Genomic DNA, 105,606 nt, shown 5'->3' on the forward strand with positions numbered 1-105,606 from the left:
TGAGTGATCTCTTTCACACGTATTCCTGCATCTGCCTTCCCATATCTCTGCTCACCTACCTTCTTTCTCTTCTGGAACCGTTTCTTTGCAGCCCTCTCTGTGATTTTGTATGGACATATATTTCTGTGTTTCCCAGACTTCCTCGTGCTTCCTTGGTTCTTTTCTGTTTTAGTTGACTGTATCTGTTGAAAGAGAAAATTGAAGACATTTGTTACACAGGACGGACTGCTATCATTCCTATAATTACATTGTATTTGTGGTAGCATTTTGTGATCTTTTGAACATGCCTTGAGATTGATTGTTTTTGGCCACTGCCAAACCAAACAATGTTGATTTCTTTCCTGGATTACTCACAAGTGATTTAATTTTGTTTTTAAATTGCCACTCGAGACATCTTGCCTAGCCACCCATTGCACAGCTCTCTCTTCAGCTGACATCCTCTGAGACTCTTACTGGGGGCTTGTCTGGGTACTGAGTAAATTACACCAACTCTAGTTTACGTGTTTCCATGCTGAAAATGACTGCTTTTTCGAGATGCCCAGATGCCGCCTTCTTGCTGAAATGGGTATTTTGAATGTATCTGGATTTGTATTCCCATCCCAATATTCACCTAATTATGGGGAAACTGAAAAAAATTATCATCATCAATTTACATATCTCTGGGAACCACAGCAGCAGCAGCAACTCAACATTCCTGCTCTCTAGTAGGACTATGGTGACAGTGATGTTTTAGTTTCATTAAAAAAATATATATAAATAAAATAGAGCTGTAACTGTCTGAAAGAATACAACACATTGTCTCGAAGTCCATGAAAGCACTGTTATCTTAGGACAGCTGTGAAGTGAAACCAGATTCTTCTTCTTCTGGCATCTCTTTGACTGTTGCTTGAGGTGATGGCAATCATGTTATCTGCTGATACTTTTGAGTGTCAGATGTTCCACCCAAAACCACAAGCTACTGTCTCTTGACCACATCAGAATGAAAAGTGAGGTTTGAAAGAGAGATGCAACCAATTCCCTTTGATCTGTAGATGAGCAGCTCTATCGTTTTCCACTTGCTTTAAGCATGCTGGTTTAAAAAAGATCATTTTATTCTTAAAATAAATCCAATAGCTCTGAGTTTTTTCCCAGTAGTCCTGTCTTAGGTTTCTTCTGCAGTGCTGCGTGAGATGCAAAATGACTCTTATTCAGTGTGGTTAGTTATAGACAGGATCTGTGAATCCAGAATCAGCCAATGTTGGGGGAAAGACCAGGTAGACACGGCCATGCAGAAACAAAGGGAATTTCTACAAATGGAAGATTTCTCATTAAAAGTAACACAACACTGTTACCTATTCATCCTCGATGGTCTTCCTGGCAAGTATGAGATTGTGCAGGAACACAGAGCTTCTTCACATTCTTGTCTGTGTATCATTTTCTCTTTTTCCCACTCTAGTATTTATGTTTGAGTTGAAGCTGGACACAGCAGAAGAAAGATTTGGGTTCCCCATTCCTTCTCCCTTCTGATCTCTCATCTTTTATTTATGTCTGTAAACATTTTGTTTTATTTGATGTACATTTGCCAGAGAAATGTTGGGCTCAGCTCCAGACAGGCTTATTTCCCTCTTCCATCTTGAGACGTTCCGGAGCTGAACAGCATGAGCTTGCACAGCTAAATATTTAGGAGAAAGCGATGAAGCTGCATCACCAAAAAGCTCAGAGCATCCCTCAGAATGAGATGAACTTAGTTTATGCAGTTTTGGAGCAGGCTAAGAAAGGCCTATACTTAAACCATGTACTTTTGTGATCAACATATCGTCTCAGTTATGCTCATTCCAGGCAAGGTGCCACCATCCTATTCAACTCATTTCTAACCCCAGACAACTCTGAAAAATTTCCCAGAGGTTTGGGTTAGCCTCTGAAGCCTGTTGATGCACAAACATATATTCCCAATGGATGAGAGAGAGGGAAAGAACAAGACTGAAGCCAACAGCCTGACTGAACACAAGCAGGAAATTAAGCAGGCCTGTTCTGGGTTGCCAAAGTCTGGATTTTTCCATCAACCTTGTGATTGTTGCCACTTTTCTTAAGGCCCCCATTCCATAGACGTATCAGTGTGTATTAATTTACATTTATGATAATGTCTTCCTAATTCTGGTCTTTGCAACGTGAAGGTAGAAGTAGAGTGAGCCTAAAACCACTAACGTTCTGAGTTAAAAACCCAGCTTTATTATTGTTTACCCCCCAAAAAATCAAAATTTAAAGCAAGTCTTCTGGAAAAGGGTAGGTCTGTTTCTAAACATCTGCTAACTTGATAATACTGATAATAAAATCTTCGGTGGAAAACAGGCTGGTTTTAATTTCTGGTCTTATGAATCAGACTGGATGATACCCAGACCTCAGGGAATGACATATTTTTATGTGTGTTAATATCTACAGTTTTCATTTTAATATTGGAGGTGATAAAATTCTACAAAAAGCTATAAGTAAAACTTGGTTCTCTCCTCCCTTCTTGCAAATTGTTCTGTAAATAACTACGATTGGTTTTGGATCAGAGGCTAGACCTTGACTGTGTACTCAGCGGATCACCTGTGCTTTTTCCCCAGCATCACTTGGGGAGCATCTGGTGTGTTCTCCACATGGGACAGCCACGTGGCTTGGAACCTGACTTCGGGAGGAGACTGCGAGGATCTCTCACTCTTCCCCAGTGGCTTGGAGCAAAAGCCAACATGGCTAGGAGGCGACTCCAGCGTGACGGGAGGTTTGCCACCCCAGTGCCCTCTGAAGACCTGTAAGCAAGGGACAACACTGCCTCCTGAGCACCAAGCAACTGCTGACGTTCCTTCAGCAAAGACGCCTGCCTCAAAGGTTGGTGATGCAAATGGGGTTTGGAGTAGTGTATAACTGGCTACTGCTAATCAAAGCAGATTGCTGTTAGCTTAAACAGACTCTGACGCTTCCTGAAAAATGTGTCCATCTGTCTGCAAAGAGGTTCAAAGTACGCTAGCGAGGAGAGCTGGCTTGAAAAACACTGTTGTCTCTCCGAACATAATTATACTCTGATTTCTCTGTTTTCACATTGCAATACAGTGAACTTTAAGGAATTTCATGGGGACTGAGTTAGTAAAATCCCATCCATCAGACTGAAGGAGTGTGGGCACAGGCAGGACACCCTTCCATGTATGATGCCTCTGCTTGCCAAAATAGTTTTTGCTTCCAGTGGGAAAAAGCCAGGTTTCCTTGTGGGACAAATAGCCTGTTTCAGTCACGACCTCTGGCCCAGAAACAGTCTTAATGGTTCTTCTGTGTGGTATTCATCATTTCTAAATAGCTGGCTTGAAATGTGACTAATTTCTTTCATAAAAGTTGCTGTAATCTTGGTCCCTTCTGAACTAAAGCAGTTCCAGCCAAACTGAAACATGGGAAAACAGAGGAAAGCAAGATGGCGATAATGCACACATTCCAAAGGGAAGGTCTGCAGGTAATTACACTATTGATAACTATACTTCTCAGCCTGTTGCAATGCACTCAAAACCACGGATGACAGGGTGAAGGGAAGTGAACTAAGTCTAGCCAGCAAGGGATCTTTTAAGGGCAAGTCAACTGTGAGTTACATTAAAGCAAGGTCTCTTAAAGGTGGGGAATATACTCCTGATGGGGACAGGACTGACCAAAGGATTTGAAGGTGGGAATGTGATGTAAGGCTTTCGTTTGCAAGACTTTGATAGGGTTTTCTCTCCCCACCTGTCCCTAATTTAGGAAGGATGGAGGCCTTTGAGGACAGGCTTATCTATAGACACCTGCCCCATGCTGAGGCCACTCAGCTCACCTCTGAACACTGGTGTTCTCTTTTCCCTCTTCTGGGCCAGTGAAGTTGGTGGTGATCTTGGCCACATCCCGGTGGCCCAGACAGGGGATTTGAGTGGAGCTGACCTCTGCTCCATGCCCACTGTGCAACTCCTGCGGCACAAAAGCCTCTCAGAAGCATTGCCAGATGCACTGAGGACTGAAATAGAGACTGAAAATGTTCTTTCATCTCTTGCAGTCACCCACCCATACCAAGCTGAGCAGCAATGATGGGAAAATTTCCATTTGCTTCTGAGCATTGCACACCTCCTCTGGGTGTATTTGGGGCATGACGACCCTGACTCACTAACAGAAAAACTATTTTTAAAAATCACTTACAAAAACAGCAGATTCTTTTGCCACCATGTACTGCACTGGAAAAACAGTGTCAGCATGTCAGCAGTGAGGACTGGTTTTCAGTAGGCTTGAGAGTCCCTGCAAAGAGGCCTCAACTTGCAGTGAAAAGCAGGGTCTCAAGCATTGCTTCAACCTCTGGAACAGTAACCTGCTTGGGGTAGTCTCAGGCTAGGAAGAGATCTCTACAGAAGCCCTCAAATCTCTGCAAATCTGAATGTTGGGGTGGCAAAGCAGAGTGTGCTGGAGTTCCTTGGGACACTGATGTCTGATTGCTGTTGATGTCTGGACCAGAGAGCAGCTCAACTGCCTTTCACTTAAAAATCTAGAAATGTTTTCTTCAATGTTTTTAGAACTTTTCTGAAGTTCTTCAGAATGAATCACTGCTTGAGAACAGCTCAGTAAACATCATCCAGTTAAAATGTCTGAACACAGTACAGCTTGAACTGAAACAGAGTTCTTAAAGGGAAGGTTTGCCAAAAGCAGCAACACAAACTCTGTCCTCTTACTTAATGCAATAAAATCCCCTGTCAGCCTGAGAGGAATCATTTTCAGAAATTTCTAGCAATAGCTGTAATTTCCAAGTGTTCCCTTCACCCCAGGAAGCCTGTGCCCATTGATTGATAACTAATGCACATACTGCTCTTTAATAGGGCAAGGCACATGACTCTAGCTGAGGGCACAAGGACATGCCCTCTGGTTGGGAAAAGCCTGCGAGGGGGGTGTGATTCTCCCACATGCTTTTCTGGGAGCTCCTTGATGCAATCCAGGTCTAATGAGCACACCTGACAAAGTAAACAGCTACGAAAAAGAGCATTTCCTCAGCTTTTTGCCAGAAGTACAACAGGAGCTGTGCCTAGGATCCTGGAGGAACATCTGGCTGATTGACATACTGACAGCCTATTTTTGCTGGCTAAGTCCACAGGTAAGAGCAAAATGTTACTCTAGCTGTGTTTTGCTTCAGCTATAAGGTTTGGGAAATATTTTGGTTTGCTTTAGACAACAAATTAGCTAAATGTTTACAAACATTCATCCTGACATCCCTTTTTCTAGGAGACTTGCTTTAGAGCTCCAATTGTAGAAATATTAATAAACTTAGATTCAGACAACAGGTCTGGCTCATTTCTGGGGTAGCCCAGATCTTCATCACTGATGCTGCTGTAGTTGAGGCAGTGAGCTTGGCCAAAACAACCAGCATCTTTTATCAGTATTTCTTTGTACATGTCCTTTTTGATTGCTGGAAAGTGACTGAATTGCTCCATGCCTCTCTTTCTTATAATTGGGAGCCAGCTGCACAACCGTGTTGTTGGGTTATGGTCATAAGTACTCATGAGATATTTCCAAGTAGAAGTCAATACAGGGATGACTAGCAGCTAGATTTTTGAGTCACTTTTTCCTTCTTTTTGGAACTGTACCAGTGCAGTCAGATGACTGTTAGTCAGCTCACCATAATCTGGCTGGTGGGGGAGAACATACTGGGTATTGGGGTGCAGGAGCTGCCTATTGGATCAAACCAGCTCTGGACTAGCAGAACTTTGTGAGAACCTCCTGTGTGGGTTTGCACCACTGTAATGCAAAGTCTTTGCTTGCTAATCAGTGTGTGCTGCTTCTGCAGTGGGAGTGTGAAGGAACAGTGGTGTCTGGAAAAGGTAATGAGGTCAGGCCCAGCATGTGTGGTGTTCTGCTTTGAAGAATGGGTTGGCTCAGAAGCAGCAGGGGAGAACAATCTCTGATGGATTGGAGCTTGCTGAGATACTCCCTGAACCTGATGAAGTCCAGTGTTCAGGGAACTAACTGGCTGAGACATCAGCATAAGTGTTAGGAATTATTGCTGAGATATAATAGGAAATGAATGAGATTCCAAGATGTAGGAAAAGGATACACGTAATAACTGTCTTTGAAGAAAAGAGAGAGAAAGAGGTAAAAGGAACCTAACAGAAGTCATCCCAGTTCCTGGAAAAAGTGGAACAAACGATCTGTGCGTAAGAGTCTTGAAGATAACAAGGTGATAAGTTGCAGGCATACAGGACTGTCAAGAAGAAATTCTACCAGAACAGACTGCCCTTTTCCTTTTTTCTTTCTTTTCTTTTTTTTTTTTTTTCCTCCCTCCTGACAGAATAAGCAACCAGGGAAGAAAAAGGAGATGTCCTTTATTCCCACTACAGTAAGGCTATTCACACTCATTTCCATGATATTCACAAACCAACTATATATATATACACTCTGGGTAAAATTGGTGGAATATGGATGTGCAGCCTCAAAGAGAAGCCTATTTAGAAGAAAGTCCTTAGGGTTTTGCATCAGATGGGAAGGGGGTTGCAGGGGACCCTCCCAGGTTGGTCAGTCTTGTTGTTAGTGGCTTTGTAAGTGCAACAGAAACGATGTTCATTGAGCCTGATGACAGTGTCATGCCAGGAGGCATGGGGAACATGTAGGGAACAGGATCAGAAGTCAAAGTGGTCTTCAGAAGCTGGGGGACCAAACAGAAAAGGAATTGATACAGACAGGCACAGCACAGAAATACATAATCCACTGAAGAAATACGAGTCAGAGAACAGCTTGTAGGAAAGCAGGTAGGAAGGTTTTAGGTTTTAATGGTCTTAACGAGTCACAATATGAAGGTACTTCTCTGTTCAGAGATCAGTGTTATCATTGGACAGATGGACATGAGTGCAGTCTCTGAAAAAGCCTCTTCTCTCTGTTTAGTACTGATGCAGCTCTGTCAGTAGTATAATGCTTGACTGTAGCAACCACATTTCCCTAAAGCTGTAGATTGGTTTATGAGAGAGCTTAGAGAAGAAAAACAAAAATAATCAGAAGTCTAGAGAGGATTATCTCCGCATTTTTTTAAGTTTGCTGAGAAAACTGCATGCTAACCTCTTCACTTGCTGCAAAAGAATGAAGACTTTTTTTCAGTTGGTGATAGATAGGACAAGAAACCTCCCTTACACCTTGTGCAGTGGTGGAGGACATACAGGCTGGACATTAGAAAACCTTTCTCATAGTGAGTATACTGAGCAGGCTGCTTAGGGAGACTGGGGAGTTTTTAACTGGAGATAAAAAATGCTTGTGTCTTCCAGGAACTGTGTCACAGTAATGCTGCTATAGGTAGGGAAGTAAATAACAAGAGAGCACATCAGAGAATGTAGACAGCATAGCTGCAAAAACCAGACGGTCCTTTGGGCCAAAAGGCTCCTCTTGCAGTCTCAAGCTGCTGATAATCTGGCTTTGCAGTGGTCTGGGCTGCACCACTGCAGGTCTGTGCCAGGCAAAGAGAACAGGCAGGAGATTATGTTCTATGATGAGAGAAGCTTTGCAGCTCTTTTGGAAACAAAGATAGCAGAGGTACCTGCACGCTTTTATTGATGACTTCAGCCTTATTTTACTTTCCAAATAGTAACGACAGGTTGCATGTCTATCAGGGCAAGAGGTCGTGTCTACTTTCCCGAAAGCAATCAATTCAGTGTAGTTAATTGAACTGAAATGATAAGCTGGCAAAAACTTTATGCTTGCCTAGAAATTGACTTCAGGCAGTTCAGAAGCTTCCCTGTCACTCAGTCCTTTGCACAGCCACTCAGATTTCTCCAAACCATCCTTGAAAGTTTGCCTTATAAAGATTGGAATTTCCACACCAAGTTTGGAAAAACATGATTTACTTGGATGAGGCACCAACACATCGTACAGCTGGTGTAATGGAGGTCAGCAGGACCATGTTGTCTCACTGTAATTTAGGCTGCTTTCTGAATGCCCTGATAATTACAGGAGGACAGATCATGTTCCTAGAATCCAAAGAGCAATTGCAGGGTTCTTAAGGGCAACATCACTGAAGCTGTTGCACAAGATGTGGAGAATGAGGGAGGGAGAACAGAAAGATCTGCAGCTCTCACTGTCTGGCCACAAAGAAAAGGAAAAAGTCAGAAAGGTAGCCAGAACTGACAACATGTGAGGGGAATATTACCTTTTGAGAACTGCACCTGGATCAAGAAGAAGCCGAGTGCAGCTGAGCTCGCTGGGTACGTGCATGTTACACCCACAGCTCTCTGTTCAGTGAGCAAACAGATATGAGTTTTGTGGCCTCAGCCTCTGGCACAAAGCTACCCATAAATATGAGTAGTGTGTTCTTCTCAGGCCCGGCAGAGCAGAAAAGAATGTCAGGATGAGGACAAGGATCCACCATCAGTGCAGCGAGGCTGCAGCAGAATGGGGCTGAGCTGCACTGAGCCATGAGCAAAGCAAGGACACCCGTGGCAGCGTTACAGCTGTGTGGGAAAGGCTTTGTTATGAACTTGGTTTCCCACCGTACATAAACACTTAATTTCCCCTGCAAAAATCTTTGCTGCTGGCATTTCTGACCCCCTGGTTAGGAAAGACTATGGATGAATAGGTCCTGCTCAGGTCGTGCTACAGGAAACATAATCCCAGTTTTAGCTTCTGCCTGAAATAACTACATGAGCTATGTAAACTGCTTGTTGTTATAAATGAAAATATAGGAGGATTCTCACCCGTGGTTATATCTAACTGCTTCCCCTACCAGACCAAGAAGGAAGATCACTGTGTCTATATTTAACAGTAGATAAGGGCCAGTTAGTTGGCTCCTTTCCTCGCCTTTTGTTTTTCTCTTTTAAGGCAAATGGTGACAGATCTTTAATATGCATTACTTACAAGTTGGAGGGGCAAAATCTTGCAGCAAGTGGAGTGACAGTGCAGCCAGGGAGAGGGAGAAAGGCTGAGACCTGGGTTTGTTGCGTGGTTGCCTATGAAATTTTATCACTTGAGTTTACCTCAGTGGTGCAGTTCTAGTGCGAGCATGTCGTGACTTTGCAGGCAAAGAAACACACATCCCTGCAGGCTATCACTGTGTTCCCAAAGAAATTTGCTAGTGTGTTAGTATCTCTTTATGCATAAAGCATAACCATGTCAGAAAAAAAACTTTCTGTGATTAGAGCAATCAAATTATCGTATCAAGCTGGGATTTCTGAGATCCGCAACTATTGGCTTCAAGGCCTGCACACAGCTGAGGGGCTTCTGGCTGTGTCTGTGGGCCCTGATCGCATCATTCTCCCACAGTGGACAGGGAGAAAACATTTGCATGTCTCCTTGCAAAGAACTCGCAGTACTGACCGGATCCAGCCTGAGAAGAAGCAATGGCCAAAAAGCAAAGAAACCAAACAAATAAAAATGCACGATGGGCTAATATAAACAGCATGTCAAGAGGGAAGTAGCTTAGAGTGCTCATGCACCAGTAAGAGCCATTAACTTTTTCCACTCTCTTCGTCATGGCTTTCCCCCATAGTCAGCCACAACCCACAGAAATGTTGCTATGACAGCTGGACCTACAAGAATGCAGGTAGCTTTGAGAGAGATACCTACATGTCTTTGAAGACGGGAAGAGCCACTGATGTCTCTTATCTGGACTCCAATAAGGCCTTTGACACAGTTCCCCACAGCACCTGCTTCCTGCTCCAGGTAACCCCATTAGTGGGATGCACTAACGGGATTGTGTGAATGCGCAGGCCTGCCTCTTACCACAGCCATTCCCACGGGAAATGGGAAAAACACTGTTCCCCTGTTCTTTGTGTGGACAGGCACTGAGTGTGAGGGTGGGAAACGCCCAGCACTTGGGCACGTCCAGTGCTCCTGCCCAGAACTTACAGAAAACCCAACATGCTGTTCAATTGGTTACAGAATTAACTCCTCCTCAGCCCCCCAAAGTCTGTCTCGGGATAACAAGGTGCTTAATAACCACGATTCTCTTTCCCTTCCCCTCCTTGCCCAGCTCTGCTTTACAAAGGTTTCTGGAGGCACTCCTACTGCCCTCTGCGGGCAGCCTCGAGGCGTATGTCGGGAACAGAATCTTACAAACCTCGGCTTCTCTCACGGCCGTATGCTGAGTCTGCTTATTAAAATAGGCACCTGGTAGCACCAGGCAAACGGTACACCTGCTTTGCACGGCAGAGATGGAAGAATTAGTGAAAAAATAGGGTTGCCTTGGGGGACGCAGGTCCAGCATTCATTTTGGTCGATGTGCTTTATTTCAGGGATTCTCTGTGATTTCAGGGTTTCGGTCAGAAGCTCTTCCCACTAACACTAACAGCGGCAGCACGCAGTGCGCGGAGCCCCGGACAGCCCCGCTTTGACGGCGGCCGCGGGCACCGCCGGGGCGCCGCGATCCCGCCGGGCCGGGTGGGGCTTCGCGGGGCTGCAGCACCCCCTGCAGGGCCCGGCCGCAGCACTCTGTGCCCCAGGAGCACGGCCAGGTGCCGTGAGGGTTCTCTGTGCCGTTCTATGCTCCGTGCTCTAAGGTGCCCCAACGCGGACGGCCCGGCTCGTTCCGGAGCCGAGGCACAGGCACGGCTCCTCCTGGGAGCTCCCCGCGATGTCCGCCGGGTTTCTTTTTGAAGCAAAACAGACCGCTCCGCACAATCCCGGAGGGGCCGACGAGCCGAGCCGAGCCGTGCCTGGCACGGCCGGGCGGGGCACAGGGGCGGGGCGGCGGGCGGGACTGGGGGAGCGGGCACCTCCCCGGGGCGGGGCGGCTCTGGCACGGCACGGCTCGGCACGGCCCTGACCCCGCACAGCCCTACCGGCCGGGTAGGGCCGGGCAGGGCCGAGGGAGGAGGGCGGGGGTCGGGGAGAGGTTCCGTGCCGCTGCGCTCGGCCCGGCGCGGCTCGGGAACGCGGCGAGAGACTGGCACGGACTAAAGTTATCCCGGAATAAGGCTGCACGCATGTGCTGTCACCCCGGATGTGAACATGCCGGCCCGGCTCCCCACTAGCTCGCTCCGCCCGGCTGTAGCGGATGGGCCGTGCCGAGCCGTGCCGAGCCGTGCCGAGCCGTGCCAAGCGCGGCGGCGTCGGCCGTACGAGGCCACCGAGGGGCCGAGACGGGCAGGAGCCGTGAGGGACCGGGTGCGAGAGGCTCCTCCGGCCAAAGGGCAGCCCCGAGGGGTAGGGCAGCGACCCCCGGCACGGCCCGGCACGGCCCCGCTCGACCCGGGGCGCCGGGAGCCGGGGGGAGGGGCGAGCCCGCGGCCCCGGGAGGGATGGATTTTCGGGGGAAGAAGTACGAGCGCGGCAGCAACTGGTCGGACCCCGAGGTGGTGGAGCTGCTCCAGCTGTGGGCGGACGAGTCGGTGCAGCTGGAGCTGGAGAGCTGCCTGCGCAACCAGCACGTCTTCAACCGCATCGCCGAGGTGCTCGCGAGAAGGGCATCCACCGCACCGGGGACCAGTGCCGCGAGAAGATCAAGAAGATGAAGCTGGAGTACCGGCGCATCAAGGACAACAGCAAGGCCCCGCGGGGCGGCCGCACCTGGAAGTTCTACGATGTGATGGACCGAGTGCTCAACAGCCGGCCAGCGCTGGCCTACGGGCCCATGGGCGGCGGTGTGATGGCCAGCCAGGTGCTGCCGGGCGGCATGATGGATGGCTACCACCACCAGTTCGCTGCCTCTGCCCTGCACTTTGGGCACTCCCAGCACGCCGAATTGATGGAGATCAAATGCGAGGAGGTGAATTCTGACGAGCACTGCCTGAGCCCAGAGCCCCCGGCAGCTGTGTCTTACCAGCAGGGCTGCCCCGAAGAGCATGAGATGGAGAGAGCCTTCCTGGAAAGGGCCCAGAATGACTCTCCCATCTCCAGGGTGGAAATTCCCATTGAAACCAGTGTTTCACCTTCAGGTAGGGATAGACTTCTGCATTCCAGCATAGGGTTGCTGCCTTGTTTCCTGGAAAGAGAAGGTTTTGTACTGGTGCACAGAGAGACACCTGATTTTTTTTGCACTGATTCTTGTTTTTCATGTCCCAAAAACCTTTAAAGTAGAAGGCTGGTAACAGCATTAGTTGTCTTCTGGCAGTTCCTGACACGTGTCTTGGCGCAGGTAAATAAAATCTAAAATTACTGCTCTAGGCTAAATGCTGCATATGAACTCCAAAGGACTGGAGCATCTACTCTAAGCTGGGATAGACATTTGTGCTAGATTTCTCTGTGTAATGCAGACAGTACATGCATTATTCCCAAAAAGAAAAAGAAAAATTGCATGCTTTTTGGTATTGACTGAATGTGACCAGGGCTGTCTGCAGTCCTCATGCTGAATTGTATCAGGAGACGCTCTTCTTCCATTGCAACCTGTAAACATGCAGGTGAAACTTCTCTCATATTCTATTTGAATGTTTTCCGCATCTCATCTTTTAGGATACTCAGCAACAGAGAATACTTGGGGATAATCGTTGCCTGGCTTCCTAATCTGCTAACTAGAACTTGGAAAGAAGACATTTTTTGAAATCACTGGTAGAAACAGCTGATCTGTTTACAGGAGATAAGAGATCTGTGCTGGGAGTGCAATTGGCCATTGTTTGGGTGCACAGAAAGATAGGCTCTACAGATCGTGGTGATTTCCAACCAGTCTAGGATAGGCTGATGGAAGAGTACAGCCTTCTTGGGAAGCAAAGAGGTGATGGTCAGTATATGAGATTCATTTTTGAGATCAGGAAGAACGGCTATGGTGATCTTAACCAAACTATGTTTAAGGTCCCTTCCAACCCAAATCATTCTGAGCTATGTCCTTCTTACCATGGTGAGTGCGTGGGTAGCCGAGGGCAGGATCCTTGAATTAACCCCAGTAGTGATCACTGGGGTTAATTCAGAAACCAAGTGAGAGCCAGATCAGTGGCTTGCAGCACAGTGGTGAACCCGGCGTGTGAAGTCAAAGACTGCAAACAAAGTTGCAAACTCCAAGATGTACTTGACTGATTTTGCTTTGTTTTCCCTAAAAATCCTGCTGTAGTGTATTTGAGGTCAGGTAGTGGGAAGCAGCAAAGCACGTCCGCACCATTTAACTTGCCTCGTGTTTCATTTTTTCCCACTTTCACACAACCACAGGTTTCAGTGAGCCCAGCATGGCCAACTCATCCCGGATGCAGAACGTAGTTCCTCGGCCCGGCTTCTCCGCCTTGCACCGCCTGCGGAAGAAGCGGAAAGGCCAGCGCGTGAAGGACCCGCTCGACGACCTCCTGCTGAAGACCCTGACGTCACAGCGGGCCATGGAGGAGCGTTTCCTGCAGATGGAGGAGCGGCGGTTCCAGCGGGACCTGGACGTGGAGGAGCGGCGGATGCAGCTGGAGCAGCGGCGCTTCGAGCTGGAGCGGGAGCACGAGTTCCGCATGTTCGACGTTTTCGCCCAGATGCTCAGCATCCTGAAGCGGAGCCACGGCGGCGCATCCCCTTCCCTGGCCATGCCTCGAGGCCTGGACTTCAGCCAAACGCTGTCGGAACTGACGGGCCGGGTGGGAGGAGGCGACCAGCGGGGGCCGAGGGCCGGAGGGCTGGCCGTGAGCCGGGGTGACACGTGTGGTTTTTGCCCCCCGGAGGGGTTCCGGCGCAGCCCGTACCTCTCCGCTCGCGGTAACGTCGCCAACATCTTCCGGGGCTCTGACGAGGAGGGGTACAAAGCGTACCACGCTGACAAGTACGATGAAGACACGAACCCCAACGTGAGTGAGTCTCTTAACTAACGCTCGGCACTTTTTCTGCCCGTTACAGCTCCGCTGCTCGGTGCGCAGCTCCTCACGCACCCCCTGGCGGCACAGAGGCTGAATGTTAGTGTTCGGTACTGAATGAGTAACAAACACAGCGAACGGAAATCGTGATTTAGCTGGGGATTACTTTTAAATAGATCCAGCATTCCATCCCGAACAACTTGAAAATGTCAGAATGTTTTATTCTGACCTCTAACTGCAGTCATGGTGTAGGGGGGGGCGCAAACTAGATTAAGATCCAAAAGCACAGTAATTATTTGATAAGAGATGTGTTATGAGGCACAAACTGCTAGCTCTTCTACTAACTTCTACTAACAATGTGAAAAGTAGATAAACACCTAAATTTGGACTTGACCTTTAGTAGCACCATTCACGTCCAATTGCTTAGACTCCATTTTATGTATGTTTTTAATTTGTTTATCCAGCTTCTTCCGGTGTTGAATATGTGTTGATGGACTGGAGTTCTTCAGCACCCAATGCCATGTTAGATAAGCAGGGCCAGACCCTGCAGAATTGCCTCTCCAGAGGGAAAACTTAATGTTTTAACCACTCTGCATGACTGTGTGCTATTTGACATTTGAAAGAGTGAGTGGAGTGGAACAGACGGACTGATAAACAACTAAATTTAGGTGAAGAAATGTTTCAAAAACATTTCTTTAAACCGCTGCAGAAGTGTAAACCTCAGTTTTCTCAGAACTATTTCACGTGTATTTGTAGTTAGATGCACACTGATGAGTGAATTCAAGAATAAGTTAAACGTTCTGTAAAGAAGAATAAGCTGTTAGTACTTATCCATTTGCAGAAAGCTTATTGCCTAAGAGCTGGAGTGTCTGAGATATGTCTGTGAGCACACACCTGCATATATAACTCTCTAATTATATACTATTTCGTGAACTGTGCTGTGACTTTTCTTGGTAAGCTTTTTGGGGGCAGTTCAGTGGAATGATAGCTAAGATGATGTACATACGCATTGATTTTGTGTGTGTAGTGTGTGTCCACAAATTATATGCTATTTCTTTTTCTAGGGTATAATTAATTTTGGCACCAGTGAGAATAAGCTCTGCTTTGACCTGATGTCCAAACGGGTAAGTCCTGCTCCTAAGAGAAATACCAAATATAATATGTGGTTTCTCCTCAGTGTCTTTCCTTGAGTTATTGCCACTGTTGAGGTTTCTCTGGAAAAATTTTTCCTCATGAATTTCTTACTATTGAAAGCCACTTCTGAATTCAGCTATTTGTACACTTACTGATGTTGTTTTCCCGAGAGACAGAAACAGAGAGTTTTCTGTTCTCTTTCATTGTGTTTCCCTGGAGGGGTGTACTTGGCTCATTGAGATATTTACGACTCTGTACTTAAATGAAGATAAGATGCATTTCATTTTCTCCTACTGACCGCATTTTATTTAATACGGAGGTTTCAGAACTACTTAAGACTCTTCTTAATTTCAAGAATCTTCACAGCTAGGGACAGAGGACGTTGACTCTGTCCATTGTGAAGCTACACAGTTTGAGCACCCAGTTCTGAACTCATCTAAAGTTTGAGAGGATGGCAGCAGCAAATGTGACATCTCATGAAATCTCTTAAAATCGTACTGGGGCAGCTACTAGTTGGACGCTTTGTTCAGTTCCATGAAACAAATGGCATAACTCATTAAAAAAAAAAAAGGCAAAAGAGAACAACAAAGCTGTGCCTTCGCAGGGTGTTTCTTGATTTTTCATTAAAATTATTTCTCAGATTCAGCCCCCTGGGTGGGAAGGCTGCCCTTTTCCTAGCTGCAGCTGCCTGGGGGGGTAAGGTAGCCGAGTGTCTGACAGTTGGTCTCTGCAGTTTGAAACTCACTTTTACTCCCATTCCACCAATTACCACCCTCAAAATGTTCCTTTTATTCCTTCCCCCCACACCACTGACTCGGGGATGCTACCCCATCGCTTGGCCTTCCAGCTAAAGGAACAGGTAAGGCAGAGCTGCTGCCTGGTGGCTGTGCTCTCAGAAGGTGCCCTATGGGCTGTGTAGGTTATGCCTTCCTTCCTTCACCATCCTTTCCCTAAACTAATACAGTGTCTGCAGCAAGTAGTGCAGAGGGAGACAGTAGCAAGTCACATCTTCATTAGCCTTGTTGTGGAAATGAGCTGTAGCGTGATGAGCTGTCACACACGTGGCAAGAAGTTACTGCTTCCAGCTTCCTCATCACAGCCCAGAGTTACAGAAAGGGTTCACTGGGTGCAGCATCAGCTGAGATTGTAGGAAAAAGTAATTTGTTGCTGTTGGGGACGGTAAGTACTCAGTTTCCACAGATTAAAGTAATGTACTGTATTTCTGCCTTCAATTTTTGGCCCTTAAATTGGCTTACATTATGTGGTATGAGATCTCAGATAATCTTCATTTTGGTTGGCCCATCTGGTTTCTTAGTCCTTAGACAATTATCCTTAAGGGTTCTCCTCTTCATTACTGCACGGCCATTTTTAGCTGAGTCTGCTGATAGTTTTGTGTTGCATTATCTAGATAAGTTTAGGAGGGAGGTCTAAGGAGAATGTAGTTCTGTGCTACACAGGCGTCAAGAACATCTAGAGGTGAATGAAGGAACTTGAATCTCATATGTCAGGTTGCAATTCTGCATGGGATGGGATGAGGACAGTGTCTTTGAACACTAGAGCTTGGCACAAGTTATTAAGCACTGATACAGAATGCTGTGGACATGTTATTATGTGGTAGACTTTTGCACTGCATGTTAAATATCCCTTCCCCTTTGCACCGTCACTTACTTGTCGTGTCCTTTTAGTATTAACTCACAGACTTGGTGGTTATCAAATATTTGCAAGGTATATTGTACATAACATTTGTTTGTTCTCTTTTTGTTCACGTAAAATGTCCTCTTCTCTATTCCCCAGTCATGACTGCACTTTCCCTTGCAACTTCATAGAACTGGATTATGTGAAACCCTGAAAATTGCAATCCTGAAAATGTTTAGATAAAAGCAACGTAAAGCATACTTTATCTAAACATAAACATAAAAAGGGCCTGTGAAGCTTTCACACAGTTCAGGTGATTCTGACTTTAAGAACAAAATGAACTATTTGGCATCCTTTTTGTAGATTTCTGCGCAGTGAAGTTCTGGCTACAGTAATTTGGCAGAAGCCCCCACTTCCTATAAGCTGAAGTTATCACTGATCAGCTTGCTGTTCTTTGCCCCTCCGAGCTGCCTTAATTCTGATGGTCAGTGGCTTTCTCAGTCCAGTTTTAAGGCTGTTGAAGTGCTGTGTGTGCATGTCTATGCAGAAGCGTGCCTGCCCTTTGGTTCTGTCTCTCTCTGTTTCCGAAATTGGTGACTGTGCTTTTAATGTGTTTTCCTGTTGCTCACAGCTGACACAGACCGATATGAACCTCATGGAGCCACTGCTGCTTCAGTATCCCGACTGGAAGGGACACATGTTGTAAGTCCTCTCATTTCTGTAATGCTTCTCTGTTTGAGTACCTGTCTGAAAACAGAACGGATGAGTACAAACTGCTTCTCTTATACAGTAGTTAAAACTTCTTCCAGGTCGTAGAATCATATTTTTATTTTCAAAACAGTAATTGGTCATCCAACTTAAAATCCTTTGAAAATCCAGTTTAAAATCATTTTATGTAAGAGAAGATGCTAATTTTCTATACATTAACAAATGAGCTAACTCAAGAAAATTCCTTGAAGCTCTGTTAACATCGAGGACTTTAATCCTTCAGTTCTCTTTAATGCTCTTCAGAAATATCTGTGCAGCCATAGCCATTGTCTGTGACGCCTTTGCCATGTGTAGCAGTCCCATCTGTGGCATGGGCTGTCTGCATCAAACTTTACAGTGCCCTGGCTTTATTTTCCTGAGATGTGGACCTGGGGAAGCCCAGTCTCTTGGAGAATAAGCTGAATCAATATTTGCTTTTGTGTCTTTCTCAGTTTACGGGAGGAAGTGGCTCGATTTTTGACCTATTACTGCAAGGCCCCTGCACCTCTTAAGGCAGAAAATGTGGGTAACCCACTTTCCATTGGTGTCTATTCTAATGTATTGCCATTTGTTATCAAACAATTTCATTTTATATTTTTAAACAAATGATTTTGTAGAATGACAGTCTTTTATCATGTAAATGAAATTGGATCGTAGCCATTTTAGTTGCTTTTGATGCACACATCAGCCAAAACATTTCAGTTCTACTGCGTGTTTGCCTTATTCTTTACTTCTATGTGCCAGCTCCTCATCCCATTGCTCCCAGTGAGGCTTTGTGTTTCTATCTCCCCGTTCAGCTCTGGGACCTTCTGGGCTCATGTCCCTCAGCCTTGACAAAGAGTGCCCGTTGTTTCTGATGAGTTTAATTTCATAGTATTCTGCTATTGCACCTCAGGACAAAATCTGTCATTGAGCCAATGGTAGTTTCACCTAGCAAGAACAGATATTTTCAGACCTTGTGATGGTGTTATAAGGAAGGTGTCAACACCTGAGTCTTTGCAGGACTTTCTGATTTGGGAAGGGTGCAGGCTGGGCTTGGTGCATGCATGAGTCCTGCTTTTGCTGAGTGCTGGATCCAGTACTATTGCTGCTCTTCTGGCTGCAGTAACTCAGCAGAAACTGTTGCTTCACATAAACTGAAGTCATCACTGATCAGTTTGCTAATCATTGCCTCTCCAAGGCAGCAGATTCTACCTGACGCTTGGATTGAAACTCCCGGGGCCTCTGTGCATCAGTCTTCTAGAAACAGGAGACAAACTTGCTTCTCTATGCTTCTGTTTATGCTATTGTACTAATTTGGTGGGAGGTAGGAGCTGCTGTTATCACAAAGAGAAGATAACACATAATAAAGAGGCAACTGGACAAAGTATCATGAAACGGAGTCCAGGATTAATGTTGTTTCTGGTAGAAGTGAGATGTCAGCAGGAAATTCTGGGAACATCCATGCTAGAGGATTAGGGAGAAAATGTATTTTGTTGGTTTTGTCAGAAATTTTGTGGTGGTGTTTCTATGGACATATTTATCACTAGCCTCTCTCTTTCTTCTCTAGGTGATTGTTCTGAATGGTTGTGGCTCTTTGTTTTCTGCATTAGCTACAGTCCTGTGTGATCCAGGGGGTAAGTGGATTGCTGGAAAATAATGGTTTTTTTTGTTATTGTTGCTAGGAAATAATGTGTTACTTAGTTTAAATACTGTTTTGTGGAGGTGAAATAATGTGGAATTAGCACTGATCTACTGAAATGTAGGCTATGCTTATGCTTACTTGGAATACTGAGGGTGGGTGTACAGTGTCCCAGTTTTTGCAGAAGATTGCAGAATTGATATAGAAAGAAAGTGGAGAAAAGAGTTGTAACATTAAAATATTTCCAAAGTGCATAACTGTAAATAGGCTTTCATGCTCAACTGAAGTCCGTTAGAGGAGAAGGAAGGACAGCAATCTGTTGCTAACAAGTTTTGTTGTCTTGGTTCCAGAGGCTGTTTTGATTGCTACTCCTTTTTATGGTGGTATCACCCAGAGCGTCTTCCTGTATGGCAACGTCAAGCTGGTGTATGCCTATTTAGACAGCAAGGTAAGAGTTGAGGAAAGGGAATACCAACCTCCACAATTAAAAAACAATTGGCACAGGAAAGTGCCAAGCTTTGGGGACTCCAAACAAGGCTAGGCAGCAGCCTGTGGTTTCATTTATGGTTGGGAAATTGGACACATCGTTTTCGAGAAACTTGTTGAAGACCATAAATCTAGTTTCTAGTCTTTTCTTGTGTCTTGCTCCCTAAAAATATGTAATAATGACTCCTGGTGGGGAAAAATGACCATTTTGGAGTCAGACATATGTATTGTCCTATAGGAGGTGGTCTGTCCCAGAGGTGTGAGAGTGCATGGCTATCTGACATTGCTTTAGTCATTAAGGATACCCAGAGAATTCTCTACATGTGGCCAGTCTATGGTGAAAATTTCTTTGATTTTATATATTTATTCTCTCTGCAGTATAAAAGGATAAAGGGATGGATGCTAGTCATTATTGTTGGGTTTTTACTTTGTTTTGTGTGGAATGGCTCAAGACAGATTGTTGAAATAATTTGGCCTTTTCAATTTTATCTTTGTGATGTGTTTCAGATTACTGGAACAAGCACTCGGCCTTTCCAGCTTACTGTGGAAAAACTGGAAAAGGCCTTGCAGGATGCCCAGGCAGAGGTGAGCACAGATGAGCTTCACATTACTGGTCAAAGCTACAGTATGTCTGAGATGGCTGGTCCCAGATGTGACCTGAAGAGCAAAACATTTTCAAAACCTAGCACCTGGCTTTCTCATGGTCCTTATAGACAACCTGAGGTCAGGCTGCTTGCAAATCCTGCCTGCACTTGTGGTAGAATATTCAGCAGCAATTCCTGGAGGAGTCCCACTGTATCATGCATGCCTGGGCATACACTAAAATGTAGGGTCTTTGCAGGGTTTTTCCTTCAGGAGTGCCAGCTGGGTTACCCAAAATGGACTGCTCTACTCAGTAATGCAGATTTATCCACTAATAACAGCATGAATTGCAGGAAGTAGGGAGGGGCAAATCTAGAAGGTAAATACAGATGTGTGCTACCTGTCTGAATATTTAGTCTGTAAGTTTTGAGATTATCCTAAACCCAGTGTATGTTTAGCTTCATCTTTAGATCATTAGCAGCTCTGACTCCAGCCACTTGTGCTCTAAATATGAGCAATTCACATCCATGTACCTCAAATTGCTATTTTTCTTGCCTTATTAGTGGGCAATCTTCAGTAATCTGCTACTTAATAATGCTGATACAGATCAGAGAGAATTTTCTTTTATTCTGAGAATATGAGAAGGCATCTTTCTTATAAATGAGCAGAAATCACTGCAGACTCACCGTTTTCAAACTCATAGATTCATTCTATAATATTTTCCTCAGCTCACTTTGCAAGTGCCATCATTATAAAAAGGTCAGTTGTGGCTACAACTTTTTCATACAAATCTAACTTTTGAGGTGAAATATCACAGTAGAGGCTGAAGGGGAGTCTTGCGTCATGCTCACTGCTCCTTGGGGAGACTGAAAGTTTATCCCACGGTGAATGCTCTCTTACCATCGTGTTGTTTGTGTTCTGCAGGGTGAAACTGTAAGGGCTTTAATTCTTCTGAATCCCCAGAATCCCCTTGGGGACATCTACTCCTTGTCAGAGCTACGGGATTACCTGGAATTTGCTAAAAGGTATGCCAGTTTGGAAGGCTGAGATAACCAGAGGCAGATATGGCTTTCAGAGCCTGGTGGTCTACTTGCTGTACCTTAATTTATCCGTGAATATCTTCTCAGTCAGGCAAAAAAAACAAACCTGTTCTCTTCACATAGAGGTAGTAAAGAGAGGAGAGTGGGCTGGTGGGGGGAAGGGAGTGTGGACCATCCAGTCGGCTGGAGGGACAAGGCAACTTGCATCAAGGAATATTTGCAGTTTTACTTACAGTCCTAGCAAATGCTGTGGTGCTGTCCTCACATTTTCTCTGTATGTGCAGAGAATAAGAGATATTTGAATATGGCTGCCCATCTTCACCACTGGATGCTCTCTGCAATTTGGCCAATTTCAAATGGACAACACCACAATGTAGTTTAGAGGGGTAGTACATATAGGAGTTAATTTTCACAAGTACATTGGAAATGACTGAAATTTTATCCCATTATACAGTTGCAGTGGGTGACAATTATCTGGATATATCTTCAATCAGTTCAGTGTACACAGTTCAATATAATAGAACTGAGTTGCGAAAAAATACTCTGTGTTGCAGAATTTGATGTATAAAGGTAGCCTTTGCAGGGTTCTGAATTTCTCTTTGCTTCTCAGCCAGAAACAGCATTCTTTTCTAATTTCCATTTTGTCCTTTTGCAGACACGAATTGCATGTGATAGTAGATGAGATCTACATGCTGTCAGTTTTTGATGAATCAGCCACGTTTCACAGTGTCCTGGGCATGGACAGGTAAAATCAGCTCCTACTTCCCTGGCCATCTTCCAGTGACAATTCAACATGATGCCTTGCTGAGAACTTGTGACTGGAAGTTAAGTCATGAGCTAGAAAATTCTGAATCTGCCTTATATTGTGGGCTTTTTAAAAATTTTTTATTTTCATAATTTCCGAATGGCAAATGCATTTTTTTCAAGCGCAGGGAAAATACTAGCAAGAAAAATGTGGGTTAATTTTCTGTTGTGGTATGTTTTGGTTTTTTTTTTTTTTTTTTTAGTGTGTGCTTTTGTATTTGCTTGTGACAGTCCCTAAAAAATTGGAAATAGATATTTCATTCCTTGAAAGTGAGGCTTTTTCTTTCCTGCCCCGGTATTGCTACCTCTTTCTCTTATTTCTGTTGATGACTGTAAAGGCTTTCTGTTGCTGTCTACATTCTCTTTTCGTACGGTAGTGACTGATCAGTGTTATTAGAGGTTTGAGAATGGGTTTTATTAGGTATTAGTGATGATTCTCATGGGTCGCTTCCAACTCGGGATATTCTGTGACTATGAATATCCTTCTTCAAGGTATTATTGTTTGAAAGAAGGAAAATTACTTCAAATTCTTAGAAAACGTATCAATTTTTAGTATTACATTTGCAAACTCTGTATGTGCAGGAAATCTGTGCAAAAAATACAGTGCTTAACGTGAGTATTTGAAGTACTTACATCTGAAATACTTAAAAATGGTGTCTAAAATTAGTTCCTGGGAGTTCTTTGCTTCTGAGGGCAGGTTGGATTTGGATTTTCTCTGCTTGACTGATGATCTGTGCTGCACTGCCGCTGTGTAATGCTGCCTCTCTATTTTTGCAATGCTGCACTGGTGATCCAAAACTTCAGCACCTATGACACTAATTGCCCATCTGCATCCTTCTACATACAGATTGCCTGATCCACAGAGGACTCATGTGATGTGGGGAATAAGCAAGGTGAGTGCCAGTTTCTGCCGTGCTTTGGCTTCCTTACTGCTGACTTCAGGCTCCTTGGGTTAGAAAGAACAAAGCAGTGTTAGTAGGAACCCATTCCTACTTGAACTTCCTGTTCGATACAGTAGTCTCTATGTGTCTTCTGCAGGATTTTGCTGTCTCTGGGATTCGTTTTGGTACTTTGTATACAGAGAACCAAGATGTTGCTAATGCAGTGGCTTCTTTGTGTTATTTCCATGGGGTCTGTGGACCAGTCCAGCACAAAGTTGCACAGCTACTTAGGGACAGAGGTGAGTTGGTAGCTAATGTAGGATCCTCATGCCGTCCTGTTATCTCGATACTTCAGGAGATTCAGTCCCTTTACTTTCCCCAGTGGCCTCTTAGTCATGTGGTCAGCAGCTGTCCATTACCCTGAAGCTGCCTCTGTAAGCTGTGGCTGACAGTTCAATAACAGAGGAACTCTCGGCAGAGTTCTTCATCAACAGATACGGAGGAGCAGCTCTGAAGAAGTGTGATAGCTATATGTGTAAAAGCAGCAAATGTTGTACAGAGCAGGGAACGCAACCTTGTATGAAGAGGGAAATGGGAGGGGACTTCCAGCCTTGTCCTGGTCTTGGGGTGCTGGCACTCCAGCCATGAGCATGGCAGAGTGGTAAAGAAGATATGTGCATGCATGAAACTGCTACATAATTCTTGTCTCCAGTTCTACTTTTTGAGGAAACAAAAAAGGAGTTGTAAAAGGTTGAAATGTAAAAAGGCACTGTGACTATTTGAGAAACCTTAGTCAGTTTGTGATTTTTATCCTTAGTCACTTTGTGATTAATTTTTTTTTTTAATCTCCTGGCTAGAATGGATCAACCAGGTGTACCTGAGGGCCAACCGTGCCCGCCTGAAAGCTGCCCATACATATGTGACAGATGAGCTGAAGACACTTGGGGTTCCTTTCCTCAACCGTAATGCAGGCTTCTTTGTCTGGATTGATTTCCGAAAGGTTGGTACTGTTAGAAAAGGAGGCTTCTCCTGGGTTGAGGGCAGCCTCATGGTGCAGCTTTGTCCAGGAGAAAGTTCAATATTGTGATAAGCTTTCTGTTAGAGCCCCATCTGTTGTCTGATGAGCAGAGGGACGGGTGGCCTGCTATTTCTGTGCATGCTTTTCCTTTTTTCTGCCTGTGCATTTACCTCCTTGCAGGAATCTTACTGCTCTCAAGCCTCTTTCCTTTCCATTTCTTCCTTTCTATCACAACTGCTGTATTTCAGAGGTAAAAGGTGTCTCCCTTGGCCTTTGCAGACCTCATGGGAATCCAAATTCATGGGGGTCTCTGTGAGTTAGCCTATAGGTGACTAACCTCTGGCCCTTCTGGTGACTCTCCTAGTACCTTCGGACAGGAACATTTGAGGAGGAGATGTTGCTCTGGAGGCGTTTTCTTGATAACAAGGTTCTCCTGTCGTGTGGCAAAGCTTTTGAGTGCAGTGAACCTGGATGGTTCCGCATCATCTTTGCTGACAAGACCCACCGACTACAGCTGGGTGAGTGATGCTTTCTTCTGTTTTTCCTCCCACTAGAGAATCTGCAGCACCATTTCCTCCTCTCCTTAGTCCTAAACTACCCTATAATTATTATCCTCTTGTTTTTCCATTTTTTCTCCCTTCAATTCTCCAAATTTTTCTGGATCTGAGAGGTTTGGAGACCCTTGTATCTTAGACTCACCCACTAATGTTTCCCTTCCTTTTATCATTGCAGGTATGCAGCGGATCCGCAAGGTTTTGGAAGAACGAGAGCAGGAGATATTGTCTGAAGAAAAGGAGCAGCCTTGTCAGTCAGATCAGGATGGCAAAGCAGATAGCACAGATGAAGTCATTTTCGTATCCCGCCACCAGGAATCTTCCTGTGCTGGTAGTTCCAATCTCAGTGACCTTATTGGCCTCCTGCAGCAGCAGATGCGTTCATCTGATTGGCTACAGAAAAATACAGCAGAACAGCTAGCATAGAAAAAGCCAGAGATCCACAGCGTGTTCAACAAACTCATGGGAAAACAGTAGGGGCCGGTGTACCTTTAGGCATGTTCTTGAGCACTAATGGCCCTGGGCCCCTAACAGCTCAGCATTGACTTCCAGCAAATAATATATTTTCTGTATAGCAAGAAAATCACTTTGTAAAACCCCTCCTCTACCCCATTTGATGTCCCTGATTTGTACTATATAGGTGATTTCCTTGGACTGGGGTGAGGATAGGGAATGGTGGGGGTTTTGTTCACCTGCTGCCCCTCATCCTGCTGCATCATTGTATTTTGTATTTCATTTCTAATGAATATGCTCTTAACTCTCTTATAAGGTCCTGTGGTGCTGTGGTGTCTTTTTTTTTTTACACTTCTCTTTTCACTCTTTCTGGGAAAGTGGAGGTTTGAGATTGTTAAAATGTGTAAGGTTTCCCTTTTCCTTACTGATATTTGGAAGTAATTATTTCAGTGCCAGAATATGATTGCTAGCACAAAGAGATGTTTTTGGGAGATAAAATGTCAGTTCTAAGATAGCTTCAGCTATGGGTAAATAAGCTTGTGTCCCTGGCCGTCTCCGTGGATGAGGCTCTTAGAACACGATCATTTAGTTTGAGTTCTGTAAAGCTTTTTCATTTTGAGTTGGTTTCCATTCTATTCTCAGATCAGACAGTATCTAACCACCTTGGCTGTAAAATGCCTGTTTTTGTTTTTGTCCTTCACTTTGTATAAATAAAAAGAACCCATTGGCTTCTTAGCCCATTATGTCCACAAAAGAACTAAGAGTGGAGAGATGATGGAAGGACAATATCCTCTCTGCAGCCTCTCTACTCCTGAGGTCCATCCCTTCTGGTTACCAGTGGGATTATTCACAGGACACTATTGAGCATGTTCCTTATACCTCTGTGCTAGATGTACCTACTTTATGCCCACAGGCTTTCAAGGTAGCATCTTCTACTGTTACCTGAACTACGGAGTCTATCATTTGGCAAAGTAGCCTTCTTGACTAAACTGTATTCTCTGGTCTCCTGTCCTTCCTCTGTTTTCATTTTGAAAGACAAAGACACTATATAATGATGACAAAGAACTTTTGTTGGAAAGCTTCTTTCTCAGATGCAGAACTGTTTAGTTTCTTGAATGTTACATTTATTGATATCTTAAAGGAAGTTTTTTTCTGCATACTTATTAATCTGGAGTTAAAGGAAATGGTCCATAAAAGATGAATGGAAGCACACCACTCCCCTCCTGTGATTTGGCAGTACCAAGTTATATCTTGGTAGCATTATGGAGTCTGAATATAATGAGTTAGAGAGGTGAAAGACAAAATTCAGACTGAAAATAATTCAAGTTATTCTTTGGTCCAGTCTTCAAGTAAAAGAGCTTTCCTTTTACAATTATTTTGTGAGTTAGGGTGTCAGTGATCAACTATTCTATGGTTTGTTGATTTTGTTCTTGGGCATTGTAGGTTTGGGCAGAAAGACACATAACAAGTGACAAAAGCATGTGCCTGTACCATAATTTGAATTACCACAGCATAGGTAGCAAATGAGTGCTGCAGCTGCACTTTGGTGATGTATCTATGGGGAAAGTGAGGGGCAGGGGCTGAGGAGCAAGCAGTGCTGTGGGTAGAAGAACTGCTCCACCTCCGGCAACAGTGAGGGGAAGCAAAGTTAGTGGATAGATGGAAGCATCGTATTTGCTTAGTTTGTTACATTTCCATGTAAAATAGTTATAAGCACACTCAGGTTATTAGCATTTATTTTGCATTTGCACTTGACTGTCCACAGAGAAAGATACAGCACATGGCAGCTTTCCTTACACGAGTGGGAGGTGAGAGGTGCAGCCAAAATACAAATGGACTTACTGACTTGCCCCCTTGTTTATCCCATGGAGTACCTGAGCAACAAAAACACTCTTTGAAATGACAAAGCCAGGATGAACAGCCATTCACTGAAACTGCATTTTAGAGGACTTTTAGGACAAATTCAAACTATTAATTGCCCCCACCTTTCTTTTCATTAGACTTTCTGCTCATCCCAATGGTTGGAGTATATTGCTATCCAGCATTCACTTAGATGTAGATTTTTAGAAAGTGGATTTTTTGTACTGTCCATGTGGAAAAGACTAGTAAAACACATCTCTCTGCAGTGCAGAGGCTGCAATACAATTTCAAGATTTTCTCAGCTACCATACTGTGGTGCAAAGCCACTTCTATCTCAGCTTATAGCAACTAAAATTAGCAGGGGAGATGAATATTTTGTTACTTGGACTGTTTTTCATGGATTTTTTTTCAGCTTTAACTCCCTGAAGAACTCCCTGCTGGGCAACGTTAACTTGATAATGGAAACTCAGAATATAACTGGAACTGAGGGTAGAGAAATGTGGCATTAGGAGCCTACTGCTGGAATAGGTTTCAGTCATCCTAATGGCTGGCTGCTGCTTGCTACCTGAATGCTCTGCCAGGATGGCTGCTGCTCCAGGGAGCTGCAGCAGGCCTCCTTTGTGCAAGAGCTCCTTGGTCACTGCTTTTTTCCCTCTGCTGCTTCCCTGCCAGATGTGTGCTGTGCACGCTATTGCTCCTTAACATCATTAACAGATTTTTTGTTTTTTTTTCTGCATGGCAGAAGTAAATAAATAAATACATACAGAAATGAATAAGTTCTGAGTGCCCCCTGCGTTTCTTTTTCCAGTTTGGCAAGCAATAGGCAAACAGACCAGTATCTGAAATGATGAAGCTGCTCAGAGCTACATTAAAATAAATAAATAAAGCAACATTTAATATAAAATATGAAAGGCCATCAAGTTGAGTATAACACATTAAGATGAGCCTTCACTGTTTATGTCCACCGTAATTCTAATAAATGATAAAATTGCCTTTGCTTATTTCTGTTTTCCTGTTTCCAATCATTTGAGCAGAAATGAGAAAGGATGCTGGGTGGTTTCTGGTCTTTGCCAGGAGCAGTTCCAGCCTCTCAGCCCCCCTCCCAGCACATTTATCCCATGAGGATGTTTAGAATTTTCCAGCTAGAGGAGGTAATTTCCTGCACGGTACACCTTTCTGCCATTGGCAAGATTATATTTCATCGGAAAGATAGTCTGAAAAACCTTATTTGTGGAGTAAGCTATATGAATCCCTCCCCAGCCATATCTGCATTTGAAGTATTGAGCATGCAAACAAATCCAGCCGCTTTTACACATGCAGCCATTTTAGTGGGAGAGGCTCCCTTAAGAGAGGATTGGTTTGCATTTCTTCCTGAGGCAATTCAGGTCACATTGTGAAGCACAAGGTAGCCTACGAGGACATGTACAAAAACACACGTATCCTGTTGGAGAAGCTCGGAGGAGCAAGGTGCGCTCATTCTTCACTCCAATTAATTCTGTATTTATTACCAGCCTACATAAAACACTAGCAACTGGCCAGTGACAAATGCGCTTCACTCAGAGGTGGTTATAAATACTCTGCCTTTTGTCCTCGCTTTGCCGGGACTGGTTATTTTTAGCAGTGAGCCAGTCGACCTTATCAAAACGGGGAATCAAAAATAGTCTGGAAAAACACCGCGAGGAAATGCTGTTTTTAGCAGCCCCGTCCCCTCGGCGCTGCCGGTCAGTGAGGTGCGAGCAGGCAGGCAGGCAGCGCGGTGCAGGGAGCGCTCGCTCGGTGAAGCATGAATGCCTCCGCACGGCGTGACATCTCAGTGCTCTGGGGACAGGGAAGCACACGGAGAGCATCCCTATCCATGCGCTTCTGTCACAGCAGGGTTTCTTTGCAGGGAACGTTTGCTCGAACGAATCTCCTCACGGCTCGCATCCTGCTGCGGGAGCTGTAGCAGCAGATTGCTGGAGTCTCTTCACATTTCCCTCTCTTTTTGGTTTGGGAAGGCAACGCTGGACCTCTGGTTACAGAGGTTGGCATGTTACGAACTGCTCGGTGCTACCGGGCACAGCGCAGCCCCACCGGAGGTGTGCGATGGCTCAGGAAGCTGCAGCTGCGCGGGGGATGCTGGATGCAGATATTGCTCAGCCCAGGTATCAGCTGAATGCCATCACTGAGTGCATTGTTCAGTTCTGACATAAGCTGAAGGGGAATGCTCTGGCTGGTACAAAATCCTGCTCTCTCTTACGCCGGAGCCAAATTGGTTCATTCATCCCAGTTCCTTGACTCCTGGTTGTAGCCATTAGTGAATGTTTCAGAAGCGAAGTATAAGCTGTGACTTACTTATGCTATGCCATAGGATGAAAGCAAAGATAGAAAAGATGTCCCCAAGCCATTGAGTTTCGTATTTCCCTTTTAGCACAATCATTTACTGCAAAGGATTTTTCAGAATGTGCTGCTTCCAGCACTGGCTGCACTAGGTGCCTCACAGCCTCTCCTGCAGCTGCCTTGAGTGAATGGAAACCCAGCACAAAAGGCTCTGCAGCCGTTTCTTTCCATCCTAGCAGAAAATCTGTGTGGCTGTGTGTGACAGACAGTGAATGTATGCATGATGGCAAAGCACTCAGCAACAAATCCCCACGTGACCTCAGGAGGGTCAGATAAGGTGAGACAGAAGAGGGCAAAGCAAGTGAGGTAAAATATCCCACCTCTCTTCTCATTTATAAAAATTGATAGCCTGATACCCAGATGCTGACGAATATTTTTACCAGTTATAAATGGCAACAGAGTCTAAAAATAGTGCCGCGCTGCAGACTTGTCTGGCTGAGCCGCATCACCAGCATACGAATGGGCTCCCTGAGGCAGACAGACTACGTCCTCCATTTTTTCTTGCTGTTTGGATAGAAAAAAAAGCTGATGCTGCTTGCATTCTGTTCAGTCTAAGCTCTCAGTGAAATGGCACTACCACCCAAATTTTCCTGTAGTGCTGAAGCCTCCTTGCATGTCAGGATGTCCCCTGGCACAGGGAGGAATGGGCTGCAGCACAGGACCCAAGGGGCTGGCAGCATGCAGGCATGTATCTGGGCTGCAGCAGGTGCTTCTGGGCTGCCATTTTGAATGGTGGTCAAAGGGCTGCAGCAGGTGCTTCTGGGCTGCCATTTTGAATGGTGGTCAAAGGGCTCCAGCAGGCTGCGTTAGGGGTGCGGGGAAAGCCTGGATGTGGTTCTGCACCGTGACCTCGCAGCCAGGGGCTGTCCCCAGGGCTCTGGGGTGACAGGGACTCAAAGGGGGCTATGTGAGGGGATATAGCAGCACCAACACGTTTTTGGCAAGGGGGCAGTTCATTGACATCTTTTGTTTTGGCATGCCACCAGTTTGTGTGGTTCTGGCACAGAGTTTTGTGCCATGGATTTATCGTGCCCTGTCAGGAGGGGAGCTGGCTCACGGTTTCCCTTGGGAAAGGGGCTTTTTGTTCCACTCACTTCCTATACAGGCCTTCCTCTGCAAGATCATAGAATCATAGAATCATAGAATCACTCAGGTTGGAAAAGACCTTAAGGATCGGTGAGTCCAACAATGACCTAACCAGTCTACCCTAACTCTAACAGCCCTCTGCTAAATCACGTCCCTGAGCACCACATCCAGACGGTTTTTAAACACAGCCAGGAATGGTGGTTCAATCACCACCCCGGGGTTCCTATTCCAGTGCTTAATAACAATTAATAAACAATTTTAATAACAAGGTGCGAGCAAGAGCTGACAGCTTTAAAAGCAGGCTGGCGGCGGCAGCGCTTCGCTACCAATTTCTCAAGCCTTAACGAGCTCCACGCCAGCCCACCGTGCCGCTGCAGCGGCGCCCTCCCGCCACAGCGGGGCGCTCTCACAGCGGCAGGGCCGGGCGGCGTCTCTCTTGCGCCGAATTGGCGGCGGCCGTGCGCGTGCGCGTGCGCGGCGACGCTGCAGGCCCGGGGAGCGACGGGCGGCGCGCCCGGCGCGGAGGGGCAGCCGGCGGGCTGCCTGCACGCACCCGAGAGACTGCGGGCGGAGGTGAGTCGGAGCCGGAGGCGCGGCCCGCCTCGTCCTGCCTTACTCCGCCCGCGTCCCCGAGCCGCGGATGGGCGAGGAGCAGCGGAGGTACCGCGGCGGTGGGGTCGGGTGACGCAAAGCTTGCTGTGGACGTGTGGCCTTGGAGGTAATGAGAGCGGTGCGGCCAGCGTGGGATAACGGGATGAGCGGTCAGAAGCGTACGGGAAGCTTTTGGTTGTGAAGGTCGTCGCGACGGCGGGTCGCGGGGATGTTACTTTGTACGGTGGGCTTTAACAGCTGCTTCGTGACTCGCTTACTCTGTCCTGACAGCCTTTTGTCAGATCAGTGTGTCAGCCGATTTTATTATGACTATTTGTGCTTTAGTGGTACTTCTTTTATTCATATTTGTTGTCTGCTGTGCAGTTGATCGTGAGACCTTTCTTGCTGTCAAGGCAAGAAAATGTCCCATCTTTGTCAGGAATGTATAATTACATCACCTGCATTCTTCTTCAAGCATGAAAACATACCAGCTGTGCAGCGTGCAGCTTGGAGCCGTGGATTTTTATTTAATATGGAAGCTGGAGCAGATGCCCTGAGCAGCTTTCAGCACGCTCCGAGTAGCCGATCCTTCAGTCATACAGCTGGAACTGTGATTCTGCATGTGAAAGCTTAAAGAACAGTCAGCAGTGGCAGCAGTGATGCGACCGTGTTTGTGACATTTTATATTACGTGGTATTTACTGTAAAAAGTGTTACTAAGACTACAGCCAACTAACCCCCTTGGCTGGTAAAATCCCTCTTTCTGGGAAAGTGGAGATTTGAGATCGTTAAAATGTGTTTCCCTTTTCCTTACTGATATTTGGAAGTAATTATTTCAGTTGCTTGCACAAAGAGATGTTTTTCGGAGATGAGATGTCAATTCTAAGGTAGCCTCAGCTATGGGTAAATAAGCTTGTGTCCCTGGCCGTCTCTGTGGATGAGGCTCTTAGAACACGATCATTTAGTTTGAGTTCTGTAGAGCTTTTTCATTTTGAGTTGGTTTCCATTCTAGATTTTCTTTGGCATTTTTCTGGTCGAAGGTGTGTAATTTGATTTGAAGGTCACTTGGTGTTAGAAACAGTATCCTGATGCCAAGTTCTGCTTGTTACATGCTATCCACATTGTGTCTCTTCACTCACAGCTAAGCTGGGCGTTGTGGTTTTTTTGGCGTTTACTATGTGTATACTCCCGAGTGCCGCCTGTGAAGACTCTCAGCTTCAGGTGGGCTTCTTGTTGTCATTGCCAAGCGGTAGTCACAATGTATAACCAACCATTGGGATCTTATGTTCCAGAGGAACATGAGCATCTGAAGGAGTTTTACTGTAAATCTGCTGAGGCAAATAGCTTGTCTTGAATGGGTTAATGTTTTTCTCTGCACGGTGATAACTTTGTGTCTCCTCCAGAGCTCAGCCTTAAACCTCTCTCTTTCTAATTTGCAGAGACAAGAGATAATTGATTCCATTATGTGTGCGTCAGCCAAATATAACACCCGGGGTCCAGCCCTCATCCCAAGAATGAAAACCAAGCATCGCATTTACTACATCACTCTCTTTTCCATAGTTCTGCTTGGCCTAATTGCCACAGGAGTGTTCCAGTTCTGGCCTCACTCCATCGAGTCGTCCAGTGACTGGACTGTTGAAAAACGCAGTGTCCACGATGTGCCTGTGGTCAAGCTTCCTGCTGACAGCCCCATTCCTGAGAGGGGAGACCTCAGCTGCCGGATGCACACCTGCTTTGATGTCTATCGATGTGGCTTTAATCCCAAAAACAAAATCAAAGTATACATCTACTCACTGAAAAAGTATGTGGATGAGTACGGGACATCAGTGAGCAATACTATTTCCAGGGAATACAATGAGCTGCTGACTGCCATCTCTGACAGTGAATACTACACTGATGATGTCAACCGAGCCTGCCTTTTTGTACCATCCATAGATGTCCTCAATCAGAACACACTACGTATCAAGGAGACAGCTCAGGCTTTGGCACAGCTCTCCAGGTACTTGCTGAAACTTCCACATAGGATGCTGCAGAACTCAAGTGGAATAAAATTATGTTGGAGGGGAGGGAGGATCCAGTTAGTCAGTGCTAGAGCTAGTCTTGGGCTGAATTTATCGTCTGTTTATAGAGAACATCTTTCTAATCGTTGTTGTGTTTTTTTCTTTTGCTTTAGATGGGATCGAGGCACAAATCACTTACTCTTCAATATGCTGCCTGGAGGGCCACCAGATTATAACACTGCACTGGATGTTCCTAGAGATAGGTATGAGTTTTTGAGTGTTTGAATGCATAGATCTCTATTTAAATGCCTTTGGAGAAGCAGCAAGTTCAGAACTGTAGCTGATAGCTCCTTAGCCTTTACAAAGCTGAAATATGGCTTTGTCGAGAGAAGTAGAGAAGTCACTGTCTTGTACAGGTCAAGTGTTTGCTTCAACAGTTTATTCCCATTCTCAGGGGAATGTAATCTGTAGCATTTGTTTGTCTTAGCTCTTTTGCTTGCTGTAAAATGCTGGTGGAGAATTTTCAGTTTAGGCTTGTATACTGTATTACAAAACCTGATGTATTTACAGAATGTCTCATGTGATGCAAAGTAGAAACCCAAAGATTGCTCCTAGCTTCAACTTTCTGATACAAGTCAGAACGTATACATGGAATGTTTTAAAACAGGTGTTCTACTTGGCAAAACTAAAACTATGGTGATTTTCATTAATGTTTGTTATCTCGACAGTTACTCTGTACTAGTAATTGGGCAATTTCTCACAGTTGTTCTGTTTTTTTAAGATATCTGGCAGGAGCTTGAAAGGCTCCTGAGCTTAATTTTCACTTGCAGAACAGTTTACTTTTGAAGGAGAAAAGGAAGTTGTAAGGCAGTGCAAGTTGGAATACGAGAAACTATATTAGTTTAGAAGCTGTTATTGAATAGGTTTCTACTGGATTAGCTTATGCATGTTTAGGTTTGCTGATTTGGATCCCATGTAATCAGTCCTTCCCCCGAAGATCAAGATTAGCTGCCTTCTGCTGAATGTTCTGTCAACAAAATCTTCCCTGAGATATGGAATTGTAACTTTGAATGTTGAGTATAGAGCTTATCTTGATTCTTTTGCACCAAAGATGATTTAAAACATTATCCTTCAATGCCAGAAGACATACATTTGGTTGTTGGCTTTTTTTTTTTTTCTGGACTTGTTTGAAGAGCTTGTTTACTCTTTGTAATTACATCACTGATTGTGAAGTGATTTCTTAGTTTTTGCCAGTGTATGAAATATGTTACATGGATGTGGGTTATCCTGAAGAGGGCAGCCAAACACTGTTCTTCTGCAACCAAACCTGTAAATCCGTTCCTACAAAGCTCTTAAGATTTGTATTTCTTAACAAAGGTTTTCATTGAACAGTGTTTCATCCTGTTTCAGCAGGATGGACTGTTCTTGGACTGCATGCCTGTGTCCATAGAAAAAACAGACTTATTAACTGTATGCAGGAGGTTTACTACACCATGCAATTAAAATAAAATTGTGTCAGACGTCCATTTATGTCTGACCCTAGCTTAGTGTGCAGAAAATACATTGTTTTGGTAGATGTTTTTTTTCTAAGTGCCTCCCATGCTACCACAAGAATTCACGTCATTTGAATTAAAAAAAAAAAATAATAAAAAATCAACCCCTTTTTTTTTTTTTTTTTTCTGAAGCAGCTGTTGCCATAGCTTGCTGAGCTGACGTGCTCTGCAGCTGCATAACCACTAGCTCTAATACGGTGGAGAGGCAACAACGTTTGAGAGGTAGAAAAGGTGGAAATACCTTTTTGTAGGCAGCCAGCTGTCAGACTGTACTAAGTGTAGATCCTGGCCGTAGGTGTGAAAATAAATCATCTGTGACAAAATCACTTGTGAGGACCTAGTCCTGGAAGGGCCTGAGTGCTGTCACACGTAGTTACAGTATGGTTTTGGAGACCTCTGGAGGTCTTACCTCATATCTAACAGAACAGGAGAACCCAGCATGCCTTCTTCATCTGAATGAAGTAGGCACAGAAAGGCACAAAGTACAGAATGGGTAGTTAACAAAGTATGCAGCACTGGTAGTGCCGTGAGGTGTGAGGCTGCAGGTTGAAATAAATGTATTCTGACAGAGTTTGATGGATTTTGAATGGCAGGTCTGAACTTTACAGATAGAGCTCCATAGGGACTAGTGGGTGTGTGGGATTTTGTGGGTGACTGGTGAAATACACAGGTAGTATTTGTGAAGTTTGCTCAGGGAGCATGGCCTGCCTTCTCATACCTAGCTGAGCACTAATGGATCATGGATGTGATAGAATCATGTTCTGCTGATTTGCTGCAGAATATGAATCCTGCTAAAGTAAGACCTTATGCACAAAAGGGAATTAATTTATATATTATTTTTACGTCTGTAAAAGTCTTTAGCTAAGCTAACTCACTGAGAGGTTGATTGCTTATTAAATCTATAAATCTGATTTCTAGGAGACAGATAAAAGCACTTTATTCCATATTTTCAACAATGCAAGTCTGCCTTGAGGGTGTGGAGGCTATGTTGCTGTTATTAGCTGCTGTAACATATGTAATCTCCTGCCATAAAGCTTAAAAGATAAGCTCTTTATTTGTTAATAAATACTATTAAATCTAGTATAGTAGTGTGGATGAAGAGACTTCTTTTTCTGACCCACTCTGTAGCTGTTGAATTGAACGTAGGGATGATGATACCTTTTCTTTCTGCTTCAGCTGATGAATTGGGTTTCAGTGACTTGTGAGATCTGGCAGAAAACTGATGATGTTGGCAGCTGGGCAGAAACACTTAAGAGTGCACACCAGTTGGGGCACTTCCTGGAGAGCAAGCAGGATCAGTATCTGAGAAGTGGTGAAAAGTTGCTCTGAAACAGGCCCATTGGTTAGTGCTATTTAAAGGTTATTCACCATGAGTATATTAGGAGTTAATATCTCTATTGCCTCACTGCACCATAGAATGAAAATCTGAGAGGAGTTATTTAGCTGGTGTTGGTTCCCTGGGGGTTTATTTAAGTAAATGTCTGTATGACACACCTGCTTTCTCAAGGCTGATGAGGTGCTGTCATGTTTTCACCGGATCCAATTAAAACAATCTGGTTGTAGTTTCCCAATTAGGGGGTTATAAAAAGAGGAGGTTGTAAAGTGCAAGAACAGCAATGCCTAAGCCAGTTTTTTCTCCTGGCTGGTAGTTGAGTTGGTGGATAAGCCCTGGAACATGTAGCTTCAAGGGTGAGACCTGCTCATAATATACACGTAACGCGTATATGTCACCAGAAAGGAGGCATTGGAAAGGAATCCCAAATAAGCACTTGGATCGTAAATTCTCACTCGACGCATTCTTGATTTATCGTCCTGTTCTCAAGTTGATTTCTGCTTCTACAAATAGTTTGCGTCTACAAGTGGTTTGTGTTCTGAGTGAACAGTAATGAAAGGCAAGTGTGTTTGAGTTTGTAATTGTCACTGAACTGAAAAATGTCTCTAATCCAGAGCCTATGGTTTTCTAAGAGCTTCTTAAATGACATTTAGTGAAGTCTTATTTGTACCAAAATGGGATATAGGAATGCTAAGTGGCTGCGCTGCAATTTAAAGCAGGAAGTGAAGTATCCTGCAGAACACCATGAAGGGAGTTAGAAGAGGCAGAACATGCTGATGTTTAACCGGGTTGATGAGTTCTGAGGGGAAAAAATAATTAGTCTTGGATGATAACTAAGTAAAATCATAACCTGTTGTATAAGAGCAATAGAAAAACTGCTCTGAACACTATACTAAGCATTTAATTCAGTGATAACTGGAACCTACTTCACCTAGTGTGTCTCATATTGGTGTTCTTCTCATGTTACTGATGAGATGTGCCTGTTCCGGTCTGAACTATGACAGTGGGCAAGGTTGTGGTAAGGCTGCTGGCTATAATTGTAGCTGCTGCAATGGGTACAGTTCCTCAAGCCCCTTTCCGTGTTGCCTAGATTAGTGCTGTATTTGTGTTCTTCTTCTTTGTCTGGAGACAGGTTTCTGCAAATTACTTTAAGTGGTAATTAAGGCAAACACAGTATCTCTAGGGCAACTTTGAGGTTAGCTCACTTTGCTGTTGGTGACGAAGGACTAAAAAGTATGATCAGATGTTTCAGGAGTCACAGAAGAAGCTGAAGAGAGCATCTTTTGGAAACAGATGATATGTTCAGTGTGCCACCTGGGGGCTGGGGATGAAATGTAACTGAAAAGCCGTTGGCCTCTAATTATTTGTTCAAAGAAGCTAGAATTGGGATAAGAGATAATAACACACTAGTTTCTTCTGGCCCTGTGAACGGTGCGTTGCTTTCTTCTGTACACACGGTTCTCTTCTGTTTCTGACAGCTCTTTCTCTCTATGTTATGAAAGGTTGTCCCACTTGGGAAAGGCCGCAGACAGAGTCATCTCACTGAAGAGTTAAAATATATCTTAATTTATCCATCCTTGGTTATCCCCATGCTTTCTAGCAGTGTCCCAAGCTGCCTCTACTCTTGGAGAATGGATTCAGAGCGTACTGAGCTCTCGTTGTAGTGTGTTCTGCTTACAGCATTTTATTTTTTTTGTCATAGGTGAAAAGATACTTAACAGTTTATGCAGTTGCTTTGAAAACAAAATATAAACTAATTTTATTTGACGTAGAAGCCCTGAGTTGTTGCAAGCTGCCAAAATGCTGTATTTTATCTGGACTTGTACCCGAAATACAGCTTGTCTGACACTCTGAGAGCTGGGCTATGCAGTGTTTTAGGGCAGGCATTGAGGAATATGTTAACTGATATAAATAATCAAGAAAGTATTTCTTTAAATTAAAATGGACTTAGCACATGTAAGCTTGCAAAAATGTAGGGTGATCGTAATGACAGCCATAGATTCCATTTCCCTATAAGAACGCAAAAATGGTCCTTTCCTCAGTGATCATATGCCACTGCAAACATTCCATTGATGACTGTATCCAGCCTGGCAGTAAGCCCGGTTCAGGAAGGCTGAAGTGAATCTAAAAACTGCATGAAAAATTCCACTGACAGAAGTTGGAGGAAAAGCTGTTATCTCAGTAACTGTTATTGCTGTTCTGGTAATGATAACCAGTAAATCATGCTCTGAGTCGGAATGATTTACATTCTCTGTTTATAGCCTCTTGTATTTTTCAGAGCTCTGCTAGCTGGTGGAGGCTTTTCCACGTGGACTTACCGGCAAGGCTACGATGTCAGTATTCCTGTGTACAGCCCTCTGTCTGCAGAAGTGGATCTGCCAGAAAGAGGACCAGGGTAAAGTGATTCCAATGAATTGGCAAAGTACATTGAATCTTGCATGTGATATGGATGCAAATAGAATACAAACATATCCGCTAGCTTCTTAGCAGGCTGGGTCAATTTATTTAAGAGTTGTGCTCATGTGTGACTCTTCCTATTAAAATATGGGATGGTTCCAATACTGGTAGCCTTGGCTAATCTGCCGGGTGTGGGTTACCTATGAGCTGGGGATATAGGGGGGATGGTTCTGTCTTCTCTCTTCAGAAACTAAAGTGTGGTAGATGATAGTCTGACAGTGTTCTTGGTGATCCACTCTAGAAACTGAACCGTAAAACAGGACAACAGTGTTTCTAGTAGCATTAGATTCAATATATCTAGAATATATTTTCAACTTACAGAAAATAAATAAAAATAGTTGTTAATGTTTGTTCCTTCTTAAAGTTTAGGGAAAGCAGGGCTGTAATTCCAAGTAGTATTGATTTCCTAGTGAATTGTATCTTCAGATAACTTAAGATACTTAAAAGCAAATTAATGACAATAAATTACTATAGCAAAGATAAAGAAGCATTTCAATAAGCCTTTTAATTACGCAGCTGAAAACTTCCCTGTAGCAGGTTCTTACTTGTGCTGTGGTTTAAAAACTGAGCAGACTGAGGCAGTGGGGTAAATGATATGCTCTTACTGATTATGAATCTCAAGATTGGAAATGCAGAAGCTTTAGGGCATTTCTTCTAACAGCATCCTCTAAAGAATATGGCTTTATCAGAGTTGAAAACTGTTGTTGAAAGGGTGCTGCTGATAACAGACAAAAACTGGAGCTTTGGCTCCAGTTTTCATCTCCTCTGGTAAGGGCAATGTTCTTGCTATTGCTCTGGGCTGCTCCAGACAAGGAATCGTAGTTAGTTGCAGGACAAAGCTGTATAGTAGAAGTTTGTTTTACACACACACGTTATGCTCTTGTTTATAATGCTTCTGGACCTGGCAGGTGTAGGGGCACTGGTTGAATCTTAACTGATTCTTCACATGTCTCAAGTGTTCTTACGGCTCAGCGTAGACTGAGAGCATGCTTTGTATTTCTATCTGGAAGGTATAAACATGATCATAAGTTTCAGCATGTGTAGAATCTGTTGCAGAGAGAGATGCTATCATACTGGTCGTATCCGTATAGTCAACCAAATGCTGTATCAGCCCATTTTTGATGGGAGGTTTGTGTTGTCAAACACAACTTTTTGTGAGGAACAGACTGTAGTCTCCAGAGTACCATCTAGCGGCCAGTTAGCGTTACTAATTGAAACGTTCACAGGTTTCTTTGCTTATGCAGGAGGACAGTGACAAGAGAACAAAGCTCAAGTTCAAACTTGACTGGGATAAGTAATCACATTCCATTACACTGAAGTGTTATTGCCTGGTGGCTGCAATGTACTTTCTTTTGTAAGAAGATTTGATCGCTAGGTTTGGGTGTCCTAGGATGATGATGGTTTAAAGGCAAAATTTGATTTTAAATGCCCAAATCAATCCCACACAATCTTTGACTTGTCGTAAACATCCATTATCACTGGTGTGTGGTGGTATTTCCTTTTTTAAAGGAAATATTCCTCGTACAGAGTTGAACTGAGAGTTTTTCATTTACTGGCCTTTTGAATTGGATAATTTGAGATGTTTTAAATCCAACTCTGCAAGAAATATATGTTCTTTAAAGCTGTTGGTAGCAAGATGGTAGCAGCTGCAGGCTTAGGAACAAGAGTGGCTTTAAAAAAATTCTGTGCAAGTCTTATCCGTTAATTGGATCTGCTGAAGTGACCAGCAGGGAAATAAGTAAAAGAGGTGAGAAGAGCAGCAGGAAAGGTCTGACTTTATAAAGTGTGTGTTTGTGTGTGTTTTCAAAGCTGTAAATTAAAAATAGTCTCATGTGGAGCAGAATTGGAGTCCTAAGTTCAGGCCTCCTATTTCCTGCGTTATTTTGGCTGTGTGAGGGCACGCTCTCACTGCATGTTCCCTTGAATGGGAAGCAGTGGAGTAGTTTGACTTATCCAATCTGCTTAAAAAAAAATCAGACTAAATGAGTATAACATTTGTATTACATGATATATTCCAGCATTAACAAAGCCTGTTTTTTAAAGAGAGAGCTTCTAATCTGTGACTGTTCCTGTGTGTTTTATCTCCAGTTCTAATTAAAGCTGTGAAATAATTCAGTGTCGAAGCACATCTTGAATATTCATGGTTCTGGGATGTGGTAGGACTTAAGAGGGAATAGGATTAGACAGTTCAGCATCTTTTTTTCCAATTAAAATTGATAAAAAAATAATACAGGAGGAGAAAGCAGTAGCAGCATTCAGCGTCCTGTCTGCTGTGTAACAGTGCACAGACATCAAGCCTCAGTAGCAAGCTGTTTTATTATGTAGGTGAATAATGTTAATTCAATTTATAAAAGGTGTTATAATGCAAGTGCCTATTCATACAAGCACTTTTTCTGCATATAATTTTATGTGGTGTTGTAAATAATGCTAAGCCATTTATTATCAAAAATTTAATTATATTCCATCCTTTCCTGCATTGTCTGAAAATCTGATTTTGGCACTGTGTCTACATTTAGCAGAATGAGGTTAACTTTTCTAGAGTGGAAGGAAATATGTTGCCAAGCACCTTGGAAGTAAACTTGCATTGCTGTCAAGTAAACTTGCTGTGTTTTTTCAGTCCCCGCAGGTATTTCATTCTGTCATCTCAAATGTCTCTGCACCCAGAATACCAGTCTGAGTTGGAAGCTCTTCAGGCTGAGAATGGGGAATCAGTGCTGCTCCTTGACAAATGCACAAATCTGTCAGATGGGGTCCCTGCTGTTCGCAAACGCTGTCACAACAATCAAATCTTTGATTATCCTCAAGTGCTTCAGGTAAGACTGTCTCTTCTGCAGATTTCTCTTTCTCTTGGTGACTGTCTTAGCTGTGGAGCTGCTCCTAGTTAGCCCTGATAGGGAACTTGCTTATATTTCATTTGGTGTTCTGCAAATGCACAGTTCGTTAGATCACCTGGGATGTTATATCCCAACTTTATTCTGATTTTTAAGAGAATGAAGAACTGTGTACTCAAACTCATACAGAGGATACACCGCAGTCTGGAATACTGCTTATGTGTAACAACTTAATGGGGTTGGTCATGGTGGTTGTGGTAGTACATGACGACATGGTGTAAATTTAAATAAGGATGTGGAGATACCACAAAATCCAGCTGCAATGAGAGGTGAAAATTTTGAAGGTCAGGCAAGATTGATTGCTTTAAAACTAGGAAAGAACTTTAGAATCTGCACCTCCAGAATGACTGGTAAAGTGACCTTCAGTAGGCATGAGTTTGAAATTGATTTCTAACTTACGATTGTTCAGGCCTTGTTAGATGGAGCTTGGAACAGTGGCCTGCTCTGTTAGTTGCAGGACAGATTAAAATGAACTTTGCAGAGCTTATGTATGTATTTATTTTGGGGGGAAAAAAAGACTGTTACAAATAGAGTTCATCAGGTTGCATTTTTTGTGTGCAACTTAGTAGTTAAACTCTACACTGAGCTAGAAGACTTGTCAGCATGCAACTATGAAAACATCTAGGTGAAATGTGTTTGATGGCCTTGGCCCAACTTCCAGAGGCCTTTTGATGTGTCAGTGAAGATAAAACTCGATAGCGTTCTCAGACCCCTGGGTCTCTTGGCAATTCTCTAACAGAGAGGTGCTTTGGCATGTGGTGTGGTGAAGTGAGTTATGCCATAGGCCACTGTGCTCTGTCTGTGGCCACCAGCACATAATTTGTCTTTGAACTTCAACAAATGATGATAAAATAACAAACCGGCTGAAGAAAGGCAAAGCTTCCACCCCTCCTGTTATGTTTTGAAGGAAATATGTTTAAAATTCCTTGGGGAGGAGGGGGAGAGGGAGAGGGAACAACGGGTCACAATGAGTCCTAAACTTCCAGTCAAAAGGGGAGGAAAAAAATCTCTTTGCTGTATTTCTTTAAATACTGACTGGATAGCTCAAGGATAGCAAGTCAGAGGATCTGTATCTATATCTTGATATGTATTATTTTATATCTCTGAAGAGAGCTGGCACATGCAAAGATTGTTAAAATACTTTCCTTAGCAGAGCCCTGCATCTCCCTTTGGAATGTCTGGCTGATAACAGTGGTGATGTGAGGAGACGTATTTATAGTAACCTTTGTCTAGACAGGAAAAATGGTTATCTGGGCAGATGAGCATGTGTGTCCACATCTGGGCTCTTCTTTTTCTTCCCCACCCCCTTCTCCCAGACCTTACTAGGATTTCTTCCACCTGTTTCTCTGCGATCCAGCAAGTGAATGGTTAAAATGTGTTTGTTCTCTCTGCTCCTTCCATTTCCCCCACCCTTCTTTTCCTTCTGTTCCTTTCTGGGAGTGGGGAAGGAGGAAGCCTGAGGACTGATCCCTGTTCATCCTTTCCAGCCCTGCCTTTACAGATTTTTTTTCTAGCCAGGCTCTTGGACTTGTGGATTGCTAAAGCCTCCTGTTAGCACTCTTCTCTTGGACAGGATTCTCAGACTCTTCAGTGCTTTACAAATATGAGCACAAGTCTCACAACTGCACTAGGAAACGAGTGAAGGTCCAGCAAACCCCGTTGTATTTCCTAGTTTCATTTTCATGTTTTTCTACCCTGCCGTGCCTTTCTGGCTCCTTTTCATCAAGCCACAAAATGCTAGCTGGAAAGATGTTTTCTTATCTGTGCAAGCCCTTGTGTCAACTTTGATTTCTCTTTCTTAGATTTGGGAGTAATACTGACTTAGAGTTTTTCTTTATAGAGCTAAACTCTCCAGTATGGTTTTTTTTTGTCATTTTGAATCTGTAGCAAGTTTCCTCAGTAATGTTGAAGTGAACTAAACACCCTATCTACAGGATGACTGCAGCATAGCCAAGATACCTTCTCTGCTGGAGTTTCAGCTTGTAGCTTTTCATCCTGTGTGCCGTGGGCATGAATAAGCTGTTCATATTCTTTTTTGTGGAATCTTTTTATATCCTTGAAGCTCCCTTTAGCCACCTTCCTCCCATTTGTAGCCCTTTGGAATAAGTAGTCTTGTTGAGTCTTGTTGGTCACGCTCTTGAGATAAGTAATCATACTTCTTTTCCCTGGATGTGCATTGCCTAAAACTAAATCTGCTGCTGTGTTTGGGGTCCTGCAGTACTGAATAGAGTGAGAGATTACTGCCATTCTCTTAGGTTGTGCTTCTTTCTACATTCTTTTACAACCTATGGGTGGAGCAATTTTTTTTATTTTTATTTTTTTTTCCCAGAAGCATAACATTGTTGTTGCACATAAATATCCTTTCTTTTCCTACCTTTTTGTATGAAATACCCTTTTCTGCAAAACGCAAAACATAGCCCATTATTTCATGCTCTACACTTGTGCTGTTGATTTTTATCTAAATGTTGAAGGCTGTATGTGTATTTTTAGTCATTTTGTTCATGTATTGTTAAACTCTAATCTTGTTACCCATTATGCTTCCTAATCCTCCAAAAAATGTCAACCATCATCACACACAATAAGTAGTGTAGTCTTAATTTTGCTCCTCCCTTAACTAAGAGACATTTTGGCTGTTGCAACTAGGAGAAATTGTTTTTGAACTCTTTTGATTCATCACTTCGTTTTTACCTGTGAGACACTGCTAACTGCTTTTTATGAAGAATTCTATATCTATAAAGCCTCTAAGGGTTTTATCAATCTCATGATTTTTTAATTTCCTTATGAGAATATTATCAGATGCCAAGTGCCTTTTAAGATTGGGCCATGAAATCTGTTGTGTCCCTGTTATTCTTTTAGTGGAAAAAAATTGATTTGGCGTCGTACATTTTGTACTTGATAAGTTCACACTGCTTTTTGCTCATCTTGTTATGCCAACTTTCAAACTTATTTTTTCCACCTGAATTTTCTCGACTAGAATTCTGAAATTAGAACACTAAAGTAAAGCTTAGAATAACCTCATTAGCTGATTTCTCTGCTTTCCACTTAATATTTATGAGCCATTAGTAGATAAACGAATTTTTTGGTGGCTCAGAATACACTGGTAGTGCAGTGCAAGTGCAAGCCTGTTTTCCTTTTGCCTTCCCCCCCCGCCAATTTAAAGGGCATGTATGTACATACCTACTTCAACTCTAATACTGCTCTTTTTTCCCTCATCATTGTGTTGGTACCATTTGTTGACAGGAAGCTACATTCTGTGTTGTTCTACGTGGAGCCCGCCTCGGACAGGCTGTGCTAAGTGATGTTCTTCAAGCTGGCTGTGTCCCAGTCATTATTGCCGACTCCTACATTCTACCTTTCTCTGAGGTTCTGGACTGGAAGAGGTCTGTACCACTGCTGTACATCCAATTTACACCTAAGAGGCATCATTCAGTGATTTGAGTGATACCACTGTAGTCAGTCAAATGTACTGCTAGTTACAGTGAAGAGAATACTGAATAAGATAAATGTGATCTTGGCCTTTGATGTATTTATGTATCAGAAAACAAGAGAGGAAAACAAAGGAGGCAGAGTTGATTGAGCTGTTTGTTTATCCTGTAGCTAGTGATGTCTTTTCTAAGCCAGACTTGCTTTGTTTTCTTAAGCTTGTGTTTAATAATGACTGATCTGTGTTTAGGCTCTTAAGAAAAGAATGTGCCAAAAAATGGCATCATCTGGATGCTAAATTTATTATATCATGATTCTTAAGTTCATTTGAGACTGAAAAGCATAATTATTTTCTAGTTGTGTTAAGAGTTTAGATTTTATTTTTCAATATGTGCACAATGTTCAGTTATGTGATCTTAGGATAATACATACAAAATTTCTTGTTAGTATGCATAGCACCGTAGGTGCTATCAGTTGTCACTCTGAAAGATCTAAGGTGTCAGCAAGTCAGTGGCAGTCCAGGGATGGGATTTCAGGAATTCTGTGTCTCCGTCCCTTCCATATTTTCTTGACTGATTTGCAGATCAGTCCATAGACTTCTGTGGTGTCGTCTGTGGGCAGGCTGACTGTGGTCATGAGGGAGTTGCTACAGAATAATAAATTACACTAGGAGAATACTGCTTATTTCTACTGATATCTTCTGAGCACATCATATTAGATGTGGAACAAGCTTCTGTGTTAAAACAGCTGTTGATCTCTCTTAATGTGGAATGTGCTTTTTCTCATCTTGCTGTTTTTCTGGTTGTTTGCTTACAGGGCCTCTGTAGTCATCCCTGAAGAAAAAATGCCTGAAATGTACAGTATTCTGCAGAGTGTTCCCCAACGACAGATTGAAGAGATGCAAAGACAGGTAAAATAATGAACTGTATTTAAATTATCCTTTATTTGCAATTAATGTGGATTTATCTGCCTTACTGTGAAATTTATTGGAATGTTGAGGCATTGATTGTTCTCTCATGTTAATATTTAGATTATTCTACCTTCTTTCTTTATGCTAAGCATATGCATTCACCATTATTTTTCAATATTTTATCTTTACCCTTCACTGATGCAGCTAAATCTGTTAAACAGCAGCTGTTGAGCAGTACTACATTATCCTTCAGGTCAGGAAGTTAAGAATACTGCATGTGATTGCAATTGCAGAAGAACACTTGAGTAGGCAGATTCCAGTTACTCAGATTGGAATTTCTCCAACCTATTTTAATTTACATGCTATTGTGAAATATATTATAGGATTCTCAGTATCCACAGTGATCAAAGCCTCCCCATCCTGGGTTGCAGCACATCTGAAATGTGAAACTGATGTTTTGACAACCTGCTTTTTCATATGAAGATCTTTACAGTGGGTGGAGAATGCATGTTCCTACCAATGCAGTCAAACTAAACTTTCAGAAACTTCTTTCTTGTGTCCTTTCTGCTTTCCTAACACACCCTGGGCTGGAAGCTCTGCCTGAAGGCAGACTTCGTGCCTATTCTAATTTATTAACATGTTTTTGATGAAATTATAGCATATATATTTTTTTCTAGGTAGTAACTAAATTGTCTGAAAGACAGTGTTTGAGTTACCTATGTCCCAGGAGAAGCTTTGTCTTGTCGATAAACTTTTATCCTCCAGAATGTGAGAGATACATCAAGTGAAGAATGTTTTAAATATTTTAACTAAATTGATGATTGCTGTGAGAGGGAGATTTTACTTATTTTGTGATTTGAAGAGCAGAGATCTTAAATTGTCCAAACTTGTGATGGAATTCTGTATGGTTGGAGGGAAAAAAAAACTATTTCACTCCAGCTGATGCTGATTCTCATTTGTTACTGTCAAAACTTTGCTTCTGTGGATACAGCCATCATCAGCTCCTTTAACTCAAGAGCTCATACATATCAGCACTATCTGAACAGAATTGGCGCTGTGAGGGTTTTCCTGGTGTGAAAAGTTTTGTTGTCAAATTACATGGATTCAGCCAAGTTCTTTTGATGGTTGTGCTATATAGATCACATTTTGGGGCCAGAGATGAAAATAGTAAGATGTTGGCATGTATTGTAAACGTATAACTAGAATCTGTAATCCTCGTCACGTCATTGTAATGATAGCTGTTTAGTACATGGTAGGGGGATTCTGGTTTTCTGATGAGGAACTGAAGCAAAGAATAAGTAAGTGCTGGGTATGTGGGGAAAAAAGTAAACCACTTGATTTCAGCTGACTCTTCAAGATGCATGGGATTTCTGTATTCAGATTTCTCAGATTTCTACAGATTTTGGAGATGTTTCTGAAATCCCTTTGCATGTCACTGATGAAGTCATCTTCTGTGTGCTTCTTGTAAAAGGTGGCCCAAGGCATGGTTTCTCAGGCTGTGGCCTGTAATACTAGCGTAATTGCTTCTGCCTAGGCAGTGCTAAAATTTGCATAGTTATATTAATAATGGGTATGGGTGGAGAAACTACTTTGAAATGTAGTGTTATATTTCATGCCTGAGATCTTTTGCCAGCTTGACTTTTCTGTTCAGAGTGTCTGCAAATATCATATCAGCCATCAGGGGTCTCCTTTCTCTTTAGTCCCTACAGACAAATGAACTTTTTTGGTAGGGCCCATTGGCAGCATTAATTTGCTGCAGAGGAATGCAGAAGTAGCTTCATAACTTCAACCCCTAGAAACAATATTTTGCTTGATTTTTCATGTTTTTCTGTGACTTGAACATAAAAATACTAACACAGGTGTGTTTAGCCTGGTAAAACTTTAGAACTGACGTGAATAGTTCATAAAAGCATACATTGATTTTCTTGCCCGTTCTACTAATATCATAAAATAATCAGATCAAGATAATATTCTCCTACAGAGAAGGTGCTTAAACAGTAAGTTTAAAGTATGAAATCAGGAAACTTCACTAGTTTGTGTATTTTCTCTTTCACTTTTCCCTTTACATTCACAATATATATTTCGTAGATACTTTGAAGCACATCAATTAAACAACCTTAATTCAAGTAAATTAAGTATTATTGGTAACTCCTGAATTTAAGCTAAAATAGAAAATATTTAATAAACAGAATATGATATTGGTCTGTGTCTGGAGAGAATTTTGTGAACTGTAGATGGTTTGTGTCGATCACTGTCATTGGATCCAAAACATCACTGAATATAATGGAAACACTGATTCTATTGACTGGAGGTGAGAAGTATCTCTAAAGCTTGCTCTCACATCTTGATGCTTTAGTTGGGAATATGGTTTTATGTTTTGGTATTGAGAATACAGTGATGAAATTATAAGGTCTGTCTTCCTCTTGTCTTCCTCAATTTGTTTCAGACTGTATACTGAGGATACTTGAGCACGTTATCCATATGTTTCATGCGCTGTCAGCAGTATTTACAAGGTGGAATCTCAGTCTAAGTATCTGTGAAATTCCCTTGCTGTACATGGTTCTACGTCCTAGAAATCTCATATGGTGAAAAGCTACTTACTGACTGATATTGTGCTGACTACCAATAACTTGATTGCTTTTCCTCATTGATAAATGTGCAGTAATATTCCACCTGTGCTACAGATTTGTTTCCTTTCTCCTCATCAGCCTCACAATAGGGAGCAGTTGCATGGCTTGCTTACTCTCTTACAATTTGAATGATTCAGGAAAAAAAAAATGTCGTAGGATGTTTTGACTGGCCAAAATACCCAACCAATTTTTTTTCAGTATCTTGACTTTATTTCTGTGACAATGTACAGGGACAAAGCAAAAAAGATTCACAGTCTAAAAATGAAGTGATGCTAGGAGGAGAGAGAATTTAGAATTGGAATGAAACTTCTGAAGAGACGGTGCTAAGGGTAGTTCAAAAGGTTATATGTATATATACAAATGTGTTGGTTTTTTTTTTTTTCAGGTTAAAATAGACTGACTGCTTTTAGGGAGTAAAGTGTTATGTATTTTTGCTTTGTTTTTGGAAGCACTTTAAGCCATGCATCTGCTGAAGTAAAGAGGAAGACACTTTAAGATAAGCCACTGCAGTGTATAAGAACCCGTACTCAAAAAGATTTTCTTGCACTTTGTACACTGATCCATGAGCATCAAACAGTACTGTCATGAAAAGGATTTAATGCAGGTGCTTTAGATTTGGAGCTACCTGCGAGGATGTACTGCTGATGTGACCTGGGCTGTGATTTCCTGTAGAACAACTTTATTTGTCCAGTTGTTTTGTAAGGCAGTGTGTAGTAACAGCTGAGAAAAAGAGTAATTGTCATTTAGTGATTTGAACAAAGCCTACTGTGTGGGAAATCTTGCAATTATACGTGACTGTGTTGAGATCTCTGAAAATTAACCATGTTAACATATGCTTTTATTGTTCGAACTTGCAGAACCTTTTGTTGTCAACAATTCCTGATTTGATTTCCTAGAAACTGGAAGCTAGCATGTTCTCCAATGCATTGAGCATCAGAAAAAAGTCCCCACTGCTTGAGCTGCTGAAGTTAATAGCAGTCTGGATGAAATCTGCCCATCTTTGGGACTGCTGTCTTGTCTCCTTTGTCAGTAATGTTGTCATGCTCGTTTTCTTTGAAGCTTCCTTGAACCATCCCCCTCTGACAAGTAGTTCCATATGGAATCCGAAATGCTGGCAGAAATGCCCAGAGGCAAGTTGATGAGCAACTCAGCTGCACTGCTACTGACCCAGCAGACTTGACGCTACGTCCTTATGCTTTCATTTTGTCTGCACCTCAAAGTGGCACCCACTTAATAGCAAAGTCCTAGAAGTGGAGTGATAAGAAATAGAAGTGAATGTTGTAGACATGTATAACAGAGAGTGAGAACAGAAATTTCTTTGTCCTGAACAGTAGGAGTGACATAGGTGGGAAGAAAAGGCAAAAATAAACTTGGCTGATGTCTGCTTATCCCATGCCTTGTATAGTCTCCCTGTCAGCTAAAGTATTTCATATAACATGTTGCTTTGAAAGTCTGTTAACCTACAGACTTTCAGAATATGAAAACAGTCAAGTGTTGGGAATAGAAGAGTCATTCCTTCATTTATTTAGACATTTCTTTCTTGGACAATGGTTTTCAGGTAAAGAGATTATTTTCCAAAGAAGGCTTAGTGTGTGAGTCTGTTCTTTAGTAACTATGTAGCACTTTTCCACCTTCCAGAACTAAAACTTTTGAATTAATATCCAGTCTGGAAGACAGAATAACTTCACGTATTCTAGCAGTACAAGAATAAAGAGCTAGCTAGAGCTCTTGAAGGAAGGAAGTCTCTTCATCCTGGTTTCCTGAGAGAACAAGGGCATGATCACAGTGACTGAATGCTGTTTCATTCCACTTTGGATTTCTGTTGTTGCCTGATTTCTTCCAATCTTATTGTGTGGTGGAAATCTTGGAGATAAGAAATTCCACAAAATTATATAACTTTATGCAAGGTAAGCACCCGGAATCACATTACTTTTAAGGAAAAACTTGCAGCTCAAACTCATAGCAAAAGCTCTTTGCACATCCTCCTCGTGAATGGCTGTTCTTTGGGAAATGTTCTATTTGGAAATAGCACCTACTTAGGCCAAAGAAGCTGGAGTACAGCGCAACTGAATGATAAGTGACAAATGAAATTTAGTGTAGATTTGAAAAGGAAAAAATGTGCAAGGAAGAATAGCTCTCATATATGCGGTGTTGGCCTCTCAGCTGGGTGCAGTCATTTGAAAGAATTCTTGTAGCTGTGATGAGCAGTTCAATAAAATACAAGTTCTGTGGTCAGCTGTGATTCAAAAAAATTACAAAGAATTTTTAGAAAAGAGGTAGAGAACACCACAGAATAAATCTGTTGAATGTCTGCACCCTTAATAGGCTCCAATAGTTACAGTTCTCCCATCTGGAAGACAGAGCAGGGGCAATGAGAGTTTTTGTGAGAGGAGTAATTAAGTAGTCCAGGCTCTTCATCTTGAACATGAATGATAGGGGATAAGATAGTGAGCTAGAATATAGTGCAAAATAGGGCCATGAATAAAGTGAATGGACAAGACTTTACATTGATACAGTTTCATTTGACATGCCCTAGGATTTTATTATTGGGAATCTGTTCTATTAAAAACATGAGAGAAGATGGCCTTGTCACAGAACTTCAATTTAGTCTGTGGGACTTGTTGCTTCAGTATCTTGTGAGTGAAGGACTTTTATCAGCTTAGAGGGGCTGAATGAAAAAATCCAAAGATGGAAAATCTATCAGAGATGAATGCAAAGACGGGAACTTCCTAAGCCAGAGGACATGAGTTGCAAACTTATGGCAGTTAGAGAGTACTTAGGAAAGTGGTAGCTTGTGCCTGGGATGCCTGTATGTGGGAGCTCCTACGGTACCTGCTGCAGACTGCTGTCAGAATGTGGGAACAGCTGGATGCGTTGCAGCTGATCCAGCTTCAGGACTCAGATTTGCCAGAGACCTTGGTTCTGTGTTGCCTTGCGGAATAACCTCTGCAGATTTTCAGCGTGCTTTTCTTTTGAAAAAATGTATCTCCACTTCAATGAATGTCAGTCACTTCAGTGACAAAAAATCTTGATTGTGATGTCTGTTTTCCTCCTTTGCGTAAATCAATAACTCACTTTCCTGAAGCCCCTCAAGGTATTTTCTCAAATAATGGCAATATGACATTCTTGATTTTTATTAATCAAGTGTTTAGATGATTCCAACCTTTTGTCTTTTCAGCCTAGATAGACAATTAAAAGCTCAAAAAAGGTACAAGTTTAGTTTTTAAATAAAGTGCAATTTAAATAATATAATAACCAAGAGAAAGTTAGGAATTGTATTTTGTAATGTTTGTTCCCACAGTCAGAATATCTGGACAAGCTATTATGTTTTTTCTAGTGCCTGTGCCATGTCCCACAGCCCTGACTTAAAGAAAATTTCAGACTCCAGGTCAAGCAGAGCTGAAGACACATACATAAATCAATGACTTGTTTTAGTGCCACGTTAAGACAACATGAGTGGCTGGCTTTTCTGACCCCTCCTCCCTTTCATTTAATGTACTTCTTTGGCTCTTCTTTAAAGAGGGCTCTGCAGAGTAATTTCAGCTCTTATCAGCTTGCTGACAGCTATATGAGCCTTTCTGCTGGCTCCAGGCAATGAGTGCAGGCGCGTGAAATTTCCCATTCTTCAAGTGAAATGGTCCTGGATAGAGTTAAGGCAAATGGATGGTGGAATTCTCTTGTGGGTGGCACAGCTCACATGAAGGAGGTGGGATTTAATTCTTGTTCATCAATTAATCAGAACCTCATTTCAGTATCTGCACACTGGAAGTTCTTCAAGTATGGTTAGCTTTTACAACTCTTTTTTTTTTTTTTTAGTGAGAATGCTCAACTTCCAGCTGCTGCTCTTTCCCTGAGAGGGGGCAACTTCTGTCTCGGGGTTCTTTAGACTCATCATTATCAAATTTAAATGAACTTTCATCTGTCTGCCATTTGTAGCATTTTAAGGAGTGTGATTGGAGAGGCTAACCCTGCATTAATCCTCCCAGAGTGCTTCAGTGGAGCTCCAGGTCCCTCATAAATGTCAGACCTGGACAATTTGCCATCTTATCAGATGCAGTGAAGTTAGCTGCAGCACTCTCACCCCTCCTCCAGAGGAAAGATTTGTTGCTGCAAACAGCAAAGGAAAGAGAAAACTTTTTCCTGGATTACTGCCAGAGTCACCAGGGGAGTTGTAGAATCCTTGGCATTTGTGTATGAGACTTTCATTGCTCCCCCCCTGCCCTTCACTTGCTGTAGCGAGTATTCTTATCCTAGACTTTTTTCCTATTGTTTCTTTTGCCATTACTTTTTGGAACGAAGAAAACTATTTTTAATCTTGCTTTATTCCAGAGTGGGCTTCATGGCATCGCTGACAAAGAGCTCCAAAAATTGAGAGCCATCCACACCTCATTGAGTAATTTTTCTAGGACGTAGTTGTGGTGCTTTAATATCTAGGTTTGCAGCTTTGAACAAGAAAAGGTTAAACTTGAACTATAGAAGCAAAATAATGCTATTTTAAGACTTAAAAAAAAGATTTGTCTTTATGTTTTTGCAAAGTAGGCCTCCGGTACTTACCCCTTGCAGATCACTATACACAACTTGAATGTACTACAGAAAACCCAGGTGATCCAAAAATTGGAGAAGCATGAACTTCTTTTAAAAGTGTATTAGAGAGTGGTTTGTTTTGTACCAATAAAGCAGCTAGCTACAGATGTTGTTCTCCTGTTGTTCCACTAATTCTCACTAGTTTCTGTTCTCCCTCTGCATAGTCTATATCACATCACACTTCTTTATCAACTTTCCTTACTTCTCTTAAACTTTCCTTCGTTATTCAAACCGTTATGAGGATGCCTTTTATCGTGTAAATGCTCTTTATTACTGTAGTATTTGCACTTGAGTATGTTAAACGCTAATAGTAAATACAACTTTGTCTTGGATCCATTTTCATGATGAGTGGATAGAGATATAAATAACTTTCCCAAGGTCAAACTGCAGTGTTAATAATGGAATTTATAAGTCTTGGATCCTGTTTTAATGACTACATCAAATGTATCTTGCAACACAGTAGAAATGTTTGGCTTTAAGTTACAAAGGCTTTACATGTTCTTTAGAGGCAACCTGCTGCCAGATAATCTTTAAATACCTTTTCCTTTAGTCTTCCTAAGTTGTGCAGATATATCTAAGAGCTTCTTAGATGCCTGTGTGTATATCTTTGTTAGGACTGAAGAAGTGGACTGTGCTAGAAATATACTATAATGCCTTTTAGCTGACAAGCAGTATAACTTGTGTTATACACTTGTGAGGGTTGGTTCCTTCCTCTTGTTAGATTCCTCTTGTTAAGCTTCAAAAATAGTTTCCTGCAACTGGACTCAGCTGGGTAAGGGAGTTCTAGTCCCACAGGATCCATGGAATACATCATCTCTGTTCCCTCACACAGCACAGTCTACCATAAGATGCTTCCCAACACTGTAGCAAACATTAGCAGGAAAATGTCAATGGTTCTGGTTGAGATACTGGTAAAAACTCTTTCCTGATCCTGAATTTGGTGATTAGGTTAAACCTGAGAATGAGTGAAAAACCTATTAACCAACTGTCTGAAATACTTCAGTAAGCTAGCAGCACGAAACCTGGGCTGTGCACTCTTCCTCTCACTACTCATTTGTTTCTGATCTGTTGCTACCTGTGTTTAGTAACCAGTGCTTCATGGAATCCTCTGAGAATTGAGTTCCATCTCTTGCAGATGCCACGTTACATATCTGTCAAGAGGGGAATAATAGCTACTTCCTGACACTTTTACTAATACACAATAAATAGGCAAACACAGATCAGTGGTGTACTTTCCATCTTTATTTTGAGATAGCAGGGACTCTGTGAAGAGACTTCATGCTTATCTTTATGATTACTTTTTTTTCCCCAAACTTGGCTTCATGTAGTAAAAAACATTCCTCTGTAGCACACTATTTCAGATGCTCTCCAAGATGAAATAAAAGACTCTACTTGGTGTCTATCAACTCTTTTGTTTATATAAAATAATTTTCAACCCCTTTTCTTTGCAATGTGACTATCTCACAGTGTTAACACGGCCAGCAATTATGGAGTCATACAGGCATACACAATTTGAGTCACAAAGGATGAAGTGTGTTTACACAGCTTAAGGTTGTGTCACTTAATTTTTAAGATGTGGAGGAAAAAGGCAACACCAAGTTGTAAACTGATTTTTTTCCTATAGATGCAGAGGAGGGAAAAAAAAAAAAGACATGACTACCAGTCCTTAAGGTTTTATCCTCATAGAATTTAGTAAGGCACATTTGTATTGAATCAAAGCAAGCAGTAATGCTCACTTAAAAATGCTCTGTGTTGAGAACTGTTTGAGTGGGGTATGTATATGTTTATGCTTATTTAAAATAGAGCTATATAGCTTACAGGAAACATGGAAACGTGTCTTCATCAAAAGGACATGTTCTTCCTCATATAGGGCTTAAGCTCTGAAGCGAGGTATGCATTGAATTTTGAATGCTATAATGTGGTGGTAACCCTACCTAGATCATTTTTTTTCTTGCTTCAGAAAGCTGTCCTTTCATGTGTGTGATTGGCATTGGGCTTGCTTTATGTTTAAATTCTCTAATCAAGGGAATTTAAGCTTCTATTCTCCCAGCATTAGTACAGCAGTCATGGGAAATCTCAAACAAGACAGATCTTGTTGCAGCAGTTGACACAAATAAAAGCGCTTGTGCTTTTATTTATTTATTTTTGATGCTGGATGCTGATTAAAAGTTTCCAAGCATCCTTTAGCCACGTTACAAAGCCAACCAGCAGAGAACAGGGCAGCTGCTGAGAAGGCGAGATGCTAGTGGACATAGGACAAGATCGCAGTGGGAAGTGTCACTGTGTGTAACTCAGAAAGCTGGGAAAGGTGTAAACAGATCCCCAATTTATCTGTAGAGTGGGCTCTCCAAACACTGTTTTATTGGCCAGTGGCTCCTGCTTTACTAACCTCTAACCTCCACAATACTCAGAGGTGCTGCCCACCGGCCAGCCTTGTCTTTGAACCCCCCTTGGCTCCTGCCACCTCAAAGGCTTGCAGTCAGATTCCTGTGTTTTGGTGGGGACCTCACCTCTCAGCAGGATGCCTGCAGCAGGGAAAACTGATCCACCCTGAGAACATAGACATATTTGAAGGCAATACCACTGGGACTAGAAACCTATTGCTTTCAGTTTCAGGAGCTGTCCATCATTTGTAAAGAAACGCAGCTAAAACATTCCTGCAGCCCCCAAATTTTGGTCATTGTGTAGTTGAACATTCTCTACAATTGCATACGCATATTTGTTCTCTATTCTTTTCTGGACTGCTGTAGAATCAATGGTAGCATAAACCTAAGTTACCATTGTTTGGTTTCATGCAGTTAACAGGGAGTGGGCAAAGGAGCAGCTGTTGTAGAAAGGATGACATACACACCCAAGTCATTTTGTCTGCTCCTCAGGTTAGGTATGCCTGCCCCTTCTCAGTAACAGCCTGTTGAAATTGGAGTCATTAGAGAGCCTTACAAAATCCTGGAAACTGAAGGGAAACTGAACTGATTGTCTTTACATCATTGTCAATGACTATATAGATATCTAGAAACCAATTGAACATCTGTATTATCCCCTCATATCTGTGATGCCAACATGCCTTGACTTGTAAATAGGAGGACAGAGCTGAACACTCTTTGTGACCAAAGGGAATGCAATAAATGGTGGTTATTTTTGCATCATGCTGTTTTAAAGCTCTGAGTGCTTCATTAATCTGAACTTTTTTTTTTTTTTTTTTACCCTGCTCCTTTCTTTACTGATTGTCTCCCTGCTTTGTAACAGTATTCCCAACTACAGTTGAGATTGGATGGGTTCTGTGCTGCTCATAGCGTTGATATCCACTTCTTGATTCCATCATTGAAATTTATTTTGACAATGGCTTTATAGGGTGGTAGGGCAGAAAAATCAGATTTCCTGGCTGGTGCAATGTTGCCTTCTTAACAGATTCATCAGGTTGACATACTCCTTAGTCAAAAAGCAAGTTTGAACTGAAGAAATCTGTGGTAGGAGGGAAAAATATCAGTGTTGAGTGGTATTATTACCTACTTAAGTTTTGCGTTCTTGCTATTTTAGAATGCAGTTACTATTGTTAGGACCAGAAATATTGGAAATCTATTTAGTAATGTAGGATTTCAAAACCATGTAAAATGTTACCATTTCATTCTATTAGAATAACTTATTCTCTGTCTTATATTTGAATGAGATTTTAAGCAGTGCAGGCTGCTATTCATAACAGCAGATGAAAACTTTAAAAAAGTAGAAATCAAGCCATAAATTATCTGCAAGTATGGAAGCAAGACTTAAAATTTTAACTTTAACAAGTGTGCATCAGAGAACCATTTACATATGCATATACTGTTTTCTCTACATATAGATTATAAGTAATAAGCGATTCTTTTCAAAACACTGAAGAAGAAAATTTGAAGAAACTGCAGTACAAGAAGCTTAAGATTAATATCTGTTCTTGCACTAACATTTTCCTTTACCCTTAGCTCCTGTGAGTCAGCATTTGTCAAGTAGTTTAGTAGCAATAAAACTGAGAGTCTGTATAAGTGAGTTACTCCCAAGTGGCTGGTATCCGAAGGGTAAGACTTGCATTTTGAACTCTGTCCTCTGTTTCCCTTATGAATTGGCATCTTCAAAAAAATAAAATAAAATAAAATAAAATCTGGATAGTGGAAAGATTTAGTTCTACTTTTCGTAGTGTATCTGAAGTAGGCAAATATGCTTGTTTTAGGACTTGAAATTACTACAATTGAGAGTATTAATCTAGGGATTAAATACACAAACTATTTTACTTTTGAAGAGATACTTTTTGAGACTGAATTACGTTTGACAAACAGCACCTTAAAATGTCCATCCAGTCCATCCAGAATCTCTTTCTTTAAGTGTAAGACTATAATGATATAAATGTTTTGCTTTGTGAGCCTGCAGAATGTCTTAATTAACAAATATTTCTCCATAGGCATATCATATAGTTTACATGAGTTAAATAGATGAATATTTTGAGGAGGTTTACTTAGGAGTCAAGCACAATTAGGAAACAAAAGTAGAAAGATGGGATGGAAATTCAGAATAATATTAAAAGAACAACATCATGTTCCATTACAAGCAAACCTTAGTTATCTGGAAACAAATGTACATGCCCTGCATTGTCCTACTACTCAGTTGTCTTTTTTTCTTCTGAAGAACCCTCTAGTTTGAGATTTGGCAAAACTCAGTGTTGAAACACATAAATTATGCTTGACAAACATGCATTGTTGTTTTTTCTCACTTCGAATCTTTGTGTGTATCTGGGAAAATGATGGCCTTCTGATAAATTTTGAAGGCTGTACTTTCAGGGAAATATTCTGTCCTAAACCTGGTTGCTTACTTCTGTCCTCCTCTCTTACTTAAAAGGAGAAGCACAGGTTGTCAGGATGTATTTTGAAGCACCAGACTTCTCGCTTTCTCTCAGAAGAACCCATTTTTTTTCCACACTGATGAGAGGGAAGAGCAGCCAGCCTATTTTAGACGTGTTGAATTTGATTGTATGATATTGCTCTCGAGAGCCCTACCAAACAAGCACTCATTTCAGACTCAAATTCCTATCATTATCATTGTAAGTAACTGTACATTGCCACCTAATTCTTAGCTGTATGAAGCCTTCTGAGTGTGTTTCAATAAACACACTTGTTTAAAGAAACAAGGATGTCTCTGCTTTTAGTTGAGACCAGCTGGTATCAGCTTTGCTGAAGAACTGCATACAAGAAGTGGTACGTATGAGTAGCAAACCAGTTTTTGGAACAGGGAACCAGCTGTGGACACACTGAAGTAGTGGTCCAGAAAGAGGAAACAAAAATGTGTGAATTTGGGGTTTTGGAGTCCTCCATCAGAACCCAAGATCTTTTTTGGAAAACTATGCATTAAATGCTTGTTCCTGCTAAAGATCTTATGTTCCCTCTTCAGTCCCATTTTACCTTGAGTGTACAGACTGGAGTGGGGGAGTGAGAGCTCAAGCTTTCTATATGGTTGTTAAATAGCATCAGCTATCCTCATATGCATCTTTATTATGAGGCAAATATATAATTCAGTTTATCTTGAACCTCAGTAGCCTATCATAGAATCATAGAATCATACATAGAATCACCAAGGCTGGAAAAGACCTAAGAGATCATCCAGTCCAACCGTTCACCTATTACCAAAGCTCCCACTAAACCATGTCCTTCAACACAACATCCAGTTTTTCCTTGACACCCCCAGGGTCAGCGACTCCACCACCTCCCTGGGCAGTCCATTCCAGTGCCTGACCACCCTTTCTGAAAAGTAATACTTCCTAATGTCCAGCTTGAATCTCCCCTGCCGTAGCTTGAAACCATTCCCTCTGGTCCTATCACCAATGACACGAGAGAAGAGGCCGACCCCCAGCTCACTGCAACCTCCCTTCAGGAAGTTCTAGAGAGCAATGAGGTCTCCCCTGAGCCTCCTCTTCTCCAGGCTGAACATTCCCAGCTCCTTCAGCCTCTCCTCATAAGGCCTGTGTTCCAGACCCCTCACCAGCTTTGTTGCCCTCCTTTGAACCTGTTCCAGGGCCTCAATGTCTTTCTTGCAGTGAGGGGCCCAAAACTGCACGCAGTACTCAAGGTGCGGCCTCACTAGTGCTGAGTACAGGGGAACAATCACCTCTCTGCTCCTGCTGGCAACACTGTTTCTGATGCAAGCCAGGATGCCGAGCATCAATCAATACCCCCAGGTCCATTTCCTCTACGCAGTCCTCCAGCCACACCGCCCCAAGCCTGTAGCGTCGCCTAGGGTTGTTGTAGCCGAAGTGCAGGACCCGGCATTTGGTCTTGTTGAACCATTGCTTCAGCCCAGCTCTCCAGCCTGTCCAGATCCCTCTCTATGACCTCGCTACCCCCAGGCAGATCCACACTTCCAGTCAATTTGGTGTCATCTGCGAATTTACTGAGGGTGATCTTACTGCACAACAGAAAGGGTATAAAGTGCATGTGAGCAGTTACAATAGCTTACTTAATGGGCAATAATTAGTTAGATTTTGGTAACTTGAAAAGCATTCAATTTTTCACAGTATGGTGTAGCTTTGGAGCCTGAAGGTTCTTGTGACTGAACTTCCATGACTGAAGCTGGTAGATAAACAGCAGAGCTGTAGGTATTTCTTTGTAATGCCTTTTATGACTGTGCTGCATGTTTTTGCTGCCGATATACATTTTGGCAGTGGGCTGCAGCAGTCGGTTACTTTGGAAGCATTGCTTGGCTTAACATAATTTTTATTAGTTTGAAGTTTTTTTTTACAAATAATGAAAGGATAAAGCTGGGTTCTATCCAATCCCAAATTTACAAAGGTCTGAAAGAGTTGTATCTAAATATGTCTCTAAGATGGATATTAGACACACTGCTGAGATGCTGAAGTAGAAGCAAAGGATCAAATGAATGTGAAACATTTGGCTGAAAGTAACTAACAGAACCAAGATGGAAAATACGATCACGTATCACCTGGATATGATTTTCAAGGCCAGAACTACTGCAGCAGCTACATCACGTTCTCTTCACCAGAACTTCACTAAGTCAACTGGTCACGGTGTGAAAACCAGAAACACTAAGAGCCATCAAGAAGGGAAAACACTAAAGTAGAGTCACTTCAGGTAGTATGAAAATGGTTATGTTTTCAAGCATCATAAACCTTTTCAAGGCATTTTGGGAACACTGAATTCCTGCATTGGGCAAAATCTTACAGTGTCATGGCTCCTGACCTAGAAGCTGAGAAAAGTAGTGGTTTATAGGCAGTTAACTTTTACTGCTCTTTTGTGAATCTTGTTTTTTTCTTGTTTACTAACTTTTCTAACTCCCACCAAGTCCTAGGCTGCGAAAAAAAACAAGTCTAAAAAGTTTGCTTAGTGGAATATTTTTCCTTTTAATCTAAACGTTACAGAAAGTATTCTTTTCCTTTCCTTTCCTTATTCCTAGTGTTTTTCTTTCCACAAACCAATCAAAAGATTTACATTGATCTGTCTTGCACTCTACTCTGGAGCACCATTAGTAGCATTAACACTAGAACTTATAAACATTATATGAATGGACTCTGTAACCTGATGCTGTGCTGGCTTGTAAAGAGCTTATAAAGAGATGCTAGGCCCCTAAGTGTGTTTATTTCTAAGGAAAATAACACCTTAACTAAATAAATGTTACTTTCTGTCATTAAGCTTCAATCTTGATGCCTGTTGCTCTTTTCCTGTTGTCTCCTACAAAAATAGCTGCAAATACCTCTGTCCCAAGCTCTTGCCTGTATCAGTGTATGCTCAGTATTTTCTGCTCCGTCTCTTCGTATTCCACCTGTACAAAACTCTACAGCTGACAACAAAACTTGTTTGACAAAATCCCACATTTTTCATTCCGTCTGCAAGTCTGAAGAGATCTAACCTAAGTTTCTGTTACGGGTGTTGGTACTGTTACTCAAAGTGTACACATGTGGCAGTAGAGATACATTAATACCTCTACATTATAGGAAGCATTTTTATCCTTCGAGAAGCAAGGGGAAAGAGAGACAACTTAAAGCTGTTTCTTCCGAGCATGCCTGTGTTTGTGACTTTGGTCTGCAGATCTTACCTCTAGAAGAGAGGTGAGGGTTTGGTCTCCAATACCTTCAGTCTTTGGCTTCTATGGTGAGGTGGTCTTGGCTTTGCAAATTTTCTCCAGATTCAGATGAGTTAATTTCATGGGGAATCTATTGTCTCATGGGGAATCTATTGTCTCATATGATGTGCTAGTCACTTCAAACCCATCAGGCAACCCAATAATGTCTTGTATTTCTCATTCCCTATCAAGTCGGTCATTCCATATCACAGAATTGTAGGGGTTGGAGGGGACCTCTCATGTAGTTCAACCCCCCTCCCTTGACTCTTCCGCATGTTGGTAAAACAATTACAGAAAACAGTACTTTTCCATCTTTTGTGTTGGATCTTTCCCATATTTTCTGTTTATTTAGAAATTCAGAAGGGGAAAAGAAGCTGTGTTTCTCAAATACGTGTTTGCAATTCCAGATAAGCTATACACCCAGAATAAAATGCTATAGCTTAACATATGTTCAACTGTGCTGTTTTGGCAGTTTTACAAAGTACGTTTGATCTCTGTTCATAATTTAGCTTGCTTGTGACCTGAGCAATATTTAGATGTATACAAATTTAACATTTTCCCCAAGTCTGTGGCCCACATAAGGTGTTTCCTCAGAAAGTTCCAAAGCCAAATCAAGCAGACTCCTAGAGAACTAGAAGTTGATTTCGGTCAAGTTGAAAGGAATAGCATCCTGACCATATCTTAATTGCAGACCCTGTATAATCAATACTGTGTGAAAGACAAGATCTGTAAATGTGGATCATTTACTTCAAGATTCTCTAAGCCTTTTCAGGTCAGCTCTGACAGCAATCAACATGTTGTTACTGTTAAAACTTAGAACTATTTTCCAGTATATTAAAGCTACTCTTGTGAACGTAACTATTGTCCTCCTGAATTCACAGGTGAGGGAAAGATAAATGGACAGCTCAGAAAAACTGTGTAAGAATACTGAGAAAGTTGGCATAGGAAGCAGGAACAGATCTCAGTGCTGCTTTTCTTGTTTTTCTCTCCCATATCCCTGTCTGCGTTCATAGGATTTTTATTCCCCCTAGGTATTCATTACATTCCAACATAAGCTTTTCAACCACACCAAGTAGAGCAGAAAATACATTTCAAATGGAATTGACACACATCTTCCCAATAGAGAACTTTCCCAAAATGTTTAGCAACTCACCATGCTGAGCAGCAGAAACTGGCAAACCATGTTAATCAATTCTGCTTTATAAAAGCAAACAAGGTGGGGAGGAAGTAATGAGACCCTGAAACATCTGTTTGGGGACTTAGAATCCCCTTAGAAGGTTTTGAGCTCTGCCTTAAAGAAACACACTCCAAAAAATTACAGCCAACTGTGGGAACTTTTTCTAGCTCCTTACAAAAAATTAATTATATAAATATTAGTCCATAAAAAATAAATTCCCTCTGCCCTCTTCTCCACTATTGCTTCTGGTTTAAAGGTGTAATCTTACCTGACATTACAAACATTCTTTCAGCAAAGAGATGCTACATCAGATCCATCCCAGTTGTGCTAAAGGAGGAAAAACAGTCGACTGTTACAAAGCTGGGTAATCATAGTTACAATACAAATAAACTTAGAACAGATTAGGAATGTTGTCATTATAGTGAAATACACATTCGCATACTACTCACAAAGTTGCATATTAAAAGACTGCATAAAACACTTTCCACTTCATGATCAGCACTGCTTATAGCAGTAGTTTTCTCAAGCTGTTGTCTCATATGAAAATGATATTTGGAATCTGTATTCTTACTGCGTTTCAATTACTTCAGTTTGCTGATCTGGTCACTTTTCATTCTCAATTTATATTTTATTTTCTTTCCAAGTCTCATGCTGGTGAGCTGTGTATAATATGGTTTTCTTAAGAAATAGGGCAGGAATAAAGGAATATTTTTTTTTCTTAGAATGTGGTGCTTGCTTTATTTACTGTCTTTTTGATATTTTAAGGATTCAGATGTAACTTATTCTAATGTGTTCATTTAATTCTTCTGCTCTTACAGCCGGACATAATATTTGTTTTGAACTGTGTTCTTGGTCAGACTCTATCAGGCTGTTACCCAGCTACTAAGCCTTACCAAGGGAGAGAGAGAGAGAGAAGTGATTCTGTTCTGGAGTGAAACTGCTTTGCATTTTCTCTGGATGATGAGTTGCAGAGAGAATTGTAATGTTTTGGACACGCTCCTCTATCTTCCTAGTAAAATTTTGAAATCATCTATTGCATACGTTTGCATGTTTATGTCTTCTCGTGATAAAGATAGTGCTCAAGAGTGCGCTTCTCCCTTTTCCTGTCCGATTTGTTGTTGCTGTTTTTTAAAATTGGAATATGGATTTATTTATTTTTTTTCTTTTTAAATATTTACCAAAACTGTTCTGAAGAACCTGTTTTACAGACTCCTCACAGAGCAGGGCACTGGGGCCACTATCCTGGCCAGAGATTTTTTTGCATTTTCCCTCTTTCTTCTTATTATCTTTCTTCTGCACCGCTCTCTAGCTGAGGAATGCTGCAGCACAAATTATACAAGCAGGTATCACTCCTTGTTTTCTATTAAAAGGCAGAAGCCTGCATAAAGAAACACACAAATGACCTACAATTATAGTTAAAACTATAGTTTTCTTATATCTTCAAGTCTGTACCTCCAAAAACTTGGTATTCCTTCAGTAATATAATACTCTAAATAATAATATTCTCAGATCACATGCCTAAAACTGGCCTTTTGTAGAGTCTTTTTGCAGTTTAAGAAATATGTAACAGTAAAATAGCATTTGCCCAACTTTGTACATTTTTTTCCCTTCAGTTGTTGCATTCTGCTCTGTTTTCTTCTAATTGCTTTACCATCTAGATACAAATGTTGATACTGAACCATAGGGAGATTTTAAATTAAATTACTTTCTGGACACTTCAAGGTGCTGGAGTTTCCTGAAGAAAAATCAGGTGGAAAAATGTCACGTCTCTTGGGCCAAAACACTTGAACTATTTTTATTGGCAATGCGTATTTCCTTTTGGGTTGGAAGTGATCCTTCAGGATCATTTGATGATTCTAGGCATTTTAAAAATATGTTTTTATCTCTAATAGAAAATAAGAGAAGTCAGCGTTTTCAATTCTGAAACCCTCTTTTTCTTCAAACATTTGTGTCTTATGTGGAAACTGGGATAAGATTTAAACTTACCGTACAGGGCTGGAGAATGACTTCTCTGTGAAACCCCGTGTACCTGGGTACAAGGAAATTACACGCTTCATTTCAGCATGCATTTTACACTTCCTTTGTTGCGAATTAGCCCAGATGAATGTTTGTTATTAACTAGCAAAGGGCATGGACTGTTATGAAAGATCTTGATATATATCTTTATAATTTTTTTGGCAGTTTAGGGGATTTATTAATTTGATGTAGATCATGAATACTAAAATTCTCCAGTTGATCTAGTTAAAAAGTGACTTAAGTTCCACCCTTTATGCTCCATACCTTTATTAGGCTGCTTAGCTGCACTGTGGATCCCTCTGCTTTGGAAAAATTGAGTATAACAGTAACTTCTTTTCAATGGTCAAACAGCTTTTGATGTTTTTTCAAGAGGAAAACTAATGATAAGAATGTGAAAGTGACTGATTTCTTCTTTGAGGATTTGCAAGGTTTTTCATTCTTATTAATCAATTGCAAAGTAATGCTGTTGCTTCCTTTTGTTGGCCATAAGTCTTCTTGTACATGGAAGTGGAATTGAGTTTGAAGTCTTCTGGCTCTACAGAAATATCCTAGTAGGAGTAAGCATGCCTCCTAATTTAATTTCCACCTGACTTGTTGACTACATTGAGCAGATTGTATGCGTCAAGCCTGAACTGATTATTATGTGCTGGATCTGTTCAGTAGGAAATTTTATTCTCTTTGCAGGCAAGGTGGTTCTGGGAAGCATATTTTCGATCGATGAAAGCAATTGCTCTTGCTACTCTTCAGATTATCAATGATAGAATTTATCCATATGCTGCCATTTCGTACGAAGAGTGGAATGATCCCCCAGCTGTGGTAAGTAAATTCATTTGATTCACTCATAAAACAAATGACTTTTTCTTCCTCATATAAGAGGTATGTGGTATGAGACTTGGTAATAATTCTGTGTGTGTGTTTGTGTATGCATTGTGTTGGTAACTCCAACAGATGAAGTTAATATATTTTTATGACAACTGGCAAAATAACTAGCAGTTTGTTTTATGTCTTGGCTGTGAAATATGAACTTTGGCTATTGCACTCCAAATTGCATGGTTGATTATTTATTTATTTATGTATTTATTTATTTATTTTCCATGCATGCGTACACACATGTATTTCTTTCGCATTTAGAGTGAGTTTAGAGCTCCTAAGATTGAATAACTGCCATGGAAATAGTCAGTGGAAGTACTGAAGATCTTAATTTGCAAGAGTTTTTAACGTAATTCTGCTGAAATAGCTGATTAGTCTTACGCCTGCAATTTTCTCCGTGTTTTTTTTCTACATAATTTCTCTCAAACAGAAACTGGTGATCAAAGTTTTGTTGGGGTGTTGGTTGTGGGGTTTTGTTTTTTTTTTGTTTTTGTTTTTGTTTGTATGTTTTAAATATTTCACTGGTTGAACCTCCCTCTGCTAAGAACAAATGCTGGAGAATTAATTAACCTTCTGCACCAGGCAGCTGGTTCTGATTTTTTACCATATAAAGACTGCAGATGATTTTCACTCATAATCAGTTAATTTTCTCTGTGTCAAAATATAAAAAAATAGTTTTGTGTTAGTAATAAAAACAAACTTGTTAACTGTCTCTCTTTATGAGTTAGAGAGAGTCTCTCTGGAAGCTGTGTAGGAGTGCTCAGGAGTAGCGTGTTTTACTTTGGACTCCTCAGGCTGATTGAGTGTGAACAGTTGTTACCAAGGGCTAGAAGTCAAATTTCTGCTGCCTAGCCAAAGGCATTGGTCTGCTTTTGTCACTGACTTGAGAACAAATGTGACAATTGCCAGTTCTTAAGCAACAAATTAGCTGCAGAAGAAGAATGTGTTCTATAAATGGGGAGTCAAAGTATCTTAACACCTTCAGATTATGCTATCAGGTCAAACATCGTGAAGCTTCTAGTAAAATGAAGAGAATATCCTTAGGGAGGCTCTAAAAGGAATACAAAAACCTCTTACGGTTCTCTTCTGTTCTAGAAACCGTTCAATTTCTGGAGAAGTTATACTTGTGTCTGGGCAACAAGCAGGCTTTTTCAATCCTTCTTAAATACATACTTTGAAAAAAGACATTTATACTTAGTTTTTCAACATAGAGGTTTTCTTAGGCAGGTTTATTGCCACAGACAGAGCAACGTGTAGAGCAGAGCACTGAAGCTGTGGTGGAACACATAACAGCAGTGTCATGCTAGGGCAGCACAGGGAGTAAGCAGGAATGTTTTATCAATATGCAATGGCTAAGAAAAGTTAGAGGGCTGACTGCAATTAGACAGGCTGGAATTTGTCCAGCATATTGGAGTTTAACACCTCGTATCACGAGTCTCGTGCCATGCATGGTCAGTTCCTTCGTGATTTTATGTCTTAGTTGAAAGAATTTTATATTTATCCTAGTCTATGAAAATTGCTTAATATGTGCATGAATACTTTTCTCGCTTCAATATGAAACAGAACCATCATAAAAAAGTTCCTTTATGGGCTGCGTAAACTCCATATTAGCCAGCAGCACAGAGTGCCTGTGACCCTTTCTCACAGGGTCAGTTAAAGAAAATAGAATTCAGATCGGGAATGGTTCAAATGCAGTTAAATTTGTAGAACAGAAGTACACAACCCTGTGATATCTTTAACTGTGTTTTTTGATAGCTGCTCTGAGCATGCATGAAAATTTCATTTTATCAGGCTTTTTTTGTGGTGGTTTTCTTTTTTTAGCCAACTAATGCTGTTGGGTCTTGAACCACGTTCTTTCCGTGGAATTGAATAACTGGAGCCTTTTCCAGCCTATTTTTGAGATTATTTTTTAGTTGAATATATTATGTTTTATCTCTTTGAGGTGAGAATGTATTGCAGTGTATGTATAAATCTATAAAGGTGTATATTCTCTGGGACTCTAAATTCAGGCAGTTTGGAAGGTCATGATATATACAATATCTGCCAGTAAACTTAATAAGTTGTGGAGATCTTGTAGAACATTTTAGAAAATAATTGTGGTATTCAATTGTCAAAATTCTGCTCATTGCAGAAAAAAGGATCTACTTGAGCCCAAGTGTGTTTCTCATCTAAATTTGTGCCTAATGTGGACTCATAGCACTGTTGTGGTCTCTAGTTAGTCTGGATGAAAAATGGTTGTTGGAAAGCAGGTACATGTGTACTTTTGGAGTAGTTGAAGATGTTAACTGTATTCTCAAATTCTAATAAGAAGACAAAATAACTAAAGATGACTTGAATGTGTTCCTTATTTGCAAGAAAACTGCCATATTCATCTCTAGATAAACTCCAAGACTGAAACATTTAAAGAAAGTTATTTCACATTGGCCGCAGGGTCAGGATATAGGTAACTGTTGAAGCACCTGCATGTTAACGTTAATATCACAGTGAAATGTGCAAGTAACTCAGTGCCAAAAATTCTTGTGTTATTGGCCAGAACTGTACCTCCAGAACTTGTCATTTATTTTTTCCCTTTGAACTAGGCTGGCTCAGTATGCAGTTCTCTAGCTCTCCTTGTTGTTCACCATGGTGTTGTGGTTAGTAAGGATTAAATGTAGTGCTTGTATATATTCTCTTGTTCCCATTACATGGTTTAGATAGGAATAGAATGCAGAGTTGCAGAAAGAGTGCGTAAAAGCTGTCGGCAGATTAGCAGGAGGTGCAGAGGGTGCAATCACAATTTTAATGCAACAGGCTTGCTTCAGTTAGAGGTTCCTCTAATCAGTACAAGGCTGTTAACGGAGCTCAAAGCAATAAGGTTTTGAAAATGACAGCATAGTTTTGGTTATGAAATATTTAGATGAAATGGCTTCTATTAATTGTTACGTGTGCTTAATTGCTAGGAGAATGACTGCTTTCTAGCAGAAAGAGTCCTGAAAACTAACGGAGAGCTAGAGCTCAGTAAAATGCCCTCGTTGTTATTTATTTTGCTGCATGTTTGTTCCAACTGCTTCAGATGTAAAATAAAGCAGTGAAAGCATTTCTGCTTCAACTATTAGAGTAGCTCATAACTGTCCAAGGTATGTATTATGCTCTGTATTTTGTTGAGCTGTTGCAAACTCATGATTTTTCCTGTTTTAAGATTCGTCATCTAATTTCAGTCTATTTCCTATGATTTTATATATTACTGACCTTTTATTGTTTTTATTCTAGTGCAGTAGAATTAAGCCTATTTTGAGTTAGCCTGTAAGTATGATAGACAAACGGTTCTCGGGGGGCCTGATATACTTGATTAGGTCTGGAACTACAGTAGCTATAAAGATGAAGCTGTGCATCATTCACAAAGGGCTGCCTCAAGTTTGACATTGTTTGCAAAGTAGGACTGTTAAGAACTTGCAACTGCTTTCTGAAGACTTTCTCTTTGCTTTACCTTGACTGATGACTGGTATCAGGAACTAGAACATCCACAAATGTAATAATCATTACATTCTCTTTTCAACAAAATTACATTGGTGTTTTTATCTGAGGGGATGGCTGTTAACTTGGACAGTCAGCATGAAAGTGATGTTCATGCATTTAAAATCAATGAGCCATGCTCATAGCTAGGTCTGCGTGTAAGTTTACCCGCAGATGATCATCCTTTCTCAGCACAAAGAAACACCAGCCCACCACCTTGTATTGAATCTGTAGTCATCCAAACACTCCAAACTGCTCTAGGCAGATACTGTTACCAAAAGAAGCAGTCCTGCATTCTTCCACATTTGGATGATGATTTCTTCTCCCTGTGCTACCACCTTCTTGAATTTTCCAAATCACTTGTGGTGAATTAACTGAAATCTGTTTCCTTCTGTAAAACTTACCCAGCAAAATAAAAGAAAGATGGGGAGGAACAAAGGAGGGAGTGGGTGTCTGGAAGGCTGCTTTTTTTGGCACCAGTTCGGCTTATATTGGCTCAAAATGTTAGTGAGACTGTTGCTTGAGAATCTTCACCACCGTGTGGGCACAGCAGCAGTGCACGAGGGTGTTTTTCTAGCAGAAGGGGATATAAGGTACACAGAAGATAAATGCATGTGCGGTTAATTGCATACTTAATACATTGAGTGAGCAATGGGATCCAAACAGTTTTACGTGTTCATATCATTTGACTGAAGGCTGATGTCCTTTTCTAAAGAAAAGTGGATGATTTTCTTGTAGTTTCCTACTCATACTGTTGAGGAAGTGGAAGAGCAGTGTATAAGTGTATAACGTGCTGATACATAATGAAATACTAGTTTCAATAGCAATACACTATGTTTTTGCCTTCTAGTGAGGAGAGGGCAAGTGGTGTTTTGTATTGGTTGGTCCAGCCATTATCCATTGGGTAGCAGCAATCTATTATGTTCAAACAAGCCAAAAAATGGCGACTTATATGCTGTTCATTCTGATTGTTACCAATTTGGGCTGGATTAGAACTAATGATGTGGATTTGAGACATGATCTGTTATCTTCAACTAAGAACTTTGTTGTGCACTAATGGGAGTAAATTACTTTTTCACTTCACAAACTAGCTATTTGTGATTATTTAAATTCTCCTTTTACTGCACTTCATACCTTCCTAGCATACATGGATTTCTGGAAAATGGATCAGATGAGTTTTTTCCAGTTTTTATTTAGTTGCTTTTGCTGAAATTCTTTTAAGCCTGTTTATAACATAGGCCTATAAAACATTAGGATTTGTTTGTAAGTGGCTGCCTTTGAGTTTTGACCTTGGGTGATATAGATCGGACTTTAATAAATCACTTGAGAATATCACCATGCTTCACATACTATTAAACATACTAGATTTAGTTTTTCCCAGTGAGACAGGAAACAGAACCATTGTTTGGCTTAAACTAAAACAAATAGACAAGTTAACTTTGTGCAACAAATGCCATTCCTGTAGCAAATCCTACGCTGGATGTTCATTTGTGGGCTCTGTCCAATTACCAGGCAGATCACACTTTCTAAATGATAAAACTATTTTTAAGCTCTTTGACCAGTATGTTATAGTTCATCTCCAGATGATGCCAATATTATAGTTGTACTAACATCCTAGTATCACTTGTCATCTTCACAACATTAACTAAATATTAATATACACTTTTATAAAACTTATTTACCTGTAAGTGAGAAATGCCCAGGGTGCCATCCAACCTGGCCTTGAACACCTCCAGATATGGGAATCCACAGCTCTCTGGGCAGCCTGTACCAGCACTTCACCCCCCTCTGAGTTAAAGAATTTCTTCCAAACGTCTTATCTAAATTTCCCTTATTTTAATTAAGGATTATTCTCTCTTGTATTATTATTATTAAATCGTGTAAAAAGTCTCTCTACTGTTTATAAGCTCCCTTTGAGTACTGGAAGGCCACAGTGAGGTCTCCCTGGAGCTGCTTTTTCTCCAGGCTGAACAAGCCTAACTCCCTCAACCTTTCTTCAAAGGAGAGATGCTCCAGCCCTCTAATCATCTTTGTCACCCTTTGATTCTTCAACTTGCCTGCCTTATTGAAAGCATGAATGCAAACTTTATTCTTGATAATTCTTGTCACTGAAAATGTATTCCTTTAGCACATTATTACAATTAAAGTGTTGAAGAAATGAACCTGAAGTTAAGTTTTTATGTCAGAAGATGTGTTCAGCCAATAGATTCAGTGTCAGAAGGGCTCAGACAGTTGATAAAATTTAAGCAGCTAAACAAAAAATGATGCTGAATAACTTAGCATTATAGTCGCATGATATATTTTGGCATTTGTAATCTGTGATTCAGACGGTATCACATTTCATCACTCAAGTAGGAATAGATAGGAACTCCTGTGTGCCTCATAGCTGAAATGGTTTTGGGGAAGGTTTGTAATCTTCATCAGAATGTGAAATGTTGGGCATGCAACTTGACTTGTGATTCGGCGGAGCATAAGTGCTGTGGTTGGCTCCAGAGAAGGAGAGAGGTTAATTCCTTTGGTTTTGCCCTATGACCACTTGAGGATGGGAAGCATGATGAAATACTTTCTCAAAGTATTCAATAAAAGCTTATCATGAATAATTGGAGAAAAATAGAATAAATCAAGGCCTTTTTGGTCTAGTGATTCATAATTGAAACCACATTGAGGTTAGGATTGATAGTCTGAACAACCCAGCTGAAAAAGCCTTACATCGGCAAGGGATGCATCTCTGCTTTACTTAGATGTATAGACAGACTACTTAGCTATTGTATAAGTTCAGCATTCTATTGCCATTACCTCTGTGCTTTTAACTGAGAATTGTAGTCATTCAAGCTGTATGATTTCTATAATATGTTGACTAAAACAAGAACTAAATGTGGTTATTGAAAATAAAATATGTAGGGAGGAAAACCCACTGTCTTGTTCATGGTCACAGTGAAATTTCATTCTAAACTGCTGTTGCTGATTTTTCCCACTAAAAGATGTCTGGGAAGTTCTTGCTTTATTTCTAAGATACAAGTATGCATGCACAACTGCAGTAGCCTGAATCCTTCCTTGTAATACTTATCCACGCCTGAAATCTCCTCTCTCCCCAGCATTAAGCCATCTCAGAGTTCTTGCTGTTATTCAGGTCCCACCACTTTGGCTGTTCATGTGATCTGCAAAGGGCTGTCAAACCTAAGTGACATGAAATTACTCTAAGGAAGCTGGTGTTTGAACTTGATCTGTTTTGCCCATAAAAATGATTCACAGCAAACAACCTATTAATCTTAGATTCATTATCCTGGCTCCTCTAATTATATTAGCTGGGAGGGCAAGAGTGAAGGATTGTCTTATCCATAGTTGAATGTCAGCACTTTGTCAAGGAGAGGTGATGGATAATCAGTCCAATGCTGCTGCTTGCTCTTCTTTCTGAGAGTGAAAGTTCCTATGAATTTCCATCATGAGTGTTAATAAAGATGGGTCTGGAGCAAATGTTCTTTCACCCTTGGTTTCTTGATCAACGACTAGGAAAACCCATCCCTGTGTCATTATCCATTTCATACTTTGCTGCCATAATGGAGATTTAATTAGATTGCTGTTGAATTAATTGCCTGCATGGTTTGCTTTTCCCAAAGAGAAATCTGGAAGACTTTAGTAAATTATGGAGGCTTGAATTTGCCCGATTTCCTGCAGAAAGCGGGGTCAATAGGTCTCAGACTGTAGACATACTCTTCAGGCAGGCAGCAGGGGGTTAGCTCTTAATGGCACTTGAGAGATGCTTAATTGCCTTTTTGAAATGTTTTTCTCAAATGAGAAGCTTGGTTCTCCCATCCATTAATGTGGGTCCACAGGCTTTTCCTTTCCATCATCCTGTAGTAGATGCAAAAACACCTGAAATGTTGTCTTATTTTTCCGAAGTTATAAACAGCAGGGGAATATGTTTGTGCCTTTCTGAAAGTAGTAAAAGTAGGAATTTAAATATACATAAAATACAGGTTTTTAAGAGAAATTATGATAATTTCTGTAGGCTACATGTACATGTGCATCTTTAATTTTTCTTTGAGTAACTAAAATAGTCTTAGAACAATATAAACAGTATAGTCCTTTTCAAGGGATATTATAGCAAGTAATTTTGTAGGAGATGTTGTGGCCACAGAAAAAGTGGGGGCTGTTAATTTAAGTGGCAATACTCACCCCGTAAGTAATAAATACAGCATAGATTGCTTTACCAGTTACTTCTCCTTGTAGGGCAGAAACATAAGATTTTCTTGGCAGCCTGCTGACTATGAAATTAAACCTCTGCTACAAGTATTAATGAAAAGAGGTTCCTGAATGTTGTTTCAAAGAGCTTCTCAACATGCAAGGATCATTTTGGGGTGGTGGTTGGTTGTGTGGAAATGAATCTGTAAAGCTTTAATGAGATGGATTGTGCTCTATTAACATTTTGATTGTGACTTGCTGTAGGAATTTTTGAAACTAGAATAAAATCAGACACTCAGCTCACTTGTATAACAAGCATCCAAAATTTGTCTCTGCATGTATCCATTGTTAAAACAATGAATATGTATATGCTGAGTTACTGAATGTAGTACTCTGCTATCACAGGTAGCCATGTCCCTTTCGTGAACTGAAGTTGAATATAGTTGTTACTATTTCTCTTACATCTGTGGGCTAAAAACTGCATTTTTTCCATTAGGAACCTCAGCAACACTGTATACCAAATGCTACTTGCACGAAACATGATAAAGGACGTCCGTAGCTGTGGACTAATCTGTCTTTCCAGCTGTTTTGGGAAGTGTAGTAATTGATATTACTCCTACTGACAGATTCTTGCCTGGAACATGTCCTCAGACCATCATAGATAAAACAGGGTGCTAATATTCTGCTTAAAGTAAAATCACTTTTCTATCTCATGTATTTATCCTCCTTTCCATGCTGATGTGTATGTAGAAGAAAATAGTATTCACGTATTTTTTTTTCCCTTTGTTAAAATGGTCAAAAATGCTATGATCTGTTTAAGCAAAATAGGCTCAGTTCTCCCTGTCCTCCTAGTTAGAAAACATTCTAGTTAGAAATGTCTTACTGAGTATGAGGAGGGTGACTGTAGAATGTGTAAAGAAAAGCAGCCCAAAGACAAAATCAGAACACGAAAAATTGCAATATTTATTGATTTGTTACAAATCATTAAAAAATAAAAAACAAACCCAAAACCTTGTTTTCCTCCTAATAAAAGCAGACTTATGAGTTTTAGCTGGAGATCCTCACAAGGTTTCTGTAACCTGCAGGCAGTTACTGGCTGCTTATGAGGGTTCATAGTTTTTACAGGCTGGCGTTCAGAACTTCCCTGCAAAACAGCATTGCTCAGTTTCTGCTTTCCCAACTCTGCTTTTCACCTCATCCCAAAAGGTCTTATTTTTCCCTTTGCTTCTCTCTCTGACCCTTGGTATCTGCTTGGAACGTCAGCTGGAATGGAAAAGTTGAGACTAGAACACCGACGCTTTCATTCCTGTTGAGCAGTCCCTTCACTGCTTCCTCCCCTGCGTTGTTGGTTCCAAATGAGGTTGGCACACGCAGTGAGAATTTCACTGTCTTGTCTCTTGCCAGTTGAGCTGGCTTCCTTATGCTGGCAGTGTATTGAAATAAGACCTTTAAAGTCTTGAGAGGGATGCCCTAGTTAAAATTCAGGAGGGGTAAATAACTCTCTGAAATTCATCTTTGTATCTCATGCCTTTTTTTTTTTTTTTTTAACAGAATAGGTTTTCTCACCCCATTTAACAAACCGAATTTTGTGGGAGCTAGCACATTATTCTTCCTAGTGTCTGCTTTGGTGTTTTTTTTTGTCCTTGATTCCCATTTTGTATCAGGTATATGTTTTTTGCTTTTTTTTTTTCTTTTTCATTTCTGAAGCTGTATGGCTGATTAGGTTTCTGTTTGTTTAATGAGTTCTGACTGTAAATATAACTGTTTGAAATAGTGAGTAGTAAATGAGAATTGATTCTTGGTGTCTGAGTTCAACATTTACCTTAGTTTTCCTTCTCCACAGATCTGTCTGCCTCTTCCACTTGATTTTTCCTTAAAACCCCTCCAGTATGCAATGTTTCAGATAGGCAAAAATGAAAATTGAATTAACAAAGAAGCAGGAATGGAAGTTTTGAGAAATCGTTGAATTCACTTCTGCTGAAATTAGAGAATTATTCTGTCTGCTCTGAGCCTACTTCACCTCTGACACTTGAATGCTGGCCATGTGAATTACTCCTTGCTGTAATACTTGTTTTTATTTGAATTATTTTATTGTTTTCCTTCACAGAAATGGAGCAGCGTGAGCAATCCACTTTTCCTTCCACTAATCCCACCACAGTCCCAAGGATTCACAGCAATTGTTCTGACTTATGACAGGGTGGAGAGTCTTTTCCGAGTCATCACCGAGGTGTCCAAAGTGCCCAGTCTGTCCAAGCTGCTTGTTGTCTGGAACAACCAGAACAAGAATCCACCTGAAGGTAAGACTTGGTGCTAGGTGTAGTGGAGGAAAATGAAATTGGGAGTAACATGCTTCAAAAACTATTCTGTAGTTACTTTCAAAACAATAAACCAAGATTTTTGTGACGACGCTTTTGAAAGTGAAATGAGAAGGGCCAAAGTAGATGAAAAGAAACATTCCAGTTGTTCTACTGCCAGCTTAATGTCAAAGGTAACATGAAGTAGTTGCAGAGACATTGGCTGTCCTTACCTTTGTTTTGGAGAGAGGTAAAAGAAACTCATCTTTGTTTTGTCAATGCTTGATTTTTATTTCTCTGTAGAAAGACATACTCGATTTAAATGTTTTTGTTTCCAATATGATACTGTGTTTCTCTTTGCACAACAGAATCTGATGGAACTCCAACTTTGTAATTCGTGTTTATTTTAAAATGAGGGTACATTCACAGACCTTTATTTTTGGCTCATTGCTATGTAGGGTGACCTTCATAAGTTCTAAACATTGGTACTAAGGACATGAGCATTACTGTGGGCAGTTAGTCTTCTTTTCTCATTCTTAATGAAAGCCTGTATTTACAGTACTTGTAAATGAGGTTGTTTCCTGTATGTCATATCTCTGAATTGGTCATTCTCATCTGAAAATGTAGGTATATTTTTCTGGGAGAATAAATGCTTTCTTCTAGGAATATGTGTTCAAAAATGCTAACTTTGGTGCTGTAGAACTTTGTGTATTCATCTGTCTTCTGGAGCAAATGAAGCCTGTTAGGACTCCTTGCTTTGTAACTGTATTTGCAGAAGCTTCAGTTGCTGCAGTTTTCCACTCTTCAGAGTTAGGTATTTGGCATAGTGGTAAGATGCAGTGCAAAAATTAATCCCTGACCACTTGTCTCAATCTGCCATGCTCTGACAGCTTCTCTGGAGCCAAGCTATTGCAACCCTCCACTTGGCTCATTTGCCATTTTGGCATCTTGTTACAGTTCAAAGCAAGTAGCTTTATTGTTTGCTTTGAAAAGCATTCTGTAATACTGCTGTTCTAAACATCTCAGAATTTAGTGGTTTATAAAATGCTTTGCAAACTTTTGAAGTGAGAAGTGCTGCGTATATATTGATGCTGGAATTTTTGCAGTTAGAAGTTTTTCTCTGAAAGTTAAAATGCTTAATGTTACACTCATTCAGTTATGTAAGCTGTGAGCGAACATCTACTGAGTGCAGGTGGATTTGACCCAAATGGATTGTTTCCATGTTTTGCTTTGAGTGAAGAGGAAAGTAGAAGAGTAGGAGAATTGAAACAAATAAAACGTTGGCAAGATTTTTCTGTTAAATCATTCATATTAATCTTGAACTTAGAAATTCTTGAGAATTGAAGTGTTTAACTTTTTCTATCTTAATTATTATGAAGCCATAAACTAGCTTCAGAAAAAACTGCTGTTGCCTCTAAGCATAAACTTGCCGTTGAATGCCCAGGAAGTTGTGCCCTTATATTAGACTAAGCATTGCATCGAAGTAAATAACCATTTGTTTCAGTGCTCCATGTCTCCTTATTGCTGTTATAACCATTATTATCTTGGGCTATGGCTGAGGAGAGGTCAGTTTGATTAAATTAACTTGTTTCATTTCAGATCCATGCAGGGCATTCCACTTGGCTCTTCAGCCAGTCTCTCCTTCAGTCTGTCTATTAGTGATTCTAATCCATGGACTTCAAAGCTTCTGCTGTTTATAGCCTGTTAAAGCCAGGAAGTTTCTGATGGATTAAGGCAAGGAATGAGTTTGAAGTTTGTAATGTGCACCACTGTCACTGATAAAGTCTAGTTTATTACCCTACAGTAGTATCTGCGCTTTTTTGGCCATTTTCTTTTAATTGATTATAGTAAAGCTGAGGTGCTTAACCTCCTCAAGCACCAAGAGCTGTGTTTCCTGATCATTTACATATACAGGACGTTTCTGTACAGCAGCAAGTCTTGGCTTGTGGCACTGCAACACTTTGTGATTTGTTTTTGTTCCAAGTATACAAGAGGGAGGGCTGAGTGGATGACATCAAGGTTGTCTTTAGCACTGATCATAGGCAGTGAATTGTGAATTGGATTTGAGTCTCTTGAAATGGAGCTGGCGTAGTGCAGCACAAATATGACATGGGCTGCTCCTTTGTCATCACAGGAATAATTGAAAATGACACCAGTTACACTAGATATTTTTATCAGGACAGTATGTGTTGTAAACAGAGAGAATCTGTCCCTGGGAACTGAGATTTTCAAACACCTGCAGATTCTAGAATTCATGTTGATATTTAATTTTTTAAAAATGAATACTTACATGCTTGTTATAATGCCTTTATGTAAGCAAGATTCAGTGAATACAGAACTTAAGAAGAAAAGAGAATTAAAATGTTGTGCAAAATTTAAGAAGCTACTCCCCTCAAGAAATGGATAATTCTCTTCAATATTTAGTAAATTTTGAGTTAAGAGGTACATTTGTCAGTAAAGCAGGAGTGTGGGATCTACATAAAGCATACACTTTTCAGATCTGATCGTGTCAGGGGCTAATGCAGCTCTGATACGGCTGACAAGCTGGCAAACTCTTTATCACATTGCCTGATGTAAGGAACAGAGGTCAACTGATAAATTGAATACTTGACTGGAAAATTTCACCCAGAAGTGCTATGTTGGAGAAAAAGTGTGCACGTATGTACATGTGTACACACATACATGGGCAAGCAATCTAAAGAGTGATTTTCCCCTTGTCCTACGAATTTGTGACGATGACTCCTAAGTTGAAATGTTTAAGAGCTTCATGTGCACGTCTGAGCTCACAACTATACATTTGCTTTATAATTAATGAGAAGAAGAAACAAAACCACCTCCATCTAGTCTGCATGACATATTTATTTTACAGTGAAATAAAGCATCCTTGCAGAAGTACCCTTTTGTTTTCACTGAGTCTGAAGGAAATTTAAGGTGACCGGTACAAACTTGAATGACTGGTCTTTAGCCACTTAGCTGTCTGTTCTGAATCCAGTTTGTTTTTCCGTGTGGTCACCTGAACGCAATGAGGAACACATATCTTGTCTCTCAAGATTTTTGAGACCTAAGTTAGTGAGCACTGAATAACACTGAATAACAGTGCTTCAGTTCTCAGGCATATAGTTCCTAGGGCTGGACACTGACCAGACGCAAACGTTCTACCTGTTCAGTGGGAGAAACTCTTTTTTTTTACTGTGCCTCAGTTTCCTTGGCTGTAAAATGAATACAACAATATTGTTTTCCATATAACACTGAGATCTGTATTAAAAACTGCTGTGTAAGAAACATTATTCATGGCATTATTATTAAGAAGATGCTGAAATCTGTAATTGTAATCTACTTTTAAATCAAAATCAAGAAGTAGAGGAAATTGCTTTCTGTAAGATTTTCATCTTTAGGGCATTAGAACCTTCAGGGCATTAATAAAAATCTATTTTAACTGCTTATTCCCATTTTGCAGCTTTAGAAACTGAGGTCACAGAGGTGACATCTTCACCATCACCCAACTTAAGAACAATGAAGAGATTCAGGAAGGTCTTGTGATTAAGTCTTTCTTTTGCTTGGTAGAACACACTCCCTTCCCATGCTTTCTATCTGAGAGAGATATGTAGACATGGATGTGAGTGAAGAGGTGGAAGCTTTACTGTGTATTTTCAGGTAATTGCTCGATGTGTACGCCAAAATAGGACCATTGTGCTTTGGGTGAGACTGGAAATCAAGGGTCTAATTTTATGTTTGGACTCAAAATATGAGTGGTATCCTAGGAGAAGAAAAAAAAGCTTCAGCAGAGGCATGTATGAGCAATGCAGGTGTCTTGTGGAGGCATCTCTAACTTTTCACAGAGCCAGTGGTAAAAATGTTGGATCTAATGTATGAAACAGCAGAGAGGAAGTATCGCATATGATAATAATTTTAATCCAGAATTTTAGTGCTTTACGGAACAAATTTGCTAATCTTAAGTGTTTTCTAAAAGTAGGGGGATGTGATCTCTGTTCTGTGTCTTTGGCTGAGTTTTGTGTATATACTCACCCATATGGATTGTACAAGAAGTCTGTTAACCCAGCCATAACATCCCATGACTCCATGTATAATATTAATAAAAAAAAAAAAAGCTTTGAAATACTATAGGAAAAAATGATTTTCTCTCACTCACTCTGCATCCAATATAATAAACATTGTGGTCCAAGTGTCTGCTGCTGGAATATTTGTGTAGACAGGATGTTTTTTTATTTTCTCAATTCAGCCAAATACTTTTGCCCTTTCATTTGAATTTGTCTAAATTACTAGTTCTGATGTTCAAGAAAATAGTCTGTGATAGTAATTTCCACTAACATTTCATCATGTGTTTCACGTTTCAGACAGTTGAAGAAATCATCTTGTCTACCACATAAACGGCATATAAATGCATTAAAGTTAATAAATGCACGATAAGCTAGAAATCATGTGTTACAGTTTGATTCCTTGTTAGGTTCATTTTTATCAAAATAAAAAGTATATTTTAAAGAATGTGTATTTTCTGCATAGTTCTATAAGCAGAGTTTCCTGGACCTAAGTTGTTGATAAACTCAGAATAAGATATAGACTTTATATTATCACAGTAACCATGTTTTTCTTTTGGTTCGATAGTACTGATAGACAACACTGATATAAACCATTGGGGATAAAGATCCTGAGTGTCCTATAGATCATTGTATCTTAAGGGGAAAAAAAAAAAAAGAAGCCTTAAATGGCAGCTTTTATCCTACTGTGCCTCTAATGCTGGGCACTGGTAGGAATATTCTATTGAACTTCTTTTTAGGCTTTGAATTAATTTGTCTTCTTCACAAAGTACTTAATGTCATTTTCTTTGATTAGCTAGAGAACTACTTGAGGACTGTTCTAGTCTTCTATGAATCATTTTAAGTTTTTTTTTTTTTTTTTCTGAAGGAAGTCCAGAAATTTAGTTTTAACAAAACCAGCAGAGGCTCTCAGTAATGTCCTAGAAACCAATAATCTGTTCCTTATAATGAGAGGAATTCTGCACATTACTGTAAACCAACACAGAAACTGTGATGTTGGTAGGAAGCAACTTTTTTGGAGTGGTTCATTCTAAGTCTAAGCAGTTGAACTACCTGGACAGACTTTCAGTAAGCCATTGCTGAAGGAATGCTGGTAAATAGTTGTAACATGCTGCTAATTCTGACAATTTTTTGAAACTTTAGATACCAGCTAAGTTCTGTCCGTAATCCAGACTGGAAAACATCCTTCATTAGGCTTTCTTCATCTGCTTCAAGTGGTTGAATTCTCATAGACTACTGTAAGCCAATTAGAATTATTATGCACTGAAAGATCTTGTGAAAGATCAGATGTAAGAGTTGAGCATCTGAGCAATTGCAGATACATACAAAGAAGCATGTCTAAAGATGTTTTCTGACAGTTTTTTAATTGATTTTTGTCTACTTTGCACAACTACTGGAAAGGTTTTTCCTTTTTGCAGTTCCCAGAGGACTACTTAGGAGCTGTGGGAAATCTGAGCTGTGTATGAACTAATACTCTGGTGCCATGTAATCTGCAGTCATGAGATTCTCCTGGCTGTTCTTACTGAGAAAATAAAACAGAGCATGTTAGCATGAACATCTTTTTTTTTGTATGAGCGTCTTTATGCGAGTCATCAAAACGCCATTGTTTTACCCAATAAGTGCTTCTTTTTAAATTTTAGTTTGTCAAATTGCTCTTACTTCTGACAAGTGTTGAATTTTCTACTTGGAGCTTTACTTTGAGCTTTTTACTTAGTGCTTTTTACTATGTTCTATTTCCAGCTCCTCCTTACTATCCCTATCTGCTCCTTCCAACTGGAAATGCAACAAACCACCTTCATTTAAATATTGCTTGCTATTTTTGAACGTGAGTGTCCCAAAAATATTATTTAACTCTTTACAATAGCTGACTCTTGTTCCCTATGTTGAATGTTGAAAATAGAAATAGATAGTCCCTAAAAATTAGAGCAAGTAATTTCTTATGCAGACACTCTTATTTTTCTCTGGATAAGATAGAAAATAACACATGTACTGCTAAAACACTTACCAGTTTCTCAAAAGTGAGGAATCAGTAAATGATGCTGTTTAACAACATGATGTTGCCATCACTCTTTGAAGAGAGGTAATACTCTAGATGGAAATATCACTGTCTGTTATTTTTTTAGGATCTCCCTCTCCTATATATTATTTAACAATTCCTTCTTAGCTGAGAAACAGGTCTGGATTTGAGAACAGTGATTCATTATTACATATAAGCATTTTGCAAGCCTGTGTACATTTTCGTTACAGACATCTGATGGCAAGATGGTAAACCTAGAGAGACATGGAAAAGGAAACTTTTGCTTAGGGGGAGAGAAAATTGCCTCTCATAACTGTCATCCCTTCTATTTGCTATGTCTTTCATGTAATTGAAAACTGTAGAAAAATACATATTTAGAGTATTTTTAAATTATCATTTTTATGTATTTATTGCTGCTCTTCGTTATTAATCGAACATAATTACAGCACTTCTTTCTTGGAGTAGTGGAGGTAAACATTGATTTTAATCCTATAGTTTGTGGAAACCATCTTGAAATCATGCTTGAAAAATTTGCTGTGAGATGCGGAGTTACAGGACTTAATGGCAGAACTGTGGGCTGGCCAGAACTGCAGTCATGTTGCTAGGGATTGTAAGCCTATTAGAAGTGGAAGCTGCATTTGGAAAAATTTGGAAAGTGCTGATTTTGTTTTCAGAAGACCACATGCTGTTTTCTGTGGTAGCTTCTGCAGTCAGTAGATCAGTAGTCTTGAATGGTGCAAACTGCCAAGAATGCCCGGAGTCTTGTTGCCAAAGAGCAAGTGTAAGTATTATTTGAACACTAGTCTGTCATAATTATTTCAGTGTGATGCACAACAGGAGTGCCTGTCGTTCTTTTCAGTCTCCACATATAGATAAACTTCGTATACTCCAGGGAGCTCTGTTTTAATGTTTACCTCTGTCTTCTGCTGTATTCACAGAAAGCCCTCGCTAAATTTAAAAGAGGTAAGAGTATTTCCCAGTGCAAACTGGCATTTTTACTTCTGTATGCTTTAAGGTCTTCATACCGTCTTGTAATGTGTCATCTGTCTTTTCCATCACTTCTCATCTTGGGCTTCTTTTGTCTTTGTCATACTCTGTTAAGTGATACTGCGCCCACTTACAATAAGAATTAAAGCACAGACTTTTACTTAGGTTATATTAAAGCCTACTAAAATGAGAATTTCTCCCATATGTGTTTTGCTAGTGCTCAGGTTTCTCAGGACGCTGCCTTTCCAAGCAGGATCTCAAAGTTAAAAGCGTGGTGTTAGACCCTGCCTCAGACTTCTTATGCCTCATTCCTCCTGTGTGTACAAAGGAGAAGTACACTCACCTTTTGTTGTCTTTTAAGATAATTATAGACAATTTTAACCTTCCTGATGGATTCAGAAACTTTGGCTTCTGAAGAAACTGTTGTCTTTTTATTGATTACATACTTACATTGGAGTTCCTGTAGCAGTGCTAATTTTGAACCAGAAATACTTTGTATCTCTGAGTGAAGCCTGCTATCCTTTGTGATGATCCTTTTTCTTCTGGTACTCAGTATAGTGGCACCCCAAGTTATTTTGTGTCTTGACATCTCCCATATGCATCCAACTCTGGAAGTACAGCAACATTTAGTATCTGATCAGCCTCTAGGCAGCAAGTAGTTTTGACCCTTTCTTTCTTTTTGCATACTGCAGGGTAATTGATACCTTAATGTATTCCCCGGAGTTGCTCCAAAATGCTAGTATTTTCTGTTCATTTCAGTTCAAATTTGAGCACTTTGTATTATGTTTCTCAAAGCACAACTGTTTTAGAGTAACTTACCTCATTTTGAGAATTGGTCATTTTGAGAGACTTTCCAAGACCTTGGTAAATCATGTGGATTTAACAGGATTTGCTGACATCTGAGATGCGTGCCAAATACAGTTATATTATACCTTCACTTTTTTCTTTTCTCTTTTTCTTCTTTTGCCATATTTTTATGCAAGTGGTGTAACCATTAGTAAGTTATCAAACAGCTGATTTTCCAAAGAGCTTAAAGTTTAAAATGTTGTTGCTTGCTTGATATTCTGAATTACTGTTTCCCATTCTTAGTAGCTTTTTGGTTTTAATTTTTGTTTCACAGTATTCTTGCACTGAAATAAGATCTTTGTTGCAGTTTGGTTGTCATTTTTTTTTTTTTCCATATGTGTAGAAAGCACAAGAGGAAGAAAACAACCCCAAATTAAAAAATAATTAGCATTTATAAAAGGTAAACGTTGTTGATATTTATAAATAAATATGTACATATGTATACATGGTTATAACAGCTCTGATTGCTCCTGAAACACCAGCAGGGGAATCTCTTGGGGATATCGCAAGCTACTTAAAATTCTTCTGTACCAATACACACTTGATAATTGGATAATTACTGGCAATTAGCCTAAGGTCTTTAAGCAATTAGCTTAAGGTCTACCGAGTTTGAGGTGTGATGTATGTCTTTGTAAGGCACTGTCTAGCAGATATGTCTGCTTGCACTTTGTATGGCAAACCAGTAAGAAAGCAATGTTCTGTTTCTAGAGGGAAAATACACAAGTAAAACTCAACAAGAGGCTGCATGCATGTCAGGTAGAAGCCATACATAACCGCCCAGATAAAGGTAGATTTTATGGTCACTTTTTGAGTCTCACAGGAATAACCTCAGAGTAGGAAACTGAACAAAAATATTGCTGTTAAATATCAGTCTATTTCTTCTCTTCTGGCCACCCACATGGGCCAATCCTTCCTTCTAAAAAAAAAAACTCCGAAAAAAACAGACTTTTGAAGACTCTTGTTGTGGTTTGGAAAGAGGATTTTGTTTTCCTAGAGAAGTAGTTCTTGAAGGTCTTGAAGGAGCATGTAGCTCTGTGTTTTATTGGAGAGTACTGGGGGAGCAGTTATATCCGAGGGTTCGCTGGCAATGAGAGTGTGGACACTTCGCTCCTTGGTAGTTGTACGTGTTGGAATGAAACAGCTCTTGTTCTTCTCTAGAAATGACTGTCTGTCTGTCTTCCTGATGACAGTGGAAAGAGGGCGAACCTTTTTGGGACACAGAACTGATTCCGGGTTGTTATGGAATTGGAAGTATCTGTTTGTAACTCATTTATTTTCGGTGTTTCCTGTTTAATTCTTCAGATCATTCTTCTAAGAACTTTTCCAGAAGCAGATTTGTTGTTTTTTTTTTTTTTTTTAATTGCCCTCCACTCTTGCCCCAACATTTCCTACTATTTACCCATCTACACATACAAGAGCTACATCAGTCTATTTTTCCCTAGGATCACTGAGAACCTGACCTCTTAATTCTTTTCAGTAGCTACTTTTGGAGGAAAAAAAAAAAAAAAAGAAAAAAAAAGTTGCCTTTCTTATTGTTTAATCTTGTGTTAAGCTTTTTTTTTTTTTTTTTTTCTTAAAACACACCTAAGTTTACTAAGTGGTCCAGAGTACTCTATATGACCTTATTGTACTCACTATTTTTCACATTCCCAGTCCTTATATTTATTCCAGACCACTGATGAAAATTTCAGTTGCTTCAGGCCCTGTGTCAGTTCTTGCAGACCCTACCTATATGCATTTTGATTTGACACAGAGAGCAACTGACAAAATCTGTTAGTAGTTTCTTTGTAGTTCTTTTAATGTATTTTCTTTTTTTTCCCTCTCATATACCATTCTGTCAGCCCCTCCGTTTCACTAGCGAGAGAAACTTAAGTCTTCATCTGTCTCCTGTCTGCAGTAGTGTCTTTCAAAATACTTAGGCTCCTCTTACCATACTCAAGCTCTCTTCCTTCAAACTCTTATTAAAATAAATGTTCACTATGAGAGCAGGAAGAAATCAACGTATCACACTTGATGGCTGTCTACCTTTTTATTACACTACCATTTGATGATCTGATGTTTTTGTGATGAATCAAACTGTAATAAAAACTCCTGTTATATTTTGTATTGGAAAATGATTATGAGTGCATTTAGAATTAATATTTTATATTCAATCATTTGTTCTATTGTGTTGATTTTAGCTTGATGCTTTATACTTAAGCTTCCAGTCATGCTTTTTTAGGAATAGAATATGATTTTGAAATTTTTCAGTGTATTTAATAGTTTGAAGAGACTGTTAATGCAACCCTAAAAGTGATACATTTTAAAAACAGCAAGAAATAGAAATGTAACTCATTCTAGAGTGAATTTTATATTTACAGTTTCTTGTGACTAATTAAAACACCATTTGACTTGAGATTTTTAATCACTCTGTACTCTAGTGCTATGTTCTACTTGTAAAGATGATATTGGACACAGTAAGACTCTTTATACATTTACTAGCTTATTTGTCACTATCACTTAGAACTTTGAAGGTAAAAGGAATTACTCAAGTACACTCACACACACCACGAATCTTCTCCTAAATTGTTAATAGTGATTAGCATTTTAGGTCCACCTAGTTCATTAATTATTAAAATAAAATTTAGTTTTGTCAGTACTTAATTGTATTGACATTGCTTTTTGCATTCTGTATAAGTAGAAGTGCAGACCTATTTAGAAGTAAGTTATCATACTGAATTGTATTTCCTTTAATGTTTCTAGATTCCCTCTGGCCAAAGATTCGTGTTCCTCTAAAAGTTGTTAGGACTGCAGAAAACAAACTCAGTAACCGCTTCTTCCCCTATGATGAGATCGAAACAGAAGCAGTGTTGGCCATTGATGATGATATCATTATGCTAACCTCAGATGAGCTCCAATTTGGCTATGAGGTAAGAGAACTCTGTTTTTTTTCCCCTCTCTTATACTGTCCATTTCAACACTGTGTTTTTAAAGAGGAGGAAGTGTACTGCTGATTCAATTTGTTGCATCTCAGTTTATTGTGGCATTTCAGTGCTCACTGACATGTTTTTACAGATTGCAATTACTTCATGGAAAACACTGGCAGCTAACAGAAAAATTTCAGTAATTGGCACAGTGAAACTAGGAGCTTCTAGAAAGCATTGCCTAATTCGTGTTGTGTAGATTTGTAATGAAAGTAGTCTGGAAACTGCGAATAGGATTCATTTAGTCAGTTTCAAAAAGTTTCCTGATATGACAACGTTAGTACTGTATAGCTTAATAGTTCAGATATTTCAGAGGAGATTTAGCAGGGATTACAAGGGTTGAACTTCCATACCTTTGGACACTCTACCTTGCTGGCTGGTATGATGTAGTCTCTTAAAATAAAATATTTGTTCACTTGTCCCATTATTGATCTGTTAAAGTTCATAAAATAAATCATCATAAATCAATATCAATAAATGATCAATAAATCATTCATAAATCTTAAAATAAAAATAACTTTTTTTCATTGGCCTCTTTACTGTAAAGCAGCATTTTCTGTGTTGGTAGGGGTACATTTCCATCACATTGGTAGACAGGACAATTTTGAGAGATTAAGTGTTGGGAACAGAGGATGCCCCTTGGGGACATGCCAAAGTAAGGTGGAGTGCAGTGAAAAAAAGAACTGAAGAATGTCAAGGAGATACATGTATCATATGCTTGAAATGGCAAAGCTTCAACAGCTGCTGTTGTAATGAGGATGTCAACAAAGAGAAGGTTTCTCCAAATCAGTTACCCATAGCAGTATGAAGAGGTGAAAGTCTTCACAGACACATTTGAGTTGTTTGTCCAAAAGTGCACTTGCTGAAAGCCACTCTGTTAATTTCCTTGCAAAACTTTGACTCGAATAAATTTTGTCTTCAATTTCTGAGAATATGACACAGTCCATAAGATGACATAACTGTCCTGTATGTGTAAGACAAACGTGCTCTGTGAATAAATCATAAACTTTACAGAATGTAAGTGTATGTTTAAGAATATATCACTCACACCTGTATCTGCAGTATCAAGAGCAAAACAACACTGGGCTTTGTATATGAGAGCTAGAACATAAAACAATTACCTAAGTTGACTGTAATAATGGAAACTGCTATTCAAAAGGGCAGAAAGCAAATGAAATATAACAGTTGTATCATTTTTAATACTCAAATGCGTTTTTTAACAAAAGAAGATATTTTTTCAGAGATGATGGAAGTATTCAATGTGAATACTTATGTGGTAAGATGATTCTTGCTCTCAAGTCAGAGAGCCTTAGCAAGCAACAAGTTTCTGGACTCAGGAAGTTACGTGTGGTAATGCAGGCATGTTGATACCATAACAAAGATGTTAGGAACAGGAGGCAGAGGTTTAATCTATTGTGTGTCTCAAGAAAGGAAATACTTCCCTTGCTGGATTAATGGTAATGAGTTAGTGTATGGAGTGTGAAAGATGGAATGAAAGGAAGACAACTGAAGAGAGGCTTTTTTGTGGCAACACATGCCTCTTCTCTCTACTCTGGTGACGCCACAGAACATTTTAAGCACTGCATTACAGCGGCAAAGCAATGAAGTGCTGGCAGTTCTGCAAGCCACTTTACTTTTGTCCGTGTTGGTGCTTCTAACTACTACTTTGAGGGTGAACTGGTGTGATAAAAAAATAGTAAAATCATAATGTGCATGCTGTGTAAATTCTGGCTCCGTTTCCAGTTTGATTTTCCTAGAGCTGGCTCAAAGTAAATAAGAATAAACCTAAGCAACAGTGTAAGTAGGTACAAATGAATCTCTACTACTGGCAAAACAGGTTTGGAGGGCTTTGAAGCAGAATTTTCAACTGCACCACTGCAGTTGAGTTACAGTTGTGTCAGCCAGAAGTAATGAGTTAATACTGTGATGCTCAGGCGTCTGAAGCATTAATTAGAACATCCTCTAATGAGAATATCTGTGACTTCATATATATTGAGTTTGGTGCCTTAAGCAGGAAAGTGTTATCCTCTTGCAAAAAGGTGAGGCAGAGAAAGTTGAAGTGAATTGCCCTGTGGCCGGTGTGACAAGGTGACAGCTACGTCCCTGGACCTGACTGCTGGGCTGTGCTGGCCGATTTGTTGACCTTCTGTTGGCTGCAGGCACTGCCTGAGCAAAAGGCCTTGTGTTTGGTGTCTGCTTGGACATGTGATTGCTTACACTGGCAGAATAAAAACTTTTTTTATTATAAATCTTAGTCCTTTTTAATTTTGAGAATTTATCTTAGTACACAGCCATATAGATGGAAAATTGAAATGTCTTATTGAGCAGATAGTCGAGACAAACCCATGGGAAGCTTAAACCCTTACATTTTAAGATTGTTTTTTTTTTCCCCCCCCTGTAAAATAAATGAGTAAAAATGTCTTTGAATACAGAAGCACAGTGGATTATTTTATAAATATACAGTTTTCCTCTTAAGGAGGGTGAGTGATGTAGTTCCTACTCTCTGGCACAGAAATCAGGGGCTGAAGATTGATCTTTCCTGTCCCTGAGTGTCTGTGACTTGTTTGACAAGTCTGAGCTGGCTCCCAGATGTTTGAATTGTCCTCAGCCTGTGATAATTTATTTATCTGTTTGTGTGTGTTACCAGAAAAGTATCTCTCAGACTCTTGACTCATTTGCAGGGGAATCCAGAGGGAACAGTAGCAGCATATAATGTTACTAGAAAGTTTTCTTTTAAAAGTTTTTCTGCTTCTGCTTTGGTTACAAGAAGGGTTGGAAACGTGACATTTTGTAATTTTCTCTTCTCCTCCTGACATCCTTAGACCTTACATTTAAACATATGGCCAAACCCTCTCTGTCACAGACTTGTCTGAATGTACAGGGCAAGCTTAAAAAAACCCAGAAGCTTTGATCTCGGTACACTTTCAGCCATAAAAAATTATAGTAACACTCAAAGTGTCAGACATTTTTTACTTGTTAAAAGTGAGCTATTATGGTACAGTGATTTATTGCAGAGCATAAATCTATTGGAGCAAGCAGAAAAATAGTCCCTGTGTGCTGCTGCATTAAAGTAGCATAAGAATACTCGGGACGTTCTGACTTATGAAAAAAGGCTACTTCTGTATGTTACATAGTGAAATCACAGACATGGCTTGAGGCACTGGAAATAATCTGCTGGGGCTGGATCATTTTTCATAATTACCAATCTTTGTTTTTCACAGAGAGAGTATCAGAGAGCCAAGAAAAGGAGCAAGTATGTAAAATATTGTAATCCTAAAAAATTAAAGCAGAATTGTTGGCTGCTCCTAATGTGTTTGGTGTTTGAATGAAAAACTGAGAGCATGCATTCTAGTATTCCCACCTCTGAGCCTCAGCTGGCCCGAGGGCAGATTGCTAGCATTTCTGTCAATCTGAAAAAGGGGATAATGGCTTCCAAGTACGAAGTTCATGAAGATATCTTATTAGGTAGTTACAAAGTTACTGTTAGGTATCCTTACAAAGTATTCTTATTAAAACAATATTTAAAAAAAAATCGTAATTGGGATTGTTGAGTGCATTTTCATTGTAGACAAAATAGTTTAGTGCATTACTACATTTCTGTTTTTGTTGTTGTTGTTGTTGTTGGAAACTTTTTGCCTACTGCAAGTAGAATCATTGAATGGACCTCAAAGATCATCCAGTTCCAACCCCTGCCATGGGAAAGTTTGCCAACCACTAAGGCTGCCTAGGGCTGCATCCAACCTGGCCTAAAGCACCTCCAGGAATGGGGCACTCACAGCTCTCTGGGCAGCAGAGCCAGGGCCTCACCTCCCTCTGAGTAAAAATTTCCCCTGACATCTAACCTGGATCACCCCTCTTTTAGTTTAAAACCGTTCAATGATCTTATCTGTCTCAGAGCTCAATTTTTCTTTAAACTGTGGAGGATAGCCAGTGTTCCATTCTTACAGTGTTGCTGGGTAGCGTTGGAAACAGTGGCTGCATTCAGTTTATACAACTAGAAAATTTAAGAATTTCAATTAGGTTTTTGTTTGTTTGTTTGTTTTTTGTTTTTTGTTTTTAATCTGGGAGATGGTTCATCCAAAAATATTTAATTTTGCTGTTGTGTAGCAGAGTCTTTGGAATAGCACTGTCTGCAAAGAAGCATACCTCCTCTTCACTTGGCAATATGTTCTTCCCTGGCTGTGTCCCTTAGCAGTATTAACTCAAGCCATCCTTCTTTAGCCTGTGAAAGCTAATAAGATCACTGTCTGCGATGGAATGTATTCCTAACAGACTAAAAATTTATAGGCAACCATCAAACAAGAAAACTGACTGCAAAAAAGGGAGTAGTATAAGAAAATTTACCACTTTTCCTATTCTGAAAGCTTTCTTATAAGCAGTAGCCGTACATAATAATTTTGGCACAAAACATTTGTATGGGTTTGGGCAGTGAGCTGGATGCAGCTATTTGGAGCCTTTCCCAGAGTTAGCTTTGAATGAGCCAGTGATGAGCATTAAGAAGAAGCCAAGCTTTTCCACTGACTTAGATAGCATTACTTTTAAAAGGAATCTTTGTTTAATACAACTAAGTTATTTTTAAGTGCATCAAACTGACAATTTTCAGAGGCCAGAGCCGGGGTAATGTTGAGCTTTATGGTGATACAAAGGAATCTGTATTAGTAACATGCATTTTATTGGCTTTTATTTTATGTTGTTTGGACTCTTTGAGATGACACTGAGAGCTAAAACTGGAAAGAATATGAATCTGCTGTTGAGTGTTGTGAAGGCACTGAAGTCCCTTGGGGAGCAGTAGCTGAGTTTAATCTTTCCTTCAGCTGCATTTAATATGCGTGTCGTTCTCTTTACGAGGATTCTTAGCCCGGTGTGGTACAGATCTGTAGTGTTCTGTCAACTTCTTTGCTGATCCTCAGTAGCTTTGGTGGTGGTGCCTTCTAACAGCTGTGAAATTAGGGTCTTAATAGTAAATCAATAATAATAAAACCAGCAAAATATAACCGTTACATTTTTAGACCTAGAGAGTAAGGAGTAAAATCTTGAAACGGAGAGTGGCTATACCTTTGTCTTTTTGCTCTTTGTTAGTGTCGTGTCTTGTCACAATAGATATCTCAAGTCCTCACTGTCTTCTCTGGATTTCTTTTTTATTATCGTTTCTTCGTTTATGATTAGTTGGTGGCAACAATTCATAACAGCGTCCTGTGAATCCTGTTTCTTGAGTTCCAGATCGTCTCTGCTTTTAAGAGCCATCTGTTAGATGGTTGTCCTATCTAAATACTGTCCCAGTACCTGTGCCCTAGAACTGTCTAGAAAGATTGATTTCTGGTTAAAGTACAAGACAGAGAGTCAGAAGATCTGGTTCCCATTCTTGTTTCCCATGCGATTTTTGGCAGGTTTCCTCATCTGTATGTTTGAAATAATAACCTCTCTCATCATGGGATTCCGAAGCTATATTAACTGACAGCAATAAAAATGTGTTGAGATGTGTAGATGAAAAGGTATATATTAGTGCAGAGTCACAGAAACATAGATACAGAAGCAGTAAATTAATGCTGATTATTATATTGCTTTGACTGGATACGCTTGCACAGAGTCCTTTACAATCCAGACTCCCAGCTGAAACATACTGGCACATGGCAAGTGCCCTCAGTGAACTGTGCTGGCAAAGTTAGGTTTGCAGTATTGTGGAATTCCAGATGACACTTTCTCTACCACAAACTCAACTGTAGGGTTTCTTGGTGTTTTGTTCAGAGAAAAAAAAGTTGCATGTAAAGTGACTCTTGGGAATTGATGTTGTTGATCTGGCATACTCAGTGAAATTTGGATACGTGTTTGTTTACTTACGCATTACCAATCTGAAACAGAAACTCTTGTGGCTTAACACTGCGTGTTGAAGAGTCAAGACACATTTTTCCAACAAATCTAGCAGTTCTTTGGATCAAAATAAAGGACTTGTTTTGAATAATTTGTCTGCAAATAATGCAGATAAATACTGACTTCACTATTGATTATTAAAAAGGCATACAGTGTACTTAGCAAGCAATCAGCATTCAGACTCCTCTTAATAATTATAACCCTTTCTCTCTTTTTTCCTTATGCAAAAATTATCCATTATTTAATGTGGCCAGAAGTGTGGAGAACTGAGGTTGCATTAATGATGCCCTTCTCCTTGTTCTTGTCTACTGCGTTTGATCCTGTAGTCAGCTACAAAATAACGTATGAAGTGACAAGGATGGTATCTTGATTGTATCCAGCTGTTTGGAACAAGTCAGGGGCAAAGAGGCCCTCCATGTAGCAGTAGATCCATCCAAGTACCCGTTAAAGAACACCAGAAATATTAAAACATAAGTTGATTTTAAGCCTACTGCTATCAAAGGAAGCAGGTTGGTTAGATCCAAAGCCAGCTGTGAAAGTAGTTAGACTGCAGCCGTATCTACTGATTTTAACATCAGAAGTTCCATTTTAGTCGTGCTTGGTTTTAATTAGTGTGAAAAGCTTTTTGAATAATTGGTTGTATCTCTCTACAAGAAGAAAGTCAGTATGGCTTAGTGGTTGTTTGCTCTGAAATACGGCTCTGAAGTGCTGGGTCCTTCCAGAGCAAGTTCAGGGATTTTTGTACTTTTTCCAGTCATCTTCTGATTTCAAGAATTAGGACTTATGAGATTTGAAATGGTCTTTGCCCCACTGTACTGGCACCCTCCCAAAAGTAGACGTTTTATCTGGACATTCATATTTGCTACGCAAGAAAATTTACTACAGTGTTCTTGTTCTCTTTAGGTTTGGCGTGAGTTCCCAGATAGGTTGGTTGGATATCCAGGTCGACTGCATCTTTGGGACCATGAGATGAACAAATGGAAATATGAATCTGAATGGACCAACGAAGTCTCAATGGTGCTTACTGGGGCAGCGTTTTATCACAAGGTATCTGTAACATGCAGCTTGTGATATACAACGTGAACCACTCCTTAAGAGCTGTATTCTATGTCTTGGTGTCTTGTGGTGCCTTAATAGCGTTCTGGAACAAACAGAAAACCAGTTGCCATCTTTTCCTGAGAGGACTCCTCTTTCTATGGAAACAACTGATTTGTTTCTGCCTGTGAAATAAAACCGTTACTTTCAGAAAGATACAGAAGAACTCTTGTTGGTTTGCCTGACCAGTAAGAGCATAACATATTTTGCAATGAATGTAGCTTTGTAACTAGGAATTTAAGGAAAGAAAACACACATATACAACCACCTCCCTACCTCCTCCCTCCCCGCCCCCTTTTCCTTCCCCCCCCCCCCCCCACAAATTAATTGTAAAGAGATCAGTTTGCTGCTCAGGAATGGAATAATTATGCACCTAAGCATCCAAAAATGTTTCTCATCTGCTAGAGCAGTCCTTGGCTGAAGTTAGTATCACAGTTTGTCCATAATCCATCCTTAGCTGCCTGCTGTACAAGTGACTGAAAGATTTAGTGTCTCATAGTTACTGCATCTGTATTTAAAATTATCTTCTCTCCTTTTCCATCTGTCCTGCAGTATTTCAACTATCTTTACACCTACAAAATGCCTGGAGATATCAAGAATTGGGTGGATGCCCATATGAACTGTGAAGATATCGCCATGAATTTCCTAGTGGCAAATGTCACTGGCAAATCAGTCATTAAGGTAAGACTTTTCCACAGTTTAACTTTACAGAGTTCAAAAGCATGTACGTATTCATGTAAATGAAGACCATGGAAGATTATGGAGAAGATCCTCCTGGAAGCTATGCTAGACAAACAGAAGAGAGGAAGGTGATATGGGATAACCAGCATAGCTGCATCAAGGGTAGGTTCTGCCTGACCAGACTTAATGCTTTTTATGATGGTGTTAACTGTGTCAGTGGACAAGAGAGGAGCCTGAACTTCAGTAAGGCCCTTGACATGGTCCTTCCTGGTATCCTTAGAGTTGAAAGAATCCTCTGAAGGCCATCTAGTCCAACTCCCCTGCAGTGATCAGGGACACCACAGCTGGATCAGGTTGCCCAGGGCCTTATCAGCCTCGCCTTGAAAGTCTCCAGGGACGGGGCATCAACCACATCACTAGGCAACCTGTTCCTGTGCCTCACCACCCTCACTGTAAAAGATTTTTTCTCTATATCTAACCTAAATCTTTGAGATTGATTATTAAAAAAAAGCAGCAGCCTTCACAGTAGAACAAAGAGGCTGAGGCTCTTGAGCTCAGGCACTCATGGAAATGAGCTGAGATGCAGAACTCTTTTCTGTTTTTTCAACTGGTCTCTCATAACATCCTTCTCTCCAACTTAGAAAGATATGGATTTGATGGGTGGGCTGTTTGATGGATGAGGAACTGATTGTGAGATCATTCCCAGAGAATGGTGGTCTATGGCTCAATGTCTGGATGAAGATCACTGACAAGTGGTGTCCCTCAGGGATCTGTACTGGAACCAGTACTCTTCAACATCTTCATCAATTGACATCGACGGTGGGATCAAGTGCACCTTGGATGATGCCAAGCTGCGTGGTACAACACACTCGAGGAACAGAATGCCATTCAGAGAGACCTAGACAGGATGGAGCTGTGGGTCCAAGTGAACTTCATGAGGTTCAATAAATGCAAGTGCAGAATCTTGCACCTGAGTCAAGGCAATCCCCACTATCAGTACAGGCTGGGAGATGTAAGGATAGAGCATAGTTCTGCTGAAAAGGACTTGGGGGTATTGGTAGATGGTGAGCTGGACGTGAGCTAGCAATGTACCCTTGCAGCCCAGAAAGCCAGCGATATCCTGGGCTACATCAAAAGAAGTGTGATGGGCGGGGTGAGAGAGGTGATACTGCATTTCTGCTCTGTGCTGGTGAGACCTCACCTGGAGTACTGTGTCCAGATGGGGAGCGCTCAGTACATACTGAGGATCTGTTAGGGCATATCCAGAAAAAATGATCCAAGGGATAGAACACCTCCCCTGCATGGACAAGCTGAGAGAGCTGAGGCTGTTCAGCCTGGAGAAGAGAAGGCTCTGGGGAGACCTGATAGTGGCCTTTCAGTATCTAAAGGGGGGCTGTAAGAAGAAAGGGGACAAACTCTTTAGCAGGTTGTGGTAGGACAAGGAGAAATGGCTCCAAACTAAATGAGGGGAGATTTAGATTGGACTGGATAAGGGTGGTGAGGCACTGGAACAGCTTGCCTAGGGAGGTGATGGAAGCTCCATCCTTGGAGACGTTCAAGGTTAGGCTGGACAGGGCTCTGAGCACCTTAATCTAGCTGTAGTGTTCATTCCAGAGGAGTTGCACTAGATGACCTTTAAATGTCCCTTCCAACTCAAAAGTTTCTGTGATTCTTAGTTTATTTAGGAAATTTGAATATATTACTCAATCTTCTTCTCCCTTTTCCCATGGTATGGTTCCTCATTCTACTTCCATAGTAGGAAAGGCTGTTTTTAGTAAAAAATTTATGCTAACTGGAAACATAAAATTGTTTTTTACCATTTGCTTCTGGTGGTTATTTTGAACAACCAGATGAGGTATGAAGAAGGTAATTTAAATGATAGCCATATATATATATACACCAATCAACATGCGTGCAATTTAACTATTTGAGGTCACTAAAGGAAAAAAATAGCCAACTGTCCACAGCTCTCTGTCCTGGTCTAGCAACAGCTGATTTATAGGAATGTTAATTGCAAGAATGTTAATTGCAAGATCAGCTTTAAATGAACTTTTTATCCCTGAATTAATTTCCTGACATGTTTCGACACGTTTTCAAGTCTGGACATTCACTCTGTACATTCATTTCAAAGTGTGTCAACCTGGAATGAGATTTAGAGGCCACCAGGCGTTACTTCAATTAGCAGGGTCTGCTTTCCCTTCTGTCCATCATCATTTACTGGGACTGGTGGCTGCGTTTCCTAGAAAAGTCTTTAGAAGATAAAGTGTGCGTTTTTGCTGAAAAAAGTTTTTGAGCTGTATGAGGGCACAGCAGAGTAATTTGGCACCTCTGCGCGATTCGGAGAGCCTTGCAGAGTTTGCCAGTCAGCTATTAACTGGAGTGAGCAAAAGAGCGTCTGTTGGATTAACGTTACGGTGAAGTATGGGAAGCTATATTTCATCGCTGTTATGGCTGCAAGAACAAATGGTGTTTATACAGGGACCTTGGCAGTGAGAAAACAGTCATTAAACAGGAATTAAGGAGCTTGTCATCGCCACTTCTTTTCAGTTACAGAAGGAAAAACCCCTCCAAGCCGTTTTTATTGGGCCCCTGTGAATTTTGCAGTCAGCCAGGCCAGATGGAGCTGAATGGGGGAATGGAGTGGCTCTTTTTTTTTTTTCTTTTTTTTCTTTTTTTCTTTTTTTTCTTTTTAATCTCTCCCCCCCCTCTCCCCCCCCTTAAGAGACAGCTCAGTTTACACTGCAGGCATGTTCAGAAGTATTGCACTGCTCTCTGTGCAAGGAGATTAATGTCCCTTCTGTTGATATTTGATGGTATCTGGCATGCCTTTATGCAGGTGACCCCACGAAAGAAGTTCAAATGTCCAGAATGCACAGCAATCGATGGGTTATCACTGGACCAGACACACATGGTGGAAAGGTGAGTGACCACTCTTTATTCCTCTGATTGCTAGAATCTTATCCAAAGTTCCATTAAATTAGGATCAAAAGCACTCGCTGATTGTATTTCTGTAAAATACTAATTTTGAAAGAATGTCTCCTGGATTTGATCAACATAAGTCATTCCTACAGTGGATAATGGGGCACTGAAAAGTGGAGTACTGCAAAAAGAAACTTAGAAAGGGTACTATTTTTAGCAGATTTGCTGTAAAGTGTATTGGTTGTATATGAAATACAGGTTGTTTGCAGTGTTTTCAGTAATGTCACGTTTCTATTTTATCAGGGAGTGTAACTGGAACAGTAATGAATATGAGATTTTTTTTTTTCAATCCAGCCAGTTTGTTTGCTTCCTGAAGAATGATTGACTAACAAGGATATAAATTGCTAATAATGTTGTTTGCATTGTTGTTTGTACATTATCTTTCTGAATTGCATTGTTTCCATTAACGAAAGGCATTTGTCTGCACAACTGCATGTGGCATTTTCTAACAGTGGCAGTAATATTATATTTTGTGAGAATTTTATTTTGAAATGAAGTATGTGTTTGCAAAGGCAGCGAATGCTTAGTGAAATACTGTAAGCTGGATAACTGTAAGAGTTCCATTTCTCTCTTTATAGTAAAATGGCTTCCTACCCATTGCCAAGCACTAAGCTTCCCTCTACATTGGCTACTAAATACTTGAAATAAGGAAAACATTGCTCACTTTCACGAAGCTCTTTGAGCTGTGGTTTGAAAAGAGCTGAGAATAGATGTACATTAATTATTATTAGGTAAAATTAACCAGCACCTGACAAAGGCTTTTCCCCTCAGGCTTCTTAGCCTGTAGCATCTCCTTCACAGGCTTTGGGGAAAAATTTCATGCAGCCTGCTGGATTGCTGAGGGAATTGTGAGCAGGTAGCCTGAGCTAGTTGCTTGTGCTGATATCCAGGGACCATCCTGCTCTTTGTGAAACAAGTAGTTTATTGCACTTGTCATGGATATAGAATTGATATATACTGAAATGTGTCCAGTGAACTAATGTAAAACTGGTTAGTAGGCTGGAGGCTTATCTGTAAGAAGAGTATATGCATGCATCTGTTTAATGTGTAAACACACATTGCACAGTGCACACAAGTACAAACATAGTTTGGCTGGTTAATAACCAAGCATGATGCCAGGCATTGACGAGTGTAACTACCACAGTTAGTGCCTAGATACTTGGGCTGGATGTATAATAAGGCTAGCTTAATATATATATATATATATATATATCTAGAAGTCAGTTGTAAAAAGTACCCAAGAAGGTAATAAAAATTATTCTGCAGTGAACTCCTTTAGAAAGGAGCTGCAGGCTCTTAAATGTTAGCTGAAAGAAGAACAGGAGGATGTCATCTATCTAGCTGTTCTGTGCTGGCTTGCAGAATAGACTCCCAGAACCCAGGTAAGCTTTCATGCTATTAGCATTACAACAGTGTGTAGGAATTTCAGTCATGAAGTAGGTTCTCATTAAGGTTAGCACTATAAAAACAGAAGATGAAAAAGCGATCTTTCCTCAGAGTGCATTATGATGCAGGGTAAAGGTCATTTTTCCATGTCTCCAGCAATTCTTGTGTTCTCAAAGTAAAGTATCTTTGACAGTTTATCCAGAACATGTTGAAACCCTTGCATTGCTTCTCCACTGTAGTTTCTGACAGTGACAGTAACTGAGATGTAGCTGAAATGTTATACTGACTGCACATCCACATGTTTTATTTGTCCTTTCAAAGGTGCAAATACTGCCATGGAGTCTAGGTGCAGGAGAAAAGCTGGTGGTATACGGTTTATGTATTCATGCTTTGTTGTGAAAATTATAAATTCCAAGAGTACATGCTATACCTAGCAGCTTTTCATCCTACATTGCTATTTTTACCTGCCTTCAACTTGTGGAAGTTATTTGAAAATTTGAAATGTTTTCTTTCTTTCTTTCTTTCTTTTCTTCTTTCTTTCTTTTTCTTTCTTTCTTTTCTTTCTTTCTTTCTTTCTTTCTTTCTTTCTTTCTTTCTTTCTTTCTTTCTTTCTTTCCTTCTTTCCTTCTTTCCTTCTTTCCTTCTTTCTTTCTTCTTTCTTTCTTTCTCTTCCTTCCTTCCTTCTTTCTTTCTTTTCTTTCTTTCTTTCTTTCTTTCTTTCTTTCTTTCTTTCTTTCTTTCTTTCTTTCTTTTCTTTCTTTCTTCCTTCCTTCCTTCCTTCCTTCCTACCTTCTTTCTTTCTTTTTTTCTTTCTTTTCTTTCTTTTCTTTCTTTTTCTTTCTTTTCTTTTTCTCTTCTCTTTCTTCTTCTTTCTTTCTTTCTTTTTCTTTCTTTCTTCTTTCTTCTTCTTCTTTCTTCTTCTTCTTTCTTTCTTTCTTTCTTTCTTTCTTCTTCTTTCTTTTCTCTTTCCTTCTTTCTTTCTTTTCTTTTTCTTTCTTTTTTCTTTTCTTTCTTTCTTTCTTTCTTTCTTTCCTTCTTCTTTCTTCTTCTTCTTTCTTTCTTCTTCTTTCTTTCTTTTCTTTCTTTCTTTCTTTCTTCTTTCTTTTTCTTTCTTTCTTCTTCTTTCTTCTTTCTTCTTTCTTCTTTCTTCTTTCTCTTCTTTCTTCTTCTTTCTTTCTTTCTTTCTTTCTTTCTTTCTTTCTTTCTTTCTTTCTTCTTTCTTTCTTTCTTTCTTTTTCTTTCTTTCTTTCTTCTTCTTCTTTCTTTCTTTTCTTCTTTCTTCTTTCTTCTTTCTTTCTTTCTTTCCTTTCTTTCTTCTTTCTTTTCTTTCTTTCTTCTTTCTTCTTTCCTTCTTTCTTTCTTTCTTCTTTCCTTCTTTCTTCTTCTTCTTTCTTTCTTTCTTTCTTCTTTTCTTTCTTCTTTCTTTCTTTCTTTCTTTCTTCTTTCCTTTCCTTCTTCTTCTTCCTTTCTTCTTCTTCTTCTTTCTTCTCTTCTTTCTTTCTTTCCTTCCTTCTTTCCTTCTTCTTCTTTCTTTCTTTCTTCTTTCTTTCCTTCTTTTCTTTCTTTCTTCTTCTTCTTCTTTCTTTCTTTCTTCTCTTCTTTCTTTCTTTCTTTCTTTTCTTTCTTTCTTTCTTTTCTTCTTTTTTCTTTCTTTCTTTCTTTCTTTCTTTCTTTCTTTTCTTCTTTTTTTTTTGTTCTTCTACACTAACTATTCATTTAAAGTGCATAAAAATGATAGTGACTTCTAGAGCAAATTTTCCTAATAGCTAATTTCCTGAGTAATCTTCATATAGATATGTTATTTCTGCTATTAGTTGAGAGAGTAAATGGAAAAGGTATATGCGTCAGGGAATACTTGTCATATTATGAAACAGTAACTTGGTACATTGCAATGTTGGATACCCAGAACAATGCCTGGAGTATCAGGCAAAGAGCCGTATTCACCTTCACTTGCAGCTTCTCCAAATGCCTGGCTCTTATTTATTATCATTCGCAGATTGTGAGTAGCCTGAGCTAGTTACTTGCCCTGATATCCAGGGATCATTCTGCTGTTTGTGAAACAAATGGGTTTTTGTTTCTGAAATAGCACAGAGATGCACAGCAAGCAGCTGGTGATTGTTTTGTAAGTGAAGAAAGGGCTGAGGTTTCAGTTGTGGAGGTCTGTCCAGGAAGGTCGTTTCTGTTGAGTGCTCTGTCACTCTCAGCAGAGACAAAGGAAAGATGACAACAGATGAGCTTTCTCTTTTTTTAATTATTATTATTATTTTTTTCACTAATAAAGATGGCTGTTTACAGTGAATCACGGGAAAGGCAACACAGCTATTCTTCCCACTATGTAATTTCTCTTCAGTAAATAAAAGACTTCAGACCACAGGGTTATTGAGCTCCATCATTAAAATACTTTAGCTAAAGAAAGCTTTGAACAAAGAATCACCTTCTTGCCCTAGGTTGGCCTCTACATCAGATCGAAGAAGCTTTAGAAAGATCTTTTAATCTCTGTACGTACAGGTGCTATTTAAATAGCAACAAGTTTTCTGCATTTAGCATCTTTGCACCTGGTTTTCAGAAAAATTAAGAACTTTATAAAATGCAGCGTGGATGGTGACTGTATGTACAGTAAATGTAGCAAAGAGTTGAGCTGCTTCTGCAGCAGAGATGACTGTGGTGTTCTATTTATTGAAGTCAGAATAGTACAGTTTTCCCTCAAGAGGCAAACTGAGCAGATAGTAGTTGACCAAAGAGTGTGGGTGCGGAGTTACCCTCACCAAAAATATTTGAGTTGCAAAGTTGAGGAAGCTGGGAGACCTTAACAGGTACGAAGTAGATCCAGTCTGACAGGGACAACAGGGCTCCCAGTTTCTTGGTTCGCACTAACTTAATTCCTTGTTGAGTGCAACTGCACCTTGTCAGCGGAGCAAGGGAAAAATGAATAATTGTGGGAAGAAAAGATGCCTCTGTTAGTATGAATTTGCAGAGCTAACAACACAGCCAAGAAAAACACCTACCCTCCATATAAGACAACATGTTATGTTTTTTTGGCTTCCTGTTTCTGAATGTTTAATGTGCTAGATGTCCTTTCTGTTTTATATTATCTGAAAGTGGCAAATACTTGAGCATTCAAGTGGTTTAGTTCAGTGAAGGAGATGAATTTTTTTTGAAAGAGGCAACTTTTCTTCAAACACATGTTGTGGTTTGTGTGTGACGTTTCTTCCACCCAAAAAACTGCTTCTAGTATTTGAGTTCGATGTTCCTTGAGGACTAACTTTTCTGATTAGAATGTAGTTATTTTGCCATTTTTTCATTTTAACATTTCTTTAACAACCAAGTGGTGATTTCTCATTGGTGAAAGATGTTGTACTGGTATGCCTGGTCTTACCATGAAATGATTTTGGCTGTAGAGGGTGTCCATCTTGGTATTTCTCCAAGACCTCAAATTCAGTGTAGTTGTGTGACCTCTGGGAGAAGAGAACAGTTGGATCTCCACTGTCTAATTGGTTTTATGTTCTGCTCAGAGGATGCTGCTTAGTTCCGCCTGTGACAGTGTTGGCTGTGATGTGGACACCTGCCAACCTGGCAGCAGGCTGAGATAACTAATTCATTTCACACAGGCCACCAAGCAGCTGTTACATTACAATGTCTTTCAGTCATTCTTGGCAGAGGCAGATTTGAACCAGTGGAGTAGAAGTAAGAGGCCTTGTATTCCAGAAACCAGTGAGGCACAGCAGCTGTGCAGGCTTCTCATATGCACATCTACCTCCTAGCCTGTGAAGTCTGGGCTTTCCTGTTATGAAACAGCTTTGACTGCAGTTTGCCACTGCATGGATTCCTCTTCCTCTCTGAACTCCTTTTTGGTTATTTCCTAGCACAAGGATTTGAACCCAGAGGTAGAGTAGGAGGAAGAAGTGTGAGGACATGAGAAGATAGAAGAAAGGGAAATATCTGTATTTGTTTGTTGTGTTTTATTCATTTGTCACCCATTACGTCATTTTCTGACTCTCCTCAGGCCAAGGAGGAGATTAAAATTAGCTGTGTGGAGATGTGGCTCTTCAACAACTTGAACTTTGTGTTTTTCAGTCATTTACTCTAGCTAAGAAGAGAGCCATGGAATGGCTGAGAGGCAGAGGAATTAATTTGGAAAAGCATTTTTGCTGTCCCAATCTACTTCAAAAGAGTGGTTGGATCAGTGTTGAGCAGTCTCCATCACAAAACTGTCACACTCAGTTGGTGTGATTGACTGGGTCTGTTCGGGAAAGTGATCTCGGAGCCATCGTGACCCCCTAACCCTCCGAAGGGGTCGGGAAGGGAAAGCAGTGGTTCCAGAGAGAGAGGCCTGCTCCAGGACTGCCTGCAGCACAGCAGCCTCTCCAGCTGAGTCAGAGCACTCCTTTCTCTTTGTTTCCGAATGGCAGTAGAAATGTTCTTGTAGTATTACATCTTGGGGACTGTCATCATGGTTCTCAGCGTCTGAAAATTTTAAGAGCTGCATTATGAAGTAGGCAGATAATGCTAGCCGAGCACCGACTGAGGTGAGATTAGCCACGTTTTCCTTGCCTTGCTGCCACAGGTAGCATGTCTTTCAGTGAAAGTGCTAAAGGAGCACCGTAAGGTTAAACATCTGTTTGCTTGGCTTTTGGAGCACATGGCTGCTCCCTTTCACAGCATTACTGACACCTGAAATTGTTAAAAGTGGAAGTATCGTCAGCGATCTGATCTCCTTTGTGCTAATGTGATGCCTCACTGCTCAGTGTCATTATTTAGACAAGGGAAATAAGCTAGTTGATTTTGTTTTAGTTTTTATTCAGCTTTACCTTTGAGTTACAGTATAATCAGTGCCACATACAGAATGAAGCATGCTTATTTTCTGGGAAGCTTCTGAAGAAGTCTGAAGAAAAAAAAAAAAGAGATTTTTTGTAGAAATCCATTTACAGGGAGGCTTGTTTTTTTTGCAAAACCCTCGTTATGAGCCAAACCAACCCAATAGTGGCCCTTTAAGAGACATGTTGGCAGTTAATCTGTTCTGGTTTACAGCATGTACATTGCTTGAAGAATGACTGGAATTCTAGGGGGAGGGAAAGGGGAAGCTTTGACCTCCATGTGCACATGTGCTGCTGCCGGCATCCCCTTGCTCTTCTCTGTGATTAAATGGATAAATCAAAGAACACCAACTTCTCTTCAGTTCTCTTTGCGATGAGGCTCTCTTTTTATTTACTGATAGCCAGCATGGCTAAAATACTTCTAAAAACATGAGGGAAGGTTACCGAGTTGTTTTTCTACAAGTTATGTTGGTGTGGGAGCTGGTAACCAGCCTGGTTGTTGCGGTCCTTAATCACACTGCTTTCCCTTTTACCAGATCTGAATGCATCAACAAGTTTGCCTCTGTCTTTGGGACCATGCCTCTGAAAGTGGTTGAGCACCGTGCTGACCCTGTTCTGTATAAAGATGACTTTCCTGAGAAGCTGAAGAGCTTTCCCAATATTGGCAGCTTGTAAAGGCAGCTGTGAGACAAACCTGAGCACTGAAAACACCAGCAGAAGAGGTACTAAGAAGAATATAAGGCTCTGGAAGAAAAGAAAAAAAGCTAGAGAGTGGGTTACATCTGAGGGAGATGGCAATTCATGTACTCTGGTGCACTGTCCTCCTTTTATATTGCACTAAGATGTAGTGGATAGCTGGACAACTCCTCCTTTGTTGCTCATAGAGGATTGAATCTATTGATGAGTCCTACCAGAAATGTCAAACAAACAACAAAGGAGGCTGTGCACCTGGGAGAATAAAACTGAATTTCTCTCTGTGGTGTGACTGTCTTCTTCAATTGAATGTGCTATGGCCCTCTGGTCTGTAAGCATCCATCCATCTGAAGCAACTGTCTCTACATGTGTAGGTGCTCTTTTGGGAGGAGCTTATTTTCTGGGTGGTTGGTGGACTTCTGCTTAATTTTGGTCTTATGTACCTACGTAACAAACATTTTTTTCTGGTTAGTGGGACAAATGTTTATCTTTTTTTACAACGTCAACGACAAAAATCAGTATTTTGTTACGTGGTTTAAAAAAGCGTTTTCTTACTTTTTTATGCAAATTGAGGCACACAGCAGGATGGTCTTTAATGCAGAGACCTGCAGGACACAACTCCACTTGCTGTAGCCTTCCTTTCTGCATAAATCTCAGGTTTTCTGCTGCATCAATGCAAGAGACTGGGACTCTATGTCAAAACTAGTTGTATTATAGAGAAAGAAATGTGTCTCTCAATCTTACTATATATTTGTTTTTTCATTATTCAGCAGAGCAGCCAGGTAACAATTTTACATCACGGTCATATGTTGCAACAGCAGCTATAAAGTAAAGGTTTAATGTCTGAATTCTCTTCAGCAAACAGTCTGTTTTATTACTGATTTGTAAACCACTTCAATTTTCAGAAATTCTCACTTACAGCTTTAAAGTGCAGGGATATGTGCATGTGCAAGTACTATTATTGCACACTGTAAACTGCTGGAAAAAAATTGCTGGGTCATAGTTTGTAATTTAACTAAGGAACCCATTGCTGCAGGCTGCCATTGAAACATAGAGCTTTGGAGATCCCTTACCTTTCTTACAAGCCTTGGCAATATTTCTCAACACTGAAATTAACTTGAATTAGAAAACTAAGCTCAGTAAAATTAGAAATAAAATTGCCTGGACTATTGCCTCTTGTCCTTTGATATTAAAGATGATCTCAAGTTGGGCTGAGAAAAGAATCTCTTTTCCAGCTTCACAGATAAAATGTCTGTTACCAGATAAGGGTGGTTTAACTGGTTTTTTGAAATGTCCCATTGCTGCCAGTTACAGGGTTAGCCTACTTGATGGGCCATTTTTCCATTCCACTGTGAGCAACCTTATTTCTCAGATTTTGCCAAACCTCAAACAATAGGACAAGTGTTAGGCATCACAGTTCACCCCCTCTCCTAAGCTGGGTAGGCAGCAATGACAGAAACCAAATGAAAGTCAGGCAAGAAACAGGAAACATCTGCTCCTATTTGTCTCACCCCCACTAAGACTTATCTTATTGCCCAACGCAGTGGATATGCTGTGAATGAAAATCATATTGGAACAATAGCTCTGAGGGGATGCTTCACTTCATAACTCTGCTGGGACGTGCCTGTAAACTGCATCGTCCAGATCTCTGGGAACGTTTAATTACTAGTAAATGTTTTTCACTGTAGTCTTTGTTTCATTCCTGACTTGCTGTGAGAGGGATGTTAGGGAGTTAGGAGGATAGCCTTAGCAGTGACAACATCTGCTGCTGCACAGTAGGTATCACAAGATATAGGAATGTCTGTTGTTCTCTATTTCTTCTTTGCAGTCTTGTGTGTTCGTGAAGTTTCTTTCTGCATCTTTCTATCGGTTTATGTGCTGGTGCGTGAGCATCAAGAGATAACAGCATATTTCCTCTGAGAAATTTTCTTCAAAAGGGTGGCTGTGGCACTGTAGAGGTCACTTGAATTTTAATCTTTCTTTTGGGGCTGATCTCAGCTTAGCAGTGTGTCTGATTTGTTACATCTTCCTTGTACAGAGTTGTGAAGCTGCTGTGGTTTTTTGGTTGTTCTTAAAGAATACCAGTACTATACATTTTGCTCAAAGTGTAAAAAGACATGGAGGATTTCAGCTGGTTGGTCAAATATTTTTGGGTGGTGACAGCCTAACCAACCCTTCTAAACTGGTCTATGGTCTCAGGTCAGTTAAAAGGCAGCAGATCTTTGTGTCTGCATCCCAGAGTATCTGAGTGGATTCTCTGTCCTCAAAACGTCCAGTAATTTGTACCAGTCTTTTTTTTTTTTTTTTTTTCTTTTTTTTCTTTTAGCAATTTACTGTTGCTTTTATAGAGCTGTCTCACTTAAATGGTAGTTTTTCTCTGCTGGTGCCATGGAAAAAATTGGGCAATTGACTGAAGACAAAAAAAAAAAAAGTAAAATTATTTACTTCCTCATTTCATTTATAATTGTTGCATTGTTCTTGATGCTAAACCTATAAAGGTAAGATGTACCTATATAACTGGAATGGTTTTATTGCTAGTCATTAAATTAAGATCACTGTTAACTTTTCATTGTATGTATTTTATCAAAAGAGTTTAATATTGATATATTAAAAGGTAAATCCAAGGAGCATTTGTTGTATTTCACTTTCAGGGCTGCATTGGTATACATAAGGAAATATGAATGCGTTTACAATGGAGAATTGCAGTGCTGAGCTATTTTGCTACACAAGTCTATGTTGAACTTGAATATCCACCATGTATGTCATCAAG

The 105,606-nt window shown here is 40.5% G+C and overlaps 2 protein-coding genes across 6 annotated transcripts; both read left to right on the forward strand.

Moving 5' to 3' along the window:
- Positions 1-4,789: 4,789 nt before the first annotated feature.
- Positions 4,790-24,946, forward strand: ACCS (1-aminocyclopropane-1-carboxylate synthase homolog (inactive)). 4 transcript variants are annotated; one of them, XM_085224601.1, is made up of 16 exons: positions 4,790-5,104; positions 13,060-13,670; positions 14,741-14,800; positions 15,658-15,669; positions 17,077-17,147; positions 17,645-17,714; positions 18,742-18,808; positions 19,164-19,261; positions 19,807-19,884; positions 20,806-20,906; positions 21,577-21,666; positions 22,573-22,618; positions 22,764-22,905; positions 23,464-23,606; positions 23,989-24,142; positions 24,357-24,946. In XM_085224601.1, the coding sequence occupies exons 2-16, from the start codon at positions 13,077-13,079 to the stop codon at positions 24,602-24,604; spliced, it is 1,974 nt and encodes a 657-aa protein (XP_085080727.1). In that variant the 5' UTR covers positions 4,790-5,104; positions 13,060-13,076; the 3' UTR covers positions 24,605-24,946. The 4 variants fall into 4 exon arrangements, with proteins under 4 accessions (XP_085080727.1, XP_085080724.1, XP_085080726.1 ...); XM_085224598.1 differs by lacking the exon at positions 4,790-5,104 and adding an exon at positions 10,725-11,858; XM_085224600.1 differs by lacking the exon at positions 4,790-5,104 and adding an exon at positions 12,085-12,320.
- A 5,438-nt stretch (positions 24,947-30,384) lies between these two features.
- On the forward strand, positions 30,385-105,273 carry EXT2 (exostosin glycosyltransferase 2). Of its 2 annotated transcripts, none has more exons than XM_085224603.1 (14): positions 30,385-30,529; positions 31,986-32,545; positions 32,720-32,809; positions 37,711-37,827; positions 40,507-40,702; positions 44,021-44,160; positions 45,020-45,113; positions 64,299-64,430; positions 74,266-74,455; positions 85,100-85,266; positions 92,092-92,235; positions 92,836-92,964; positions 95,801-95,883; positions 102,680-105,273. In XM_085224603.1, exons 2-14 carry the CDS (start codon positions 32,010-32,012, stop codon positions 102,816-102,818), a joined length of 2,157 nt encoding a protein of 718 aa, XP_085080729.1. In that variant the 5' UTR covers positions 30,385-30,529; positions 31,986-32,009; the 3' UTR covers positions 102,819-105,273. The 2 variants fall into 2 exon arrangements, with proteins under 2 accessions (XP_085080729.1, XP_085080728.1); XM_085224602.1 differs by having other exon boundaries at positions 30,404-30,674.
- Positions 105,274-105,606: the final 333 nt, after the last annotated feature.

Source organism: Meleagris gallopavo, chromosome 5, assembly GCF_905368555.1.
Source record: "Meleagris gallopavo chromosome 5, MGAL_WU_HG_1.1, whole genome shotgun sequence".
Taxonomy (NCBI): Eukaryota; Metazoa; Chordata; class Aves; order Galliformes; family Phasianidae; genus Meleagris; species Meleagris gallopavo.

Excerpts from the sequence above, each read along its gene's own strand:
- ACCS (XM_085224598.1), top strand. The coding sequence starts at position 11,432 with ATGAAGCTGGAGTACCGGCGCATCAAGGACAACAGCAAGGCCCCGCGG. Across the intron at positions 13,671-14,740 it reads ATGAAGACACGAACCCCAAC|GGTATAATTAATTTTGGCAC; the intron begins GTGAGTGAGTCT and ends TTCTTTTTCTAG. Across the intron at positions 20,907-21,576 it reads TACCTGGAATTTGCTAAAAG|ACACGAATTGCATGTGATAG; the intron begins GTATGCCAGTTT and ends GTCCTTTTGCAG.
- EXT2 (XM_085224603.1), top strand. The coding sequence starts at position 32,010 with ATGTGTGCGTCAGCCAAATATAACACCCGGGGTCCAGCCCTCATCCCA. Across the intron at positions 32,546-32,719 it reads GCTTTGGCACAGCTCTCCAG|ATGGGATCGAGGCACAAATC; the intron begins GTACTTGCTGAA and ends CTTTTGCTTTAG. Across the intron at positions 95,884-102,679 it reads CAGACACACATGGTGGAAAG|ATCTGAATGCATCAACAAGT; the intron begins GTGAGTGACCAC and ends CCCTTTTACCAG.